The sequence below is a fragment of the Pelobates fuscus genome, chromosome 13 (genome assembly GCF_036172605.1).
Source record: "Pelobates fuscus isolate aPelFus1 chromosome 13, aPelFus1.pri, whole genome shotgun sequence".
Lineage (NCBI taxonomy): Eukaryota > Metazoa > Chordata > Amphibia > Anura > Pelobatidae > Pelobates > Pelobates fuscus.
This window is the reverse complement of record NC_086329.1, coordinates 76,187,444-76,331,622: the sequence shown is the minus strand read 5'-3', so window position 1 is coordinate 76,331,622 and position 144,179 is coordinate 76,187,444. Positions and strand designations below refer to the sequence as shown.

The following is a 144,179-nucleotide window of genomic DNA, read 5'->3' as shown; positions in this document are numbered from 1 at the left end:
GGACTCTGGCCCATGGCTAGTACTCAGGGGCTTGGCTTGTACTTCAGGCTCATGGGTAGCACTTTTGCTTGGCTAGTACTTTTGCTCTTGGCTAGCACTTTGGCTGTTGGATAGTGCTCTGGTTCTTGGCTAGTACTCCAATTTGAGTAGTACTTTTGCTCTTGGCTAGTACTTTGGTGCTTGGCTAGTACTCCAGCTCATCTAGTACTTTGGCTCTTGGCTTGTACTTTTGCACTTGGCTAGTACTTTTGCTCTTGGCTAGTACTCCAGCTCGGCTAATACTTTGGCTCCTGGCTTGAACTTTTGCTCTTGGCTTGCACTTTTGCTGTTGGCTAGTACTTTGGTTCTTGACTAGCACCTTAGCTTGGCTAGCACTCCAATTTGAGTAGTACTTTCTTTGGTTAGTACTTTTGATCTCGGCTAGCACTTTGGCTCTTGGCTAGTACTCCAGCTCGGCTAGTACTTTGTTTCTTGGCTTGTACTTTTGCTCTTGGCTAGTACGTTGGCTCTTGATTAGTACTCCAGCTTGGCTAGTACTTTTGCTCTTTGCTAGTAGTTTAGTTATTGACTAGTACTTCGGCTCATTGGTAGTACTTTTGTTCTTGGCTAGTACTCTGGCCCTTGGCTAGTACTTTGGCTCATGGCTTGTACTTTTACTTTTGGCTAGTACTTTGGTTCTTGGCTAGTACTATGGCCCTTGGCTAGCACTCAGGCTCTTGGCATGTACTTCAGGCTCATGGGTAGTACTTTTGCTCTTGGCCAGTACTTTGACGCTTTGCAAGTACTCCAGCTCGGCTAGTACTTCGGCTCTTGGCATGTACGTTTGCTCTTGGCTCGTACTTTGGTTCTTGACTAGTACCTTAGCTTGGCTAGTACCTCGGCTCACGGCTAGTACTTCAGCTCATGGGTAGTACTCTTGCTCTTGGCTAGTACTTTGGCTCATGGCTTGTACTTTGGCTCATGGCTTGTACTTTGGCTCATGGCTTGTACTTTGGCTATTGGCTAGGACTCTGGCCCATGGCTAGTACTCAGGGGCTTGGCTTGTACTTCAGGCTCATGGGTAGCACTTTTGCTTGGCTAGTACTTTTGCTCATGGCTAGCACTTTGGCTGTTGGATAGTGCTCTGGTTCTTGGCTAGTACTCCAATTTGAGTAGTACTTTTGCTCTTGGTTAGTACTTTGGTGCTTGGCTAGTACTCCAGCTCAACTAGTACTTTGGCTCTTGGCTTGTACTTTTGCACTTGGCTAGTACTTTTGCTCTTGGCTAGTACTCCAGCTCGGCTAATACTTTGGCTCTTGGCTTGAACTTTTGCTCTTGGCTAGTACTTTGGTTCTTGACTAGCACCTTAGCTTGGCTAGCACTTCAATTTGAGTAGTACTTTCTTTGGTTAGTACTTTTGATCTCGGCTAGCACTTTGGCTCTTGGCTAGTACTCCAGCTCGGCCTACTTTGTTTCTTGGCTTGTACTTTTGCTCTTGGCTAGTACGTTGGCTCTTGATTAGTACTCCAGCTCGGCTAGTACTTTTGCTCTTTGCTAGTAGTTTAGTTATTGACTAGTACTTCGGCTCATTGGTAGTACTTTTGTTCTTGGCTAGTACTCTGGCCCTTGGCTAGTACTTTTTCTCATGGCTTGTACTTTTGCTTTTGGCTAGTACTTTGGTTCTTGGCTAGTACTATGGCCCTTGGCTAGCACTCAGGCTCTTGGCATGTACTTCAGGCTCATGGGTAGTACTTTTGCTCTTGGCCAGTACTTTGACGCTTCGCAAGTACTCCAGCTCGGCTAGTACTTCGGCTCTTGGCATGTACGTTTGCTCTTGGCTCGTACTTTGGTTCTTGACTAGTACCTTAGCTTGGCTAGTACCTTGGCTCACGGCTAGTACTTCGGCTCATGGGTAGTACTCTTGCTCTTGGCTAGTACTCCAGCTCGGCTAGTAATTCAGCTCTTGGCTTGTACTTTTGCTCTTGGCTTTTACGTTGGCTCTTGGCTAGTAGTCCAGCTCGGCTAGTACTTTGGCTCTTGGCTTGAACTCTAGCCCTTTGCTAGTACTCTGGCTCTTGGCTTGTACTTCAGGCTCATGGGTAGTACTTTTGCTCTTGGCTTGTACTTTTGCTCTTGGCTCGTACTTTGGTCCTTGACTAGTAACTTAGTTTGGCTAGTATCTCGTCTCACGGCTAGTACTTCGGCTCATGGGTAGTACTTTTGCTCTTGGCTAGTACTCTGGCCCTTGGCTAGTACTTTGGCTCATGGCTTGTACTTTTGCTTTTGGCTAGTAGTCTGGCTCTTTGCTATTACTCTGGCTCTTAGCTTGTTCTTCAGCTCATGTAGTACTTTGGCTCTTGGCTTGTACTTTTGCACTTGGCTAGTACTATTGCTCTTGGCTAGTACTCCAGCTCGGCTAGTACTTTGGCTCTTGGCTTGAACTTTTGCTCTTGGCTAGTACTTTGGTTCTTGAATAGTACCTTAGCTTGACTAGTACTCCAATTTGAGTAGTAATTTCTTTGGTTAGTACTTTTGATCTCGGCTAGCACTTTGTCTCTTGGCTAGTACTCCAGCTCGGCTAGTACTTCGGTTCTTGGCTTGTACTTTTGCTCTTAACCAGTACGTTGGCTCTTGGTTAGTACTCCAGCTCGGCTAGTACGTTTGCTCTTGGCTAGTAGTTTAGTTATTGACTAGTACCTTAGCTTGGCTAGTACCTCGGCTCACGGCTAGTACTTCGACTCATTGGTAGTACTTTTGTTCTTGGCTAGTACTCTGGCCCTTGGCTAGTACTTTGGCTCATGGCTTGTACTTTTGCTTTTGGCTAGTACTTTGGTTCTTGGCTAGTACTATGGCCCTTGGCTAGCACTCAGGCTCTTGGCATGTACTTCAGGCTCATGGGTAGTACTTTTGCTCTTGGCTAGTACTGTGGCGCTTCGCAAGTACTCCAGCTCGGCTAGTACTTCGGCTCTTGGCATGTACTTTTGCTCTTGGCTCGTACTTTGGTTCTTGACTAGTACCTTAAGTTTGCAAGTACCTCAGCTCACAGCTATTACTTCGGCTCATGAGTAGTACTCTTGCTCTTGGCTAGTACTTTGGCTCATGGCTTGTACTTTGACTCATGGCTTGTACTTTGGCTGTTGGCTAGGACTCTGGTCCATGGCTAGTACTCAGGCGATTGGCTTGTACTTTAGGCTCATGGGTAGTACTTTTGCTTGGCTAGTACTTTTGCTCTTGGCTAGCACTTTGGCTGTTGGATAGTACTCTGGTTCTTTGCTAGTACTCCAATTTGAGTAGTACTTTTGCTCTTGGCTAGTACTCCAGCTCAGCTAGTACTTTGGCTCTTGGCTTGAACTTTTGCACTTGGCTAGTACTTTTGCTCTCGGCTAGTACTCCAGCTCAGCTAGTACTTTGGCTCTTGGCTTGAACTTTTGCACTTGGCTAGTACTTTTGCTCTTGGCTAGTACTCTGGTTCTTGACTAGTACCTTAGCTTGGCTAGTACTCCAATTTGAGTAGTACTTTCTTTGGTTAGTACTTTTGATCTCGGCTAGTACTCCAGCTCGGCTAGTACTTCGGCTCTTGGCTTGTACTTTTGCTCTTAGCTTTTACGTTGGCTCTCTGCTAGTACTCCAGCTCGATTAGTACTTCGGCTCTTGGCTAGTACTTTTGTTCTTGGCTAGTACTTTGGCTCTTGGCTAGTCCTGCAGCTCGGCTAGTACTTTGGCTCTTGGCTTGAACTCTAGCCCTTTGCTAGTGCTCTTGCTCTTGGCTCGTACTTCAGGCTCATGGGTAGTACTTTTGCTCTTGGCTTGTACTTTTGCTCTTGGCTAGTACTCTGGCCCTTGGCTAGTACTTCAGGCTCATGGGTAGTACTTTTGCTCTTGGCTAGTACTTTTGCTCTTGGCTAGTACTCCAGCTCATCTAGTACTTTGGCTCTTGGCTTGAACTTTTGCACTTGGCTAGTACTTTTGCTCTCGGCTAGTACTCCAGCTCAGCTAGTACTTTGGCTCTTGGCTTGAACTTTTGCTCTTGGCTTGTACTTTGGCTCTTGGCTAGTACTTTTGCTCTTGGCTAGTACTCTGGTTCTTGACTAGTACCTTAGCTTGGCTAGTACTCCAATTTGAGTAGTACTTTCTTTGGTTAGTACTTTTGATCTCGTCTAGTACTCCAGCTCGGCTAGTACTTCGGCTCTTGGCTTGTACTTTTGCTCTTAGCTTTTACGTTGGCTCTCTGCTAGTACTCCAGCTCGATTAGTACTTCGGCTCTTGGCTAGTACTTTTGTTCTTGGCTAGTACTTTGGCTCTTGGCTAGTACTTTGGCTCTTGGCTAGTCCTGCAGCTCGGCTAGTACTTTGGCTCTTGGCTTGAACTCTAGCCCTTTGCTAGTGCTCTGGCTCTTGGCTTGTACTTCAGGCTCATGGGTAGTACTTTTGCTCTTGGCTTGTACTTTTGCTCTTGGCTAGTACTCTGGCCCTTGGCTAGTACTTCAGGCTCATGGGTAGTAATTTTGCTCTTGGCTAGTACTTTTGCTCTTGGCTAGTACTCTGGTTCTTGACTAGTACCTTAGCTTGGCTAGTACTCCAATTTGAGTAGTACTATCTTTGGTTAGTACTTTTGCTCTTAGCTAGCACTTTGGCTCTTGGTAGTACTCCAGATCGGCTAGTACTTTGGCTGATGGCTTGTACTTTTGCTTTTGGCTAGTACTTTGGTTCTTGGCTAGTACGCTGGCCCTTGGCTAGCACTCAGGCTCTTGGCATGTACTTCAGGCTCATGGGTAGTACTTTTGCTCTTGACTAGTTATTCAGCTCGAGTAGTACTTGTTGACTCTGGCTTTAGGCTACTACTCCAGCTCGAGTAGTCCTTCAGCTTTTAGCTAGAACTCTTGCTTGGCTAGTACTTTTACTCTTGGTTAGTACTTTGGTTCTTGGCTAGTACCTTAGCTTGGCTAGTACCTCAGCTCATGGCTAGTACTCCTGCTCATGGCTAGTACTCCTGCTCATGGCTAATACTTTTGCTCTTGGCGTGTACTTTGGCTCTTGGCTAGTATTCTGGCTTTTGGCTAGTACTTTGGCTCATGGCTAGTACTTTTGCTTGGATAGTACTTTGCTTGCCTAGTACTTTTGCTTTTGGCAAGTACTTTAGCTCTTGGCTAGTACTCTGGTTCTTGGCTAGTACTCTGGCTCATGGCTAGTACTTTTGCTTGAATAGTACTTTGATTGGCTAGAACTTTTGCTCATGGCTAGTAGTTTGGCTCTTGGCTAGTACTCTGGCCCTTGGCTAGTACTTTGGCTCATGGCTTGTACTTTTGCTTTTGGCTAGCACTCTGGCTCTTGGCTTGTACTTCAGGCTCATTGGTAGTACTTTTGCTCGGCTAGTACTTTTGCTCTTGACTAGCACTTTGGCTGTTGGCTAGTACTCTGGTTCTTGGCTAGTACTCCAACCTGAGTAGTACTTTTGCTCTTGGCTAGTACTTTGGCTCTTGGCTAGTACTCCAGTTCGGCTAGTTCTTCGGCTCTTGGCTTGTACCAGTACTCCAGCTCGGCTAGTACTTGGCTCTTGGCTTGTACTTTTGCTCTTGGCTAGTACTTTGGTTCTTGACTAGTACCTTAGCTTGGCTAGTAGTCCAATTTGAGTAGTACTTTCTTTGGCTAGTACTTTTGCTCTTGGCTAGCACTTTGGCTCTTGGCTAGTACTTCGGCTCTTGGCTTGTACTTTTGCTCTTGGCTTTTACGTTGGCTCTCTGCTAGTACTCCAGCTTGGCTAGTACTTCGGCTCTTGGCTTCTACTTTTGCTCTTGGCTAGTATGTTTGCTCTTGGTTAGTACTCCAGCTCGGCTAGTACGTTTGCTCTTGGCTAGTAGTTTAGTTATTGACTAGTACCTTAGCTTGGCTAGTACCTCGGCTCACGGCTAGTACTTCAACTCATTGGTAGTACTTTTGTTCTTGGCTAGTACTTTGGCTCATGGCTTGTACTTTTGCTATTGGATAGTACTTTGGTTCTTGGCTAGTACTATGGCCCTTGGCTAGCACTCAGGCTCTTGGCATGTACTTCAGGCTCATGGGTAGTACTTTTGCTCTTGGCTAGTACTGTGGCGCTTCGCAAGTACTCCAGCTCGGCTAGTACTTCGGCTCTTGGCATGTACCTTTGCTCTTGGCTTGTACTTTTGTTCTTGACTAGTACCTTAAGTTTGCTAGTACCTCGGCTCACAGCTAGTACTTCGGCTCATGAGTAGTACTCTTGCTCTTGGCTAGTACTTTGGCTCATGGCTTGTACTTTGACTCATGACTTGTACTTTGGCTGTTGGCTAGGACTCTGGTCCATGGGTAGTACTCAGGCTCATGGGAAGTACTTTTGCTTGGCTAGTACTTTTGCTCTTGGCTAGAACTTTGGCTGTTGGATAGTACTCTGGTTCTTTGCTAGTACTCCAATTTTAGTTGTACTTTTGCTCTTGGCTAGTACTCTGGCCCTTGGCTAGTACTTTGGCTCATGGCTTGTACTTTTGCTTTTGGCTAGTAGTCTGGCTCTTTGCTATTACTCTGGCTCTTAGCTTGTTCTTCAGCTCATGTAGTACTTTGGCTCTTGGCTTGTACTTTTGCACTTGGCTAGTACTATTGCTCTTGGCTAGTACTCCAGCTCGGCTAGTACTTTGGCTCTTGGCTTGAACTTTTGCTCTTGGCTAGTACTTTGGTTCTTGAATAGTACCTTAGCTTGACTAGTACTCCAATTTGAGTAGTAATTTCTTTGGTTAGTACTTTTGATCTCGGCTAGCACTTTGTCTCTTGGCTAGTACTCCAGCTCGGCTAGTACTTCGGTTCTTGGCTTGTACTTTTGCTCTTAACCAGTACGTTGGCTCTTGGTTAGTACTCCAGCTCGGCTAGTACGTTTGCTCTTGGCTAGTAGTTTAGTTATTGACTAGTACCTTAGCTTGGCTAGTACCTCGGCTCACGGCTAGTACTTCGACTCATTGGTAGTACTTTTGTTCTTGGCTAGTACTCTGGCCCTTGGCTAGTACTTTGGCTCATGGCTTGTACTTTTGCTTTTGGCTAGTACTTTGGTTCTTGGCTAGTACTATGGCCCTTGGCTAGCACTCAGGCTCTTGGCATGTACTTCAGGCTCATGGGTAGTACTTTTGCTCTTGGCTAGTACTGTGGCGCTTCGCAAGTACTCCAGCTCGGCTAGTACTTCGGCTCTTGGCATGTACTTTTGCTCTTGGCTCGTACTTTGGTTCTTGACTAGTACCTTAAGTTTGCAAGTACCTCAGCTCACAGCTATTACTTCGGCTCATGAGTAGTACTCTTGCTCTTGGCTAGTACTTTGGCTCATGGCTTGTACTTTGACTCATGGCTTGTACTTTGGCTGTTGGCTAGGACTCTGGTCCATGGCTAGTACTCAGGCGATTGGCTTGTACTTTAGGCTCATGGGTAGTACTTTTGCTTGGCTAGTACTTTTGCTCTTGGCTAGCACTTTGGCTGTTGGATAGTACTCTGGTTCTTTGCTAGTACTCCAATTTGAGTAGTACTTTTGCTCTTGGCTAGTACTCCAGCTCAGCTAGTACTTTGGCTCTTGGCTTGAACTTTTGCACTTGGCTAGTACTTTTGCTCTCGGCTAGTACTCCAGCTCAGCTAGTACTTTGGCTCTTGGCTTGAACTTTTGCACTTGGCTAGTACTTTTGCTCTTGGCTAGTACTCTGGTTCTTGACTAGTACCTTAGCTTGGCTAGTACTCCAATTTGAGTAGTACTTTCTTTGGTTAGTACTTTTGATCTCGGCTAGTACTCCAGCTCGGCTAGTACTTCGGCTCTTGGCTTGTACTTTTGCTCTTAGCTTTTACGTTGGCTCTCTGCTAGTACTCCAGCTCGATTAGTACTTCGGCTCTTGGCTAGTACTTTTGTTCTTGGCTAGTACTTTGGCTCTTGGCTAGTCCTGCAGCTCGGCTAGTACTTTGGCTCTTGGCTTGAACTCTAGCCCTTTGCTAGTGCTCTTGCTCTTGGCTCGTACTTCAGGCTCATGGGTAGTACTTTTGCTCTTGGCTTGTACTTTTGCTCTTGGCTAGTACTCTGGCCCTTGGCTAGTACTTCAGGCTCATGGGTAGTACTTTTGCTCTTGGCTAGTACTTTTGCTCTTGGCTAGTACTCCAGCTCATCTAGTACTTTGGCTCTTGGCTTGAACTTTTGCACTTGGCTAGTACTTTTGCTCTCGGCTAGTACTCCAGCTCAGCTAGTACTTTGGCTCTTGGCTTGAACTTTTGCTCTTGGCTTGTACTTTGGCTCTTGGCTAGTACTTTTGCTCTTGGCTAGTACTCTGGTTCTTGACTAGTACCTTAGCTTGGCTAGTACTCCAATTTGAGTAGTACTTTCTTTGGTTAGTACTTTTGATCTCGTCTAGTACTCCAGCTCGGCTAGTACTTCGGCTCTTGGCTTGTACTTTTGCTCTTAGCTTTTACGTTGGCTCTCTGCTAGTACTCCAGCTCGATTAGTACTTCGGCTCTTGGCTAGTACTTTTGTTCTTGGCTAGTACTTTGGCTCTTGGCTAGTACTTTGGCTCTTGGCTAGTCCTGCAGCTCGGCTAGTACTTTGGCTCTTGGCTTGAACTCTAGCCCTTTGCTAGTGCTCTGGCTCTTGGCTTGTACTTCAGGCTCATGGGTAGTACTTTTGCTCTTGGCTTGTACTTTTGCTCTTGGCTAGTACTCTGGCCCTTGGCTAGTACTTCAGGCTCATGGGTAGTAATTTTGCTCTTGGCTAGTACTTTTGCTCTTGGCTAGTACTCTGGTTCTTGACTAGTACCTTAGCTTGGCTAGTACTCCAATTTGAGTAGTACTATCTTTGGTTAGTACTTTTGCTCTTAGCTAGCACTTTGGCTCTTGGTAGTACTCCAGATCGGCTAGTACTTTGGCTGATGGCTTGTACTTTTGCTTTTGGCTAGTACTTTGGCTCTTGGCTAGTACGCTGGCCCTTGGCTAGCACTCAGGCTCTTGGCATGTACTTCAGGCTCATGGGTAGTACTTTTGCTCTTGACTAGTTATTCAGCTCGAGTAGTACTTGTTGACTCTGGCTTTAGGCTACTACTCCAGCTCGAGTAGTCCTTCAGCTTTTAGCTAGAACTCTTGCTTGGCTAGTACTTTTACTCTTGGTTAGTACTTTGGTTCTTGGCTAGTACCTTAGCTTGGCTAGTACCTCAGCTCATGGCTAGTACTCCTGCTCATGGCTAGTACTCCTGCTCATGGCTAATACTTTTGCTCTTGGCGTGTACTTTGGCTCTTGGCTAGTATTCTGGCTTTTGGCTAGTACTTTGGCTCATGGCTAGTACTTTTGCTTGGATAGTACTTTGCTTGCCTAGTACTTTTGCTTTTGGCAAGTACTTTAGCTCTTGGCTAGTACTCTGGTTCTTGGCTAGTACTCTGGCTCATGGCTAGTACTTTTGCTTGAATAGTACTTTGATTGGCTAGAACTTTTGCTCATGGCTAGTAGTTTGGCTCTTGGCTAGTACTCTGGCCCTTGGCTAGTACTTTGGCTCATGGCTTGTACTTTTGCTTTTGGCTAGCACTCTGGCTCTTGGCTTGTACTTCAGGCTCATTGGTAGTACTTTTGCTCGGCTAGTACTTTTGCTCTTGACTAGCACTTTGGCTGTTGGCTAGTACTCTGGTTCTTGGCTAGTACTCCAACCTGAGTAGTACTTTTGCTCTTGGCTAGTACTTTGGCTCTTGGCTAGTACTCCAGTTCGGCTAGTTCTTCGGCTCTTGGCTTGTACCAGTACTCCAGCTCGGCTAGTACTTGGCTCTTGGCTTGTACTTTTGCTCTTGGCTAGTACTTTGGTTCTTGACTAGTACCTTAGCTTGGCTAGTAGTCCAATTTGAGTAGTACTTTCTTTGGCTAGTACTTTTGCTCTTGGCTAGCACTTTGGCTCTTGGCTAGTACTTCGGCTCTTGGCTTGTACTTTTGCTCTTGGCTTTTACGTTGGCTCTCTGCTAGTACTCCAGCTTGGCTAGTACTTCGGCTCTTGGCTTCTACTTTTGCTCTTGGCTAGTATGTTTGCTCTTGGTTAGTACTCCAGCTCGGCTAGTACGTTTGCTCTTGGCTAGTAGTTTAGTTATTGACTAGTACCTTAGCTTGGCTAGTACCTCGGCTCACGGCTAGTACTTCAACTCATTGGTAGTACTTTTGTTCTTGGCTAGTACTTTGGCTCATGGCTTGTACTTTTGCTATTGGATAGTACTTTGGTTCTTGGCTAGTACTATGGCCCTTGGCTAGCACTCAGGCTCTTGGCATGTACTTCAGGCTCATGGGTAGTACTTTTGCTCTTGGCTAGTACTGTGGCGCTTCGCAAGTACTCCAGCTCGGCTAGTACTTCGGCTCTTGGCATGTACCTTTGCTCTTGGCTTGTACTTTTGTTCTTGACTAGTACCTTAAGTTTGCTAGTACCTCGGCTCACAGCTAGTACTTCGGCTCATGAGTAGTACTCTTGCTCTTGGCTAGTACTTTGGCTCATGGCTTGTACTTTGACTCATGACTTGTACTTTGGCTGTTGGCTAGGACTCTGGTCCATGGGTAGTACTCAGGCTCATGGGAAGTACTTTTGCTTGGCTAGTACTTTTGCTCTTGGCTAGAACTTTGGCTGTTGGATAGTACTCTGGTTCTTTGCTAGTACTCCAATTTTAGTTGTACTTTTGCTCTTGGCTAGTACGTTGGCTCTTGGCTAGTACTCCAGCTCATCTAGTACTTTTGCTCTTGGCTTGTACTTTTGCTCTTGGCTAGTACTCTGGCCCTTGGCTAGTACTTCAGGCTCATGGGTAGTAATTTTGCTCTTGGCTAGTACTTTTGCTCTTGGCTAGTACTCTGGTTCTTGACTAGTACCTTAGCTTGGCTAGTACTCCAATTTGAGTAGTACTATCTTTGGTTAGTACTTTTGCTCTTGGCTAGTACTCCAGCTGGGCTAGTACTTTTGCTCTTGGCTTGTACTTTTGCTCTTGGCTTGTACTTTTGCTCTTGGCTAGTACTCTGGCCCTTGGCTAGTACTGTGGCTCATGGCTTGTACTTTTGCTTTTTGCTAGTAGTCTGGCCCTTTGCTAGTACTCTGGCTCTTTGCTTGTACTTCAGGCTCATGGGTAGTACTTTTGCTCTTGGCTAGTACTTTGGTTCTTGACTAGTACTTTAGCTTGGCTAGTACTCCAATTTGAGTAGTACTTTATTTGGTTAGTACTTTGGCTCTTGGCTAGTACTCCAGCTGGGCTAGTACTTTGGCTCATGGCTTGTACTTTTGTTCTTGGCTAGTACTTTGGCTCTTGGTAGTACTCCAGATCGGCTAGTACTTTTGTTCTTGGCTAGTACTTTGGCTCTTGGTAGTACTCCAGATCGACTAGTACTTTGGCTCATGGCTTGTACTTTTGCCTTTGGCTAGCACTTTGGCTCTTGGCTAGTACGCTGGCCCTTGGCTAGCACTCAGGCTCCTGGCATGTACTTCAGGCTCATGGGTAGTACTTTTGCTCTTGACTAGTTCTTCAGCTCGAGTAGTACTTGTTGACTCTGGCTTTAGGCTACTACTCCAGCTCAAGTAGTCCTTCAGCTTTTAGCTAGAACTCTTGCTTGGCTAGTACTTTTACTCTTGGCTAGTACTTTGGTTCTTGGCTAGTACCTTAGCTTGGCTAGTACCTCGGCTCATGGCTAGTACTCTGGCTCATGGCTAATACTTTTGCTCTTGGCGCGTACTTTGGCTCTTGGCTAGTATTCTGGCTTTTGGCTAGTACTTTGGCTCATGGCTAGTACTTTTGCTTGAATAGTACTTTGCTTGCCTAGTACTTTTGCTTTTGGCAAGTACTTTAGCTCTTGGCTAGTACTCTGGTTCTTGGCTAGTACTCTGGCTCATGGCTAGTACTTTTGCTTGAATAGTACTTTGATTGGCTAGAACTTTTGCTCATGGCAGGTAGTTTGGCTCTTGGCTAGTACTCTGGCCCTTGGCTAGTACTTTGGCGCATGTCTTTGTACTTTTGCTTTTGGCTAGTACTCTGGCTCTTGGCTTGTACTTCAGGCTCATTGGTAGTACTTTTGCTCGGCTAGTACTTTTGCTCTTGACTAGCACTTTGGCTGTTGACTAGTATTCTGGTTCTTGGCTAGTACTCCAACCTGAGTAGTACTTTTGCTCTTGGCTAGAACTTTGGCTCTTGGCTAGTACTCCAGTTCGGCTAGTACTTCGGCTCTTGGCTTGTACCAGTACTCCAGCTCGGCAAGTACTTCGGCTCTTGGCTTGTACTTTTGCTCTTGGCTACTACTTTGGTTCTTGACTAGTACCTTAGCTTGGCTAGTACTCCAATTTGAGTAGTACTTTCTTTGGTTAGTACTTTTGATCTCGGCTAGCACTTTGGCTCTTGGCTAGTACTCCAACTCGGCTAGTACTTCAGTTCTTGGCATGTACTTTTGCTCTTGGCTCATACTTTGGTGCTTGACTAGTACCTTAGCTTGGCTAGTACCTCGGCTCACGGCTAGTACTTCGGCTCATGGGTAGTACTCTTGCTCTTGGCTAGTACTTTGGCTCATGGCTTGTACTTTGGCTCATGGCTTGTACTTTGGCTGTTGGCTAGGACTCTGGCCCATGGCTAGTACTCAGGGGCTTGGCTTGTACTTCAGGCTCATGGGTAGCACTTTTGCTTGGCTAGTACTTTTGCTCTTGGCTAGCACTTTGGCTGTTGGATAGTGCTCTGGTTCTTGGCTAGTACTCCAATTTGAGTAGTACTTTTGCTCTTGGCTAGTACTTTGGTGCTTGGCTAGTACTCCAGCTCATCTAGTACTTTGGCTCTTGGCTTGTACTTTTGCACTTGGCTAGTACTTTTGCTCTTGGCTAGTACTCCAGCTCGGCTAATACTTTGGCTCCTGGCTTGAACTTTTGCTCTTGGCTTGCACTTTTGCTGTTGGCTAGTACTTTGGTTCTTGACTAGCACCTTAGCTTGGCTAGCACTACAATTTGAGTAGTACTTTCTTTGGTTAGTACTTTTGATCTCGGCTAGCACTTTGGCTCTTGGCTAGTACTCCAGCTCGGCTAGTACTTTGTTTCTTGGCTTGTACTTTTGCTCTTGGCTAGTACGTTGGCTCTTGATTAGTACTCCAGCTTGGCTAGTACTTTTGCTCTTTGCTAGTAGTTTAGTTATTGACTAGTACTTCGGCTCATTGGTAGTACTTTTGTTCTTGGCTAGTACTCTGGCCCTTGGCTAGTACTTTGGCTCATGGCTTGTACTTTTACTTTTGGCTAGTACTTTGGTTCTTGGCTAGTACTATGGCCCTTGGCTAGCACTCAGGCTCTTGGCATGTACTTCAGGCTCATGGGTAGTACTTTTGCTCTTGGCCAGTACTTTGACGCTTTGCAAGTACTCCAGCTCGGCTAGTACTTCGGCTCTTGGCATGTACGTTTGCTCTTGGCTCGTACTTTGGTTCTTGACTAGTACCTTAGCTTGGCTAGTACCTCGGCTCACGGCTAGTACTTCAGCTCATGGGTAGTACTCTTGCTCTTGGCTAGTACTTTGGCTCATGGCTTGTACTTTGGCTCATGGCTTGTACTTTGGCTCATGGCTTGTACTTTGGCTCATGGCTTGTACTTTGGCTATTGGCTAGGACTCTGGCCCATGGCTAGTACTCAGGGGCTTGGCTTGTACTTCAGGCTCATGGGTAGCACTTTTGCTTGGCTAGTACTTTTGCTCATGGCTAGCACTTTGGCTGTTGGATAGTGCTCTGGTTCTTGGCTAGTACTCCAATTTGAGTAGTACTTTTGCTCTTGGTTAGTACTTTGGTGCTTGGCTAGTACTCCAGCTCAACTAGTACTTTGGCTCTTGGCTTGTACTTTTGCACTTGGCTAGTACTTTTGCTCTTGGCTAGTACTCCAGCTCGGCTAATACTTTGGCTCTTGGCTTGAACTTTTGCTCTTGGCTAGTACTTTGGTTCTTGACTAGCACCTTAGCTTGGCTAGCACTTCAATTTGAGTAGTACTTTCTTTGGTTAGTACTTTTGATCTCGGCTAGCACTTTGGCTCTTGGCTAGTACTCCAGCTCGGCCTACTTTGTTTCTTGGCTTGTACTTTTGCTCTTGGCTAGTACGTTGGCTCTTGATTAGTACTCCAGCTCGGCTAGTACTTTTGCTCTTTGCTAGTAGTTTAGTTATTGACTAGTACTTCGGCTCATTGGTAGTACTTTTGTTCTTGGCTAGTACTCTGGCCCTTGGCTAGTACTTTTTCTCATGGCTTGTACTTTTGCTTTTGGCTAGTACTTTGGTTCTTGGCTAGTACTATGGCCCTTGGCTAGCACTCAGGCTCTTGGCATGTACTTCAGGCTCATGGGTAGTACTTTTGCTCTTGGCCAGTACTTTGACGCTTCGCAAGTACTCCAGCTCGGCTAGTACTTCGGCTCTTGGCATGTACGTTTGCTCTTGGCTCGTACTTTGGTTCTTGACTAGTACCTTAGCTTGGCTAGTACCTTGGCTCACGGCTAGTACTTCGGCTCATGGGTAGTACTCTTGCTCTTGGCTAGTACTCCAGCTCGGCTAGTAATTCAGCTCTTGGCTTGTACTTTTGCTCTTGGCTTTTACGTTGGCTCTTGGCTAGTAGTCCAGCTCGGCTAGTACTTTGGCTCTTGGCTTGAACTCTAGCCCTTTGCTAGTACTCTGGCTCTTGGCTTGTACTTCAGGCTCATGGGTAGTACTTTTGCTCTTGGCTTGTACTTTTGCTCTTGGCTCGTACTTTGGTCCTTGACTAGTAACTTAGTTTGGCTAGTATCTCGTCTCACGGCTAGTACTTCGGCTCATGGGTAGTACTTTTGCTCTTGGCTAGTACTCTGGCCCTTGGCTAGTACTTTGGCTCATGGCTTGTACTTTTGCTTTTGGCTAGTAGTCTGGCTCTTTGCTATTACTCTGGCTCTTAGCTTGTTCTTCAGCTCATGTAGTACTTTGGCTCTTGGCTTGTACTTTTGCACTTGGCTAGTACTTTTGCTCTTGGCTAGTACTCCAGCTCGGCTAGTACTTTGGCTCTTGGCTTGAACTTTTGCTCTTGGCTAGTACTTTGGTTCTTGAATAGTACCTTAGCTTGACTAGTACTCCAATTTGAGTAGTAATTTCTTTGGTTAGTACTTTTGATCTCGGCTAGCACTTTGTCTCTTGGCTAGTACTCCAGCTCGGCTAGTACTTCGGTTCTTGGCTTGTACTTTTGCTCTTAACCAGTGCGTTGGCTCTTGGTTAGTACTCCAGCTCGGCTAGTACGTTTGCTCTTGGCTAGTAGTTTAGTTATTGACTAGTACCTTAGCTTGGCTAGTACCTCGGCTCACGGCTAGTACTTCGACTCATTGGTAGTACTTTTGTTCTTGGCTAGTACTCTGGCCCTTGGCTAGTACTTTGGCTCATGGCTTGTACTTTTGCTTTTGGCTAGTACTTTGGTTCTTGGCTAGTACTATGGCCCTTGGCTAGCACTCAGGCTCTTGGCATGTACTTCAGGCTCATGGGTAGTACTTTTGCTCTTGGCTAGTACTGTGGCGCTTCGCAAGTACTCCAGCTCGGCTAGTACTTCGGCTCTTGGCATGTACTTTTGCTCTTGGCTCGTACTTTGGTTCTTGACTAGTACCTTAAGTTTGCAAGTACCTCAGCTCACAGCTATTACTTCGGCTCATGAGTAGTACTCTTGCTCTTGGCTAGTACTTTGGCTCATGGCTTGTACTTTGACTCATGGCTTGTACTTTGGCTGTTGGCTAGGACTCTGGTCCATGGCTAGTACTCAGGCGATTGGCTTGTACTTTAGGCTCATGGGTAGTACTTTTGCTTGGCTAGTACTTTTGCTCTTGGCTAGCACTTTGGCTGTTGGATAGTACTCTGGTTCTTTGCTAGTACTCCAATTTGAGTAGTACTTTTGCTCTTGGCTAGTACTCCAGCTCAGCTAGTACTTTGGCTCTTGGCTTGAACTTTTGCACTTGGCTAGTACTTTTGCTCTCGGCTAGTACTCCAGCTCAGCTAGTACTTTGGCTCTTGGCTTGAACTTTTGCACTTGGCTAGTACTTTTGCTCTTGGCTAGTACTCTGGTTCTTGACTAGTACCTTAGCTTGGCTAGTACTCCAATTTGAGTAGTACTTTCTTTGGTTAGTACTTTTGATCTCGGCTAGTACTCCAGCTCGGCTAGTACTTCGGCTCTTGGCTTGTACTTTTGCTCTTAGCTTTTACGTTGGCTCTCTGCTAGTACTCCAGCTCGATTAGTACTTCGGCTCTTGGCTAGTACTTTTGTTCTTGGCTAGTACTTTGGCTCTTGGCTAGTCCTGCAGCTCGGCTAGTACTTTGGCTCTTGGCTTGAACTCTAGCCCTTTGCTAGTGCTCTTGCTCTTGGCTCGTACTTCAGGCTCATGGGTAGTACTTTTGCTCTTGGCTTGTACTTTTGCTCTTGGCTAGTACTCTGGCCCTTGGCTAGTACTTCAGGCTCATGGGTAGTACTTTTGCTCTTGGCTAGTACTTTTGCTCTTGGCTAGTACTCCAGCTCATCTAGTACTTTGGCTCTTGGCTTGAACTTTTGCACTTGGCTAGTACTTTTGCTCTCGGCTAGTACTCCAGCTCAGCTAGTACTTTGGCTCTTGGCTTGAACTTTTGCTCTTGGCTTGTACTTTGGCTCTTGGCTAGTACTTTTGCTCTTGGCTAGTACTCTGGTTCTTGACTAGTACCTTAGCTTGGCTAGTACTCCAATTTGAGTAGTACTTTCTTTGGTTAGTACTTTTGATCTCGTCTAGTACTCCAGCTCGGCTAGTACTTCGGCTCTTGGCTTGTACTTTTGCTCTTAGCTTTTACGTTGGCTCTCTGCTAGTACTCCAGCTCGATTAGTACTTCGGCTCTTGGCTAGTACTTTTGTTCTTGGCTAGTACTTTGGCTCTTGGCTAGTACTTTGGCTCTTGGCTAGTCCTGCAGCTCGGCTAGTACTTTGGCTCTTGGCTTGAACTCTAGCCCTTTGCTAGTGCTCTGGCTCTTGGCTTGTACTTCAGGCTCATGGGTAGTACTTTTGCTCTTGGCTTGTACTTTTGCTCTTGGCTAGTACTCTGGCCCTTGGCTAGTACTTCAGGCTCATGGGTAGTAATTTTGCTCTTGGCTAGTACTTTTGCTCTTGGCTAGTACTCTGGTTCTTGACTAGTACCTTAGCTTGGCTAGTACTCCAATTTGAGTAGTACTATCTTTGGTTAGTACTTTTGCTCTTAGCTAGCACTTTGGCTCTTGGTAGTACTCCAGATCGGCTAGTACTTTGGCTGATGGCTTGTACTTTTGCTTTTGGCTAGTACTTTGGCTCTTGGCTAGTACGCTGGCCCTTGGCTAGCACTCAGGCTCTTGGCATGTACTTCAGGCTCATGGGTAGTACTTTTGCTCTTGACTAGTTATTCAGCTCGAGTAGTACTTGTTGACTCTGGCTTTAGGCTACTACTCCAGCTCGAGTAGTCCTTCAGCTTTTAGCTAGAACTCTTGCTTGGCTAGTACTTTTACTCTTGGTTAGTACTTTGGTTCTTGGCTAGTACCTTAGCTTGGCTAGTACCTCAGCTCATGGCTAGTACTCCTGCTCATGGCTAGTACTCCTGCTCATGGCTAATACTTTTGCTCTTGGCGTGTACTTTGGCTCTTGGCTAGTATTCTGGCTTTTGGCTAGTACTTTGGCTCATGGCTAGTACTTTTGCTTGGATAGTACTTTGCTTGCCTAGTACTTTTGCTTTTGGCAAGTACTTTAGCTCTTGGCTAGTACTCTGGTTCTTGGCTAGTACTCTGGCTCATGGCTAGTACTTTTGCTTGAATAGTACTTTGATTGGCTAGAACTTTTGCTCATGGCTAGTAGTTTGGCTCTTGGCTAGTACTCTGGCCCTTGGCTAGTACTTTGGCTCATGGCTTGTACTTTTGCTTTTGGCTAGCACTCTGGCTCTTGGCTTGTACTTCAGGCTCATTGGTAGTACTTTTGCTCGGCTAGTACTTTTGCTCTTGACTAGCACTTTGGCTGTTGGCTAGTACTCTGGTTCTTGGCTAGTACTCCAACCTGAGTAGTACTTTTGCTCTTGGCTAGTACTTTGGCTCTTGGCTAGTACTCCAGTTCGGCTAGTTCTTCGGCTCTTGGCTTGTACCAGTACTCCAGCTCGGCTAGTACTTGGCTCTTGGCTTGTACTTTTGCTCTTGGCTAGTACTTTGGTTCTTGACTAGTACCTTAGCTTGGCTAGTAGTCCAATTTGAGTAGTACTTTCTTTGGCTAGTACTTTTGCTCTTGGCTAGCACTTTGGCTCTTGGCTAGTACTTCGGCTCTTGGCTTGTACTTTTGCTCTTGGCTTTTACGTTGGCTCTCTGCTAGTACTCCAGCTTGGCTAGTACTTCGGCTCTTGGCTTCTACTTTTGCTCTTGGCTAGTATGTTTGCTCTTGGTTAGTACTCCAGCTCGGCTAGTACGTTTGCTCTTGGCTAGTAGTTTAGTTATTGACTAGTACCTTAGCTTGGCTAGTACCTCGGCTCACGGCTAGTACTTCAACTCATTGGTAGTACTTTTGTTCTTGGCTAGTACTTTGGCTCATGGCTTGTACTTTTGCTATTGGATAGTACTTTGGTTCTTGGCTAGTACTATGGCCCTTGGCTAGCACTCAGGCTCTTGGCATGTACTTCAGGCTCATGGGTAGTACTTTTGCTCTTGGCTAGTACTGTGGCGCTTCGCAAGTACTCCAGCTCGGCTAGTACTTCGGCTCTTGGCATGTACCTTTGCTCTTGGCTTGTACTTTTGTTCTTGACTAGTACCTTAAGTTTGCTAGTACCTCGGCTCACAGCTAGTACTTCGGCTCATGAGTAGTACTCTTGCTCTTGGCTAGTACTTTGGCTCATGGCTTGTACTTTGACTCATGACTTGTACTTTGGCTGTTGGCTAGGACTCTGGTCCATGGGTAGTACTCAGGCTCATGGGAAGTACTTTTGCTTGGCTAGTACTTTTGCTCTTGGCTAGAACTTTGGCTGTTGGATAGTACTCTGGTTCTTTGCTAGTACTCCAATTTTAGTTGTACTTTTGCTCTTGGCTAGTACGTTGGCTCTTGGCTAGTACTCCAGCTCATCTAGTACTTTTGCTCTTGGCTTGTACTTTTGCTCTTGGCTAGTACTCTGGCCCTTGGCTAGTACTTCAGGCTCATGGGTAGTAATTTTGCTCTTGGCTAGTACTTTTGCTCTTGGCTAGTACTCTGGTTCTTGACTAGTACCTTAGCTTGGCTAGTACTCCAATTTGAGTAGTACTATCTTTGGTTAGTACTTTTGCTCTTGGCTAATACTCCAGCTGGGCTAGTACTTTTGCTCTTGGCTTGTACTTTTGCTCTTGGCTTGTACTTTTGCTCTTGGCTAGTACTCTGGTCCTTGGCTAGTACTGTGGCTCATGGCTTGTACTTTTGCTTTTTGCTAGTAGTCTGGCCCTTTGCTAGTACTCTGGCTCTTTGCTTGTACTTCAGGCTCATGGGTAGTACTTTTGCTCTTGGCTAGTACTTTGGTTCTTGACTAGTACTTTAGCTTGGCTAGTACTCCAATTTGAGTAGTACTTTATTTGGTTAGTACTTTGGCTCTTGGCTAGTACTCCAGCTGGGCTAGTACTTTGGCTCATGGCTTGTACTTTTGTTCTTGGCTAGTACTTTGGCTCTTGGTAGTACTCCAGATCGGCTAGTACTTTTGTTCTTGGCTAGTACTTTGGCTCTTGGTAGTACTCCAGATCGACTAGTACTTTGGCTCATGGCTTGTACTTTTGCCTTTGGCTAGCACTTTGGCTCTTGGCTAGTACGCTGGCCCTTGGCTAGCACTCAGGCTCCTGGCATGTACTTCAGGCTCATGGGTAGTACTTTTGCTCTTGACTAGTTCTTCAGCTCGAGTAGTACTTGTTGACTCTGGCTTTAGGCTACTACTCCAGCTCAAGTAGTCCTTCAGCTTTTAGCTAGAACTCTTGCTTGGCTAGTACTTTTACTCTTGGCTAGTACTTTGGTTCTTGGCTAGTACCTTAGCTTGGCTAGTACCTCGGCTCATGGCTAGTACTCTGGCTCATGGCTAATACTTTTGCTCTTGGCGCGTACTTTGGCTCTTGGCTAGTATTCTGGCTTTTGGCTAGTACTTTGGCTCATGGCTAGTACTTTTGCTTGAATAGTACTTTGCTTGCCTAGTACTTTTGCTTTTGGCAAGTACTTTAGCTCTTGGCTAGTACTCTGGTTCTTGGCTAGTACTCTGGCTCATGGCTAGTACTTTTGCTTGAATAGTACTTTGATTGGCTAGAACTTTTGCTCATGGCAGGTAGTTTGGCTCTTGGCTAGTACTCTGGCCCTTGGCTAGTACTTTGGCGCATGTCTTTGTACTTTTGCTTTTGGCTAGTACTCTGGCTCTTGGCTTGTACTTCAGGCTCATTGGTAGTACTTTTGCTCGGCTAGTACTTTTGCTCTTGACTAGCACTTTGGCTGTTGACTAGTATTCTGGTTCTTGGCTAGTACTCCAACCTGAGTAGTACTTTTGCTCTTGGCTAGAACTTTGGCTCTTGGCTAGTACTCCAGTTCGGCTAGTACTTCGGCTCTTGGCTTGTACCAGTACTCCAGCTCGGCAAGTACTTCGGCTCTTGGCTTGTACTTTTGCTCTTGGCTACTACTTTGGTTCTTGACTAGTACCTTAGCTTGGCTAGTACTCCAATTTGAGTAGTACTTTCTTTGGCTAGTACTTTTGCTCTTGGCTAGCACTTTGGCTCTTGGCTAGTACTTCGGCTCTTGGCTTGTACTTTTGCTCTTGGCTTTTACGTTGGCTCTCTGCTATTACTCCAGCTTGGCTAGTACTTCGGCTCTTGGCTTGTACTTTTTCTCTTGGCTAGTACTTTGGTTCTTGACTACTACCTTAGCTTGGCTAGTACTCCAATTTGAGTAGTACTTTCTTTGGTTAGTAATTTTGCTCTTGGCTAGTACTTTGGCTCTTAGCTAGTTCTCCAGCTCGGCTAGTACTTCGGTTTTTGGCTTGTACTTTTGCTTTTGGCTTGTACGTTGGCTCTTGGCTAGTACTTTTGCTCTTGGCTTGTACTTTTGCTCTTGGCTAGTAATTTAGTTATTGTCTAGTACCATAGCTTGGCTAGTACCTCGGCTCACGGCTAGTACTTTGGCTCATGGGTAGTACCTTTGCTCTTGGCTAGTACTCTGGCCCTTGGCTAGTACTTTGGCTCATGGCTTGTACTTTTGCTTTTGGCTAGTACTTTGGCTCTTGGCTAGTACTCTGGCCCTTGGCTAGCACTCAGGCTCTCGGCATGTACTTCAGGCTCATGGGTAGTACTTTTGCTCTTGGCTAGTAGTTTTGCTCTTGGCTAGTACCTTAGCTTGGCTAGTACCTCGGCTCACGGCTAGTACTTTGGCTCATGGGTAGTATTTTGCTCTTGGCTAGTACTCTGGCCCTTGGCTAGTACTTTGGCTCATGGCACGTACTTTGGCTATTGGCTAGTACTCTTACTTGCCCAGTACTTTTAATTTTGGCTAGATCTCTGGCTTTTGGCTAGTACTTTAGCTCAGCTAGTACTTTTGCTCATGGCTAGTACATTTGCTCTTGGCTAGTACTCTGGCCCTTGGCTATTACTTTAACTCATGGCTAATACTTTTGCTCAGCTAGTACTTTTGCTTAGATGGTACTTTTGCTCATGGCTTGTACTTTGGCTATTTGCTACTACTCTGGCTCATGGCTTGTACTTTGGCTCTTGGCTAGGACTCTGGCCCATGGCTAGTACTCTGGCTCTTGGCTTGTACTTCAGGCTCATGGGTAGTACTTTTGCTTGGCTAGCACTTTTGCTCTTGGCTAGCACTTTGGCTCTTGGCTAGTACTCTGGTTCTTAGCTAGTACTCTGGTTCTTAGCTAGTACTCCAATTTGAGTAGTACTTTTGCTCTTGGCTAGTACTCCAGCTCATCTAGTACTTCGGCTCTTGGCTAGTGCTTTGGCGCTTGGCTAGTACTCCAACTCGACTAGTACTAAGGCTCTTAGCTTGTAGTTTTGCTCTTGGCTAGTACTTTGGTTCTTGACTAGTACCTTAGCTTGGTTAGTACTCCATTTTTATGTAGTACTTTCTTTGGTAAGTACTTTTGCTCTTGGCTAGTACTTTTGCTCTTGGCTAGTACTCCAGCTCGGCTAGTACTTCGGCACTTGGCTTGTACTTTTGCTCTTGGCTAGTACTTTAGTTCTTGACTAGTACCTTAGCTTGGCTAGTACCTCGGCTGACGGCTAGTACTTTGGCTCATGGGTAGTACTTTTGCTCTTGGCTAGTACTCCAGCTCGGCTAGTACTTTTGCTCTTGGCTTGTACTTTTGCTCTTGGATAGTATTTTTGCTCTTGGCTAGTACTTTAGTTCTTGACTAGTACCTTAGCTTGGCTAGTACCTCGGCTCACGGCTAGTACTTTGGCTCATGGGTAGTACTTTTGCACTTGGCTAAGACTCTGGCCCTTGGCTAGAACTTTGGCTTATGGCTTGTACTTTTGCTTTTGCTAGTACTTTGGCTCTTTGCTAATACTCTGGCCCTTGGCTAGCACTCAGGCTCTTGGCATGTACTTTAGGCTCTTGGCTAGTACTTCAGCTCTTGGCTAGTACTTCAGCTCTTGGCTAGTACTTGGGCTCTTGGCTAGTACTTCAGTTCGGCTAGTACTTCAGCTCTCGGCTTGTACTTTTGCTCTTAGCTAGTACTTTTGCTCTTGGCTTGTACTTTGGTTCTTGACTAGTACCTTAACTTGGCTAGTACTTCGGCTCATGGGTAGTACTTTTGATCTTGGCTAGTACTCTGGTCCTTGGCTAGTACTTTGGCTCATGGCTTGTACCTTTGCTTTTGGCTAGTACTTTGGCTCTTGACACGTACTTTGGCTCTTGGCTCGTACTTTGGCTCTTGGCTCGTACTTTGGCTCTTGGCTCTTGGCCCCAGCCAGCCACAGGCCAGCCAGCCACAGGCCCCGGCCACAGGCCACAGCCAGCCACAGGCCCTAGCCACAGGTCAGCCAGCCACAGGCCCCGAGCCAGCCACAGGCCCCCAGCCAGCCCCAGGCCCCAGCCACAGGCCAGCCAGCCAGCCACAGGCCAGCCAGCCACAAGCCAGCCAGCCACAAGCCAGTCAGCCAGCCACAGGCCAGTCAGCCAGCCACAGGCCAGTCAGCCAGCACTAGGCCATCTAGGCCACCAGCAAGCCCACAGGCCAGCCAGAGGCCCCAGCCACAGGCCAGCCAGCCCACAGGTGCCAGGCCACCAGCAAGCCCACAGGCCAGCCAGCCCAAGGCCCCCAGCCAGGCAGCCCACAGGCCCCCGGCCAGGCCAGCCAGACCCAGGCGCCAGACCCCCAGCCGGCCCACAGGGCAGCCAGCCAGTCAGGCCCACAGGCCAGCCAGTCAGGCCCACAGGCCAGCCAGTCAGGCCCACAGGCCAGCCAGTCAGGCCCACAGGCCAGCCAGTCAGGCCCACAGGCCAGCAGCCAGCCAGCCACAGGCCAGCAGCCAACCAGCCACAGGCCAGTCAGCCACAGGCCAGCAGCCGGGCAGTCAGCCACAGACCAGCAGCCGGCCAGTCAGCCACAGGCCAGCAGCCGGTCAGCCAACCACAGGCCAGCAGCCGGTCAGCCAACCACAGGCCAGCAGCCGCCCACAGGTCAGCCACAGGCCAGCAGCCGCCCACAGTTGCCTACAGCCACCCACAGGCCAGCCAGCCCCAGGTGCCAGGCCACCAGCAAGCCCACAGGCCTGCCAGCCCCAAACGGCCCACAGGACAGTCAACCAGCCTAAAGGCAAGCCAGCCCGCAGGCCAGCCAGTCAGGCCCCCAGCCAGCCCACAGGCCAGCAGCCGGTCACAGGCCAGCAGTAAGCCACAGGTCAGCCACAGGCCAGCAGCCGGCCACAGCCGCCCACAGGCCTGCAGCTGCCCAGCCCACAGGCCAGCCAGCCCACAGGCAAGCTGGCCAGCCAGCCCACAGGCGCCAGGCCACCAGCAAGCCCACAGGCCAGCCAGCCCCAGACCCCCAGCCGGCCCACAGGACAGCCAGCCCCAGGCCCCCAGCCAGTCAGGCCACCAGCCCACAGGCCGACCAGCCAGCCCACAGGCCAGGCCGCCAAGTTATAGGCCAGCCAGCCCACAGGCCAGCAGCCGGCCACAGCCAGCCCACAGGCCAGCAGCCGGCCTCAGGCCAGCAGCCGGCTACAGCCGCCCACAGGCTAGCAGCTGCCCACAGGCCAGCAGCCAGCCACAGCCCAGCAGCCGGCCACCACTGGCCAGCAGCCCAGCCAGCCACCCACAGGCCAGCCAGCCCGCCCACAGGCCAGGCCAGCAGCCGGCCACAGGTCAGCCACAGGCCAGCAGCAAGCCACAGGCTTGCAGCTGCCCACAGACCAGCAGCAAGCCACCACAGGCCAGCAGGCCAGCCAGCCGGCCCACAGGCCCCCAGCCAGCCCACAGGCCAGGCCGCCAGCCCATAGGCCAGCCAGCCCACAGGCCAGCAGCAAGCCACAGGCCAGCAGCTGGCCACAGCCACCCTTAGGCTAGCAGCTGCCCACAGGCCAGCAGCCGATCAGCCACAGGCCAGCAGCCGACCAGCCACAGGCCAGCAGCTGGCCGGCCCACAGGCCAGCAGCCGGCCGGCCCACAGGCCAGCAGCCGGCCGGCCCACAGCTACCCACAGTCGCCCACAGCCACCCACAGGCCTACAGCAAGCCACATGCCTACAGCCAGCAAGCCCACATCCTGCCAGTCAAAGCCAGCAAGCCCACAGCCTGCCAGTCAAAGCCAGCAAGCCCACAGCCTGCCAGCCGCAGCCAGCAAGCCCACAGCCTGCCAGCCGCAGCCACCAAACCCACAGACTGCCAACCAGCAACCGTAATTGAGGTAAGAGGAGCCAACTTGGCCTAGGTATCAGCGAGCTATGTTGTGTTGCTATATTGTGAATAGGAAGGAGAGTATTGGAGAGACCCCCCTCCAAGCTCCATTAGACTCCATTGTAGTCTCTAATGGGGCCTGGAGGGGATTCTTTCTAACACACTCTCTAAAGGACACTGAGATAGCCTCTGTTAGAAAGACCCCCTTCCAAGCCTATTAGACTCCATTGTAGTCTCTAATGGGGCCTGGAGGGGATTCTTTCTAACACATTCTTTAAAGGACACTGAGATAGCCTCTGCTAGAAAGACCCCCCTCCATGGCCCATTAGCCCTCAATTGTAGTCTCTACTGGGGCCTCGAGGGGATTATTGTTATTTATTTTGCACCATTTTTTGCATTTGCTAATTATATTGCATTTGTTTAAATCGTATTGCGCTTTTGTTCCTTGTGTCTAAAGATTGTGTAGGGTGTGGCTGGAGGCGGGGCATGGAGGCAAGGGTGGGGCTTGCTGCGGAGCATGGGTGGGGTCTGTAAGGGGGCCCTTGATTTATTTTGTCCGGGGGCCCTGAGGGTTCTCAGTCCGCCCCTGGTCTTGGCTAGGACTTTGGCTGATGGGTAGTACTTTAGCTCTGTGCTAGTACTCTGGCCCTTGGCTTGTACTTTGGCTCATGGCAAGTACTTTTGCTCGCCTAGCACTTTTGCTTGGCTAGTACTTTTGCTCTTTGGTTGTACTCCTGGCTCATGGCTAGTACTTTTGCTAGGAAAGTACTTTGCTTGGCTAGCACTTATGCTCTTGAGTAGTATTCTTCCTTGCCTAGTACTTTTAATTTTGGCTAGTACTTTGGTTGTTGGCTAGTACTCTGATTCTTGGTTAGTACTTCGGCTCATGGTTTGCACTTTTGCTTGGCTACTACTTTTACTCTTGGCTAGTACCTTAGCTTGGCTACTACCTCGGCTCTTGGCTAGTACTCTGGCTCTCGGCTATTACTTTTGCTAGGCTAGTACTTTTGCTTGGCTAGTACTTTCGCTCTTGGCTACTACTCCAGCTCAAGTAGTACTTCAACTTTTGGTTAGTACTCCTGCTTGGCTAGTACTCCAGATCAAGTAGTACTTTGGTTCTTGGCGAGTACTTTGGCTGTTGGCTCGCACTCCATCTCGAGTAGTACTCTGGTTCTTGGCTAGTACTTCGGTTTTGGCTAGTATTTCGACTCGGTTAATAATTCGGCTCTTGGCTAGTACTCATACCCCTGCTCAGCTAGCATTCCAGCTCTCGGGTAGTATTCCAGCTTGGTTAGTACTGTGGCTCTCGGCTAGTATTCCAGCTCTAGGCTAGTACTCCAGCTTTGCTAGTAATCTTGACCAGCTAGTATTCCAGCTCTTATTATTATTATATTACAGATTAAGGACAGCGCACACATAAAAATAATGTTTTGCAAAATCATCTTAGCGAACAAATATGAAGATTCAGTTCCACCGTATTGCCATATTGTGTTAAACCCTCCAATACTTCACAGTACCCCAATATCGGTGGGTCCTACACTAATTCCAACGTGGAGACAGATTAAATAGTGCTAGTGCTAAATAAGCTAAAGTGTATTTTAATAATCTGCTGTAAGAGCATTGTGAATATATAATGCAATATCAATGTGATAAACACAATTCAATTCAGTGTCTAGACTAAATAATTAAAGTGATAGTGCTCTGGTGTATATACTCACTATGCATATAATAGATCTGCTCTATGAAAATTATAATAAAAGTGACATTACTATCCAAAAACCTCCTCAAATAAATACCTTCTTGTAGTCACCTCCAAAGGGGCCTCTGAAGTATTCCTGCTCGGCTAGTACTCTGATTGACGTATGTTGACATCAGCATTTCACATCCTCCCTGGTTGCTATGGTGACGGGATGCCTAGCACGGTTGCCATGGTTTCCCAGACGCTGCTGATTGAAATTCCACTGCAATACCGGCGCCGGCCAGTAGGTGGCGCTGTGTGGAGAGAGGCAGAGATAGGAAGTGACATCACCTCCCCCTCTCTCTACTCTCTGATTCCGCAGGGGAGCAGCTCTGAACTCTATCAGGCAGCAAGTTCAGCTCCAGCCTTTAATCAGCCAACAGATCAGGTAAGTGAGGGATGGAGGGGACACAAGTAGGAGAGCAAGGAGAGACATAGATAGGGGTTAATATACTGAGACAGAGACAGATAGGGGTTAATATACTGAGACAGATAGGGGTTAATATACTGAGACAGAGAGACAGATAGGGGTTAATATACTGAGACAGAGAGACAGATAGGGGTTAATATACTGAGACAGAGAGACGGATGGGGTTAATATACTGAGACAGAGAGACAGATAGGGGTTAATATACTGAGACAGAGAGACAGGGGTTAATATACTGAGACAGAGAGACAGATAGGGGTTAATATACTGAGACAGAGAGACAGATAGGGGTTAATATACTGAGACAGAGAGACAGATAGGGGTTAATATACTGAGACAGAGAGACAGATAGGGGTTAATGTACTGAGACAGAGAGACAGATAGGGGTTAATGTACTGAGACAGAGAGACAGATAGGGGTTAATATACTGAGACAGAGAGACAGATAGGGGTTAATATACTGAGACAGAGAGACAGATAGGGGTTAATATACTGAGACAGAGAGACAGATAGGGGTTAATATACTGAGACAGAGAGACAGATAGGGGTTAATATACTGAGACAGAGAGACAGATAGGGGTTAATATACTGAGACAGAGAGACAGATAGGGGTTAATATACTGAGACAGAGAGACAGATAGGGGTTAATATACTGAGACAGAGAGACAGATAGGGGTTAATATACTGAGACAGAGAGACAGATAGGGGTTAATATACTGAGACAGAGAGACAGATAGGGGTTAATATACTGAGACAGAGAGACAGATAGGGGTTAATATACTGAGACAGATGTGGGTAGGGTGCCCCTGTGTCCCGGATCGTCCGGGACAGTCCCGCATTTTGTGGGTCTGTCCCGTGTCCCGGGCACTTTCATTCTGGGACAATTTAATGTCCCAGAATGAGCTGGGACCCGTGTTAGTAAAGAGGGGGCCTGTTGGCTTCCCCACTATGCCAACGCCGTAGGCCCCCATTTGCTGCCTCTCGGTGGAGATGTCCCTCTCTCGCTCCCCTCCCAGCGCTTCGAGGAAGTGAGGTCACACGCGATGATGTCACTTCCTCCCCGCGCTCTTTGAAGACAGCAGCGCAGGAGAAAAGAGAGAGAAGCTCCCAGGACCAGGTAAGTGCATACAGACAATCATTCTTCTGGCCTTATCCCCAGTGCTACTGTATTGTTTACCAAAATTCCAAATAAGTCGTTCCTCTTCTGTTACCATAAGTTAATGACCTGTATACCTACAACCCACTCATTTGTCTGATCCTCCAGTTTTCTAATTCATTTCTCATCTGATTAACTCAACTTTTGGTCGCCTGACACTGGACATGCTCACTCTATGCATGGAGACATCCAGTGTCACCCAAAACCCCATAGGGTTTGAACCTCTTCAGCCCAGCGGGAGGGGGGCCGTGAGGGTGCCTAATGACCATATTGTGCCAGGTAAACAAGTTTGTTTTCTTGGCACTATAGTACTCCTTTAATTTCTAGGAAATTCTTAAGTTATCTTTTTGATAGTTATCCAGGATTCTAATATTTCACTTAATACTATACTTTGTTGTTTTAGATAAGAAATTAACATTTTTTTCTTTTTGCATTCCATATAATTGAAGATAAATGATTATGATCCAACATAATTCGTTCTTTTATTTATGTTTTTGGATTTGTAGTTGGTATATATGGGTCATTATACTGGCTTGATATATCTTTTTCATATTTGGAAATTCTATAGCTCTTTTGTTCTTATTCATTGATAGAATCTTTGTGCTAATCCTATGTTGCTTTGCTTTCCATATGAAATTTGTTAGGCTAGATTGTAACATAAGCCAATAATTTGGAAGATATATAACCATCTAGGGAGAATGATACTGATAACAAGGTTGATGCGACCCGACCATGATAGTTCCACCTTCCTCCATTCTTTAAGTGAAGGGTTTGTTGATTTTAGCATCTCTAGAAAGTTTATTTCAATTACCGTACCGTAGTCTATTTAGATTTTTGGGGGTGATTTTAACACCTAAATATGAAAAGCTATGTTTAATCCAATCAAAATAATAGAGACATTTGAGCAGATTGTGTTGATCTTTTTTTTTTATATTTGTAGGAAGAATCATATATTTTTCTATATTAATTTTGTAGTTAGAGACTTTACTGTATTCACGAAATTTTTCAATAAGATTTGGTAATGATTCCTCTGGATTCCTCTAAGCTAAATATGTTTTGGTGACTATAGTGCCCCTTTAAGATCAAAATACCCACACTGGAAAATTCAGCTGGAAAGAAATGTATGCTTCCAGTTCAGCTTCTCTGGCCTTATATTTGAAATTGACTTTATTTCCCTCTTTAGTAAATAACTCTGTTAGTGTCTCTGAATTGAGAGATAGTAGCCTAATTAGTGTCAACAGCAATTTGCCAAATTCTGCTAACTCCCACACATTTTACACATACATAATGTTTTATGTGTTGTTGTACCTGTTTGTCACTGTTTATCTGTCTCTGTTATAACAACTATGTTCACATCTGTTTGCAGCAAACATCACACTGGATAGGACACAACTGACTGCAGGTAAGGACTATTATTAACCATTATTCATATTAATAAAGGTGAAATCCCTCTAAAATAGTTTTGTTTGCTCCATTTTATAACCAGCCTCTAATTGTGCTGCCATTATAAGATTTTAAAAAATGTGACAATTTTCAAGGAAAGTCAATGTATTTAAAGCGGCACTGTCATGCCGAACTTACCTTTCCTCAATCTCTTCCTCTTCTCCCCCTCTCTCGGGATCTGTTATTCTTTTCTTCCTGTCAAAGTTCCTTGCAGTGATATTTACTTTCAGGGGACACATGACGTTTGGCTGTGATATCCGGGGAATGCATGGCAAGGTTTACAACACCTGGTACGGTAAAGAGAAACTCATAAACTCTAACATTGTCAAACCTTATTTAACTTTTTTGTGTCACAGGGTGGAAGATTGAAAGTAGAATGATTGGTGTTCTTGCTAAGTGTCTGCCTGCACTCACCAATCTGTAAGCTGTCACGTGAAGAATACCCCCAATCAGGGCCGGACTGGCCTACCGGGATACCGGGAAATTTCCCGGTGGGCCTCGGCACCTGGGGCTGGGCTGACAGCCCCATTCAAAACTGAACAGGCTCCTGTAATCCCGGCCGGCTACGTGTGAGCTGTGCGGACAGGACCCCATGAAAGCAGGGGGAGCCAGGCGGCCGGCACAGCTCACACATGGCCGGACGGAATAATAATAATAATTGGGGCGGGGCTTTGCGTGCGGCGGGGGGGGCTGATTAATGCAGCATGGGAAGCAGGAAGGAGTCCCTGCTTCTCCAACAACCAGTCTCCAGGAGCTCCAAGGGATGTGGAGGTAAGAAGCAGGTCAGTGTGTCTGTAAGTGACTGTCTGTGTGTGTATGTATGACTGTCTGCCTGTGTGTGTGACTGTCTGCCTCTATGTGTATGTATGACTGTGTGTGACTGTCTGCCTCTGTGTGTATGTATGAATGTCTGCCTGTGTGTGTGTATGACTATCTGCCTGTGTGAGTGTGTGGCTATCTGCCTGCGTGTGTGAGGCTTTTGGGGTGTGTGTGGCTGTCTGCTTGTCCCTGTGTGTGTGTGTGCGCATCTGCTAGTGAGTGAGTGAGCTTCTGTGTATGTGTGTGCGCATCTGCTAGGGAGTGAGCTTCTGTGTGTATGCACCTGCTAGTGAGTTTGTGTGTGTGCCGGCTAGTGAGTGAGCTTGTATGTGTGTCAGTGAGCTTGTCTGTTGGGATTGTGTGTGTGTTAGTGAGCTTGTCTGTAGGGAGCATGGGTATGTCTGCTCCTATCTGTGGTGAGCATGTGTATGCAGTGAGCTTGTCTGTAGTAAGCTTGTGTGTGTACCAGTAACCTTGTCTGTGTGTGTCATTTAGATTGTCTGTCAATGAGCTTATTTGTGTGCATCAGTAAGATTGGCTGTGTCTGCATGTGAGTATGCCTTACTGTATAATTTACAGTTGCAAGAAAAAGTATGTGAACCCTTTGGAATGATATGGATTTCTGCACAAATTGGTCATAAAATGTGATCTGATCATCATCTAAGTCACAACAAGAGACAATCACAGTCTGCTTAAACTAATAACACACAAGGAATTAAATGTTGCCATGTTTTTTTTTTTTTTATAATTCTTTATTTTTGCAGTGCATTTGCGGGAACAACTCGCATGGGGTACCCCGACGGCAATCCACATGCTTTTTCCACACAATTATAACAGTAAGGGTATGTTAGAACTTGCACAATTTTATAGTTAGTATGCGATTTGTCTAGAGCATTCACAATTTAGTTTCTATTAAGCGTAAAGTCGAGATATTACATGGGTGGGTCAGGGAAAATAGGCAAAACATTAATAGGCTTGCTTAGGTATTAAGTAAGTAACGATTACTATGCTAGACAATACATGACTATCGTTACTTATGTAATTTCCGTTCGGTTACATGCTAAGTACAGTATAGTTGGTATTATTAAACTAATATTTGGTTGATTACATGTTAGACCATTAAGATTGTCAAGAGAGTTATAACGTAAAGAACAGACTTAACCGGCTAGTTCTCATAGGAGTGGTTGGGAACAGGAGTCCAGCAATGCGAGTGCGGGTGAGTCTTAGGTCAGAGAGTTCAGCTTGCCCCGCAGCATCTGTGATCTTAGTGCTTTCTTAGCCGATTCCCAGCTTGGGGGGGATTTCAGGGCTCTCCATATTTGTGTCCACGCTGGTGGCGTGTCGCCATTTCGGAGTGCTGCTTGGGTGTATGCACCATATTGCGACCTGTACTGTGGTTGTTGGGAGTTGCTGTCTCTGAGCACTTTTGGAGTCGCTGCCCCTGTATCTTGGACCTTATTCCGGGTTTCCGCTGCAGTCTTTCCCCGACGCCTCAGGTGACCAGCTCCTTGGTGCTTTCTTGGCATCCGCCTTGTGTGTGAAAGGTCTCGTGGGACATGCCTGCCACGTGGGGGTCTTGGTGTTGCGTCGGCACTTTGTGGGCAAATAGGTAGCCCTTGATCCTCTAGGCAGGGCCGAACAGATGCTTGGTTGCTGTTAGGTGTGTTCCCCTTCTTTGCCCCCATCCGCCGTTGTGAGCGGGTGTGTTGCAGATTTGGCGGGATGTACACGAGCTTCGCCAGGGAGCCTGCCCGGTACGTGCCGGTCTGCTGGGTTCGAGGCTTGGCTGTGGTCGGTTCGCCTGTTTGCTGGGGCTGTAGCCTTGCCTCCAGATTTGACCAGAAGTTGGCAAAGTGAGAGTCCAGTCGGGCTAGGATATTGTCTATGGAGGCCTCGGCTGAGGTAGCAGCGACAGCCGTCGCCATTTTGTCGCGTGGTATTTTTCGATGCTGGGTATAGGAGGTAGTGGTGGGTGCCCTTCTGGGACCGGGATGACCCCCGCCGGTCTGAGGGGGGGGGGAGGTGCAGAAATCCGCTCGAGTACCTGTATTTTGGCGTCCAGAGAGCGGCCGTCCCCCTGGCGCCAAATGTGCTTGTAGGCCGCACTGGGTGTCAGCGTGGTTGCACTGATCAAATCTTCAATTTTGGTATCGATCTATTCGTCGTGGTCTCTGCTATGCAGTGTGTAGCATCTAGCGGTGTAAACTGCTGGCTGGCGTGATTTATGGAGAGTTTTATCGCGTGGAGCTCAGGAGCTCATGAGGTATGCTGCCATTCAGCCCGCCAGTCAGGCCCCGCCCCCCTGTTGCCATGTTTTTATTGAACACACCATGTAAACATTCACAGTGCATGTAGAAAAAGTATGTGAACCCTTGGCTTTAATAACTGGTTGACTTTGGCAGCAATAACTTAAACCAAACGTTTTCTGTAGTTGCAGATCAGACGTGCACAACGGTCAGGAGTAATTCTTGACCATTCTTCTTTACAGAACTGTTTCAGTTCAGCAATATTCTTGGGATGTCTGGTGTGAATCGCTTTCTTGAGGTCATGTCACAGCATCTCAATCGGGTTGAGGTCAGGACTCTGACTGGACCACTTCAGAAGGCGTATTTTCTTCTGTTTAAGCCATTCGGTTGTTGATTTACTTCTATGATTTGGGTCATTGTACTGTTGCAACACCCATCTTCTGTTGAGCTTCAGCTGGTAGACAGATGGCCTTAAGTTCTCCTGCAAAATGTCTTGATAAACTTGGGAATTAATTTTTCCTTCGATGATAGCAATCCGTCCAGGCCCTGACGCAGCAAAGGAGCCCCAAACCATGATACCCCCACCACCATACTTCACAGTTAGGATGAGGTTTTGATGTTGGTGTCTTTTTCGCCACACATAGTGTTGTGTGTTTCTTCCAAACAACTGAATTTTGGTTTCATCTGTCCACAGAATATTTTGCCAGTACTGCTGTGGAACATCCAGGTGCTCTTGTGCAAACTGTAAATGTGCAGCAATGTTTTGTTTGGACATCAGTGACTTCCTCTGTGGTATCCTCCCATGAAATCCATTCTTGTTTAGTGTTTTACGTATTGTAGATTCGCTAACAGGGATGTTAGCATTTGCCAGTGACTTTTGTAAGTCTTTAGCTGACACTCTAGGATTCTACTTCACCTCATTGAGCAGTCTGCGCTGTGCTCTTGCAGTCATCTTTACAGGACGGCCACTCCTAGGGAGAGTAGCAGCAGTGCTGAACTTTCTCCATTTATAGACAATTTGTCTTACCGTGGACTGATGAACAGCAAGGCATTTGGAGATACTTTTATAACCCTTTCCAGCTTTTTCAAGTCAACAATTCTTAATCGTAGGTCTTCTGAGAGCTCTTTTGCGCAGGGCATCATTCACATCAGGCAATGCTTCTAGTGAAAAGCAAACCCAGAACTGGTGTGTGTTTTTTATAGGGCAGGGCAGCTGTGACCAATCCCATCTCATTGATTGGACTCCAGTTGGCTGACATCTCACTCCAATTAGCTCTTGGAGATGTAATTTGTCTAGGGGATCACATACTTTTTCCACCTGCACTGTGAATGTTTACATGGTGTGTTCAATAAAAACATGGCAACATTTCATTCTTTGTGTGTTATTAGTTTAAGCAGACTGTGATTGTCTATTGTTGTGACTTAGATGATGATCAGATCACATTTTATGACCAATTTGTGCAGAAATCCATATCATTCCAAAGGGTTCACATACTTTTTCTTGCAACTGTAATTACCCTAAAAGGACTAATATTTTGAATTGAAAAATAAATATTCCAATAATATATATATATATATATATACCGGTGTGTGTGTATATATATATGTGTGTGCACAATGACTTATGGGGCTGCCATAGATTTTTTTTTTCCAGGGCTGCTTCGTGTCCCCAGTCCGGCCCTGCCCCCAATCCCTTCTTTCTCCAGTCACTTCTAAACAGCGAACGTAGGAAACGTATCCCCTGTGTGCAGATTACTTTATACTGTTATGTGTTGTCCTCCTTTTTTTTTTTATTTTATTGAAATAAAGGTGAAGATGATATGGCTTGATATCATTTTCAATAATAAAACAATTCTCCTAGGTCTGTATTTCTCTTTGCTAGTTTTTGTTTTTGTTTTTTGTAATGTTTCTGATTTGCACACAGTTTGAAATATTCCACGTTAAAGGCATGGCTGAACGTGACTGATGGTTAAAATCAAGTTATGCAGGTATTGGTTATATTTAAAAAGGTTAATGGGAAATGGAAAATGAATTCATATCCTGCTTGTGTCTTTAGACAGATTTCAGGAAAGTAAGCACATTCATTTAACCCCTTAAGGACGGCGGGCGTACTATGCCGTCCTTGGGGACCCGGCTCTAATCGCCGACGGGCGGCGTAGTATGTCCCCACCATACAAGGGACTTGCCTGTTCGGTGGGTATCCCCCGCCGGCGATCCACTGATGACAAGCCCATGCTTTGAATATACTCTATTGACTACAACCCTCTGTTGCCTGTCACTCAGCCACTGCCTTACCCATTCAACAATATTGGAATCCAAAGATTGCAGTTTATTGATAAGCCTTCTATGTGCAAGTGTCAAAAGCCTTACTTAAATCTAGGTAAGCAATGTCTACTGCAAGACCCTGATCTATTATTTTAGTTACCCAATCAAATAAATCAATAAGATTAGTTTGGCATGGTCTCCTTGAAGTAAACCCATGTTGTCTCTGATCTTGAAATCCATGTGTTTTTAGATGTTCAACAATCTGATCCTTTAACATGGTTTCCATAACTTTCCCCACTACTGAAGTAAGGCTTACTGGCCTATAGTTGCCCGACTCCTCCCTACTACCTTTCTTGTGAATGGGCACAACATTCGCAAACTTCCAATCTTCTAGGACTACTTCTGTTAACAATGATTGGTTAAATAAATCTGTTAATGGTTTTGCTAGTACACCACTAAGCTTTTTTTTAATAACTTTGGGTGTATTCCATCAGGTCCCATTGACTTATTTGTCTTTACTTTTGGCAGTTGAAATAGAACCTCTTCCTCTGTAAACTCACATGTAACAAATGACTCATTTGTCCTTTCCCTAAATGAGGCCCATTTCCTTCATTTTCATCTGTAAATACTGAACAAAAATATTCATTGAGGCAGTCAGCTAGACCTTTATCCTCTTCTACATACCTTCCTTCTTTTGTTTTGAATCTAACTAAACCTTGTTTTACTTTCCTTTTATCATGTATGTATCTAAAAAAAGTTTTGTCCCTTTTTTTTTTTTTAAATTACATTTTTTTACTGGCTCTGCTATTTTCTCTTCTGTGTGTGATTTGGAAGCTCTTATAACTATGTTTAATTATGTTTTAAAGGGACACTATAGTCACCTGAACAACTTTAGCTTAATGAAGCAGTTTTGGTGTATAGAACATGCCCCTGCAGCCTCACTGCTCAATCCTCTGCCATTTAGGAGTTAAATCCCTTTGTTTATGAACCCTAGTCACACCTCCCTGCATGTGACTTGCACAGCCTTCCATAAACACTTCCTGTAAAGAGAGCCCTATTTAGGCTTTCTTTATTGCAAGTTCTGTTTAATTAAGATTTTCTTAGCCCCTGCTATGTTAATAGCTTGCTAGACCCTGCAAGATCCTCCTGTATGTGATTTAAAGTTCAATTTAGAGATTGAGATACAATTATTTAAGGTAAATTACATCGGTTTGAAAGTGAAACCAGTTTTCTTTTCATGCAGGCTCTGTCAATCATAGCCAGGGGAGGTGTGGCTAGGGCTGCATAAACAGAAACAAAGTGATTTAACTCCTAAATGACAGTGAATTGAGCAGTGAAATTGCAGGGGAATGATCTATACACTAAAACTGCTTTATTTAGCTAAAGTAATTTAGGTGACTATAGTGTTCCTTTATAGAAAACTAGATCAGTTTGGGAAAAAAGAACAGATCCTGAGCGAGGAAGAGAAGAGGAGCGATTGGGGAATGGCATGACAGTGCAGCTTTAAGAGTTATTATAGTCCCAACCAATGTGTTGTTACGTCTCGGTTGTTTTTATAATTCAGTATGGACTTGCAGACTCCAGCAGTGTAAATCCTTGTGCCAAGATTTCCTCCTTTGTGTGTAAGCTACTGATTATAATAAATAGAATGTGAAGACTTCAGTATGAAAGTGATACACGGGTGCAACCGTTTTTGTGGTGATTAATGAAACTATTTATTTAGTAAAACCTTTTTAAATCATTAAAAATCTTCATTGACATGTCTTGCTCTTTACACTAGGAAAGTTATCTTGGAAGGAACTCCACTGCCTCAACAATCCTTTCATAAGCTGATCAAGGACGATTTGCCGTAAGTAACTCAGTAATCTGAACTCCCAGCGGAAATGGAAAGGACATTGTATTAGTAAGTTTGCCTTATATATTGTAAATATTCATGGGTTAATTCGCTATACAGGAATATTAGAGAAATGATAAGAAAATTGCAAATGTTAACTAGAATATCAAAAAGAGCTGAATAGTTGGAGAATTTTTCCAGTTTTCCCTTGTGCCCCTCTCCCCACTACTCTTCTATGGGAACCACTGGATTGGACAACAGTCATCTTTTCTAGGGCGGAGTGTCTGGTCCCAAGAGACTGACCAGGCATTGGATTAAAAGTAAGTTTTAGAGCCTACATGCAGGGCCGGTGCAATGATTTCTGACATCCTAGACAAAGATCCATTTTGCCGCCCTCTCATGTCACTTACTCGTTGACACACACACTCGCTGGCTGACAGACACACACACACTCGCTGGCTGACAGACACACACACACTCGCTGGCTGACAGACACACACACACACACACTCGCTGGCTGACAGACACACACACACTCGCTCACTGACTGACTGAGACACACACTCGCTCACTGACTGACTGAGACACACACTCTGACATACATACTCTCACTCACTGCCTCTCTGTGAGAGGCGGCCGGAGACTCTGGTGAGTAACCGTCTGTTCCACCCTCTGCCAGCCCAGCCACCCCATCACCCTCTGCCATCCACCCTCCGCCAGGCCTATCACCCTCTGCCAGTCCTATCACCCTCTGCTATCCACCCTCTGCCACCCCAATCACCCTCTGCTATCCACCCTCTGCCACCCCATCACCCTCTGCCATCCACTTTCTGCCATCCCTATCACCATCTGTATTAACAAAAGAAAGATAGGCACACCCGATTAATAGCCATTAACGGTGGACTAAGAAAACTAATACACAAAAAGGGTGCTCACTCCAAAAGCTCCATTTCCAAAGAGCTACTAATATAATCATTTAATAATGAAAGGAGGAGCACAACCAATAAAAATTCAAAAAGCTTAATGAGAAGAGGGCGAAGCATGCTCCCTTGATAAAGGCTGATAGTGCCGAAACATTGCGGGCTATTTCACCCTCTTCTCATGTTCCTTGATAGGGTCTGTGTTTGTTATGTATTTTTTGGTTCACTATCTTATACAGGTATCATAACCTTGCTCTGTTGCATCAGTGGTTACACCACGTATTGTTGATTTATTTAGATCAGAATTTTCTTCTTTTTGATCTTTTTTTCTTTGGTCCTAGTCATTGCTTACATATTGGGTAGATATGTTTAAGTATATTGACACTCTATGATGTCCTTGTTGATACTTGTTATATGTGTGCCTGTACAATAAAGTTTTTTGCATTTTATTGGTTGTGCTCCTCTTTTCATTATTATATCCCTATCACCCTCTGCCAGTCCAGCCACCTCCATCACTCTCTGCCAGTCCAGCCACCTCCATCACTCTCTTCCAGTCCTATCACCCTCTGTCAGCCAAGCCAAGCAGCAATTGCCTAGAACACCTGCCTTGCAAAGACTTCTCATCGAGCTGCATTGGGAAGTCTGTGATTGGACAGACACAGAAAGTCTGGCGGGGTTAGAAGGGGGGGGGGGAGGGGGATGGAGCTTGCAAAGGATGCTGACAAGAGGTCTGCAGGTTTAGCAAACTGTTTTCATTTTTTTTTTTCAACTTGTATTTTATTGATTTTTTTTTTTTTGGGCGTGAGAACAACATAGAGAACGACAAAGGATCTACAGCTGATTTTTGATATACCGCAAGCAAAAATGCATTTTTGCATATGGGCTATATCTACAAAACAGCGATTTTTATTTATTTTGTATTTGGGCAGGGGAGTGTCCCTTTAATTTATTTATATATCTTGTGAATCTGTTGTACAATGCAGCTGAAATTGTTGGCGCCTTTAAAATAATATTGTGGGGGGGCAAAAAGTAAATGTGATAAATGAATGTGGTTTTCATTTAACATTACATTTATTTCATTCTAATGCAGCGTTTTCCAATTGGTGTTCCGCGGAACCCTAGGGTTCTGCGAGAACAAAACTGGGGTACTGCCATGATTCGCCACATCAAAGATGGCCACCGCTCCCTGCTGTCCCAGGACAGTCAGAAACAATTTTTTATTGTTTTTTGTAAAAGTGTATGGGGTACAGAAAAGAAATGGGAAAATTGAATTTATAAAGCAGGTATTACTTTGTCGACATTATTGACCGGTTTTCGGTACATTCATAACATCGTCATTCGTTTTGTAGTACGTCAATAAGTTAAACACATAATATAGAGCGCAGTACAATAAACAAAATGGTAACCCATAGTATAATGTGCCTTTAGGGCAACATAAAATATGAAACAGGCTCTGGTACATATTAGAACTCGCCTTTTACAATTGTTATTGATACACAGGTTACAACAACTTTGGTGACGTCAAAGCGTGTATTAAGTGGCATCGTAGTTGTTCAACAGCACTTTACAACTTTAGACAGTAACAAAAAATCGATATTGCATTCTATTGTTCAATTTGGGTAATTGTGCACATATTCATATATTATGTAGGCATACATTACATACACATATGTTAAATAGATTTATTCCCACGTCTCAGGAGTTGGCTTCTCCCACCCCATGTACTCTTTATTATGCTATTACATCTTATGTAACATATGGGGTATGTTGTGCTGTGGATCTGTAGAATTGTGCTGTGTGTGTGTGAAGGTTGGTGGTGACTGTGTGGCTAAACAGTACCTGCTTGTCTGTATTGAAACCTATAACATATGATGTTGGGGAAAGAAACTATTTCAATGTGGGTAGCTCTCATGTGCGACACCGCCTCCCATCCAGGAATATCGAATTTGTAGATGTATTACTAAACCTTCAAGCCATTTACCAAACACTACCAAACACGTATATAGTACAGGAGGGACCCCGTCTGGGATTGATTGGAAATCAATGGCCATTTTTATAAAAAGAGGATATCTACTAAACTGATATAGTGCTCTGACTATTTTATTTTTTTGTTTTTAAAGGGCACTTTGTCAGGGTATTTATATCGGCAGACATTTTGTGCTATGATAGAAATTAAAAGTGTATATTCTGAAGTCACTCTGAACAGACCAGACTCCATCTTGTTATTTTCAAGTTAACAAAGAGACACAAAATTTCTATCCCTTCTGTAACTAACCACTTGCCAGAGCTAAAGGAATGTATAGTATAAACAAACCAAGTGATAAGAGACTGTCTAAAATGCTAATGGAATAGAATAATTCTAAAACCCAGACATTTGTGACAGAGAAGATTAAATAATCTAATTTTACTTTCTATATCTAACAAGATCTCATTGTATTGAAGGGGTCAGAAATAGTTTACGAACGGTCATATTAGAAATTACAGTAGGAATTGCCGACACATAGTCTGAAGAAAATTCAAGAAAACGGTTTGATCTGACAGAAAACTTAAATTATGAATAACCATAAAGATAAGGAAAATGACGTCAAAATAGCCACCAGGAAAAGTTAACTCTTTCCTGGATAGGTATGTTTAGTGGGACGAGACTGCCCTCTATAGACCAAATACTAAAATTGTTATTTAGAAGATAATCACACCTCCAATGTTTCTATTGGTCTACCACCTAGTGACGAACAGAGAATCTGTTCCTTTAAAAGTTAAGACAAAAGGAAGAGAGGTAATCAAGAAAGTCGGAAGCAAGCAGTAAGTAGCAAGCAGAGTCAGAGCGAGAAAGAAACATTCCTTGACACTTAACTACCTGAGAACATCTGGTGAGAATTTCTACTTAACTGGTAATTATACTGGCTTCATTTAATTAATTTAAATTAATTGAAATTTTCTAATAGCATGATATATGACTAGATAAATCACGATCAGATTTCGATATTCAGACATCTTAGTTACTAAAGAATATATATGGTTATAGCATCCCAATCTGCAGATGGGATTAATAATAATTATATATATTAATGTGATTATTATCACATGATAGCATGTCGTGATATTTATCCAGGCGTATTGATTTATTTTAAAAGAAGATAGAGTATCTGTTTAGGCAAATTAAAATTCAGCTTGTAGAATTTGATAGATTTCTTTTATTGGATGGTTCCAGGAAGTGACTAATGAACTGTGTTAAATGTTATTTTATCTAAAATTACATAAGAATAGATCTTAATTACCTAGGAGGTCTAGCCAGCATTGAAAGGGTTATTCTAGCTATCAGCTAAAGTTGTTACGACCTTACGCTGCACTCTGAGGAATTCTGTTTTCTGTGTGAAACTTTTTCTTTTTCTCTGTGAAGCCCATCATAAATCTTCTTGACAACTAATGTTGTAGATTCTAAGCTGTGTTAACCGTTGGAAAATATATTACCATTTGTATTGCATATTCATGTTATACTGAAAATTTAATTGATTATTGTCACGCATGTTATTCATTATTATTATTTAAAATGTCACAATAAATTGTATCTATTTTAATAACAAATTGTGATTTTATTTATATGAAATACATTTCACTTACACGATAACGATCTTTGGAATCTGAGAATTGAAATAGTGGGCACTGTTTACTATTATTATCCCATAAATATCCCCACAACTTGTTTTTAATGTTATGTGAGTGCAGAGCCTTTCTATAATGAGTTATATAGTATTTTAACTATATTTTATTTTGACTGTAGCAACAGATATCTATATAATTTTATATAGCCAAAGCTGTAAAGCATATTTAGCTAGCTATATAGAAAGATGGATAAGTGGATTTTTAGGAACTTGTATCTTCAAGTACTCGAGAACTAAGACACTAAAGCATCCTATCATAGTGGATGATCCATTATATTTAGGATTTATCAGATACCGTCACAATCCAGTTCAGGTGCAGACAGGACACACATTGCATTGGTGGAGAAAACATATATCATAGTGTTCTGTTATAAAGAGTGGTCGAAAGAACTAGAATTGGGGCAATCATCATGAAACCACTGGAACCAGCAGGCATATTCTAATGGTTATTCCTCCCTTTTTACATTTTTGTACCACTGTTTAGAACAGACACTTTGATAACTCTCTCACATGTAGGGTTGCCACTTGACTGGTATTTTACTAGCACAGCCGGTATTTAGGTTGTATGTGTAACGGATCACCTGGCACCCCGACTGGGTACCTCCGTTGAAGGATGCTCCTAGCGCTTACAGAGGGCTCCAAGCGCTCCGCAGACACCGCAACCACCGCAGACCCCACAAACCGCCGCAGCTTGGTTGGGGTCTTGCCGTCTCCTACCCACCCTGGACCTACGACAAGGCTCCAGGTTCCAGTGGGTGAACCTCTCCTCCCAAGAGAGTGAAGCAGGAACAGGCTCTTTAAAAGAGGGAGCATGCAGAGCATAGCAATCCCTTGTAGTGATATAGCAATTCCCCCAATAAGAGACAGGACTCTAGATTGAGGGTGAAGAAGAACTCTGATGTTTAATGGCAGGTACTCTGCTTTTATGCAGTGCTCCCCTGCAAGGGAGACACCCACAGCAATTAGGCATTAACCAATCAAATATCGGTTGCATCCCACATATTCCCTCCTCTCTGCTTGGGAGATAATTGAGTTTCTTACTGTATAAACAGAAAAAAGTGGCCAGATAATAATATTTACAAGAGGACAGACAAGGGGGTAACCCTAATTGAATTAGCGGAGAAGAGGAAGGAGACGTCTGTCACTCAACAAGGTAGGTATATCTATACAAATCAAGGTAGGAGAGTAGTCGAAAAATAATAATACTTTATTAATAACACAAAAACATAGTGTAAAAACTAGAGCACAAACAGAAGGATAATCACTCCACTCTATCCATAACTACTAGTCTAGTCCAATATGACAGACCGTAGTGGTTGGAAGGGAGGAGAAGGGTATCAGGGGAAGGGGAGGGGGAGTGGGTAAGAGGAGACTAGGCTAAATAAAGTGTAGGGTGCCTAGAAAAAAGTAAAACTAATTCCAATTCCTACAGTGTAATAATAGCAATATCGTAGATGACCAGTCAGGATCACTAATAATTGAAAATAAGATCTGTTGACTGGATCATTAGGCATAATGTGACACTATAGTTGTTGGCCACTAGGGGTCACTAGAGAAATAAATCCTAGACCTATTGGTTTACTTCATTCACAAAATAATATCAAGTGTCAATGTGTAAACAGATAGAAACATTACAATATCGGAAGATTGAACAAAGTGTAACATATCTGTCAGTATTGCAATTAGCTAGTACTGACAGGGCACTACAACTGGTTAAAACCGTTGCGTGCTTGGTTACTCCTGTGCTGGAAGGGTGTTAAGTGCATATACGATCGTGCGGTATTAACACCTGGCAAGGACAGTTATTTATTAGGTCTACTGCGTGGTCTCTTACTCACCGTGCTTGATAAGATTATATGTATCAGATTGTACAATATAATCACAGTATCTAGTTTGCAACGGTAGTATACTCGATACGTGATGTTATCTGTTACTCCTGTGTGACATACAATTTAAGCGTACGATCTATCAGTGCGCTAACAGTGCTTAAATTAGCAAGTATAGCTCATATGACACAATAAATAGATTTAGAAATACATAGAATAGGAATAGTGCCTTCATGGGCACTGGTTATAGTAAAGAGAGTATGCCAATAGAGCGGCACAATAGTAAATAGGTAAAAGATATTGCATATACTGTGGAATAGTTTAGATGAATCAGTACCCAGATCGGTATGATAGTTACTGACCAAGTCTCAACTGGAAGCAATTTAAGCTATATGGAACGCAAGGCCTTAATAAACTTACAACAACTAACAGAGGTCATTATCAAAGCAGCCGACAAGGGGGGCAATATAGTTCTTATGAACAGGTCTGAATATGTCACCATGTGCATGGCACATCTGAGTGACTCTACTCACTATAAAACCCTTCCCTCTGACCCCACGAGTCTGTTTATAGGTGAACTAGAGACACTCCTAAATTACGCTTTGGTCAAACAGGTTATTAATCAAGACAAATTCCGGTACTTGTTAACGCACAAAAATCCTACCATCGCAACATTTTATTGTCTGCCAAAGTTACACAATGGCATTCGTCCCCCTCCTGGCAGACCCATTGTATCTGGGAATAACTGCCTTACCGAAGCCCTCAGTAAATTTATTGAGAAAATTCTTCATCCTATGGTGCTTAAACTACCATCCTACTTACAAGACACCAAATCCACACTTCGAAAACTACAGGACATGACAGTTCCACCTTATACCCAGCTGGCAAGTCTGGACGCATTGTACACAAACATTCCACATGAGGCAGGCCTACGAGCATGCAGATTCTTTTTGGATAACACTGCATATAGCGAGCCCCAAATCACATTCATTCTAGCCACCCTGGAGTTTATTCTCAAACATAATTATTTTGTTTTCAATAGCCAGTATTATCTACAGATCTCCGGGACCGCCATACTTACGCCAACTTATTTTTGGGGTGGTGGGAACAGTGCATTGTTTTGACATCCCGTTTTAACCACTTTCATCAATACATTATAAGCTGGCACAGATATATAGATGATCTGTTACTCATGTGGTCAGGTTCTGTTCCTGCTTTTGAAGAATTTGTGAAGGCTCTCAATGACAACATCATCAATCTGAAACTAACTCATGTTATTGATGAGCATGAATTAGTTTTTTTAGATCTTAAGATTTTGCTACAACAAGACGGGACTATCCAAACAGAACTATTTAGGAAAGCCACCTCGACTAATAGTCTGTTACACTGGGATAGTCACCATCCATATAAATTAAAAGCTTCCATTCCTTATGGACAGTATCTACGAGCATGGCGCAACTGCTCGGTTGACCAAACCTTTTACGATGAATGCAAAATATTAAGATCGCGCTTTAAGGAACTTGGTTACCCGAACCGAGTTTTAAAAAGGGCATTCCAGCGGGTATGTGATGTGGATAGGAACTTACCGTATATACTCGAGTATAAGCCGACCCGAATATAAGCCGAGGCCCCTAATTTTTCCCCCAAAAACTGGGAAAACTTATTGACTCGAGTATAAGACTAGGGTGGGAAATGCAGCAGCTACTGGTAAATTTCTAAATAAAATTAGATCCTAAAAAAAATATATTAATTGAATATTTATTTACAGTGTGTGTATAATGAATGCAGTGTGTGCGTATGAGTGCAGCGTGTGTGCGTATGAGTGCAGCGTGTGCGTATGAGTGCAGCGTGTGTATGAGTGCAGTGTGTGTGTGTATGAATGCAGTGTGTGTGTGTATGAATGCTGTGTGTATGAGTGCAGTGTGTGTATGAATGCAGTGTGTGCAGGGCCGGTGCAAGGATATTTGCCCCCCCCCATATGTCCTGACCTCCCCTCCTCCTCCCTCAGTGGTCCTTACCTCCCCACCCCCGTGTTCCTTCACCCCCCTCCCCCAGTGGTCCTGACTCACCCCTCCCCTAGTGGTCATTACTTCCCCCTCCCCTCCCCTAGTGGTCCTTACTTCCCCCTCCCCTCCCCTAGTGGTCCTTATCCCCCCCTCCCTCCCCTAGTGGTCCTTATCCCCCCCCTCCCTCCCATAGCGGTCCTTATACCCCCCCTCCCTCCCATAGTGGTCCTTATCCCACCCCCTCCCTCCCATAGTGGTCCTTATACCCCCCCCCCCCTCCCACAGTGGTCCTTATACCCCCTTTTTATTTATTATTTTTTTTATTATTATTATTTTTTTTATTATTATTATTTCTTATCTCCTTCCCTGGTGGTCCAGTGGCAGTTCAGTGGGGGGGAGAGGGGGGCTGGCAGAGCTGTACTTACCTGTTCTGCAGCTCCTGTCAGCTCTCTCCTCCTCTGCGCCGTCCGTGCAGCTCCTTCTATCAGCTCACACTGTAAGTCTCGCGAGAGCCGCGGCTCTCGCGAGACTTGCACTGGGAGCTGACCGAGGTGCTGAACGGACGGCGCGGAGGAGGAGAGAGCTGACAGGAGCTGCAGAACAGGTAAGTACAGCTCTTCCAGCCCCCCTCTCCCCCGGTCTGTATTATGGCAATGCCAATTGCCATAATACAGACCTTGACTCGAGTATAAGCCGAGTTGGGGTTTTTCAGCCCAAAAAATGGGCTGAAAAACTCGGCTTATACTCGAGTATATACGGTAAGTCTTCATTCCACCAAGCCCAAAGTGGAACAAAAGGCCCCACACTGTATCGCGACTTTCGATCAGGGCTGGGCACCTATGTCCAAGATTCTTAGAAAGAACTGGGCCATATTATTACATAACCCTGAATTATCCAACGTGCTACCTGACTACCCTTCTGTAACAGCACGCAGACCTCGCAATTTACAAGATCAATTGGTTCGCAGCCATTTATCATCTCCCTCACCAGCCACGAATTGGCTAACAGACACGAAGGGAACCTACAAATGCGGCCATTGCAAGGCCTGCCAATTCATATTACCTTCAAAATCAACTACGTCTACACAAACCCATATCACCATAACAACAAATGCTTTGGTGAACTACAGCACCACTAGGGTTATTTATCTAATCACATGCAACTGTGGAATCCAATACATTGGAAAAACGTTTCAGCAGTTCAGACGCAGAATTTTACAACACGTGGCGTCCATCAAGAATACCATTACACCAACCCCAGTGGCAAGACACATCCAGAACTTCCATGCTGGCAAATCCGAATTTCTGAAATTTCAAGCAATTGAAAAACTCTTTCCCAATCCTAGGAAGGGCAACTTTAATAAAGTTCTACTGCAAAAAGAATCGCAATGGATTTTTTTATTTAAGACCTTGGCTCCTCTCGGTCTAAATGAGGAAATCAATTTTACACCATTCATAAATTAAGTAGCTTTCAACATCGGGCTTAAGTCCACTATCATTAATGATGACGATCATTTTTTAGTTATTGCCTTAATGTCCATGTTTTCAGTTATCAGAATATGTATTACATCATCCTCAAGATTGGCACCAGTATACTATTTTTTCTAGTATGCAGTCTTTACTATAGCATGAGCCTAGCATGCCTATCTATACATTTTATATCTATGGGCTCATTATCTTGCTAGACCTTATACATCTAGTCTGCAGACTGGCTAGTGTACTACTAGCATTCAATACATAGTGTTACATATGCCCTATTTGGGTACTGCTAGAAACCCTTAATTATGGAACTTTTCCTCCACTAAGGGATCTATAGAAGTTTGATATATCCGTTTTGAGCACTCCTGGCCACCGTACCAGCTCATCAAGCCCCCTCCCCCCTGTGCTCCGAGACAACCAATGAGGACTAAGGGCGGGCTTTTTAAACTTTACTTGCCTGGGGAGCAAGTTCCCCCTGACAAGCCTCTAATCCAGGCGAAACGCGCGTCGGGTTTACACCGACATCATCTTGACATCGTCGTTTACTTTCCGTCATTCCCCACTTAGACTCTATTCCTCCAAGTATCTGACGATCTGGTCTCAGCACTTGCCTTACTAAAGTTTATCTTGGCTGTTTAACAGCCCTATAGGCAGATAATAGACCGAGTGTGTTAGCTGAGGATACTACCTACCGATCATACTTAATAATCCTTTCAGAACTTAAAGTTTGGGAATCTAACATATCGACCAAGTTAAATTGGAAAGTAACTATCATACCGATCTGGGTACTGATTCATCTAAACTATTCCACAGTATATGAATTGGAAAGTAATTATCATACCGATCTGGGTACTGATTCATCTAAACTATTCCACAGTATATGCAATATCTTTTACCTATTTACTATTGTGCCGCTCTATTGGCATACTCTCTTTACTATAACCAGTGCCCATGAAGGCACTATTCCTATTCTATGTCTTTCTAAATCTATTTATTGTGTCATATGAGCTATACTTGCTAATTTAAGCACTGTTAGCGCACTGATAGATTGTACGCTTAAATTGTATGTCACACAGGAGTAACAGATAACATCACGTATCGAGTATACTACCGTTGCAAACTAGATACTGTGATTATATTGTACAATCTGATACATATAATCTTATCAAGCACGGTGAGTAAGAGACCACGCAGTAGACCTAATAAATAACTGTCCTAGCCAGGTGTTAATACCGCACGATCGTATATGCACTTAACACCCTTCCAGCACAGGAGTAACCAAGCACGGTTTTAACCAGTTGTGGTGCCCTGTCAGTACTAGCTAATTGCAATACTGACAGATATGTTACACTTTGTTTAACCTTCCGATACTGTAATGTTTCTATCTGATTACACATTGACACTTGATACAATTTTGCGAATGAAGTAAACCAAACTCCAGCACAGGAGTAACCAAGCACGCAACGGTTTTATTCAGTTGTAGTGCTCTGTCAGTACCAGCAAATTGCAATACTGACAGATATGTTACACTTTGTTCAATCTTCCGATACTGTAATGTTTCCATCTGTTTACACATTGACACTTGATATTATTTTGTGAATGAAGTAAACCAATAGGTCTAGGATTTATTTCTCTAGTATCCCCTAGTGGCCAACAACTATAGTGTCACATTACGCCTAATGATCCAGTCAACAGATCTTATTTTCACTTATTAGTGATCCTGACTGGTCATCTACGATATTGCTATTATTACACTGTAGGAATTGGAATTAGCTTTACTTTTTTCTAGGCACCCTACACTTTATTTAGCCTAGTCTCCTCTTACCCACACCCCCTCCCCTTCCCCTGATACCCTTTCCTCCCTTCCAACCACTACGGTCTGTCATATTGGACTAGACTAGTAGTTATGGATAGGGTGGAGTGATTATTCTTCTGTTTGTGCTCTAGTTTTTACACTATGTTTTTGTGTTATTAATAAAGTATTATTATTTTTCGACTACTCTCCTACCTTGGTTTGTATAGATATACCTACCTTGTTGAGTGACAGACGTCTCCTTCCTCTTCTCCGAGTTTCTTACTGTATCTACTCAATTATCTCCAAGCTAAAACTTATACATTTTTATACATTTTATAACTTTAAAACTATACATTCATCTTCACATATTAATAATCAGCATACTTGAAATATGAACATACTCAAAAATCATGCAAATCCTTCCATTAGTTCAAAAGTTAGTCGCAAGTCCTTTGTGACCGACCGCAGGCACATTTTCATGCCCAAAACAGTTCCATGGATTTGGGCTGTGTGGTCGGTCTATTTTACAACGAGAAAATGACCCATTCGAGCGTTCGCATCTTCGAACGGGACTTAGTCTCCAGCCGCGGTGTCGAAGTAGGTACGGGTCACCTGACCGCGTTCGAATAAGTTAAAATGGCCGCCGCCATGTGTTCGTTTGTCGAATGGCGGCCTTTCGACGACTTCGGCACTTCGACTGCATTCAAAGTGCCAGTTTAAAAGTTGTAACACTACTCCAAAGTATTTAAAGGGCCAGGAACAGCATACAAAAATCCATTATGCCCAAATATAGTTTGTAAAGGGCAATACATCCCAGGGCCATAGTCGCAGGGCAGGAGGCTGGCAAACCGGCCCCTCCAAAAACCAGTGGCAAGGTTACTTTCGCCACAGTATGGCCGGTGCCGATTTGCAAAAATGCCAGCAATGCAAAGGCCGCTATTTTTTTTCTGTGCTGTGCTCTGTTCTCAGGTGATGTGGATCCAGTGGGGTAGCAGCAAGAGAAGTGCACCCTGTCCATCCAGGTATCCATACTAGGTACCAGTGTTTATTTTACTGTAAATGCATGTAATACTTTATTGCCGATTTGCAGTACATCCTGAGGGGAAAACGTATTCACATAGGATCCTCCTGCTGTCCTGCCTGACAACTTTTTCTCCATCTCCCTGTTGTGCTACCTGGCTCCTCCTTCCCCATCCTTCTGCTTTCCTGCCTGGCTCCTCCTTACCCATTCTCTTGCTTTCCTGCCTGGCTCCTCCTTTCCCATCTTCCTGCTGTCCTGCCTGGCTCCTCCTTTTCCATCCTCCTGCTGTCCTGCCTGGCTCCTTTTTCCTCATCCTCCTGCTGTCTCCTTTTTCGCCATCCTCCTGCTGTCTTGCCTGAATCCTTTTTCCCAATCCTCCTGCTGTCCTGCCTGGCTCCTTTTTCCCCATCCTCCTGCTGTCTTGCCTGAATCCTTTTTCCCCATCCTCCTGCTGTCTTGCCTGGCTCCTCCTTTCCCATTCTCCTACTGTCTTGCCTGGCTCCTCCTTTCCCATTCTCCTGCTGTCTTGCCTGGCTCCTCCTTTCCCATTGTCCTGCCTGGCTCCTTCTTTTGGATCCTCCTGCTGTCATGCCTGGCTCCTCCTTCTAGATCCTCCTGCTGTCTTGTCTGGCTCCTGCTTCCCCATCCTCCTGCTGTCCTGTCTGGCTCCTCCTTTTTCATTCTCCTGCTGTCCTGCCTGGCTCCTCCTTTCCCCATTATCCTGCTGTCCTGCCTGGCTCCTCCTTCCCCATTATCCTGCTGTCGTGCATGTCTCATCCTTCCCCATACTCCTGCTATCATGTCTAGCTCCCAGTGGAGTCTCTAGGATTCATTTTTATGGGGGGCACATGGTGGTCCAGGGACAAAAGTAGGGGGGCACATTTAACCCCGCCCTCGCCGCAGTGTAACCCCGCCCCTGCCACATGTTAAGCCCCACCCCCGACACAATGTGCTGTTGTTTTTTTAATAATCCCTGGTGGAGGATTTATTATTTTCCACCAGGGATTATTAAAAAAACAAACACATTTCCCTTGATACAGTGCCATAGTTGGCACTGTATCCATATACACACACAGACTGCGGAGTCCATACACACACAAAAGCTTCCTCACTAGCAGGCAGACACACACACAGACTGCTGAGTCCATACACAGACACACAGACTGCTGAGTCCATACACAGACACACAGACTGCTGAGTCCATACACAGACACACAGACTGCTGGGTCCATACACAGACACACAGACTGCTGGGTCCATACACAGACACACAGACTGCTGAGTCCATACACAGACACACAGACTGCTGAGTCCATACACAGACAGACTGCTGAGTCCATACACACACACACACACACACAAACACAGACTGCTGAGTCCATACATACACACACACACAAACACAGACTGCTGAGTCCACACATACACATACACACACACACACACACAAACACAGACTGCTGAGTCCATACACACACACACACACACACTGCTGAGTCCATACACACACACACACACACACACAGACTGCTGAGTCCATACACACACACACACACAAACAGACTGCTGAGTCCATACACACACACACACACACACACACAAACAGACTGCTGAGTCCATACATACACACACACACACACACACACACAAACACATACTGCTGAGTCCATACATACACACACACACACACACACACAAACACATACTGCTGAGTACATACACACAGACTGCGGAGTCCATCCACAGACACACACACACACACACACACACACACAGACTGCGGTGTCCATCCACAGACACACACAGACACAGACTGCTGAGTCCACACACACAAACACACAACCTTTCTCACTAGCAGACAGACACATACACACACACACAGCAGCAAGGGGTGTTGCTTAACTGCGGGGGTGGGGCTTATGTGCAGGAGGCGGGGCTTGGTTTGAGGGCAGAGCTTGTCAGTGCCCCAGCATCTTTCCACAGACAATACCCAGCACTGCATTCCCTCGGACTGTAATAGACTGTTACAGTCCGAGGGAATAGAATTTAAACACATGGCCAGCAAGTTGCCCTTTTGGGGGGGCACAGCATGATGTAGGGATGCCCCACCCTAGCGACGCCACTGCTAGCTCCTCCTTTCAGTCCTCCTGCTGTCCTCCTTGAATCCTCTAGAGGAGGAATTAGATAAGGGACAAAAGGTGAAGTTCATATGGAGAAATTTATGGTGTGGGGCAAAATATGGAGCAAGTTAAAGGTGTGTGTGTGTGGAGGGGATATGAGAAAAGGGGCAGAGGTTGGTGGGATATGAAGAAAGTGGAAGGCGTGTGTCTAATGAAAAGTCAGCTAATACGATTAAAATACTGTTGAATGTCTGATTATATAAGAGAAGTTGGGGGACGGGGGACTGAGAAAGGAGACACAAAGTTTGGAGAATATAGAAAAAGGTGAAGGTTTGAGGGCAGATTATGAGAAAAGGGACAAAAGGTGTGGGGTGAATATGGAGGAGGTTTTGGGCAGAATGGGGAAATAACACAATAAACGGGTGGTACAATACACAAAACGAGTTAAGACTAAAGATGGGATAAGAAACACAAAAGTGGTGTTAAGAGACACACAGGTGAAGATAGATAGATTTTTTTTTTCTAAAAGAGACTATCTAATGCACAGCTTACCAAACTTTGTGGTGCAACACATTAGTGTGTCGGCCACACAATTTGAGTGTGTCGCATAGAGGTGTCCGACAGGAAGGGGAGCACATTGCACAACGTTACCCTCCTGCTATCACTTCGTGTAGCATTGTCGAGCTTCTGTTTCCCCTACCTGGTCTGACAGGAATCGCTCACTGAGAGCACAGAACTGCGTGTCGGAAAAGGATGCGTGTCTGAAAAGTGTGCCACCAACGTAAAAAGTTTGGAAAGCTCTGCTCTAATACTGAGATGGCCTCTGTTAATGTGCCCTGGAGAGGGGTCTCTCTATTATTATTATTATTGCTGGCATTTATAAAGTGCTGTGGGAGGTTTTGTGAGTGCAACCTGGTGCTGTGATGTGGAAAGTGCTGTGGGTGCAATATGATGAAGTGGGAGCAATCTGGTGCTCTAGATGATGTTGTGCATGTTGCCTATTGCTGTGGCCAAATGCAGATTCTACACTGTTATGTATAATTCAGTTATAGTGAATTAAAAGTATCACAAAAAAAAGCTCAACTGGAAAAACTCTGCTTGGATATTACTATTTTAGGGGTGGTTCATTACCGCCATTTGATTGGTAGTATGGGCGGGGAGAGGGAACTTTCACACGCCCCGTCTTGCCTCCTGATCCCCCCCACCAGTCCGTATTGGACGCTGACAAGGGGAGGGGTCTCCCTCCGTCCCTTTATAAGGAGTCTTCCTCTCAATTACCGGCTTGCTCTTGACAAAGGTGTATGTAAACGCCGAAACGCGCTTCGAGCTGTACCATGCCGATGCATATTATTTGCTAGAACTATTTCTTTTTTCTTTATTTTTATCTTTAACTGGGTTACCATGATGCCTGTACTTATGTGTACCTAACGAAGTTAGTGGACTGTGCTCCTCTGTTCTACTTATGAGGGATAGCTTGAGGATGCCTCGAAGCAGCAGGTAGCGTTGCCATTTTTAAGTTCAGTTAGTGAGCTGGCTAGGGCATACTAGGGTGCAGTGTCTCTAGGCTATTTCATTCAGGGCGTTTTACCCCTATATGGGTTTCACTGGTGCAATTTGGTATGTACTAGGGGGGAAGTCCGTCCTCTTTTTCCAATTTCGTTCACTTCTATGGATCAACTGAGTTCTGCACCCAGCTACTAGCAGCCACTTCAGTATACCGGCTGTTGACCACTTATACTTAGTAAGGTCCACTAGCTACCGCCTCTGCGACTGATTTAAATAAGTAGACCAGTACCCATAGGAACCTATCCAGTGACTTCTACCTCCTTTACAGTTACTGGGATTTTTGTGTTTGGCTATTGGGTTGGGTCCTCACTATCTTTAGAGGTGTTTACAACAGTACCATCAGGTGTCTGGGGTTAACGTGACGTTACTTGGGGATCTATTAAGGCCCATATAGTATGAGCTACGTTTAGCCCCTAATTACCTGTGTTTTGTCTTCATGCCATTAGTTACCGGGTATTTTAACTAGGTGAAGTTTTCACTTTTCTCATGATTGCTACACATTGTTTTTTGGAGTTCATTTGGGTATCTAGCAATTTTGCCTTTACTTTAATTGAATTTATATATATTTTTTTGATTGTCAATAACGGTCCCCGTCATTTTTTTTAGCTATACTTACATTTGGAGGTATCTGTGGATTGGAGTAGATCCCACCTCCTCTTTTGGAGTTGGCGGTCTACCCCATCTTTTTGTATGTTTTGCTAAATATTTGACCTCTTCGAATTAGTACTTGGTGGCAAAACCCTTGTTGGCAGTCACAGAGGCCAGACATTTCTTGTAGTTGGTCACCAGGTTTGTACACATCTCAGGAGGGATTTTGTCGCACTCCTCTTTGCAGATTCTCTCTAATTCATTAAGGTTTCGAGGCTGACATTTCGCAACTCGAACCTTCGGCTCCCTCCACAGATTTTCTATGGGATTAACGTCTGGAGACTGAACCACTCCTTTGTTGCCTTGGCTTTGTGTTTTTGCGGTCTTGCATGGAGCACCAGACAGAGGAAGACTGACAGTAATTTTGTGTTTCCTCCATTTGCAAATAATCGCACCACCAAGCTGCTTGGCGATGGTCTTGTAGCCCATTCCAGCCATGTGTAGGTGCACAATCTTGTCCCTGACATCCTTGGACTGCTCTTTGGTCTTGGCCATGGTGGAGAGTTTGGAATCTGATTGATTGATTCTGTGGACAGGTGTCTTTTATACAGGTAACGAGCTGAGATTAGGAGCACTCCCTTTAAGAGAGTGCTCCTAATCTCAGCTCTTTACCTGTATAAAAGACACCTGGGAGCCAGAAATCTTGCTGATTGATAGGGGATCAAATACTTAATTCACTCATTGACATGCAAATCAATTTATAACTTTTGTTGACATGCGTTTTTCTGCAATTTTGTTTTGTTCTGTTCTGTCTCTCACTGTTAAAATACACATACCATTAGAATTAAAGACTGATCATTTCTTTGTCAGTGGACAAACGTTCAAAATCAACATAGGATTAAATACTTTTTTCCCTCACTGTGTGTGTGTATGTGTATATGTGTGCGTGTGTGTATATATATATACCGTTAATTTCCACTGGGGAATGCATTTTATTTATATTTTTAGGTATTTAGGGCATTTCCTCCTATACGGAGTATTGAAAGGCAGAGATAGCTACAGATGGTCTGATTGTTCGCTGTGACATCACTGTGACATCATCCTTGCTGAGCACAGTTCAGTCAGTACACACTGCTTAAACAGTAGTCACTGCTTAGCTGCTGTGGTGATCACGTGGCTAAAGATGGCAAATAGTAGAACACTTTTTTCCTGTTTTCCATGTGTATGCTGTGATGTAAGTAAAAGACTTGATTTTCTGTATAAGATTCCAGTTCTACATATAATTAACTGAGTTTTATTATGTTAACCAAATCCCCAGTGTAGTCCAGGATGGGGGATAAAGAGAATACAGATTGCACATGTTATCTGATTAGTAATGGGGAACACTGGGGAGGTTACACTCAGGTCTATCATTTTATTCTTTCTTCAATATTTAACCCTTTCATGGCTCCAGTTTTAATGTCCAAAGCACAGTTACAGCATATGGTTACTGTATCGGTTTTTGTGGTATGAATTCCTTGACCCTTATTCATTTCAGTTAGTGGTATGTCAAGTGAAAGCACTATAGACTATTGGTATTAGTATGCTTATACACACATATATCCTGTACATGTATATAATAAATATATCCGGACTGAAAGACAGCACTGAGACACTAATACTAGCAGCACAGGAACAGGCAATCGGCACCAGATCAACAGAGTCTACCACACCAGACAGGACCAGAGATTCCTCGCAGACAATCCAGCACATAGTAACCACGCTGAGAGCCACAAATAACTTGTGATCCTGTTCGTCTGGCAAAGAGACTTTTTCTGATTCTTTTAATTTCTGCCTTTTCAGGTCAGCGGAACACAAGTAATCAATGTTATCGAGCAAGGAGCAGGGGCACACCCAGGTACATTAAAACACTTTGTGTGTGTGTGTTATGTAAATATATAAATATATATTGGATACATATCACATATCCCATTAAAGTAACCAAATTACCCATCATTAACCTGCTTACACCATTTTTATATCCACTTTGTGACTTACTGTAGACTAGATGCTGCTATCATGACTGGCTTCAGCTATCGTGGTTTTACTTTTCCATGTCTGTCTTTCATTAACCTCGATTGAGTGATACTGTCTGCTGCCATTTGTAATTCTTATTTTGTCTTATTATTAATTTGCAGATGGTCCCCAGATTCCAGTTGCTTCTGATAGTGATTCATTCTCCTCACCAGATGAGGACAAGTTAGCCACTTTTGCAAAACAACTCGAAGATGAGTACAAAGTTAAGAGTGAAGCAGAAAAGCTGATAAAGGCGTATTCTACCGGCCGCTCCAAAGTATGTTTGGCATATTTTATTTTATCTTAAAGATAAACTATATCTTTATTTATTTGCATTTTAGAAAACTCCTTCCACTTTCTGCAATGTGTGACTTTTTCCCACTCGTGATGGGATCCTAGCTAATTTTAGTTGATAGCAGGCTGGGGATCCAGGAGCTAATGGACTCTTTCTGCTCCTTAATCGGACTGAAATTAAAAGACATCATTTTGTGGAGTTCGCCTACGGCTCTCTCTCAGCTGAATAATACAAGGCTCTTCCTTCCACTTTTTTAAGTGCAAAGATATACACAACTCTCGTTTTTTTTAATTATTTTGATTTGATATATTTGATATATTTGAAATAAGAAACAAAACCGTGGGTGAGAAAAAAAACATGGAAAGACATGATAGCAAAGGATATAAAGGATGTACAAGGAATAGGCAGCCATAAGTAAATACCATAAGAGTGAATGAAAGTAAAATACAGGATAAATTGAAACGTCCCAGAGAGCACATTCTGTCTAATTAGAAGGGGCTGGCATTTCAGATAAGGTAGGGATCAAGGTAAAGATTGGTAAACGAGTATTCCCTAACATCCTCTCCATCTACCATGATGTTGTCTTAAAATAGTTTGTTAATAGGGGAGGGGTACAAAATGTTGATGTATAGTTTCCACATTTGCAAAATCCTTTTTGTTAGCTTTCCTTTTGGCGTTATTGTAAATAGTGTGTCCGTTCTGAAAATGTGAAGTAATTTGGTGGTAAAGAGGGAAATATATTAAATCTCTAGGTGAAGTCCAACAATAGAGGAGAAATGCAAGGAACATTACAGTGTTAGAAATACAAACCTGTATCCCTAATGCTGAGGTGCCCCTGTCCCAAGTCAAATACAAGAAACCAAGAGGGAGGCACTCATCTAAACATGCATACTTATAAGGGTGCTGCTGGGGCCAATTCATACAACATACAAGATCCAGCGCACTCACTAAACAATAATTTAAGTATTAACATGTAGCCGTTTTATTTAAAATCACCTTACCTAGTCAAAAATAATGGGGGATTAGTTACATTATATGATCATACGTTGCATAAGCCTGCCACAACTCCAATGTTTTTGCCTAGTTGAGGTGGATTAATCTCATAAGAGCATACATTAGGTTGCTAGATTAGGACCAGCCAAGAATGGGGTACATTGACGTTGTGGCAGGCTTATGCAATGTATGATCATATACTGTAACTAAATTCCCATTATTTTTGCCCAGGTTAGGTGTTTTTAAAATAAAGCGACTACATTATATGAGCCTTGAGATTGCTATTTGGTAAATGGATGAGTGCGCTGGATCTTGGTCAAATACATGTCATCGTCCCCCTCCCCTCATGTGCAATACAAAATAATAGTAAAGTTTTGCTTACCTTTTCCACCTCTCTACATCCCGCAACATCAGTGAGGAAACGTGGCATCATTCTTGATGGTCCAATCCAATGTTCCTCCTGGGTTGCATTGGAGATCTGATGCTTTTCTATGAGCTTCCGCGACACATGACCGATTTTGACTTGTTGCTGTGGAAGCACCTCTAATCATTGTCAGTATGACAGCCTTTAAAGGTGAACTTAACCTAGCAATAACTTCTAAAAAAACCTGCAATGTTTTACATTGCAGGATTAAAAGGGAAAGGAACTCTGCACCCAGGCCATTTCACTGAGATTAAGTGCCTTGGTGACTTCATTGTCTCTTCAAAAGGGTTTTAAGAGACAGTGAAAATTAAACTTAGCTCATGTATACATGGTGGTGTGGGGTAATAAACCTAAACGTCCAGTTTTTGTTTATCTTAATTATCCATTTGATTTTTCTGCTTACAGGATCAGAAACATCTCGGTGATGCTCAGAAAATACTCCATGACAGCAAAAGAAAAATAGAAATTTTGCGCATGTTGATTCTCCAACATAAAGGTAAAGGTTCAGTGATGTCATATGTTCTGTGTATTGTGAATGTGGTTTGTGTTCTGCTCTCTTATAGAAAGCTAGGTTTATGGGGAAACATACAGCTCTTGGAAGTGTCAGACAAAGGGAATTCAGCTTCATTTTAACATTATTTGCAAATAATGGAATCTCCCAAGAATATTGCACTAACGCGTTTCGACCGTTATGGTCTTTATCAAAGTGCTGTAGTGTGAACAAATTTAGCGTTTAAATACATTAAAAAAGGCGCGCATTGTGATTTCTTCGCCTGTTTTTATATATTCCGTGATATGACATATTCTTATATATATATATGTAATCCTTTTCAATAATTTTTACTGTTAAAATTAGTAAAATATTTTATTCCAATAAGCTTCCCCACCAAAGTTCCGAATAGCAGTACAAAGCATGGATAAATATGTATAAAATGGATGTTCTTTACACTGTTTATTTACATTATGGACATGGTACAAAAGATATTTGAGAAAAACTCATTGATGCTGACCGGAACCGGAGTTTCGCTGGAACGCAAAGGGAACATGACCGCTGACCCGGAAATGCCCTGTGACACGCAACGTGACCGGAAGCCGGAAATTAAATGACAAGGAGTAACAGCCGGAAACCGGAAGTAAACCGGCGAAGAAATCACAATGCGCGCCTTTTTTAATGTATTTAAACGCTAAATTTGTTTCACACTACAGCACTTTGATAAAGACCATAACGGTCGAAACGCGTTAGTGCAATATTATTGGGAGATTCCATTATATGCTATGCTATGCAAATAAAGTTTGTTCCTGTACTTCCTGACTTGGTTTTCATCAATTGACACAAGGGGATTCTGACAGAGATCAACTTAACCTGCCTTTCCAGCATTGCGGTCTCCAGGAAATTATAAAAAGGCGCTTATAGTCTGAGCCGCTATTTAAGGCTCAGCACCACGTGAGTGGTCAATTTTATATTTATTTAATTTCATTCATTTTATACAGGCTATACTATGTCCTTTATTTTATATTTTTAGGACATCCAAGACATATGGTAATATTGCCTGTTTAATATATTTTATCTATTTTATATTTGGTGTATAATTACTTGCTCTCACTATACTATTTACGATATTGCTTTATACACTTTCTGTGTGATTTGGAGTGACTCACACTTGGTGATTTGAGCACCTTTTACCTATATTCCTCCTTTTTTACTGTGTTTTATTATAACAGGCTATTTACCCAAGGTTATTTTGACACTTTTAACGTAGCGATTTCATCGCCAATCTCTGCTAAATATTGGAGTAAAAGTGTTTTTTTTCTCTATTTTGGCATATACACCAATAACAACGGTTTTGTAATGTGTATTTCGTAAAGCTAGTGTGTGCTATTGTGTTCAGCTACATCTGCTGAGTATAACGATACCCCCATTGTATGCCTTTGGCACTATTCTGTGAATCTACAATGCCATATAAGAGACAAGGCTATTTCAGTTTCTATAATTAGAATTTTCATAGAATGATTTGACGGGCCTATGTCTCATTTTGGAGTATTATAGCAGTTTGACTGTTTAAATAACCCCACAAAGGGCTTTCATTTGATAAAGCAGATACCCCAGGGTATTTTATATGGCGTATATTGTGCCCTAACTTGTCACCATTTTTTTACGAATTTATGCCAATGTTTGTGGTGAAAGGAAAAAATATATTTCTTACACTTGATATGTGTCACTGTCATAATATCCCCAAAAGTATGCTCAGTTACATCTTCTGAGTAAACCAATATGCCCAATGTATGACCTAGACACTATTTTGTGATGTTACAGTGCTGTAAACGAGACGTGACAAGTTCAGGTTTTTAAGTGTGAATTTTCATGGTGTTTTGATGTGTCCGTGTCCCACTTTGGAGCTCTTTAGCAGGCAAGCTAGCCTAACACCGAATTCACCAATTCCCCACTATTTTCCGCCCACCCCAGCTAGCTAAATATATAATTTTAAAATATTTTAATGAATTAATAGAATAAATATAACCCCTGAGGATTCAAAAAAATAAAAATTAACCCTCAGGGTTTAAAAAAATAAAAAGCTGATGACTGTAAAATGTAGTCCCTGCCAATTGACAACTGTAGTCAGTGATCAATTGGCATGAAAGGGGTTAATTATATTAAAGCAGGTGAAAGGGGGTGGGATTTAACTTAAAAACTTTTATTTACAGGGAGAAGCAGATCATCACTGATCCGTCTCCATGCACTTCACACTGGCCGCGGAAGAGTCAGAGGCTGTCAGAGCGATCACAGCTGCAGGACAGTGCGATCAGGGGCTCCCAGTCTGCGTTGAATACCGAGACAGACCAGAGGAGCGTTAACCCTGCGATTGCGGTGATCCAGGGTTAACTTTAATAAATGACAGAACTTTTCCATCAAGGTTCCTTTAGGCAATGACAAGCTTGATGGGAAATTTCTGTCTGTGGTCGGAAAGCGGTTAAAATGTTTTGTGTTTGAAACAGTGCACTGAGACATATAGAAATATGTAGAGAAACCTTATAGAAATTACCCGTTTAATACTGTGACACCTGAAACTACCATGTTGATTTCCTTTTTACCATTAATATAATAAAATTTAATAATTTGTGTCCTAGAAACACCTACAATAAGTCCATTGGAGAAACGCATTGAGGAGTTGAGCCACCGATTTGCGATCGAGCGTGCCGTGGCTGAAGGAGCCAAACATGCCATCCAGAAATTGGATGGAAAGCCGCTTGTTGAGGTCAGTTACAAAGTGTATTCTCTTAACCATTTCATCCCCAGAATGAATAATGGGCCTCCAATGTCTGTCAAGGGGTTGGAAGTTGCAGTTTATTGGCATTAGCCAAGTAGCCATGGTATAGTATTATGACTTATAAAGCGCCAACAGAATCTGCTTTATGAATAATTTATATTCTCTCTTCTGAGACCTTAATTGTTTGAAGTCTTTATTGGTCCATTTGTTCTGTATTTTATTCTGTCTCTATGGTGCTTTATTTAAAATTCTCCCAATTGTTTAATTCCCATTTAGTTTTATTAAAAGCCAATAGCATAATATCAATCTATGGAAATCTATGCTAACTAGTTTTTTCTTTTCCATTCAGCATTTAAGTTAAATACGGGTTTTTTTTCAATAAACGGATTTGTAGGAAATAAAAATCTGAATTACCAAACTGAGACAAACCTAGATAAGCTCCGACTAAAGCCGAGATGGAATTTCTCCAGATCACTATTTTTAGTTTAAATATTTGCAGTTCAGATTTCAGACTTTAGTGATTAAGTTTTATACATTGAACATGATGTGGAATTATAACACCCTTTATAAATACAGTGAAAGTATGAGCCACACTCGTAGGACTTGTGTGTCTAACCTTGAACATCTGCTCATGTTAGACAGCAGCTTCCAGATATTTTTGCCAGCAGATAATGTCTGTCGTTCTGTTGATCCTTTATCTTTTTTTTTCACTTTTTAACAGGCACAATCAATACTACAGGCGTCAAATGAAAAGCTGGACCTCCTTAAATATTCCTTGGAGGAACGAGTGAAAGAACTTCCTGATGGCCACCATAGGAAGAGTATAACCACCGAGGAACTGTCCCTTGGTTCAGTCAAATCCAAGTCCATAGCACTAACGGGTAAGTTGTTTTGTCTCTGAAAGATCTGGGAATAAACGAAACAAGAATATTTAACATTGAAATATCCGAGCATGTTTCCATCTGTGTGAAGTCTGACTGGAGGAAACTCGCAGTTAGTCTACTTATATTCCAGCAGGATTTATTCTATGTGACGTGTATGCAAGTTTAAATGTGACCGGTGACATTTTAAATGATAACAATATGTAACTCTTAGCATCATTCTTCCAAATGTACTGAGCTAGCTTTCTGCATAACTTTTTATTGAGTGAATTAATAGCATAAACTAAGTAAACAAGTTAAGCATTACACTTTGAGGAATATTTTACTAATGGGAAATTAGATAAATGACTTTACTTACTGTCTAAGACACAGTTTATAATCATCTGAATATGTGAAAATGACATGTTACTGAGAATTTGCACATTCTTGGTATTCTCATGAATTCAGTTTTCCTTTTTTTTTATTATCTTAGAGTCCCACTAAGTGTAAAGGTTAATCCAGACGTGGACTCCTTGTTCACTTTGCATAGAGGGGTTCCAACTTGTATAGCGTTGACTTGTTGCATTTTGGTTCTGAATTACTCCTGTGAGTGTTTAGAAATATCTAATAATGCAAATAGTATAAGTTTCCTCTCTAATGGCACCAGTGAGATAAACCTTGTCTGACTACCAAGCAGGGACTAACTGAAGCTACTGAGTTTTTGTCTGTTTGTAAGTTCAGTTTTGGTTGATTTATATTCTGATAAAGATGTAAAAGCTGCCTAATCATTTCATATTCTGTGTGTGCTACTTAGACCAAACACAAAGTTTTCTTTAACATCAATGTGAAAGTGTAATAGCCATTGTTACAATATTTATTCTGATTGTTTGACAGGTACTCTGAAAGTGCGAGTAAAGGGCTGTCACGGTATTCTGGAGAATGTACCTGGCAGACTAAAGGACCCGTCAGATGTTCTCCCTGGCAGGAGTCCACGTCGAGGAAGATTCTTATTAATGAACCGGATCAGAAGAAACAACCGTGGCAGCAATCAGAACATCCAAGAGACTTTTGACTTTTCTAGTACAGTGATTTTTATCTTATTAATCCAGTTATGTGTACAGTGACGCTCAATAACAGTGCTCAATATCTGGGGTATCGAACCTTTCCCTGCTACAATTGTTAAACTACATATCCCACCATTTACTGACAGAATTTATAATCATAGTCCAGTAACATTTGACTGGTCATGGTTAGACAAGGTCTGTATAGGAATCTTGGATACTTTAACTCTGTAATGTTCCTGTTTGGGGAGAATGGAGGCGAAATACAAATATTATTATCTAATAGGATTCTCCGTCCTTCACAAAGACCCTGCCAATCAATCACAATACTGAAAGTGTTGTCAAGGAGATCAGTTTTACAAAACATATTTCCAGATATCCCTCCGCAATTGCCTTTTTCCACCAAATTATTTTACAAATTCTGAATGAAGTGACTCTAAACTTTAAAAGTGAAGGAAACATTTACCAAAGATTCTTCAAGCTGGGAATCCTATCTGTCAACTTTATATCCTCCTCTAAACAAGTTACAAGTTGCCTTTGAAACATCCTCCTGGTCCATGGGGAGAATACTGGCTCACAACACCCCTTACATTATCGTCTTATCTAATCAGTAGACGAGATCTCGACTACTTTACTCATTGATGATTTCATTGTTTCTTTGGGATTGCGGCTTTACCATTCTGAGACTTGAACACAGCTCACAGCCTGACTTTCAATTTTATGCTCTGGACTTTCCTGACTCTTTGTTAATGCAATGTTTTGGGTTAGTTTTCTCATCCATTTAATTGCCATTAAATATTATTATTACATGTATCTAACAATGACATTGTGATATATAACAGTACATTATTATGTAATCCTGTACATTCATAATAAATGCTAATAGTATTAAACAAATACAATATTACACAAACGTTACTGTATAGTAGAAAACATGGAATAGTGTGACAAAAAATATATAAATAAGATAGGCCCACCTCTCAGATCACCAGTAAAATCCTTGACATAATGTCATACCCAGGGGTGTATAACACAGGAGGGTCTATGTAGCAAACCTCATAGGATACTGTAGCACTTCAATATATGTGGAGTATAAACTGCAAGAAAGTCCCCTTAATTCAGTGTGCCAAAACAAGGCTGCAAGATGGTACCTCCTTAATCCAGTGTGGCAAAACAAGGCTGCAGGATGATACTTCCTTAATCCAGTGTGCCAAAACAAGGCTGCAGGATGGGACCTCCTTAATCCAGTGTGCCAAAACAAGGCTGCAGCATGGTACCTCCTTAATCTAGTGTGCCAAAACAAGGCTGCAGGATGGGACCTCCTTAATCCAGTGTGCCAAAACAAGGCTGCAGGATGGTACCTCCTTAATCCAGTGTGCCAAAACAAGGCTGCAGCATGGTACCTCCTTAATCCAGTGTGCCAAAACAAGGCTGCATGATGGGACCTCCTTAATCTAGTGTGCCAAAACAAGGCTGCAGGATGGGACCTCCTTAATCCAGTGTGCCAAAACAAGGCTGCAGGATGGTACCTCCTTAATCCAGTGTGCCAAAACAAGGCTGCAGGATGGTACCTCCTTAATCCAGTGTGCCAAAACAAGGCTGCAGGGTGTTACCTCCTTAATCCAGTGTGCCAAAACAAGGCTGCAGGATGGGACCTCCTTAATCCAGTGTGCCAAAACAAGGCTGCAGGATGGGACCTCCTTAATCCAGTGTGCCAAAACAAGGCTGCAGGATGGGACCTCCTTAATCCAGTGTGCCAAAACAAGGCTGCAGGATGGTACCTCCTTAATCCAGTGTGCCAAAACAAGGCTGCAGGATGGGACCTCCTTAATCTAGTGTGCCAAAACAAGGCTGCAGGATGGGACCTCCTTAATCTAGTGTGCCAAAACAAGGCTGCAGGATGGGACCTCCTTAATCTAGTGTGCCAAAACAAGGCTGCAGGATGGGACCTCCTTAATCCAGTGTGCCAAAACAAGGCTGCAGGATGGGACCTCCTTAATCTAGTGTGCCAAAACAAGGCTGCAGGATGGGACCTCCTTAATCTAGTGTGCCAAAACAAGGCTGCAGGATGGTACCTCCTTAATCCAGTGTGCCAAAACAAGGCTGCAGGATGGGACCTCCTTAATCCAGTGTGCCAAAACAAGGCTGCAGGATGGTACCTCCTTAATCCAGTGTGCCAAAACAAGGCTGCAGCATGGTACCTCCTTAATCCAGTGTGCCAAAACAAGGCTTCAGCATGGTACCTCCTTAATCCAGTGTGCCAAAACAAGGCTGCAGGATGGTACCTCCTTAATCTAGTGTGCCATAACAAGGCTGCAGGGTGTTACCTCCTTAATCCAGTGTGCCAAAACAAGGCTGCAGGCTGATACCTCCTTAATCTAGTGTGCCAAAACAAGGCTGCAGGGTGTTACCTCCTTAATCCAGTGTGCCAAAACAAGGCTGCAGGCTGATACCTCCTTAATCTAGTGTGCCATAACAAGGCTGCAGGGTGTTACCTCCTTAATCCAGTGTGCCAAAACAAGGCTGCAGGCTGATACCTCCTTAATCTAGTGTGCCAAAACAAGGCTGCAGGGTGTTACCTCCTTAATCCAGTGTGCCAAAACAAGGCTGCAGGATGGTACCTTCTTAATCTAGTGTGCCAAAACAAGGCTGCAGGATGGTACCTCCTTAATCCAGTGTGCCAAAACAAGGCTTCAGCATGGTACCTCCTTAATCCAGTGTGCCAAAACAAGGCTTCAGCATGGAACCTCCTTAATCCAGTGTGCCAAAACAAGGCTGCAGGATGGTACCTCCTTAATCTAGTGTGCCATAACAAGGCTGCAGCATGGTACCTCCTTAATCCAGTGTGCCAAAACAAGGCTGCAGGATGGTACCTCCTTAATCTAGTGTGCCATAACAAGGCTGCAGGGTGTTACCTCCTTAATCCAGTGTGCCAAAACAAGACTGCATGATGATACCTCCTTAATCTAGTGTGCCAAAACAAGGCTGCAGGATGATACCTCCTCAATCTAGTGTGCCATAACAAGGCTTCAGCATGGTACCTCCTTAATCCAGTGTGCCAAAACAAGGCTGCAGGATGGTACCTCCTTAATCTAGTGTGCCATAACAAGGCTGCAGGATGATACCTCCTTAATCCAGTGTGCCAAAACAAGGCTGCAGGATGGTACCTCCTTAATCTAGTGTGCCAAAACAAGGCTGCAGCATGGTACCTCCTTAATCCAGTGTGCCAAAACAAGGCTGCAGGATGGTACCTCCTTAATCTAGTGTGCCAAAACAAGGCTGCAGCATGGTACCTCCTTAATCCAGTGTGCCAAAACAAGGCTGCAGGATGGTACCTCCTTAATCCAGTGTGCCAAAACAAGGCTGCAGGATGGTACCTCCTTAATCCAGTGTGCCAAAACAAGGCTGCAGGATGGGACCTCCTTAATCCAGTGTGCCAAAACAAGGCTGCAGCATGGTACCTCCTTAATCCAGTGTGCCAAAACAAGGCTGCAGGATGGTACCTCCTTAATCTAGTGTGCCAAAACAAGGCTGCAGCATGGTACCTCCTTAATCCAGTGTGCCAAAACAAGGCTGCAGGATGGTACCTCCTTAATCCAGTGTGCCAAAACAAGGCTGCAGGATGGTACCTCCTTAATCCAGTGTGCCAAAACAAGGCTGCAGGATGGTACCTCCTTAATCTAGTGTGCCAAAACAAGGCTGCAGCATGGTACCTCCTTAATCTAGTGTGCCAAAACAAGGCTGCAGCATGGTACCTCCTTAATCCAGTGTGCCAAAACAAGGCTGCAGGGTGTTACCTCCTTAATCCAGTGTGCCAAAACAAGGCTGCAGGATGGTACCTCCTTAATCTAGTGTGCCAAAACAAGGCTGCAGCATGGTACCTCCTTAATCTAGTGTGCCAAAACAAGGCTGCAGCATGGTACCTCCTTAATCCAGTGTGCCAAAACAAGGCTGCAGGATGGTACCTCCTTAATCCAGTGTGCCAAAACAAGGCTGCAGGATGGTACCTCCTTAATCCAGTGTGCCAAAACAAGGCTGCAGCATGGTACCTCCTTAATCCAGTGTGCCAAAACAAGGCTGCAGCATGGTACCTCCTTAATCCAGTGTGCCAAACCAAGACTGCAGCATGGGACCTCTTCCATTGTGCCAAACCGAGGCTGCAGTGGGAAACCTCCTAGTCCCACATTGTTGTCATGCTGTAGGTTTCCACGTGTTAGCGTAGTGAGACTATTCAGAATCAGGGAAATCCATTAGATATCTCAGTCTTGAGATTTACAAAAAAAATGGCGCTGCTCCAAAGTAAAAACCAAGTAGACCGTTTTAGTCAGCCAACAATCTGTACAGGTGTTGCAATGTATAGCAAAGTAGTTTTAAAAAAAAAAAAGAAGCTTTTTACTACTACTTTGCCGTACTATTATACATTGCAACACCTGTTCAGATCGTTTGATGGCCATTGTTCCATAATAAGACATTTTTAACATTACTCTATACAGCAGCTCACAAACTACATTTTAAGTTGGTAGACGGGCCTTATGCCCTACAATGGCCTTATTTATCGTAAACTCACTTACCTGATTCTATTGGATTGGTTACACAAATTATTTATTGAAGACACCTCTGTAAAACAATTCTTCCAAATCTGAGGCCAATATGTATTTACAATAAACATCGCTATCCAAATGAAAATCAAAACCACAATATCGATCTATATCCTGTTCAAAAGTTGTAGCAGGTCAACACCAAACTACTCTACCCACATATAAACTTGGACTCACTCATCGTACAAACTCCATTCTTTACATTATTTGTTAGACAAAAAAGACCGACAGCAGGAACATCATTATCAACATGTTTTTAGTGAATTGGTTCTAGTGTTATTTCACATATATCTCTTTGCTTATATTCAGACGGTATTACCTGGCTGACTATAAAGTTGTCTAGTTTTTTATTTTCTTTTGCTTTTTTTACAGAATACAGGAGATTAGACTCCTTTGATGAAAGCAAACCTCTAGAGCTTTGTGTAAAGCTAATAGATGAACCTTTATATTGTCTGTGTATTGACCAAAGCTACGTAGAAATGTTCTTTAAATTAAAATACTCTTAGCCTTTTAAGTTGAGTTCCTGAAATTTCCTTACAGGTGAAGTCCGTACTCAGCTGAAGATCGATCATATTCCAGTGGGTTCAACAAGTTGGAAAACTGTTTCTAACCCATCCTGGAATAAGACATTTAAACTGGATTTAGATAAGGTACATATGGCATGCGTGTATTATTTTTTTTTAGCTTGAATTCATTTTTGGCCCCAGGTAGAATTAATATGTTATAAATCTTCAAATCCTGTAAAGAGTTGTCTAATTGAACTCTTATTTCTAAACCTTTTAGGACCTTAATGTGTCAGACAGTTAAAATGTAGAGTTGTTTAACATTGGGTTAGTTTATCTTTCTCTAGATATTGTTAAAGGATTTTTTAAACAATCTGTGATATATTGCATATTTTAGAAAACATTTGCCACCTTGACTTTTTATAACTTTTTAGTTAAAGGCATTCTGTCAAGCATTAACTAACCACGTTGTTTAATTGCTTATTTTCCCCAATAAACAAGCTTGCCATGTGGATAGAAAATTTATAGGTGCAAACTGATTTTATGTTTACATACCCACCACTTCTGGGTCTGCTTAATGCTCTGTACACCTGACCTGGAATGAACTGCGATTAATCTCTCAAAGTTAGCAAGTCCTGCTGTGTCAAGCACACACATGGAAGACTAGTAGTGTGGCTAGTAATAGGGCAAAGAATATAACACTTTAAACAAATATATATTATATCTATTCATTTACTAACCTATATATTGATGAAAAATAATTTTGTTTTTTTTTAATGTGAAAATGGTAAAATGTGGTTTAAATGTGTGGAAATGGTTCCTTACGAAAACATGATTGGCCAAAAACTTTTTTTGTTTAAATAACTATTGCTCATTTAATTTTTACATAGTCTCGGGAGCTAGAAATATCCTTATATTGGCATGATCAGAGATCACTGTGTGCCACAAAGACTCTGAAGTTGGAAGAATTCCTGTTGAACCCCAAACAGGAACTGTGTCTACAACTGGAACCACAGGGCACCCTTTTCATCAAGGTGAGAACCAATCTCTGGCCACTATCAATTTATAGTTATATTTTAATGTAATAATACAGAAAACAAAAGAATGATTACGTTACAGAACTTTACAAGCTGGTGAATGTTCACACTTAGTGAATAAGTGTACAAATCTAAATCAAACTGTACTGAAGTGTAAACTGAAATGCACAACTTAGGTAACAATAGGTGATTTGAAAGCATTCCTTAAGTCAGCAATAGTAGTACCTTGGATTTTTAGCCTTTAAGGGACTCTGTTTTTTAATTCACGCAATTCTGCATTTAGTGAATAAACCTTTATATATAGGTCATATTACCTACATTACCACTTATAGCATCTTTAGCAATCTTTGACCTTTTTAGATAAAGGACACTATATTAAGTTATAAACTATTTATCTATATGAAGGGCTTCACTTATTGTGATTAGCTGTGAACAGATTTGAAGCTGTTTACTTTTCCAATTGTGTGTCTGTTTATATGTTGGTTTGGCAAAATAAGATATTGCCATTTACTTCCTGCAGTTAACTCTTTCACCTTGTTTTGGAATAGGTGACGTTTTCCAGTCCTTTCATCCAGAAAAGGCCAAAGCTTCAAACAATTAGGAAATTAATCTCCACAAAACAAGGTAAGTGTATGTTTAACATGCCTCGCATTAATTAGCAAACTGCCCATGGGCCTTTAAAGGCATCTATCAGGCAGAAATGATTAATGATTGGTTACTGACAAGCGGCGAACCCTTGTACCCCAGTACTAGCCCCCAGTGTGATAGAACACATCAAGCTTGTCAAGCAGTGTGAATGCACTCAGTAACCAGTGTGGGATTTCATGTTTCATTATCTTACAGGTAGAGAAACTGATACATATACATCCATTCTAACAACCATACTGCAGGATGTACATCTTATAACATATACAGTATACACAGATTAAATTACTTATACCTACCTGAAGATCATCATTTTCACTGGATGCCAGTCGCATTAAACACTAAAGAAATTGGCATTATTGTTTAATGTAATATTATAAACCATAGCTCATAATTAATACATTCAAATAAAGTTCTAGGCTTGGAGATTGTGTTCCTTGTCTTTTCCTTTTGCTTTTACTTTAGAGTTTTGGGATTATGATAAAAGCAATTCATCCATTATTGATCTCTGTGTATCATATACAATAATCAAGTTATGTTCTGTTCTACTTTTATAGAAAAGACCACAGAACCAGCTCAACTGGAGGATGCAGCTATTGATGCTCATTCGGTGCCTGTATTGGACACTGAGAGCGTTGAGTCATCGGCGCCAACTGTGGATCCTGAAACAGAAAAGACCATCCAACCAGCTCCAGAAGAGGATGTGGTTACTGACTCTCCTATATTGCCAGTAGCCACTGAGAGCATGCACCCATTAACACCCGATGTTTATATCATTACAGAAGAGACCTTCCACCCACCTCCAATGGAAGCTACAACTATTGACAATGTACCAGTAGTGGACACTGAAATTGTGGAGTCATCACCACCAACTATCATCACTATTACTGCAGAAACCATCCAACCACCTCCAGAGGAAGCTAGAATTATTGACAATGCTCCACTGCCAGTAGAGGACTCTGCGAGCATGGAACCATTGATTGATGCAATTACAGAAAAGACAATCCAACCACCTCCAGAGGAGGATGCAGCTATTAATGCTGATTCACTACCAGTAGAGGACTCTGAGAGCGTGGAGCCATTGCCGCCAGCTGTCGAAGATACAGAAAAGATAATCCAACCAACTCCAGAAGAGGCTGTAGTTATTGACACGCCTCAAGTACCAGCAGTGGACATTGAGAAAGTGGAATCATCACCACCAGCTGCTGCTACTGATATGGAAAACAACATCCAAACACCAACAGAGAAAGATGCAGTTATTGATGTTGATAACATTGCAGAAGAAACCACTGGACCACCAAAGGGTTTAGTTCGTGACGCTGTTCCATTGGCAGAAGCAAAAGTGGAAAAGCCATCATCATCAGCTGGGTATTGAGATATTCATCTTTCTCATCAATGCTGTTAACGTATACTGTGTGTTATAGGAGCATTTTGTTTTGGGTCTTTTTTTTCATGGGGGAGGGGACTGTATGTAATTTTAAATATATTTAAAATTGTGTTCTTTTCTTTGCAGTATTCAGCAAGGAGCTCGACTGAGCATTCAGGATTTTGATTGTCTCTGTGTGCTGGGAAGAGGAGCATTTGGAAAGGTGGGTTATGGTGTGAATTCCACTTTCAATATAAAACGTGTCTAGATAAATGCTAGGTAACAATATGTAAAGATATATTTTTTTTTATTATTTATATTTTTTTACATTTCAGGTTCTGCTTGTTGAGTACAAGCGTACAAAGATCAAATTCGCTTTAAAAGCCCAGAAAAAACAAGGCATAACTGGAACTAAAAGAGTCCCTAGGTCAGTAAATGGAGAGTACTTAAAATCACATTTTTTGTATTATTTTTTTGGATGGTGATACTATTTGTCAGTTTTTATTTGTGCCCAAGAGTTGCCTTTAATAAACTGATTAATTGAGGGCAAGTCCTGAGCCTCATGGCAGCTGGTTGCCATTTAAAAGAAGAAAAACTAGCACAACAAGAGGACATAGTCTTAAAGTAGAGCGACAAAGGTTTAAAAATAATATCAGGAAGTATTACTTTACTGAGAGGGTAGTGGATGCATGGAGATAAGGTGGTAGAGGTTTACACAGTGAAGGAGTTGAAGCATGCGTGGGATAGGCATAAGGCTATCCTAGCCATAAGAAAAGGCCAGAGACTAATGAAAGTATTTAGGAAAATTGGGCAAACTAGATGGGCCGAATGGTTCTTAACTGCCGTCACATTCTATGTTTCTATTTGCATCTTGACAGAGCTACTCACATAGCTTCTATTTTAAGCTTATTCTTGAGGCTAATTGCATTCACAATCAACACATTCAGTGCTCAACCAGTTGCTAAGACTGAATGGAACTGTCCGGTTTCTAGAGGTGCCGACGCCTCTATCACTGTCGGAGCCGACCAGGCCTAGTGAAGGCACTGGGCAGGAGAGGCGGCCAATCTTCTGTCCTGTGGAGCACAACTCTCTTGCAGAGACCTACAGTGTTCCCCCTGGGCCAGTGGGGGATATCCCGGTCTCCAGTGTCACCAGTCACCAGTCTGAAATCGTACAGCAGTGTATTGGAACGCAACTCTGAATGCAGGATAGTGGAGGTACTTTCCCATCAGGGGCATGCTATAAATATGACCGAGCAGCCTTGGAGTGACCCCGTTGAGCACTGAATGAGAAGATTGGAAGCTATCTTTCACGACTTCTATCCTAAGCTAACAGCCCGAGAAGTACAGTCCCGGTTGAATTCCCGATCCCGAGATCAGCGGCGACAGAAGCGAGTTGGTGGCAGGACCCCTCTGGTCATTACTTAACTGCAAGCAACTGATCCTCGTTTCCACGATCCTCCTGGGCTGAAGGTCACTAAGGGCTTACTCACCTTGCATCAACCACACCAGCAATTAGCGACAAACTATACCACTCCTCCGCTGTCCCTTAGATGGGAAGGACTTTGACTTTGTCAGTTCTCAAGTCTGTGGATCAGGGATGCAGGCCTACACAAAGGACTGGGGCTATGGAGGTGCCTTGCCTCACCGTTCTATTACAGCTATTCTTCATATCCAGAGACTGAGAATTGGCTAAACATGGGGCTCACTACAGCATATAGCCATAACACCTCCTGTATGAGCTTTGCTGGGTTTCCTGAAGGACTCCAACTCCCATTCTGCGTTCAGCTGTTCAGTCAAAAAGTGTTATCATTGACTTTACTTTAGTATTACATTTTTTTTTCTTTTATCTTTTATTTCGTATCATTTATGTTGCATAGATGAGACACTCTGGTATAGCTTTTAGATGCAGTAGTACTCCTCTGGGTAATGGCTTAGCATGTGATTTAGCATTCTTACCCTATGTTACTTCATCAGTTGTCACCGTGTCTGGAAAAGCTACTCGTTAGCAAGCCTCTATCTTAATATATACCCAGACATGACTCTAGCTTGTTATTACTATATTCTAAAAATGTGCATTTACTCTACATGCCATGCTGACACTTTATACAATTTCTTATTACAAGGCTTGTAAATGTTGTAGTGGCACTACAAGTAAGAATGTTATTATTTGCACAGCAATAAAAAACTAAATTAAAATAAAAGGTGATTAATTCAATTATTCCCTTTTTATTTCCAAGACTTATATGTGAAAAGGAAATCCTACAGACTGTGAGCGAAGTAACGCATCCTTTCCTTGTTAATATGTTGGCAAGTTTCCAGACTCAGGATCATTTTTGTTTTTTAATGGAGTATGCTGCTGGTGGGGACTTAATGACCGATATTAGGAACAACAACTTTCAGCCATTTTCCACAACCAGAGCTGTGTAAGTAACAATAGTTTTGGGATTATGGAAACGGATTGTCGCAGTTTGGTTGGTAAAGGGTGCTGACTGCAGCAGCAATCACTGTAAGTAGGAAATTAATACCCATATAAATACAAAGCAATGAGGAAAGATAACAAGTATGTTAGCTACACGAAAACAAGTGGGTAACACAAATGCAAAACAAGAGAAAAGGGAAATTTAATATGAGGAAACTGGAGGCCTCTGGGTCTCTGACCTTCTGGACACAGGATCTCCAGGAGCAGGACACAGGGAGCAACTCCATAACAAATCCAATGAACTGACACAGAAAGGGCTGGGCTACACTAAATAGGGAGAACATCATCCTAAGGAAAGGCTTGCTGGGGACAGAGTCAGATCTCTTCAGTCTGGGGACAGCAGCCTGCAACAGCACCACAGAAAGGTGTTGGCAGTATGAGGTACTGCACCAAACTGCAGAGATCAGAAAACCAGGCAATATTCATGGACTCGTGACACCAAGCTAGACATCCTAACCAAATGTAATAAAGGGACACTATAGTCACCAGAACAACTGCAGATTATTGTATCTGTTCTGGTGAGTAGAATCATTCCCTTCAGGCTTTTTGCAGTAAACACGGTCTTTTCATGGAAAATGCAGTGTTTACATTACAGCCTAGTGATAACTTCACTCGCCACTCCTCAGATGGCTGCTGGAAGTGCTTCCTGGGAAAGTGCTGCACAGTGTACAGCGCTGCCATTCAGTGTCTCCACCCTCTGCATGGAGACAATGAACTTTCCTTATAGAGATACATTGATTAATGCATCTCTATGAGGAGATGCTGATTAACCAGAGCTGTGATTGGCTTGTCTGGCTCTGACCCTGATCTGCCTCCTTGACAGTCTCAGCCAATCCTATAGGAAAACATTATGACGGACTCACAGAATAATTTCTGATGATGTCAGCCAAGCAGGCATATCAGGGACAGAGGCAGCTGCAGATTTGAATACAAGTGGAATCAAACTTTTCAATGGTACAAAAACTTAATTTCCTTCCCTAAAATGAAACTAACTTATTCTCTTTTCTACAGGTTTTATGCGGCGTGTTGTGTGCTCGGCCTGGAATTCTTACATCAAAACGATATTGTTCACAGGTAAGTGTACAGGAAAAAATAAAGTTGAACATACATACATAGTGTCCCCATAAATATTATCTGTGTTATTTACTGTATTGTGATCAAAAAGCTGTGTCTGTGGTTTGATTGATTAGTTATGTTATCATGGTAACTATTTTTGTATTATATTAGTTGTCTTTAAATCTAATTTTTAAAAAACGAGAAATTAAAATCGCTTTCAAGTATAGGGAACTGTTTACTGTGATGTAATAAATCAGTATAACACTGATACGTAATGACACAAAAATATATGGTGTGTGTGTCTTTAAATCTGTGATCATTAGGTGAACAGAGTATATACCAAATGGTGTACTTTGAAGTACAGAGATATATTACTTATAAGGTGGAAATATAGTTTGAATAACTGTATTTCATAAAAATGGATAAAAATCAATAAAGTCCAATGAATTCCAAATGAAGTTTAAAAATGATTCAAAATTTATTGGAAAAGCGCCTATGTCAGGGCATTCAAAGTGGTAGAATATAAAAATATAAAACTGCATAAAAATAAATAAATATAAGTCAGGGACGTTATGCAAGATTGTTACCAGCACATCTGTGTAAGTTGTTCCGTTTTCGTAGTGAGGACCGATCAGGATGGATGTGGATAGTTTGTTACACTCTCTGCCGGCTGTTCGTGAGGTTGGCATGCGTCCCAGACCTCACTCTGGATGATGCACGCTGTTGGCCGGCGGGTCCCCAGATCTCGGAACACTCTTCGTTGGATGGAAAAATACTGCAGCTGGATCCTTGGTTTGCGTCCGTACCCTGCTTACTTCTTTGTGGTCTGTGGTCTAACGCGTTTCGTGGGTGTCAGCCCCACTTCCTCAGAGACGAGATGAGGATTCTTCAGTACACCATGATTTATATACAGTTCTAATTGGTGTTGATTACATTAATTGTTACATTACTTTGCCAATTTTGTAGATATACAACTATAACTTTGTATTGGTTGTTACATTGAGCTAGTATTTAGTAAACATACTAATAAAACTTGAGTTGTGAACATATGTTTGTGGTGTACAGAGTTATTTCAACTTTTACATGCAGATAATAAACACAAATAATGGAAAACATTGGAGATAACGTAAAAAGTATCAGAAACATCAGAAATACATTAAAGATACATTAAAAGTGCATTGGAAATGCAATAAAAATACTACAAATACTAAAAAGAGGAGCATGTATATTTAAAAAGTATCTCTGGATATTAATAACGGACCATATAAAAATAAATAAACACAGAGTTAGAAAGAATTACATGATTGTGGAATCATGAAATTCATATATAATGGATAATAGATAATACATAATAAATAATACATAGATGGATGAATAAATAAACAAATAGATGAATAAATAGTGTTTAATGTGATGTCCTATGGAGATATGCTTGTGCGGGAACAGAGTGCACTAAGTAAGTGCTTGGACTTATACTTGTATTTAAATTTAAATAGCGTGGTCGTTTAGAGCTGTGTGATGGGATTGACAGTATGTGAACTGTATGAAATCTGATACAGTTCTAGTGTTAAGAGTGATAGTGCGCAATTATTAAGAAAAAAACTGCATTCAATTGCTAGTTGTAACATACAGCTAGAGCTTGAGTTGGGAACAAAGTTAAAATGAAATTAAATGAGAAAATTCGGAAAAGAAAGAGGGCATTGGGAAATACTCATGTATGTATATATATATATATATATATATAATTATAGATATAATATACATATATAATTAATATAATTTATATGGGTGTATAGATATAGATCTTGGAATCAAAATTAATTAGTGTAGAGTTGAAATGTGAAATTATTGTTACTATAGTGTATAGATTGCTTCAGAATGATACCAATGATGGTATCCTATCGAGATCGCGCTTAATTAAAGAGAGAGTACATTAATAAGTGCTGAACTTGTACTAGATGGTCTAATGATGATATTCTAAAAGTGGGAAAAGGAAGAAGAAAAGGAATGTGTAACTAATATCTGTGATGTGTATAAGTGCCTAAGTGACAATAATTAAATATTTATTTAAATAAATGAATAAATAAATAAAATAAATAGATAAATAAATAAATAAATAAATATATATATGGTGTACCGGTGTGATTGCTTGAACTAAGAATTACAATCTAGATGTTGGATAAATGGATGGATGTATACATAGGTAGGCGTGTACTTCTATGGATATGCATATGAGTGTAGATATGCAGTTCCATCTGCATTCCTTGGATGAGTAAGTGGTAGATAATCAAAATAATAAAAAAATAAAAAAATGAGGTTAAAAATACGCCATCTATGTGTCAAAAAACACATATCTATAAAAAAGCATTCAGTTCATAGTCTATGTTCAGGCCTTCGGGTGCTAAGGTCTCTAAGTTGAATATCCACTTGGAATCGGTTTGGTCAAGATTTCTTTCCATGTCCCCACCCCTCCAATGCACATTTACTTTTTCAATGGGTAAGAATCTTAAACTTGTGGGATCTCCTCCATGAAATTCTTGGAAATGTTTGGAGAGATTGTGTGTCTGTAGTCCTCTCTTAATATTGCGTATGTGTTCCGCTATTCTAGTTTTCAGAGATCTTTTTGTTCGTAAACTAGAATAGCGGAACACATACGCAATATTGTTATGGTACTTTTTGAAAGTAAACCAAAATGTTTAAAGTCTATCTGTTCCTGTCCAAATCAATAAAATTAAATTGCGTATATACGCTGAAGTAATTAAGTCTGACACACGAGGTTCAGGTTAAAATAACTTCGAGAAAGTTTATTGGCAAGTGAAGTAAAAGCGGGCGCGCAGGCCCTTTTAAGAGGCATTTTGCGTCATCATTGATTATTAGAATATCAGCAAATAAACATCATCAATTGGATTAATTGTTAAGTGACGGAGTTAGTGTCTTACCTATTGGTTAGTAAAATTAAGAGGTTAGTCCCGTGCCCACCCATCAGAGGTGGGATTATTCTGGACACGGGTGGGGGACAAGGGGGTCCTAAGCGTCATTTTACACGGTCAGTGATATCAGGCTTTATGTCCAGGTGCAAGGTCTCTTATGAATAGAACATTTCATTACTACTGTGTTCTGTGGCCTTCAAACTATACTATCTTACAAGCTCTTAAGGAGTAGCCAGCAAGTCTTAAGGAGTAGCCAGCACCTCCTGGTACTTGTCCTTGAAGGAAACACGGTCTTTGTCTACTGTATTAATTGGGTTGAGAAGTTCAGTCACGTAATGTAGTTTTAAAATGAACAAGTTAAGTCATGAGGACAAAATGGAGGATTGAAGAAGTCAGGTTAGGAGGACAAAATGGAGGACGAAGTCACAGTATAAAGTCAAAATGGAGTTAGTACAATAATTCAATACAAGTACAATAAAGATTTTTAATAATTCCACGTCAGTCCCCCCTATGAAATGTTAGATTCTAAGAGATAAAACTTTATTATGTTAGTATCAGAAGACGTGTTAACCCAAAGGCACAGAAACCCCGTGGTCGCTAGCTAGATGTTAATGCAAAGTGCAAGGCTGTCCCTAGATCTGACCCTAATAGGCTAACCATCCGTCAGTATGGCTCTCGAACGCTTCACACCCAAGGGTATCCCATGGCAGCTAACCCACCACTTCTCCACATGGGGCCTTTACCATTCACTGACAGATGCTGTCCCTAATCTAGTCCCTTCCTAGAATTCCTGCACTTTATCGACAAAAGGGAATGTTTGCAGCGGCAGACAGGGTGAGTTGATGTCTTGAGATTCTTGGTCATCAACTTCGAGATGGGTAAAAGCGGGTGCCGCTTGGTCAACAGTCTTCATGAGGGATTTTCTCAGACATGGGAGGACACAACAAAAGAGAAGAGCAAAAATAAAGAGAAAAATTAGTATAGCCATACCAATCTGCATTAAAGCCTTTTGCCATCCTGTCATCCAACCAAACCATCTTTCCCAGGGATCTTTTATCCCAGAATTCCTTTTTAACTCTTCAGACAAGTCATTTAATTTTTCTATAGCTAGTGTGACTTTACCATTAGGGCCTGTGTTTTCTGGGATGTAGGTACAACATGTCATGGTGTCGGGCAAAATCTTACAAACCCCTCCTTTTTCGGCTAAGATCATATCTAGGGCCATCCTATTCTGAAAAGTCATTTGGGATGTGGCCTGTAACTGTTCGGCCAATCCCTGGAGGGCGTCTCTGGTGTAATTGACAAAACGCTGTTGATTATAATAAATGTAATTTATCCAATTTAGATTCTTGTTTGCGGTAACTATGGTAAAAATTGATTCAAATCCTGCAGCAACTTCATCCCTAGCTTTAAACTCATTGGGCACCCCCCTGGGCACTCCAATGGCATCAATATATACATGAGGATCAAAACTTCCTTTCACTGGGGCGTCACGTTTAACCTTAGTGTGGCTGAACTCATGGGTGTTGAGGTGTGTGTCAGAAATAATATGTATAGGCATAATGGCCTTAGTCAAAGTACACTCTCCCCACCATTCTGTGTCCATTCTGGATCTTAGCTGTAAGTCCCCACACAACCAATAAATGTCTCCTAGTGACCTAGTGTGATGTTGCAGCAAACGTACAGGGACAGTTCTGTATGTAGCACAATAGCCTTTGGAAAAGTTACCTACAAATTTACCAATACCATCGTACATGGCATAGCAAGTGTAATTACCTTTATATACGGTAATACCATCAGGGGGTTTGACGTCTTTGGCTAGAAGAGGATACTCCTTTGTCCATGCAATACATATGGACCTGTTGAAATTATAGTGATAGGCAAAAAGGCTTAAAACACATTCTTCTATATCTACGGGTAGGATTAAAGGTACGGTACCCAGGTGAGGCCGGGCACCTCCACACACATAACATGCGGTTCTATTATGTTTATTAGCATTATATTTCATCCATTCTAACCATAAATTTACATCATTAAAACCTGTTTCAGCGGCCATGGTATCTTCAAAAGTGGGGTTAGCAATGGCCATCATGTCCTGAAAGGTCTGGATATGGGGTTTTAATGGGTTAGGGACCATATGGGTGGCCCCTTGCCACTCAGAAGAGTTGCACATATCCTTGAGGTAGAAATGCCCTAATTTCTGGTAGGAACCCTTTTTCCAGTACATTCCCATCACATACTGGTCTGCATCTGTTGGGCTTGGGCGCTCAATGTTAAGGATTAATTTCATTGGTGTGCTCCCCCCAGGCTTTCTCAAAGTCATTCTCTGGAGAAGCGATCTACCATGATCATCTACTTTAGCTACGGCACTTTTTGGTTTGTAACCCCAGGCAGGCCCGGCATTCCATCCCGCCGCCCCCCAGTGATCACAATTGTGCCCCCATTGTTTGTCAACTACACAAACATATGGGTCTTTCGAATGAGGGATATCTCTATAGATGCTCTGGATTTGTGGTGTGGGAAATGGGCATTCTACAATATCACAGTAGTCAAAGGTATAAGTAGCCACCTGGGTGCATGATGAATTATACCAGAAGGTGTACCCACTAATGTCTTTGGTAATGGCTACTTGCTGGGCCTTCATAAGGCTAATTAAGGAGAAGATGTACCAGAGATACATGTTTGTGTGATATTCGCTTCCTCTGGGGCAGGAGATTTCTTGCAGTGGGAAGCGTGGATCCAATTTGGCCTACCGGCCAATTTGACGGAGGTTGCGGTAATCAGGAGAACTTGGAATGGACCGTCAAATCTTGGTTCCAGGGTATTTTTCCGCACAAACTTCTTGACCAGGACCCAATCTCCGGGAAGTAGGTTATGGGAACCTGTATCCAATTCGGGATCTGGAATTGAAGAGAAAACTTGGGCATGTATTTTGTTTAGGACATTTGCAAGTTCAGTTACATAGTCTACTAAAACATCTGATTGGAGTTGCAACTGCTGTGGATAGTAACAACCTAGTCTGGGTGCTGTCCCAAATAGAACCTCATATGGGGACAGTGAATGCTTCCCTCTAGGTGTGTGCCTAACACTAAATAGAGCTATTGGTAGGCTTTCTGGCCAGGGCATCTTTGTTTCTTGTGACATTTTTAACATTCTAGTTTTTAGGGTGCCATTCATGCGCTCCACTTTACCACTACTTTGTGGGTGGTAAGGGGTGTGGAAGGCTAGAGTCACCCCTAGAGCAGTCCAAATTTCTTTAGTCACAGTTGCTGTAAAGGCTGGGCCTTGATCACTCTCAATAACTTCTGGGAGTCCGAATCTACATACAATATCTGTAAGTAGGCGCTTTGCGGTTGTTTTTGCAGTGATATTGGCCACTGGGTAGGCTTCTGGCCAGCCTGAGAACATGTCCACTATTACTAGTGCATATTCATGGGGCCCACTCTTGGGCATTTGGATGTGGTCAATTTGAATCCGCTGGAAGGGGTACATGGGCTTTGCCAGGTGTTTCGCAGGTACTTTAACTGGTTTTCCTGGATTGCATTTTGCACAAATGACACAGGCCTTGCAGAAGCTATTGATCAATGTTGTGATTCCAGGTGCTTCATAATACTTCTGTATGAGGGCGGCCATCAATTCTTTTGACAGGTGTGCAGGCCCATGTGCCCATTGGACAACTGCTGGATACAAATTTCTGGGAAGACAAAATTTGAAGTTGTTGTAATATATTCCGTCCTTTTGGACAGCTCCTTTCTTTTTCCATTTCTGGACTTCTTCAGGAGTGACTGCAGCTTGCTGTTCTTGTAAAATTCGCAAATCAGTAGGAAGAGTTTGCAGGGCAAAAATAGGGACTTCTTCTTCTTGTCCGGACACTTCTTCATCCACTTCCTGCAAATCCCTGGCCGCTAACTTAGCAGCCTGATCAGCCAAATGGTTGCCCCTTGCTTCATCTGTATCCAATTTCCCATGGGCCTTTACTTTCAAAACGGCCACTTCTTTGGGGAGTAGGAGGGCATCCATTAGCTCCTTGATTGCAGTGCTGTGTTTGACTGGTGTACCGGCGGTGGTAAGAAATCCTCTAGTCTTCCAAATTAGGCCGAAGTCATGTGCCACGCCTAGAGCATATCTTGAATCTGTATAGATGTTGGCACGTTTTCCTTCGGAAATTTTGCAGGCTGAAGTCAGAGCCTGTAATTCAGCTTCTTGTGCAGACATTGCTGGTGGTAAGGATGATGATTTAATAACTTCATCTGTTGTGGTTACGGCATATCCTGTATGATATGTTCCTCCTTCATCGGCATATCTCGATCCGTCCACAAACAGGGTAAAATCCGGATCTGGTAATGGGTTCTCATGCACAGTTGGTAAGTGCACTGTTTCCATTTTCATCTGTTCAAAACAGTCATGAGGTGTTTCTGGGTCATAATCATTCTTTATGACCAGATCTTGAAATTCCTTTTCCAGGAAATGGCGTGGCCATGCTTCTAGAAGGTCAGTTGTTGGGTATTTGACAATACCATTTTCCTGTAGCTGTTCTTCAGTCATGGTGGCCCATAGTTTTGCCATGGGCCCAAGATCATTCCATGACCTTGTCTTCAACTTGGTAACAGGAATATGTGGGATAGCAGTATCCCAATGACGGTAAAGGTAGTTAAGTTGTTGAGGTAGCTGGATCAAGACCATACTATTGCCGTCAGAGTCACAATAGAAGTCTTGTGCAGTAAGCTTTACATCGGTCCGGTGGTAAAGCTCATCTTCATAGCAAGGTTCAGGGGTAATGTTTGGTTTGTACCACGTGGTGCAGAAGGCGTGATCTGGGCCTTCACAGAGAGGTTTTTCACCTTCATAAAATGTCAAATGTGGATGCATGACTTTCTTAATACATCCACAGAGCAGGTGAATGTAGGTTTCATCCGTGATAAATCCATAATAAATACCCCCCTCAGGGAGTGGAAGAAGAGTGGACGGATTAAGCACCTGACATCTTTGGATGGAAATGTTGTCGGGCAAAAGAAGATGACACTGTAAGCGCAGGTGTCTGGCTGGAGACACGTGCTTGAGCTGGACTTGGTTGATGATGGCAGAGATGTCATGAGGGGCCAAAACAACCAGAGGGTGGCCAAGGACCAGGTCTGAGGTCTTCTCTATGAGTTCTCTCGCAGCAAAAACAGCCCTGAGGCAGGAAGGAGTCCCTCTGGCCACAATGTCCAGTTGACATGAGAAATATCCAATAGGCCTCTGGCGGCCTCTTAAGTCATTAGTTTGGGTGAGCACTCCTGTTGCGTGGCCTTGTCTTTCAGAGACAAACAATTTGAAAGTTTTGGAGTAGTCAGGGAGGCCCAAGGCAGGAGCAGATGCAATGGCTCGTTTGAGAGCAGTAAAATTGTCCATAGCTTCTTTAGTTAAACAGAAAGGGTCAGACTTAAGTGCGTCATAGAGAGGTTGCATGAGCAGAGAGGCTTCTGGGATCCATGCTCTGCAGTAGGAAATGAGGCCTAGGAAGGCATGAAGAGACTTAGAAGTCCTTGGAGGCGGAATATCCAGCACAGCTCTTACCCGGTCCCGAGTAAGATGTCTGGTACCTTGAGATAGGCAGTGTCCAAGGAAAATTACTGAAGGTTGGCAGAACTGTAGCTTGATGAGCGAAGCTTTGCATCCTTGTTCTGCCAAATAACAAAGCAGACTAATTGAGCACTCTTCGGTGGTGGGTATGTCATCTCCACAGAGCAGCAAATCATCCACATACTGAAGCAGAACAACTTCTGGGTGCTCGGCTTGCCACGGGTCAAGGATGGTGGCCATGGCCTTTGCAAATTGACTTGGTGAATTTTGTGCCCCTTGGGGCATGACAGTCCAGGTATACTGTTGCATCTCATGAGTGAAAGCAAACAGATATTGGCAGGATGGGTCCAGTGGGACACTGAAAAAAGCATTTGCTAGGTCAATAACTGTGAAGAATTTTGCAGATGGTGGGACTCCAGAAAGCAGAGTATGAGGATTTGGTACAAGAGGGGTGTCCAGGACTGTAGCTTCATTAACAGCACGGAGATCCTGAACCATCCTGTACTTCTCTGGCTCACCCTTCGGAGTTTTCTTCTTCACAGGAAATAACGGGGTGTTGCATTCAGATTTACATTTGACAAGGGCACCCTTCTCCAAGAGTGCCTTAATGTGGACAGAAATTGCAGCTGACTGTGCTGGTTTTAATGGATACTGTGGTTTTCTTGGTAACTTAGCTCCTGGAATAAGCTTTACCACCACAGGGGGAACATTTAGGTGACCTATGTCCTCTGGGCCTGAGGACCATAACTTTGCGGGCACCTGTGTTTTTAATTCCTCTGGGAAATTGGACCTTAATTCTGCTGTCTCCTCACGGGGCTTTTCTAAATGCAGCATCAGAGGCAAAGAGCATAGGGCTGAAGTGTCTGATACAGACAGGGGTGTAAACATTTCTACCTGCCCATCCGGGGTAAACGTGATGGATGCTTGCAGGCGTGAGAGGACATCAGCACCTAACAGGTTAATGGGGCATGTGGAGGATACTACAAAGCGAGCGAGCAGGCTAGAACCAACTCGTAGCGGGGTCGTTAGAGGGCTATGTCTCGGCTGGCCATCCACTCCAACACAAGAGACATCAATATTTGACAGAAAAGATGGGTCTGGCAAGTCTTGTTCTCGTAGAACACTACGGGCTGCACCTGTGTCAACTAGAAATGTGGTGGGGTGGCCTTCAATGGGCAGAGTCACTGTGGCAAGTGGTCCCCCCTTATCCCCTGTAGACACTGCCATTACAGGGGTTACAGACACAGGCTTGCCAGTTTCCTATTCATCGGGTTCCTCAACTATTGGGACCCCTTTTTCGGTCTTAGTGACCGGGGCAGGTCTGGATGGCTTTCTTATCTCTCTTTTGGGTTCCGGGCAATCACTTTTAAAATGACCTTTAGCTTTGCAATTAAAGCAGAAGCTATCCTCTGGTCTGGTGCCCCTGGGAACAGGGATACTGCGTGAAACCATAAGAGGAGCAGAGCTTGGCCTTTTGGGGGTCTGGGCAGATTCTAGGCCCCTAGCGACTAAAAGCAGGGTATCCAGGGGAACAACCTTATATTCAGGGCGTGCAGCAATAATTCCCTTGCGTATAGAGTCTTTAACGCCTTGGACAAACGCACCTGACAGCATTTGTGAATGAATTTTGTCAGTAAGATCAAACCCCAGATCTGTGAACATTTGATACAGTCTTGCATGAAACTTTTCCACTGATTCCCCTTTTTCTTGAACAACATCAGTAAGGCCAGCAGCCTGATCTGCAAGTTTGTCCTTAGCCCATTCTCTTAATTGGGTGCAAAAGGTTACCCCGGAGGGGTAATCAACATCACTGGAAAGCAGATCTGTACTGAGGTGACGGGCCATACTTGGCCAATAGGCATCCCCTGCTTTAATAGCACAAATGCTGAGTAGATCACGCCATGCGGCGGAATAAGTCTTTTGAATTTGAACTATCCCTCGGTAAAAAGGCATAGGTTGTTTTTCTGGGTCGGGGAGCGATTTCATTAATGCGCTAGCTTGAGTGGGGTTAAAGGCAACATATTTAGAAGGGGCCTGTTCTCCCCGACCCTTGTGGCCAAAAGGGTCATCGATAGAACGGTGAGTTGGGGCTCCCGCGGCAAGCTCCGATGAGACATGGGACACCCTGTCCATCTCGTCATCATCGAATTCTATGATATTGGCTCTTTTGCGCGGTGCAGGGCCCGAATGAGGGGAAAGGATCGGTGGTTGGGAACGAGCCCCAGATGCGGGGGTGGCTAGTGAGTCATAACCTGGGGATAGGTAGTCACCGGGGATTACCGGCATCAGGGCCGAACTGGGGGCCGCCATATTGGTGGCCGGAGAAGGTGTTACATTAGGGTTAAGGGAAGAAGCGGCGGCCATGTTGGAAGAGGGCACATCCGGGGCAGACTGTGCCGGACTGGGCATGACCGGGATCTGGGGAGTGGCTTGGGGAAGGGGTAGTGGATATCCGGGATAGGGCAGAGTCGTGGGATACGGGAAGGGGTAGGGCCAGGCTGGGGAGGGGAAGGAGGTGGGGTATTGGACTGGGATGGAGATGGGAGGGGGAGGAGTCGGGGCGAGGGTGGAAGAGGTGGTTAGTTGGGCGGATGAGGAGGGGAGGGGGTCATGAACGGAGAGGGAACGTAGGGAAGGAATGGCAGATGAAATGTTAGTGGGAGGTACAGCAGGTAGCGTAGGGGTGGACGAGGATGATGGGAATGTTAGGGACGGGGAGGGGGAAAAGAAAGATCCATCAGAATTCAGGACCGGGCAAACAGGGGAGGTGGCGGGATGAGTGTTAGGAGGATTGGGAGCGGGGAACATAGTCAGCTGGCTATCACCTACTGCTGACTGAACCTTGGGGATAGATGTCCCCTGGGCGCCACTTTGGGGCGCTGGCTGAGGGTAGACCCCAGCAACACAATTCTGATGATACACAAACAATTTCACACCCTTGTGATTTATTTCTTCCTCAACCCAACCTTCTAGCTGAATAGCCTTCGCTACTCTGTACCATGCTTCAGCAGTCTTTAATAAACCATTATCTGTAAGCTTGCCTTTCATTTCTGCCAGTAACTTACGCCAACTTTCTGGTTGCAATCTTCCACCCGTTGGTACAGTAATTTTACATACTTTTGCAATCTTTACAACACCTTTAACCATCTCCTCACCCTCTCTGTTTTCTACCAAATCACATGCTAACCAGCCCTTATTGGGCTTGCTTAAATCCTGCCCCATAATCCCTTTACCCCTATACCAGCGTCCTAGATATAGGGAGAGATAAGGAAAACGGAACAAGAACGTCTACAATGCTCGACTGCCACCCGAGAATCGTAAAACTTTCTCAGGTGCGTCTTCCCAAAACGTAGACTAGTCACTGAATCCGCCTACCCGGGGTGGTAGACACGGATTGGAGCGAGGTGAGAAGTGTGTGACCAATCACTTCTCCTTCAAGAGGAATGGGAGTGGATAGTATAATAATATAGGAAGTACAGAAAAGATGAGAGGCAAGGAAAATCCTTAGAGACAGACACAGGAGTTCATGAGACTCCTATTAAACAAACAAGACAACAATACAGTTGAAATACAGTGCATGCATCACAATTCAAATGAAATCAACAACAATTCCTTTCCTTTACTCGTGTGCTTACTCCAAAGTCACCTCCCTCAATCCCGTAGTATCTTACTACCAACGGCCAAGGATAACAACTAACACCGGTCCGAAATCCATATGCCTCCCTCGTCACAGCAGCCCACTAATAGTGTCTGCGCTACCCTCACTCTTGTAGTGCCCCTATAAAGACCCACTTTATAAGTCCCACTACTCCGTGGTGATGAAGACAGCAATGCCTGCCCGAATTCACACACCACAAAATAAAAATTGGAATGGCTCCAGCTCAGCGCTCAAAGCTGGAGGGTACCACCACTCTGCAAGCAGAGTAACGTGCACAGAGAAGCTAGCTAGGCTATCAAAGTGGCACAAGAAGGATCCCCAGGAAACTATGAGTCTACACAATCTCCACAGATCCAACACACCTCTTTTTCCCTACAGCCCCAGCCACGAGGCTCCTAAAAGAGTTAAACAGGAAAAGATGACCCCCAGGAACACATCCACAGGTCAACCCCCCTTTTTCCTTACAACCACAGCACCGTGGTTCCTAAAAGAGGTAAAACAGGCAACAGAAGACCCCCAGGAACGAATCCACAGGTCCACCCCCCTTTATCCCAAAAGAGGTAAAATACAAACAGATAAACAGACAAACCGAAGACCCAGGCAAGTCCCCTCAGGTCCACCCCCCTTTATCCCAAAAAGGGGAAAACAGGCAAACAATTCAAACACACCCAGGCAACAGATAGACTAAAATGCAGGTAAACAAGTGAGTAACGAGGCACCGGGCAAGATATTACCTGTCTTTGATGTCCTCCCGGGAAGCAGTCACAGACACGTGGACGGGTCAATCAAAGGGGCCGGAACGTACCGGTGGCTCTGCAGAAGTCTCTACCGTGTATCTGGAGGTGATCAATCTCCCTTCCTTCCCCCTGGATTCCTCCGTCCACCCTTGTCTTCCTTAGGACGGCTCACCGGCCAGACATAGCCCGGTGCCCCACGTTGGGCGCCAAGTTGTTATGGTACTTTTTGAAAGTAAACCAAAATGTTTAAAGTCTATCTGTTCCTGTCCAAATCAATAAAATTAAATTGCGTATATACGCTGAAGTAATTAAGTCTGACACACGAGGTTCAGGTTAAAATAACTTCGAGAAAGTTTATTGGCAAGTGAAGTAAAAGCGGGCGCGCAGGCCCTTTTAAGAGGCATTTTGCGTCATCATTGATTATTAGAATATCAGCAAATAAACATCATCAATTGGATTAATTGTTAAGTGACGGAGTTAGTGTCTTACCTATTGGTTAGTAAAATTAAGAGGTTAGTCCCGTGCCCACCCATCAGAGGTGGGATTATTCTGGACACGGGTGGGGGACAAGGGGGTCCTAAGCGTCATTTTACACGGTCAGTGATATCAGGCTTTATGTCCAGGTGCAAGGTCTCTTATGAATAGAACATTTCATTACTACTGTGTTCTGTGGCCTTCAAACTATACTATCTTACAAGCTCTTAAGGAGTAGCCAGCAAGTCTTAAGGAGTAGCCAGCACCTCCTGGTACTTGTCCTTGAAGGAAACACGGTCTTTGTCTACTGTATTAATTGGGTTGAGAAGTTCAGTCACGTAATGTAGTTTTAAAATGAACAAGTTAAGTCATGAGGACAAAATGGAGGATTGAAGAAGTCAGGTTAGGAGGACAAAATGGAGGACGAAGTCACAGTATAAAGTCAAAATGGAGTTAGTACAATAATTCAATACAAGTACAATAAAGATTTTTAATAATTCCACGTCAATATTAAGAGAGGACTATATCTCCAATGTTTTCCATTATTTGTGTTTATTATCTGCATGTAAAAGTTGAAATAACTCTGTACACCACAAACATATGTTCACAACTCAAGTTTTATTAGTATGTTTACTAAATACTAGCTCAATGTAACAACCAATACAAAGTTATAGTTGTATATCTACAAAATTGGCAAAGTAATGTAACAATTAATGTAATCAACACCAATTAGAACTGTATATAAATCATGGTGTACTGAAGAATCCTCATTTCGTCTCTGAGGAAGTGGGGCTGACACCCACGAAACGCGTTAGACCACAGACCACAAAGAAGTAAGCAGGGTACGGACGCAGACCAAGGATCCAGCTGCAGTATTTTTCCATCCAACGAAGAGTGTTCCGAGATCTGGGGACCCGCCGGCCAACAGCGTGCATCATCCAGAGTGAGGTCTGGGACGCACGCCAACCTCACGAACAGCCGGCAGAGAGTGTAACAAACTATCCACATCCATCCTGATCGGTCCTCACTACGAAAACGGAACAACTTACACAGATGTGCTGGTAACAATCTTGCATAACGTCCCTGACTTATATTTATTTATTTGTATGCAGTTTTATATTTTTATATTCTACCACTTTGAATGCCCTGACATAGGCGCTTTTCCAATAAATTTTGAATCATTTTTAAACTTCATTTGGAATTCATTGGACTTTATTGATTTTTATCCATTTTTATGAAATACAGTTATTCAAACTATATTTCCACCTTATAAGTAATATATCTCTGTACTTCAAAGTACACCATTTGGTATATACTTTGTTCACCTAATGATCACAGATTTAAAGACACACACACCATATATTTTTGTGTCATTACGTATCAGTGTTATACTGATTTATTACATCACAGGAAACAGTTCCCTATACTTGAAAGCGATTTTAATTTCTCGTTTGCTAAAAGTATAGTATTTGGCGTGCACCTAATCTCATTCTGTTTGAAACAGATTTAAAGGTATACACACCATATATACAAATTTTATGTTTTTATCCTGAATTTTAACAAAGCCTTTTTTAAGTGAACCAGCTCCTGGATCCATTACACGGGACTTACAGTGTTAATCACAATACTTCACATTTTAGACAGTTTTTTGGTGAAATTTCTGCCTATATCCAGTTTTGAGCTCTTCACTTCAAGTCAGACTCCCTCATCCCTGTGTGTTGCACTAGGCATACCAGACCAATCTAATTCTTAAAAAGGCTAAAAAAAGAAAACCATGTAATTCAAGTGCCTCTAGTGATATTGAAAAAACAAAAACTATTTTTCTGCATTTTAAATCCAGAGATCTCAAATTGGCAAACATTGTCATAGACGTAGATGGATTCGCCAAAATTACAGACTTCGGTCTTAGTAAACAAGGTAAAAATTATTTTATATTAAACAAAAGCCATTTCTCACAAAGTTGCACAATTTAACTTTATCTACAGATAACAAATAACATCCAACTGCAAACCGAATTAAAAGAATATATGAAACACAAACCGTTATTCACTAAAGTCTGATTGGCTTTGTACTGAATGGGGCAAACCCATCTGACTGCATACAGAGCCATTCAGACTCCAAATGGCCTAAATTTTGTCCGGAACACAGCCAAAATGTTCAAACTTCTTTCCCACAGGCAGTTATAGAAACCAGCAGGCAAATAGTTAAAGCCTTGGCAACTGCAAGGGTTAATTATGTTGCAGTTGGCCAAAATATATAAATAAAAACCCTGTGGGGACCAGAAAGATCCGCATATGACTATGAGGAAGTTTAAAACCTCCCTCTTCCCTTAACTGCCATAGGGACTGTTTAAAACTAGCGACTGGGCAGCCAATGTCAATTGTAAATAATTGGGAGCACATAGTCCCTTTTATCCCCACCTGTGGGCATTTGGTGGGGGGCTAAAAATCAATAATGCAGGTCGACAGTTGGTGGAAGGCTACTAATTTTATACTGGGGGAACCTAATGTCCCCACCACATTTATTAGCACTGTGTAGGGGCTCTAAATAATTAAACAAAGGGAGGTTATCGTCAGCCCAAAAAAGGCCACATTGATATCCATCATCCTGCAATGTAACACTTAAAAATCCCAATTCCAAAAACCTGCCCAAAAAAGGGCCCCCCTCCCGCCGGGCTCTAGGGGGTGGAAGGGGTTAAACTTACCTATTTTTCCAGCGCCAGGTGGGGAACTCTCCTCCTGCATATCGCCATCATCATCTGAATGAGCATGCACGGCAGGAGCCGCGCGCGCATTTAGCCAGTCCATAGGAAAGCATTCTCAATGCTTTCCTATGGATGCTGGCGTCTTCTCACTGTGAAAATCACAGTGAGAAGCGCGGAAGCGCCTCTAGTGGCAGTCAATGAGACAGCCACTAGAGGCTGGATTAACCCATTTGTAAACATAGCAGTTTCTATGAAACTGCTATGTTTATAGAAGAAAGGGTTAATCCTAGATGGACCTGGCACCCAGACCACTTTATTAAGCTGAAGTGGTCTGGGTGCCTATAGTGGTCCTTTAAATAAATCTTTCTTTGTCCTGCGAGGGCTAGTGCAATATGAAGTTTTAAAATGGGAATTGTCCTTATAAAGGCTTTCCCACTCATTGAATTCTCATTAGTGCGCTCAGATTGGTTGGCTTTTTAGCCACAGATTCGTAAACACCATGTAAAACTTTATACAAAATTACAGAGAGAATCTGCAGCTGCAATGCACCAACTCCTTGCAGCAATATTCTAATATCACTTATAACATATACTGTATATCAGCAACATCTATCTGTATATTTACCGATGTACATTTATCTTTTCTCTTTTTCTGAGGGATGGGATATGGAGATGAAGACCGAACATATTGTGGCACACTGCATTACATGGCACCGGAAATGGTTTGCGGTAAACCATGCACAACATCTATTGACTGGTGGAGTCTCGGCGCAGTTATTTATATAATGCTGTGTGGAAAGGTAAGAATAGCTTATTTTTACCAATTTGTAGGATTCCTCGTTTATAAACCAAAATCCCTTGTGTGATGTCAAACAGTCCATTGATGATAGTGATACCATTTCAAACTGTAGATTGGTTGGGGTTAAAGGGGAAACCTGACCACCATAACCACTACAGCTCATTAAACTTAATATACTTGTATTTTAACCCAATAGAAAAAACAACAGGTGTGAGGTACAAACAGGCGCTGTGTAGATGTAACGATAAGTGCGGCTAATCTCCACAGCGAAAACAATCAGTACATTTTACAAATATATTCAGACATAAAAACTAAACTAAGTGGACAACGCACTTGTGTGATATGAATTTATGAAATAAACATTTAGCACAATAGTGAGCAATCAGGTGGTGTGTAAGGTTAATAAATAAGGAATATACCATGTAAATGATATCCCAAATGTCTCTGTAAGGGGAAATACTCCAAATAGTGCAATACAGTTTGAACATGAAATAAATATAAAAAATAATGTTATTGTTGCATTACACTTAATGAGCCTGTATGCAACTGGCTCAGGAAATTCAACATATGTGGGATGGTTCACCTGGTGTCTGGACGATCGTTGGGTGACTTTCTCAGCAAACACTCTTGCTTGTGCTCTTGCCCTGCTTCCCCCGCTTTCCCTGACAGTGCTTGTACGAACACTGGCTCCAGTGCTTTGTTGACCTTCCTCCCCTCTCTGTGTCCCCCGACATGCCCATGTCCTTATTTATTTATCCGCACACACCAATAGAATGTTAACTATTGTGGTGAATGTTTATTTTATAGATTCATATCACACAAGTGTGCAGTCCACTTTGTTTAATTTTAATCCTATAATACTAATAAGTTTATTTATATTATATTTATTGGTTCTGCTTTGGCAAACCATTTACATTAGATACATTACCCACCGTAGATCCCATGCCAATCCTGCACTTTTTCTAACTGTATTTTTTCTATTAGTATCCCTTCCCAGGTGATATAAGACAGGTGAGGTATAATATTGTCTATTCAACGCCGCACTATCCGAGGTTCCTGACTGCAGAAGCGCGATCAATATTAAGAAGTGTAAGTTGCCAACACATAGTGCTTTCTAATTTAGATAGATTGAGTAAGCTCGTTCTTTGACCCTCCGGGATTAAAGTTCCTGCTTCTAAGCAGTACTACTCTTATGGCTTATCGTGCTACAATGATTCCATTGTGTGTGAATGTGGGCTCGGGCAGTTTGATTTGTAAGGGTCTGGAAACACAGCTGGTCCTGTGCGAATATTCGGTGTGTTAGATTGTAACAGAGAACAACAAGCAGTCACAAACACATGGATCTAGTTACAGAATAAAACAAGTTAAAATTCCATATGGTGAATGAAATAATAAGCATGACTCATGCCATCGATCAGGGCAGAACTAGGTCCGGGCTCCAGAACACGACATTGTGATATGGTGCCTTCTTTTTATTGAGCTCTGTACTAACGTATACAGCCTGAGCTCATAAAGGAAGATTTTACAGAACCTGCAAGAAAATGCCTTTAATTCTCAGTTTTTTCAGTTAAAATAACAATTTTCAATATTTTCTTATACAGCTTTTGAATAAAGATCCCGAAAACCGTCTAGGAGCCAGCGAGAATGGTGCCTGGGATCTGAAGAGCCACCCTTTCTTTGAAGTATGTCAGATAGAAATACACATTCTAGCAGCTAAATTAATATTAGCTTTTAATTAAGATTTTTAACCAAATACACAATATTCCTGGAGTTCATGTATTTTATATGCAAGCATTCAGGGATCATAGGAAAATTATACCCAGCATCTACTTGTCCCTATGGAACAGCCACCACTATTTTTATATCTGTTATTCTATATTCTTAGTTTACTGATTGTATAAGAGTACGCACTACTTATCTTCCTCATCCTTTTCCCTCAAATCATTTTAATTTTTAATAGCAAATAGACTGGTTCGCATTATTGTTCAAGAGTGTCAGGCCGCCATGCGTACCATCCATTGAGGGACCAGACGACATCCGCAACTTTAATACAATGTACACATCATGCGCCCCCATTCTGACACCGCCGGATGAGTCTAAGTCACTATCTGATGTAGAGCTGGAGCTATTTAAAGATTTCAACTGGGTTTCCGATAGGATTTAAAGCTGGAGACAGACATGGATGGACTTCGCTGGAATCATCATATTAGCATTGTCATTGTTATTTATTCCAATAAAAGTATTATTATTTCCAATTGATTCAGTATATAAGTGTGGACAATGTGCATAATAGATGGCATGAAGATTAATTGGTTAATAGAAATAAAGATAGATACAGAAAAGAGTGTTAGAAAGAAAAGAGAAAAAAATCTGCAAATGTCAAAAGGGAACATACCTTCCTGGAAAGGGAGTTTGTATGAGTCTAATACATTGATCAATTTCACTATACACTGATCAGCCACAACAATTAAACCACTGATTGGTGGAGTGAATAACATTGATTATATCATTAAAATGGCACCTTGTCAAGGGTTGGGAAATATTGGGTAGCAAGTGAACCGTCAGTTGTTGAATTGACTTGTTCCTCTCTCCGTTCAGCTGTCCATACCCCCTTGTTTGTTTCCTGAATAAAGTCAAGTCTCTCCCTTTTATACCCCCTGAACACCGACCACACCCTGGCCTGTTGACTTCAAGGAACTAATTAGCTCAAATGCTTTTGCTGGGTGGCTGCCATTCGTTTAACTGTACACACGTGCTCTAGTGAATGATGGCTATTTTGTCTCCCGAACGCAGGCAGTGGTACATGGTCGTTGAGCGTCTGGAACCCTTTTGGAGACGCAGCCCCACGAATCTTGTGTGTCTTTTTCCCCTTTCCCAGCCCCTATGTGTGTCTCTCTTCCCAACTTAGTCCTCTGTGCAACAACCCCCCCCCCCCAGCCCTCTGTGTGCCCCTTGATTTGTGGTTTTGCCCCCTCACTATCATGGGAAAGAAATAAAGGTATAATAAAGGTCTTTTTATTTCTTATTAAATCTTATCACTATGGGTGAATAATCACTTTAACATGGATATTAATCAAATAGATTATTTTAAATTAAGAACTCTATTAACCCCTTTAGGACACATGACAGAAATATTCCATCATGTTTCCCTTTTATTCCAGAAGTTGTGTCCTTAAGGGGTTAAGATGTACATAACTAATTCCTCTTTTATATTGTCATATCCCCTTGTATTCCCTAAGGTTTATTTATGGAGAGACTTTCCAGGATTTATCTGTTGAACCGCACTGAAAATCTGACTAAAAACACTGTGCAATATGAACATTAGAGAAAAAGGCTACAGACATATGGATACAAATTCAGAATGAACAGTAGCTGTCAAGCTGGGAGGCTTGCTGACATGACGCCCTGAGAGTGAGGCTTGGAACACAAGGAAGTAAAGCTACAGCTCAAGATAATTAAAATCTGACGGTACTCAGATTGTTGTTTGGCTATTTTTTTTGTATCTTAATGGAGATAAGTTATGTACTACCCTACATAGTAGCCACGTAACATACACAGATGTAGAAGATTCCCCAATTAGGAGGGTATATAAACAGAAGCTAGAAACCAAGAACTCTCACAACGATGATCGGGCTGACGAAGCCACATCTAGTGGTGAAACGCGTTCCGGTATATTTGGTTATGGATATTGTTCTTCATTTTATTCATGTACTTTTTAATACCAATAAATAAATGTATTTAAGCTTTTATTTGGTTCCTGGCTTTAAAAATACACCTATTTAAAGGGGGAGTGTATCCCTATACCTACACAACACGCTACAACAGAGTAAGTACTCAATTGGCATTTATTTCCATATATGTTTGAACCTTACTGTACTACCCTACTGTGTGTCTATATACTTTCCCTTAGGACGGAACACACATTCCAGATAGGGGTGGGTCGCCTAAACGGTCCCAGAAGCAATCCACACTGGAGCTAGGTTTTATAGAGGCAAAATGTAAGAAATTAGGGATTGGAACAAATAGAGTAAAGAAGAGTCTGACGTATTAACATACTGATGTTTGGTTTTTTTTTTGTATCTGCTAACTATTTTGTGATTATATTTGTGTGACTTTTATGAGATTTCTGAAATAGGTTGTAGAAGGGAAGAAAAGGGAGAGAAAAAATAAAAGAAATTTAGCAGATAATAATCTAAATTAGGATTGAATTTTAACCATAAAGGTATGTAATTTAATATGGATGATAGGAAATGTAATAGGTAATTCCCGATAGAAAGGTAAAGTAAGTGATATTTAGAATTAGGGATATAATAAACAAAACAAATCAATTTTAGATAATAACGTATAGGAAAAGGAAGATATATAGTTAAAAGCGATGGGTGTAGTATCTCTGAGTCACCACCAGAGGTCCTACGCATTTCGTCCGTGTATAGGACTTCCTCAGGGACTTTGGTAGTGTGCAGTAACAAATCCAAATACATTTTTTATTTTAAGTCTTATACATGGATGAAACGCATAGGAGCCATGGTGGTGACTCAGAGATACTACACCCATTTATTTTAACTTTGATGTAAGTGATTAAATTGATTTTTTATTATATACTTGACTGTGCACTACAATTTTCTTTTTTTTCTCTAGAGTACATACACTCCAGCCAACCCATGGTGATTTGAATACAGAGTGAAGATTGAATCCTTGGAGGGAATTTATACTAAAGGCACTATAACTTCAGTGAATATGTGAGTGGCCATTTGTGAATACAACACTTGTGGTTTATTCATTTACACAGTTATACGCTATGTTTTTCTGTTTTTTATTGGCTTAGCAGATCATCCCCTATTTTTTTGCATATAAGTCTTAAGGAAATCTGCTTTCAATGGGTGGATGTTGGAGGCCATAATGGCCATGTATTCCAACTGCTAAGGTACTCGGGGGGAGGCTTCAGCTCCATTCGATCTGGCAAATGGAACCAGGCAGGGTTGTCTGCTCTCCCTGATTCTATAAATAATGTCACTAGAACCGCTGGCTTCTCAGATTAGAGACAATAAAACGATGAAAGGGCTCAGAACAAATTCTGGCGACCTGAAATTTAACATTTATGCAGATGATGTGATAATGACTTTAGAAGAACCTGAAAACTCCTTTAAAGAAACAGTTGGGGTTATAGAACAATTATCTGAGGTGTCTGGCTACAAGCTTAATTTTAATAAAACAACAGCTTTAATAAACAATGTTTCGGTACATACTAAAGAGCTATTGAAAACTAAATACAGATTTGTTTGGTCATCAAGAATTAAATATTTGGGTATAACGATATGCTCTGACCCAAACAAAATAATAGAAGTAAATTTCTTTCTTCTTCTTAAACAAACATCTAAACAGTTGAAAGATGGAATTCTCATTCTGGGGAAGAATAAATATTTTAAGATCATATGTCCTTCCCAGATGGTTATATCTTCTCCGTACGGTACCTCTTTCAGTCCCTAGCAGCTGGCTATCTATGATTCAGGCGGCATTTAGGAACTTTGTCTGGCATAGTAAAAAAAATCAAGGCTAAAACTAGATTGTCTTAAATTGAAACCTGCTCACGGGGTTCTTTCTATGCCAGATATATATGAATACCATAATGCAAGCATGTTGATGCGTGCATTTACGACACAAAAGGAATCATCAAGAGAAGAAAACTGGTATAAGGTGGAAAAAGATCTAACACAACAGAAAGACTTAGGTACTTAGTATGAATTCTGGACAACAGAACCTTAAAAATGCCAACAGCTGGAAGGTGTTTAATTATGAGGCACATTTTAACTAATTGGCAGAAATTTTGGAAGAAAATAAAGTTAAATAACAAAGTCCTAGTAAACACTCCTCTGGAAAAGTTAGCGTATAATATAAAAGACATTAATTTGAGTAAATGGTATATTAGTGGCTTAAGGACAATAAATGATTTATTAGTGGATACACGTATGAAAACTTTGATAGCAATTTCTGAAAAAGCACAAGAACTCAAAGCAGAAATTACTTACGAATAAAAGGATACATTAGGAAACATTTATGTCTTGAACCTAAATAGATAATCATAAAGATACAAATAATCCAAAGAAAGATCGAATCAAAAGGTATGCTAGCTCTATGTAAAGAATTGCTAAGACGGGGGAAAGAAATGGGAAAGGGACTGGTTCCGAGTCGCCTCAACAGGATGTGGTCTGGCCACACTGATAGGTGTTGGAGATGTGAATTGCAGAAAGGTGATATACTACATGTATGGTGGAATTTTGAACAGATTCTGAGGTGTTGGGGACAGATAAAGGACAAAATCCAAGTAATCAGTAAGATCAAACTTCCACTGAGGTCAGGATCCTATTTATTACTCTTAAACTTTCCAAAAATGCCTAAAGCAGAGTATGACATAATACGTCATTAAAGTCTCTCATAATCAGGGCCGGCCTTAGACCTTTAGGTGCCCTGTGTGAAAAATCTTCTCAGCTTCCATCCATTGCCACAGCCCCTCATCCAAAACTTTCAATCCTGTAAAAAGTGCTGCACCTCTATTACATAGATGCTATGTATTAATGTGATTAATGAGAATAATTACATGTGTAAATACTATAGGCATAATAATACATTTATTAATAATACACACTTATTAATATGCATCCGTAATTTTGGTCTACGGGATACTGCTCTCTCATGGTGCTCCTCCTACCTCTCCCAGCCCTCTTTCAGTGTTTCTTTATCTGACTCTGCCTCTTCCCCCAACCACTCTCTGTCGGCGTCCCCCAAGGTTCTGTCCTTGGTCCCCTACTGTTCTCTATCTACACTGTCTCCCTTGGTAAACTCATCAGCTCCTTTGGCTTCCGTTATCATTTCTATGTGGATGGCACGCAAATATACCTGTCCTCTCCTGATCTCTCTCTGCCCATCTTGACTCGTGTCTCTGACTGCCTCTCTTCGATTTACAAATGGATGGCTTCTCACTTCCTTAAACTCAACCTGTCCAAAACAGAACTTCTGCTCTTTCCTCCCTCAAGTGTTACTACCCCCAAGTCTGTCTCCCTCCAAGTCAACGGCGCTACCATCACTTCTACCTCGCAGGCTCGCTGCCTGGCTGTTCTTTTTGACTCCAACCTCTCCTTCACCCCTCATGTCCAATCAATCGCCAAATCCTGTCACTTCCATCTCAAAAAAAATAGCGCGCATCCGCCCCTATTTACTCCCGGATGCGGCTACGGTGCTGGTCCATGCTCTTGTTCTCTCTCGCCTGGACTACTGCAATACTCTTCTCAGTGGTCTTACGTGTTCCCAGATTGCACCGTTGCACTCTATAATGAAGGCGGCGGCAAGGTTCATTTTCCTGTCCGCTCACACCTCCCACGCCTCCCCGCTCTGTCAGTCCCTGCACTGGCTTCCAGTTAGATATAGGGCTCATAAAAACAAATCTGTGCAGTGAGAACGTTTATATAGATACAGTGTATCAAGTTGTTATTAAAAATCAAGCTGCTACCACACTGAATGTGTAATTCTCCCCAAACACACAAATCCGTGAAATACAAAGTTTAAAACAGTGGAGCGCTTATATATTAACCCAGTGTTATATTGTGCACCCAAATACAATATTATAGCACTTAGCTGTAATTTTTTCGGTTATTATATTAGTATCCTCTGTACCTTTAAAAACAAAAGATTGTATATAGTGTAATATTGTTATTTTTATGAGGGTACAGGAAAGAAAAATTGGAAAACTCACATATTCCAGAGCTAATATAACCTAGCTCTGGTATGGACTTGTCACGGCTAGTAATGTGGTCCAGCACGCAGAAACTATGTAAACATATACATAAGTAAGAAAAGGAAAATAACAGGATAGAGCGTAAACCGGACCTTAGAATGGCCGGACTAATACGCTAGAGACAGAGAATGGTCAAAGGGAAAGCCGAGGTCAAGGAAGCTAGAAAATACTCAATACCGATTAAACAAGCCAAGTCAGGGAAACCAGAGATCAGAATAACCAGGGAAACGCCAAGGATCAGGATACCAGGAAATCAGAAACACGGAATTAGCACTTTCAGGAAACCAGGAAACTGAAACCACGACATGGCAAAGTACTAGGGTGAATTAGGGGTTTAAATACCCCTCTCTAAGCTATGATTGGTCAGAGGGCGACCTCTGACCCCAGAACGTGCGTGTGCGTTGACGTCGTGACGTCACGCACACGTTAGTATAATTCTCGGGGGCGGGGCTATCCATAGACGCGACCACGTGGTCGGCGCCATATTGGATTCGGGCGTGATGCCCGGAAGAACTACGTGCGCGGTTCCCGGCTCGCCGACGAGCAGGTAAGCTCGTGTAGTCGGAGCAGTCGTGCCGGTCGGGCACGACCGTGAGGCTCGGCAGGCCGGTGACCGCAACAGTACCCCCCACTCGAAGACCGCGCACCGGGGGGGTACTGTTGCGGTTGTGAGGAAAGCGGTTGTGAAATGACCGGATAAGACGGGGCGCATGGACCCGGTCAGCAGGAACCCAACAACGTTCCTCGGGACCATAACCCTTCCAGTCAACGAGATAGGACAAGACACCTCTGGATAATTTGGAGTCCATGATAGAACGGACTTCGTATTCTTCTTGATCACCCACTACCAAGGGCGGAGGAGGAGTGGATACCCTGGTGTAGCGATTGCAAGTAAGGGGCTTGAGCAGAGACACATGGAAAGTATTCGCTATTCTCATATGAGCCGGTAGTGCCAAAGTATAGGTCACTGGATTAATACGTTGGGTAACTCGAAAGGGACCAATGTACCGAGGGGCAAATTTCATGGACGGGACCTTAAGCTTGATATGTCTTGTGGAGAGCCACACCCTGTCACCTGGAAGATAGACAGGATTAGCGCCCCGTTTCTTGTCAGCTTGGACCTTTGCTCGTAATGAGGCTTTCTGCAGAGCTGAATGGACGGAATCCCAGGTATCATGAATCGATTCTAAACGGGTGTTCAAAGCGGGGATTTCTGTGTCTGAGAATGCAGAAGGAAAAACAGTGGGGTGATAACCCTGATTAACAAAGAATGGACTGTGATTAGAAGATTCATGAGTGGCGTTGTTTCTGGCGAACTCAGCCATGGGTAAGAGCTCATACCAGTTAGATTGATTGGCATTTATAAAGCAACGTAAATAGGCTTCTAAAGACTGATTCGCCCTCTCTGCTGCTCCATTTGTTTGAGGGTGATATGCTGACGAAAAGGAGAGTTCGACGCCCAATTGTTTGCAAAAGGAACGCCAAAACCTAGAAACAAACTGGGTACCTCTGTCAGATACTATGCTTTTGGGTACACCGTGCAACCGAAAGATCTCTCTCAAGAATATTTGAACTAGATCTTGAGCAGATGGTAATTTTTTAAGTGGGACGAAATGTGCCATCTTCGTGAATCTATCAATAACCATAAGGACTGTATTAAACCCGTTTGAACTGGGTAGATCCACAATGAAATCCATGGCCAAGTGGGTCCATGGAGCACTAGGTATGGGCAGTGGTTGTAACAGTCCAGGAGGTGACCTAGGAGGAACTTTAGAAACGGCACATATTTGACATGCCCCAACATAATCTTTGATATCGTTTCTAAGAGCAGGCCACCAAAATCTCCTGGAGATGGCAGAGAGAGTTTTATGGACTCCAGGATGGCCCGCTGTGAGGTTGTCATGGAACAAATCTAGTACCTTCTTTCGAAACTGAGGTGACACATACAGTTTGTCCGGAGGTTTTCCCACAGGTGCCTGAGTTTGATCTGCTATTATGGCACAGAAGAGTGGAGAAGACACTTCGGAAACTGTAGTGGCAATGAGGCATTCAGGAGGTACAATGGGATATATCACCTGTTCCGGAACTTCATCTGTCTCAAACTGCCGAGAAAGTGCATCTGCCTTGGTGTTTTTAGTACCAGGTCTGTATGTTTTACGAAATTGAATCGGGAGAGGAACAATGACCACCTAGCCTGACGAGAGGACAGTCTCTTAGCGTCCCCAATATAAGCCAAATTCTTATGATCAGTAAAGATCAAAAGTGGCTCTTTGGAACCTTCCAAGAGATGCCTCCATTCCTTAAGGGCAAGTACAATGGCCAAAAGTTCCCTATTCCCTATGTCGTAATTCCTCTCTGCAGGTGTGAGTTTGCGAGAGTAAAATCCACAGGGATGTAAAGGCGTATCAGGACTTTCTCTTTGAGACAGAATGGCTCCAACTCCTGTCTCTGATGCATCCACCTCTAGGATAAATGGTTTGGATGGATCAGGATGGGTCAGGACAGGTGCTGAGGAAAATAAAGATTTTCCTGGGGGGACAAGGCATAGACTCCTCCCTTGGGAGGCATAGTCCCTGGTAATAAGTTTATAGTACAGTCATAAGGTCTATGAGGAGGTAACCCTTCTGACTGGACCTTGTTAAATACCTCTTTCAAATCCATATACTGCTGTGGAATTTGTGTGGTCAAGGGAGGTGTAACAGGAACATTAATGGTGCCAATAGGTTGTGGGATTTGCTTAAAGCAAACACCTTTGCATCTCTCACCCCAACTCACAATCTCTCCTTCAATCCAATCCAAACGTGGATTGTGTTTCAGGAGCCAAGGGAAACCGAGTATTATCGGAACTGTAGGTGAAGATATGATTTGAAAGGTCATTTCTTCAGAGTGGAGAATACCCACTGAAACAGTGATTGGCAGAGTTTCGTGTGTGATGAAAGGCTGGGTAAGAGGCCTTCCATCAATGGCCTCGACTGCTATAGGTTTCTCTTTATGTCTTAAGGGCAGGAGATGTTTTGCAGAGAATTCTTTGTCTAGGAAATTCTCCGCTGCCCCAGAGTCAATCATAGCCTCACACTGAACAGTAGTGTTCTCGAAAGATAAGGTTACTTTGACAAGGAAACGGTTCTTAGTCAATTTAGGGGACATATACATCACACCTAAGGTCGGTCCCCGTACGTGCCTTAGGTGTGCAAGTTTTCCGGCCGAACCGGGCATGACGATCTTAGATGTCCCTTCTTGCCACAATACATACATAACCCCTCGTTACGTCTGTGTTGTCTCTCTGCCTCAGTGAGTTTAGCACTACCCAATTGCATGGGTTCAGGTTCTGGAAGAGGCGTTTGGCTACTCACCACTGGGTTAGAGAAACGAGGAGCTATGGACAAATTAGAACGTCTGTTACGTTGTTTGTTTTTCTCTCTCTCTCTGAGCCGGTTATCAATGTCTATCATGTAGGCAATAAACTCATTAAGATTAACCGGAAGGTCTCTAGCTGCAGTCTCATCTTGTATATTCTCAGCTAAACCTTCAGAGAAAGCAGCCACCAGACCGCTATTGGTCCAATCAACCTCAGACGCTAATGTCCTGAACTCTATTGCATAATCGGCTACAGAACGACTGCCTTGCTTGATTCTCATAAGGGCTTTGGCAGCGTTCTTCTCCCTGCCTTTAGGTTCAAATGTAGCCTTAAAGGCCGTAAGAAAGGTACTGTAATCACGGGCTACTGCGTCACCACTTTCCCATAAGGGGTTAGCCCAAGTCAAGGCTTTTCCAGTTAATTGGTTCATCAGATAGCCTATTTTAGATCTATCTGTTGGGAATGAACCTGGGGAGGCCTCAAAGTGGTATTCTATTTGGTTTAAAAAACCTCTGAATTCCTTAGAATCACCTCCATAACGAGGGGGCGGTGACAAGGTTATGGACGGTGGTTTATGTGGTACGGGAACCACTACAGGTGGCGGAACCACAGGTGGTACAGGAGGGACCTCTAAATAGGCAGTCCTCTGGAGCAAGGTCTGAAATGCCTGGGCAAATTGGTCTAACCTGTGGTCCATATCCTCCACCCTATTTTCACAGGCGATCATATGTTTGCATAGTTCTGCAGGATCCATGGCCATGTCGTAATGTCACGACTAGTAATGTGGTCCAGCACGCAGAAACTATGTAAACATATACATAAGTAAGAAAAGGAAAATAACAGGATAGAGCGTAAACCGGACCTTAGAATGGCCGGACTAATACGCTAGAGACAGAGAATGGTCAAAGGGAAAGCCGAGGTCAAGGAAGCCAGAAAATACTCAATACCGATTAAACAAGCCAAGTCAGGCAAACCAGAGATCAGAATAACCAGGGAAACGCCAAGGATCAGGATACCAGGAAATCAGAAACACGGAATTAGCACTTTCAGGAAACCAGGAAACTGAAACCACGACATGGCAAAGTACTAGGGTGAATTAGGGGTTTAAATACCCCTCTCTAAGCTATGATTGGTCAGAGGGCGACCTCTGACCCCAGAACGTGCGTGTGCGTTGACGTCGTGACGTCACGCACACGTTAGTATAATTCTCGGGGGCGGGGCTATCCATAGACGCGACCACGTGGTCGGCGCCATATTGGATTCGGGCGTGATGCCCGGAAGAACTACGTGCGCGGTTCCCGGCTCGCCGACGAGCAGGTAAGCTCGTGTAGTCGGAGCGGTCGTGCCAGTCGGGCACGACCGTGAGGCTCGGCGGGCCGGTGACCGCAACAGGACTGCTTTTAGGTCTGTTGTTGGGCGACCTCCCCCTCTTTTTATTCCAGTGCCGGTATAGATCCAACGTTACCTCTCAATGGAAAACAATATATAGTGAAGGTCCACTAGACGTGAGTTGCAACTTATTATAAGTAGAAATATACTCACAAGTGTAGAGCCTGTGTCCTGGCTCAGTAAAACAGCTTAGTGTAGTTTGGGACTACACACCCATCTGTGTAGATACCGGAGACTCAAATTGGGTAAAAAAGTATTATTTTTTTATCCAAAGCAAATACAGATATAAAAATACAAATACCAAATATAATAAAAAGTCTATCAGTAAAGAAACGCGTTTCAACGTTCAATTCGGCTTCCTCAGTCTTCTAATTGTGACTTCGTGGGTCTCCGTTTTTAAATGCTTCCTCCATCCATTTACCAACAGCTGTCGCTCGTTTGTTTCTTTCTTCCCGATGTATTTGCGGTCCACGCCTCAATTTCGATATGGGTACGTGAACCGCATGACGTCATTGCGTAGGGGTAAGAGTTCGTAGGACCTGATGTATTGCGAGAGGACGTATTATATCACTCCTCCCTCCTTTTTGCGGTCTGCGTTCCATTATGCGTCTCACCATTTAAAGTTCAGTTTTTCAAATAGAAAATAAATTATATTGGATCAATTCATTATTTAAAACATTTTTACGAAAAAGGAAGAAAGAGTATCTCTCTTATAATGTGCATTATGTATACAAAAAAAGAGGAAATGGATATTGTTGTATATATTGTGTAATAGATCGAACATCATTGTATTAAATGTCACATTTTCTTATTACAACATATATAAAGTTTTCATTCCAGTAATTTCTTGTCTATCTTTTAATCAGGGAAATAGATCTAACATACTCCCTAGAATACATTCTTTCTTTATTATATTATTAAAGTGCAATAAGTGTCTCTTGTGTTCTAATTAATATACTTTATAGAACCTAACTTCAATTAAATAAAATAAAATAAAATATAGATATCTAATCTATATCTATTACCTAAAATAAAGAATTATCAATTAACAATAGACTTAATAAACCTATAAGGCTGGTAATTTTCCTACTTCTTATTTCTTTAAAGATCCATAATTAAGTTCAAGGGTCTAATGTTTAATTATATCCAAAAAGTGGATTAATATCCTTTTCACTTTAGAAAATGACAGATCTCAAAATCGTTATTGAGTCCATATGGGATCATTGTGTTTAGCATAAAGATCAATTCCATCTCTGCTTTCCCTGTAGTCTTATTAAAATCCCCTCCTCTCCAATCGTTCCGGACTTTTTTTATGCCTACAAATGTCATGCCTGTAGGGCCTGTAGGGTTTTTTTGGTAGAACCTTTAGATACTAGTGGGATTTTTCATTTGAGTCAAAGAGAACTCAAAGTAGAAGAGATAAGAATCCTAAAAAAAGGATTAAAATTTGCACCTAGTGAGAACTTGAATAAATTCCAAATGTATATAGACCTTAATAAGTTCAAGAGAAATTTGTGCCTTAAAAAATATTTCCAAAAAAACCCTATTGAAAAGACTATGAATGTCACAACGTTTAAACACACAGAGCTAAAGGAGAAATCTGCATTTTTCCCGAGACAGATGATTTCAGACCAGATGACAGCTTTTGAAACTGTTGTCATGTCGGAAATCAATGAAATCAAAGATAAGATCAAACTTAAAGACAACTTAAACTTCAAGGAGAGACAGGCTTTAAAAAATCTTAAAGAAGATCCAAATATAGTGATTAAACCGGCGGACAAGGGAGGAGGGATAGTTCTTATGTCTAGATCTAATTATGAGAGAGAAGCGGGAAGAATTTTAGGAGATAGTAGTACGTATAGGAAAATACTAGGAGACCCCACAAACACAATTAAAGAGAAATGTACAACTTTGTTAGAAAAAGGCAACTTTATAGGAATCTTAAATAAAAAGGAATATGAATATTTGAATGTGAAACACCCTAAGATTCCGGTCTTCTACTTCTTACCGAAGATTCATAAAAATTGACAGAACCCGCCAGGAAGACCTATAATTGCAGGCATAAATGCTATATCGAGCCGAATATCGGAATATATAGATGTCCAACTCCAACCGATAGTACAGAAAACTAAGTCCTATATTAGAGATACTACAGCTGTTCTGAACCTTATTAAAGACTGCAGTTGGCAAAGCAATTATTTCCTAGTAACTAGCGATGTTACGGCATTGTACAGTAACATTCCCCATTCTAGGGGTTGTGAAGCAGTGAGGGTATTTTTGGAAAACAATAAAGACCTTTTACCAGATCAAATAGAATTTTTGATTGAGGGGATAAAATTTATATTATTCAACAATTATTTTTGGTATGATAATGACTTCTTTATCCAAGAAAAGGGGACGGCCATGGGTACCAAGTTTGCACCCAGTTATGCAAATTTATTTATGGCCCATTGGGAAGATTCTTTTATATATGGGCAGCATGACTGGGGGGCAGACTTGGTATCATATGGCCGCTATATAGATGATATTTTTTTCATATGGAAGGGTACAGAGGAAAAGTTGTCAACCTTCCCAACATTCCTTAATGGTAACACATGGGGCATAGAATTAAATAGTGTTTGGAGTAAAACAGATGTAATTTTTCTAGATTTAGTTATTTACATAGAGGAAGGAGAAATTAAAACAAAAAAACACTTTAAGTTAGTAGATACTAATAGTTTCATTGAAAGGGACAGTTGCCATTATTCTCCGTGGCTGGAAAATGCTCCTAAAGGACAATTTCTCCGCATAAGACGGAACTGCACAGATCAGAAAATATACGAAGAACAATCCCTTAAGATAAAAAGTGACTTCCTACAAAAAGGATATGAGGAAGATAAATTGGAACGGGCAAGAATAGAAATAAAATCAAGAAATAGAGAAGATATATTAAAGTATAAAACAAAAACAAACAAAAATAATACATATCCAAGCAGTATCCCCTTCATATACAACTTTAGTAATCAAAATAGGAAAGTAAGAAACATAATACAGAGAAATTGGCATATTCTGTTGCAAGATCCGACTCTGAAAGAAAGTTTGGCAGAAAAACCTAGAATAATCCATAGGGGTGTTAGGAATATTAAAAGTAGTCTAGTAAGAAGTCATTTAAGAGAAACAAAAATCCCATCTAGGCTAGACAATAATATAGGATGTTATGGCTGCAGACAATGTATGGCGTGTAAGAGAACAGGCAACCATAGGAGAATAATTAAATAATTTAATTCAGATAAGAAAACCTACAAAATTAAATAATTTATTACATGCTATACAAAAAATATAATATATCTACTAGAATGCCCGTGTGGGCTTAAGTATGTAGGGAGAACAACAAGAGCACTACATACACGTATAGAGGAACATTCTAGGAACATTTTAAAGGGGTACGAAAACCATAGTGTTTCAGCTCACTTTGGAACCTGTCATCAAAAAAACCCTACAGGCATGACATTTGTAGGCATAAAAAAAGTCCGGAACGATTAGAGAGGAGGGGATTTTAATAAGACTATAGGGAAAGCAGAGATGAAATTGATCTTTATGCTAAACACAATGATCCCATATGGACTAAATAACGATTTTGAGATCTGTCATTTTCTAAAGTGAAAAGGATATTAATCCAGTTTTTGGATATAATTAAACATTAGACCCTTGAACTTAATTATGGATCTTTAAAGAAATAAGAAGTAGGAAAATTACCAGCCTTATAGGTTTTTTAAGTCTATTGTTAATTGATAATTCTTTATTTTAGGTAATAGATATAGATTAGATATCTATATTTTATTTTATTTAATTGAAGTTAGGTTCTATAAAGTATATTAATTAGAACACAAGAGACACTTATTGCACTTTAATAATATAATAAAGAAAGAATGTATTCTAGGGAATATGTTAGATCTAGTGCCTGATTAAAAGATAGACAAGAAATTACTGGAATGAAAACTTTATATATGTTGTAATAAGAAAATGTGACATTTAACCCCTTAAGGACACAGCTTCAGAAGCTTGACTTACGCTTAATGACACAAGCAATTTTTGCATTTTCTTGCTGTTTGCGTTCAACTGCAATTTGCATCTCTCTCGTTTATTGCACCGACACATATTATATACTGTTTTTTAAAGGACAGAAAGGGCTTTAATTTGATATAACATATATATATATATATATATATATATATATATATATATATATATATAAAATTATATATAAATGCTTACTTATAAAAAAATACAGAAAAATGCAAATAAAATTAAAAATATTGTTTTTTTTTACAGTTTTTGCAATAATAATGTGTGCATAATTAGTGCAGGTTAAGGAAAGTAATTAAAAATAAATTCATTTATTTGTTCTGATTTACAGAATATATAATGTGTCTGGGATTTTAAGTTTTTTTTTGGTAGTTACAGGTCACAAAGCACAAGGAGTAAAATAAACTTTTAACCCCTTAAGGACACATGACGTGTGTGACACGTCATGATTCCCTTTTATTCCAGAAGTTTGGTCCTTAAGGGGTTAATGTGGAGCGATTTTAGAATTTGGTATGTTTGTCTTGTAAGCCTAATAGCCATAAAAGAAAACAAAATTGACACACACATGTATTTATTTATATAAAGTAGACATCACAGGCTATTTACCCAAGGTGGTTTTGACACTTTCTAAGTAGCCATTTCACCGCCAACCTCTGCTAAATATTGGAGTAAAATTGTGTTTTTTTTTGTTTTTGGCACACAAACTTATAACAAAGAACTTCTCATGTTTATTTTGTAAAGTTGGTGTGTGTTATTCATGTACAAAGTTTTATCTTGTGTTCAGTTACATCTGCTGAGTAAAATGGCACCCCCATTGTATGTCTTTGGCACTATTTCGTGAAGTTACAGTGCCATTTAGGTGACCTGTCCTTTTCAGTATTCACAGTAGAATTTTGAGAGACGGATTTAATGAGCCTATGCGTCCATTTGGGGTATTATTGCAGTTGGAAAGTTAAAAAAAAAACCACGAAGGCCTACCATTTCCTAAAGTAGACACCACAGGGCATTTTAAAAGGCATATTTTAAACCTTAGCGTTGGATCATTTTTTTGTTAGTATGTACCAAGTCTAGTTCCAATTAGCTTTTTTTCTGCCTTTTTGACACACACTTGGAGATGTTACTGTATATTTTGCAATCCTTATGTGTGCTATGGCAGTAGAACACCTAATATGTTGCTCAGCCATGTCCTCTTAGTGCAGCAATACCCCCATGTGTACCCTTTTTGGGGATATGTGGATGTTGAAGGGGCACATTGGAGACCAAGCCATATCAGTTTTTACCAAACTTTGAATTTTGATGCTCGGCCCATGTGCAAATTCCAAGCATCTTAGCAGGTTTTAAGTTCAAATTACCCCACAAAGGCCTATCATTTCTTAAAGTAGACACCCCAGGGCATTTTAAAAGGCATATTTTAAACCTTAGCGTTGGATCATGTTTTTGTTAGTTTGTACCAAGTCTAGTTACAATTAGCATTTTTTCTGCCTTTTTGACACACACTTGGAGATGTTACTGTATATTTTGTAATCCTTATGTGTGCTATGGCAGTATAACACCTAATATGTTGGTCAGCTATGTCCTCTTAGTGCAACAATACCCCCATGTGTACCTTTTTCAGGGTTATGTGGATGTTGAAGGGGCACCTTGGAGACACACCACTTTCATATTTTTCAAAAGTGGATGCTGGGCCAAAGTGTTATTTTAGCAACCCAGGACTGCAAATTACCTCTCAAAGACCACATATATTTTTAAGTATAAGCAGCTCATCAATTCAAATTATGAACAAGTGCATACTATTTGCTGTGAAAAGTGGAAATAGTTGGCTTAAACCTATCTGGGGGTAGTACCCCGTAATCTGTGTCACGGGCAACGCTGTCACGGATTCCAAAACACAGACAGACTACAAAGAGAGAGAACACAGAGACAGACACTTGTAATACCGGTCCTTAGAATGGCCGGGCTATACAAGCAGAGAATAGTCCAGGTACAAGCCGAGGTCAAAGGGGTAAAGAGAAACGGAACAACGATAGGACAAGCCGAGGTCAAGGATCAGAGAAGACAGGATAAACGGGAGACAAAGCCAATATTTGGTAACCAGACAGTTGACCAAAATCACACCCCAAAACTGGTCTGCTTATTCTGCCTGGGTGTGGAAAACCTTAAAACAGTGGCCAATACATAGGCCGGGCTGAGAGGGGCAATCAGGGCAGTAATAGCTAGTCTCAACTCTTACGCCCCTCTTGTAACACACCCTGCATCTTTTCTGGGGGGTTTTCTTTCTGGGGGTTGATGGAATCTTGAAGCAGAAGTGACCTGCCTCCATTCTTCTGCTAGGCTCCACTGATGGTCCCCCTCTGTGGCACTCAAGTAACCCAGAAATGAGCTGAAATTTAAATGAAAGGAATGTGCATTTCAGCTCAGCATTTGCCTTTTTAAAAATAATAAAGGCATTGTGGACTGCCGTCTGCATTATATATATGCCCACTTTTTTTATACCATGCCCTGGTTTTGCGCATGATTAGATACGGCTGCATTAGTTGATCGGACAGATCAACTCCCCCCATATGCCGATTATATTGCTGTATGCAGACTGGCACCCGTTTATATTCTTCTCTGCCACGAACTGCGACCCTGCGAGTGTTTTCCCCATGGATGGTAGTTAGGATGAAAACCTCCTTTTTATCGCGGTACTTGAGTGCCAGCAGTTCATTCTGGCAGAGAGCTGCTGTTTCCCCCTTTTTTTATTTTTTTTCTGCTAGAGCCTTTGGGAAACCTATGCGACTCTTCCTGATAGTGCCACAGGCCACAGTACAGCATTTGTAAGAGTGGGATGCTATTATAAAAGTTATTGATGTATAGATGATAACTTTTATTAAGTAGTGGCATTATTAAATCCCAGACAATTTTCCCACTTGTCCCTACTACATCTGGGGGATCAAGGTGGCTATCCCTTCCTTCGTATACACAGAAGGTGTATACATAGCCACTGCCACTTTCACATAATTTATAAAATTTTATCCCATACCGGGATCTTTTGGATGGGATGTATTGTCTAAATCCCAGTCTTCCCTTATATTTCATGAGGGACTCATCAATTGAAATTAGTTTTTTGGGGGTGTAAATAGTGGCAAATTTTTCATTTAAGTGGGAAATTAGAGGGCGTATTTTATAAAGAATGTCATACTGCGGATGACCCTTTGGGGGGCACTTCATATTGTCATTAAAGTGCATAAAATGCAGTATGTCCTCATATCTCTCCCTATGCATTGTCTGGGAAAAAATGGGGGTATTAAAAATAGGATTTTTAGTCCAATACATTCTAATTGTAACTATCCCCATTAACATGGTCAGTGCCCAGAATTTTTTAATTTCTGGCACACTGGTTGGGTACCATCTCTCTGTCCTGGCGATTCGGGAGTCTTGGTTGCGTGCAAGATATTGCTCCGCATACAGATTCGTCTGGGTAACTACCTCCCCAAAAAAATCTTCCCCTAAAATCAGCTCCATACAATCCAGCGCATTATAGCCAGACAGGTTAGCCTGTATGCCAGGATTGGCAGTGAACACTGGGATGTCTGGCGAAAAATGATTAGGGGGTACCCAGTCATCTGCGCCATATTGAACATTAGGGGAATCAGCGATTTCCTCTGATGTTACTGCAGTATCTGGCACATAGTCCCTGTCCCCTGCGTCACTCCCTGCGTCACTCTCTGAGGCAGTGTTGGTCGCCTCTTAGTCGGCGGCTAACAGGGCATAAGCCTCCTCTGCGCTATACTTCCGCAACATTGTTAATACAGTTAACACAGCTAAGAAAACTTTAACTAAATAACTAAACTTTTTTTTTTTTTTTTTTTTTTTTTAACCCCTAACTAAATTCCCCAATTACCACTAAATTCCACCCACCCAACTAACTAAATCACAAATTAATAAAATAAAATAATAAAATTGAACCCCTTAGGGTTACAAAAAAAAAAAAAATTTAACCCTTAAGTGTAAAAAAAAAAAAAAAAAATCACAGTAAAGTACTGTGACCTGTATATTAATCACTGCAAGCAGTGATCAAGCAGCAGGGAAAGGGTTAATATTTTTTTTAAAAGGAAGGGGAAAGGGATTAGGAACCTTTAATAGATATTCACTATTCTTCTGGGACACAATGTTGCAACGATCCGTCTCTCTCCACTTCACAAACCCACAAGAGGTAGAGGGAGGCGGATCAGATATCCCAGCAGTATTGTGACCACTGTGACTGGCTGTCACAGCGATCACATGTGCTGGGACATCGCAATTTGCTGTTGCTGGTCTGCCCCTGACTCGGAGGGACCCAGCAACAGCGTTAACCCCGCGATCGCTGGCACTGCGCGATCGCAGGGTTAATTTTACTGCGTGATGGACGAGGTCCGTCACCCGTCGTTAAGGGCATCCACAGGATGACGGACCTCGTCCAGCACCCGTCCTGAAGGGGTTAATACAATGATGTTCGATCTATTACACAACATATACAACAATATCCATTTCCTCCTTTTTTTTGTATACATAATGCACATTATAAGAGAGCTACTCTTTCTCCCTTTTTCGTAAAAATGTTTTAAATAATGAATTGATCCGATATAATTTATTTTCTATTTGAAAAACTGAACTTTAAATGGTGAGACGCATAATGGAACGCAGACCGCAAAAAGGAGGGAGGAGTGATATAATACGTCCTCTCGCAATACATCAGGTCCTACGAACTCTTACCCCTACGCAATGACGTCATGCGGTTCACGTACCCATATCGAAATTGCGGCGTTGACCGCTAATACAGCGGGAAGAAAGAAACAGCTGTTGGTAAATGGATGGAGGAAGCATTTAAAAACGGAGACCTACGAAGTCACAATTAGAAGACTGAGGAAGCCGAATTGAATGGTGAAACGCGTTTCTTTACTGATAGACTTTTTATTATATTTGGTATTTGTATTTTTATATCTGTATTTGCTTTGGATAAAAAAATAATACTTTTTTACCCAATTTGAGTCTCCGGTATCTACACAGATGGGTGTGTAGTCCCAAACTACACTAAGCTGTTTTACTGAGCCAGGACACAGGCTCTACACTTGTGAGTATATTTCTACTTATAATAAGTTGCAACTCGCGTCTAGTGGACCTTCACCTTTATATTGTTTTCCATTGAGAGGTAACGTTGGATCTATACCGGCACTGGAATAAAAAGAGGGGGAGGTCGCCCAACAACGGACCTAAAAGCAGTCCATACCAGAGCTAGGTTATATTAGCTCTGGAATATGTGAGTTTTCCAATTTTTCTTTCCTGTACCCTCATAAAAATAACAATATTACACTATATACAATCTTTTGTTTTTAAAGGTACAGAGGATACTAATATAATAACCAAAAAAATCCCAGCCAAGATATAGGGCTCAAGTTAAAATTCTGGTGCTTGCTTACAAGTCCCTATATAATGCTATATAATGTAAGCTCATTGAGCAGGGGCCCCCACCTCACTGTTCCTGTACGTCCAGTTGTCTGGTTTCAATTACATGTCTGTTAGTCCACCCATTGTACAGCGCTAGGGAATTTGATGGTGCTATATAAATAATAAAATAATAATAATATACACATTACTCTCAGAAATCGTGTTTATTGTACTTGTCATAGTACACACAACTTCTGGTCTTTTTAAAGAGCAAAATATTCTAAATATATATGGGCTAGATTGCTAGCAAATGTATAGATTTGGGAAAAACAAACCTATTTGAAGCAACTCTGGCATTAGGAGTACAAACATATTTCTAACACAAGAGTTGAAAAAGTCTATCAGTAAAGAAACGCGTTTCACCGTTCAATTCGGCTTCCTCAGTCTTCTAATTGTGACTTCGTGGGTCTCCGTTTTTAAATGCTTCCTCCATCCATTTACCAACAGCTGTCGCTCGTTTGTTTCTTTCTTCCCGCTGTATTTGCGGTCCACGCCTCAATTTCGATATGGGTACGTGAACCGCATGACGTCATTGCGTAGGGGTAAGAGTTCGTAGGACCTGATGTATTGCGAGAGGACGTATTATATCACTCCTCCCTCCTTTTTGCGGTCTGCGTTCCATTATGCGTCTCACCATTTAAAGTTCAGTTTTTCAAATAGAAAATAAAGGGAACACAGTGTGGTGTGGAATAGGGATGTAGTGTGTGTGTGTATTTATGTAGTGTGTGTGTGTGTAGGGAACACAGTGTGATGTGGGATAGGGATGTAGTGTGTAGGCGGTTCCTCCCAATAATACAGACAGTGGGCCGGTGAGTGAGGTCCTCAATCACCTCACTGGACAATAAAGCAGTGCTTCCTCTCTAAGGGCAGGCTGGACAGAACATAATTTCTCTGCTACTAGAGTGCTCTGAGATAGGGCAGGTCCTAGTTGTGCAAGCTGTGTGGTCGCACAGCCGCACAGCCCGCAAACCCTTAAGGCAGGCCCTGCCCATAATGGGGGGGCTGCCTGGATAAAGGGCATCTACCTACTGAAAGAGTAAATGGGCATGTCTGGCCAGCCCTCAACATACTGGACATTGCAAAGAGCGCTGCTGAGCTGTTCTCATTAGGGTCCTAGTGCCATCAGGGCCGGCGCGTCCTATAGGCCAATTAGGCAGCCGCCTAGAAAGCTTCTTAAGGGGGAGACGTGCAGCAGCTTTACTGCTGATTTGGACCGCCTCTCTATTTGTGAAAAAGTCTTTCGTTCATGCCACAGGTCATAGCACTGGGTGCTAGGGAGCACTTACTAAGCTGCAGACTAGCAATTGGTGCCATCAACCTCAGACTGCAAAGTTCATAGAGCCGCCCCCATTCTAATATGCCGCATTGTTCCATCGCTCCCGCCCCTTGCCCTGTTCTCAGGGTCAAGTAGGCGGGAAGATAGCGGGGGTGGGACTGAGACTGAGTGGAGGCAGTAAGGCAGCCAGGTGCAGTCCTGAAGCATGGGACACACGGAGAAACAATGTGAAGTGAAGGCAAGAGGGGGATTTAATAGTGTGTGTGTTTAAAGAATGTGTGTCAATCTGCTTTAGTGAGTATGTTTGTGTCTGCTTGAGTCAGTGTATGTGTGTCTGTTTTGATCAGTGTGTCTGCTTGGGTCAGTGTGTGTGTCTGGACGGGAATAGTGTGTGTGTGTCTACTTGGGTTAGTATGTGTGTGTGTGTCTGCTTGGGCCAGTTTGTGTGTAAGTCTAAATGAGTCAGTGTATGTCTGCTTTAGTCAGCATGTCTGTCACTCAGCATGAGTCAGTGAATGTGTATGTGCATTGGTCACTGATTGTGATTGTGTGGAACATTGAGTGTAAGTGAGTGAGTGAGTTTGTGCATGAGTGTATGTATGTGTGTCTCAGGGACAGCATTTGGACAAAAAGCAAAATTTTAATTAAAAAAATAATCAGACCCCAAGGAAGATGGCGGCATAAACCAGGAGCTCCCCACAGGCTCAGCAAAAATCCTCGCCTAAACAGCACCACAAACCGACACCATGGGAAGAACCCACAGGACATCACAGGCTATCCAGCCCTTCAGCACCCCCAAGGGGGTTCAGCACTCAGCCATGCGACAATTCCTCGTGCCGCTGGCCGCACAGACCTCGCAGGCCTCTAACGACTCAGAGGCCTCGGACCTCTCCCGCCCGCTCTCACCGCACGACAACCAACACAGCAGGAGCATCCCCCAGCAACCTCAGCCGGAATGGGTCAAGCTGATTCGGAACCTACCGACCAAGGCTGACTTGAAGGAGGCTAATGCCGCCCTCCATAAATCCCTCTCTGAGGAATTACGCACCCTACAAGAAGACATCCAGGGCACCCAGCAAAAAGTAGCCCAATTGGAAGCCAACTGCGACCATATGGCGTCGGCGCAGGTCGCAAATACGAGCACGCTCCAGCATCACGCGGCCCAACTTCGCCAGATGGCGCAACACGTGGAAGATCTCGATAACCGCGGACGCAGGCAAAACATAAGGATAAGAGGTATGCCGGAGGAGCTTGACCAAGCCACCCCGTTAAGGGACACTCTCACTGAATTGTTTAAAAACCTCCTCGGCAGGCCGACAACCACCCACATAGAATTCGTTAGGGCACATAGGGCCCTCAGGCCGAAAGGGCCACCAGATGCCCCTCCAAGAGATGTCATTTGTTGCCTAGCCCACTTCCAAACCAAGGAAGACATTCTACACAGAGCCAGGGACACCAAACAGGTACTCATTAACGGAGTTGAGGTACAACTGTACCCTGACTTGTCACCGGCCACACTAGCCTACCGAAGAGCAATGCGCCCTCTTACGTGGGCTCTGCAGGCCAATAAAGTCCGGTACAGATGGAACTTTCCCACGGGACTGCAAGCCACCACGCACACTGGACCTTTTACAGTGAAAAGCGAAGGGGACATGGAGGATCTCTTAAGAGAGCTGCACCTCGCGCCAATACAGATGTTCTGGCCCGACCCGATGAATTTCTACACCTTCCTACAGGGGCCGAACCTTCAAGCCCCCATGCAACAACGAACAGGGAGAACCCGACAACAAGCCATAAGGCCGTCGGGAACGACCCGGCAATAGATTCAAATGGACGCTGCCCGGACTCCGACAACCCGAAAGACCCTACCCGAAGTGGTACAACCTCTTGCCAACGAGACTTTCAGAGACACTGACCGATATAACCCGCACACGAAGTCACAAGGTATAGCCCAAACCAAAGACACACCATAACCCCCCCAGACAAGCCATGTCTGCACGCCAGTTTCGAGGCCCGGTGGACCCCCCCGGCAATGGGGCGTTGAGAGCCTAGAGCCGCTAATACCAGTAATCAGGACTAAAAGCACTGTTTAACCGCAAGTACAACGAAGGTGGGGGGGTGGGGAGGCTTGGCTCTCCGACTGGGTCCCGCCACCAACACCCACCCAGCCTGCGATGACCGCTGGCGAACAGGCGGGGGGGGGTGGAACCGGCGGGGCACCCCCGGGGAGCGGGACTCAGGGAGGAACCCATGGAGAGGGGGGAAAGTGGGAGATCAGAAAAACTAGAGCACAGGCTTCCGTGCAGGAAGGGATAAGGAAGCGACCCCCGCATCAGACACATCTAGGCAGAGGTGGTAACAATGGGGGGGAACGCAGGGCCAAACACACTACCCACCTGGACAACGCAGATATGACCGGGTAACCCACACACACCCGCCAACACATAAGAACCGTAACCACACACTACGCACTCTCCACAGACACAAACAGGACGGGGACAGCAACACACATAGGGTGGGGGGAACGTTAAGACGGGGTAACAGGAAGCATCTGGGGGAGCCGGGGGATACGCCCTGGACAGTAAGTCTATACAAGCAACCTTTTGGCTTACACAGCCTTAGCGCCGGATTTCGCCTGGCTACAGTTATTGGTTAAATAGACATGTTGTCTAACGCACAAAGCGATATGGTTTTATTGATGTTCTTGATGTTCTAACTCATTTATCACTGACTCATTCCCATGCAGGCCACGTGGCCAAACTAATCAGAGGCGAGGATTACGTTACCATGCCTATACAGGAATCGCATTGGAGCCGCAGGGGAACGACACGGGTCTGTGACGGTCACCGGTGACTAAGGCGAGTTCCGACCGTTACGGACTGGACACAGACGTGGGCCGCAAGGAGAACCTGGGCCTCCTTCCACTATCCCACAGGACAGGGCGTCAATAACAAGGTGAGCAAGCCACACGGACCACTGGTGGTACCGTGTGCTCTAGCTCCCCGACGCCTACACCCAGCCGCCACCCCACGGTGACGAGACCCTAACTTCCCCTACCCACACCGCACCCCTCCCCCACACACCTACCCTTCCCACTTTACTTGCCCCCCTTGCCTCCCTTCAACCGACAGAGAGTACCGAGGTGGACAGCACCCCACCCGCCCCAACCTGCCCAACTCACTGTCATGACCATTAACGCCAGGGGACTGAACAAGCCAGAGAAACTATCTGGGGCCCTCAAGGAATTCCACACACATAAAGCCTCGATAGTCATGATCCAAGAGACACACTTTAAGAAGGGCGACAGACCTAAACTATCAAACCACCAATACCCACATGGGTACTTCAGCGACTACTGGGGGAAAATTTAGGGGGACCGCCATACTAGTGAACAAGCGAGTGCCGTTCCAGGAGGGGGGGTTCTTAACAGACGAGGAGGGTAGATTCCTATTCCTCAAGGGCAAAATAGCTGGACAATCCTGCACATTTGCGACAATAGATGCCCCCAATAGACATCAACACCACTTCCTCCTCCGAACACTAAACAAACTGCACGCTTTTGCTGAAGGGGTCCTGATACTCGGGGGGGACTTCAATGTAACACTAGACCCAACTTGGGACTGCTCAACTAGCTCGTCCCATACCCCAACACAACAGCTACACTCCCTCAAGACACTCCTACGCAAGCACAGACTAGTCGACTGCTGGAGAGCTCACCACCCAGACGAAAAGGACTTCACATTATTTTCCCACCCACACCAAACCTATACCAGAATAGATCACTTCTACACCACACAACATGATCTCCCTCTAGTGGTGGACGCAACCATAGGAGTGGCGACGTGGTCGGACCACGCTCCCGTTACCCTCCACCTCAAATCCCCACTATACCAACCCACAATAACTAACTGGAGACTTAACGAATATCTTCTGACCAGAACTGACCTAACGAACCACATAGGGGAAAAACTTAGGGACTATTTCATGGACAACCCCCCAGGACAGACGACCCCGACGATCAGATGGGAAGCCCACAAAAGTGTGATACGGGGACACTTTATACAACAAGGGGCTTCACTTAAGAAACAATCCGAAGCCCGCCTAACCGAGATCCTGACAGACATCCAACACGAGGAAGACCTTAACAAATGCGCACCGCATCACACCCACCAGACGCGACTCTTACAGCTAAGGCGAGACTTAACCTTGTTACTTCATTCTAAGTTCCACAGAGATGTAACCAGGCACAAAGCATTCTTCTCCCTACACGGAAACAAGAGCGGCAAACTTCTAGCCAAGATGCTAGCTTAAAAAAGGCAGCTAACCTACATAGACAAAATCAGAGATAAACGAGGCACCCTACACCGCCTCCCAACCCACATCCTGACCGCAATACGAATATACTACTCCGACCTAAATTCCCTGCCACAACCACACACAGAGACGGCAAAAACACGACTTCAAGACCAAATACACGCATACCTCACTGCACACCCATCTCCGACTATAGACAGAGACACATCAAAACTTCTAAACGAACCGATAACACTACAAGAACTGACACGGCCTCCCACTGAAATATTACAAAACCTTTGCAGACAGTCTGTACCCGCCGCTGGTGGAATCCTTCAACGCATATTCACTTATATACTAAATCCTTTGTCTATTTACTTATAGACACCTTAGTCTATTACTGTCTAGTTCTCTTACTAGACCTATCTAGTTCACTTAATAGAAATATATATATCTCTGTCTAGTTCCCTTACTAGACTAATTTTAACGGGACCTTATGTAAACTGAGTCACATGAAACACATATATTAAATAACCTTTCCTAAAATGATGTAGACTTACAAAACCACGGGGATCATAGATTCAGGGCGTCAAGATAGACACAAGGAATTACTACTCACCGCAATGGCTTGGCTACAATCCCACTTCTTACACCAAGCTGAAAGGTAAATCTGCTACTCTGGTGACTCAATCCCTCTGGTCACTATTCTCCAACCCTCAATTGTCAGCTGAATATTCAGGGAAGAATTATGGAAGCGTAATAATGAGACACACACAAGTTGCTTTCCAAAAGTCTTCTGACAATGTATTCAAACTGCTCTATATTTATACAGTGTTTGTCACGAACATTGGTTACAAAAGGTTACAAAAAGGTTACACGAGATACATAAAAGAGGAAGTAGTTTCTGCTGTTACGTTCAATATTCAATAATCTACAAAATATCACATGTACATTGTGGCTAAGCGCATCCTTTTACATAGAAACTGTTATAGCTTGTGACTTCCTTTCAGGTATGTTTTGTAAGCGGTTCTGCAAAAGAGCTTGCTCCTACATTTACAAAATAATTCAACTTAGACAATACTGACATATTAACTGTTTTAATTCCTTCACTACAGTGTTAGGAATATAAACCTGTATTCCAAATACTAAAGTGTCCCTGTCCCTACATTGATCCAAGCCTGGAGTGAATGGGGCAGCAAACTTTTTTTTGCCTAGGCCGGCAAAAATCCCTGCAACAGCCCTGAGTGTCGTTTACAGATTCTTTGCAGATTTTGTGAGTGTGGGAGTCACCATTGTGCAACTCTCACACAGACATCCTGGGTGATGGGTAGTGTCAAGGTTAATAAATAACAATAAAGGCGAACACAGAAAGATGTATTACCAGACCTTAAAGTGGCTGGGCTTAACGTAGGAATGAGAGATAGGAATAGTCAAACATGCCAAGGTCAGAGATACGGGAAAGTGACAGAGCCAAGGTCAGGGAGCCAGAAACGAGAATAACCGATAAACAAGCCGAAGTCAGGAACCAAAGAAAAGACAACTACGCAGAACGCACTCTCGGGCTATAATAAACCACGACAGGGCAAGGAAGTGATGTCAGAAGGAGGTAAATATAGGGTAAGGTGAATACTGATAGGCAGGGACAGAATTGAGGGAGGTATAAATAGGTAGTAGCAATTGGCTACTATCTCTTTAAGAGTAGATTATATGCTACCCCTGCTGGTTAAATTGTGCGCGCGCGCACTTCCACGGCTGCTTTCCCAGATGCGCGCGCGCCCCTGGAGGTGTGCGCGCGCAATGCCCGCCAGCGATCCACACCGTCCGACAGGAGAGGACGGACGGCGGGACCGGGACGGCACGGGACACAAGGTATGACAGAACCGCCCCCGAAGGAACGCCAACTGGAGGAACACCAGAATGACGAGAAGGAAACCTAGCATGGAATGCCCTAAGGAGTCGGGGCGCATGGACCTCAGAAGCAGGAACCCAGGAGCGCTCCTCGGGACCATAACCCTTCCAATGAACCAGGTACTGAAGTGAACCACGGGAGATGCGGGAGTCGACAACATGTTGAATCTCATACTCCTCTTGACCCTGAATCAAAACAGGAGGAGGACAAGGCTGGAAACGGGAATGACTATTGCAAACAAGCGGTTTCAGGAGGGACGTATGAAAGACGTTGGGTACACGGAGGCTTTTGGGCAAGTCCAGGGCATAGGAAACAGGATTGATCTGTCGCAAGACCTTGTAAGGACCAATGAACTTAGGAGCCAATTTCCTAGAGGGAACGCGTAAGCGCAAGTTACGCGTAGATAACCAAACTCTATCACCAGCAACATAAGAAGGTGCCGCCCTAAGGTGCCTATCAGCAAAGGCTTTCTGAGTACACAAATATTTCTCCAAGATGGCATGAACCTTTCTCCAAGTGTCGCGTACAGTGGATAAGTGTTCGTCTAGAGCCGGCATACACATGTGAGAAAACAAAGCCGGAAGTAGATTAGGATGACGACCATATGTGACGAAGAAGGGACTGTGACCAGAAGCAGAGTGCGTAGCATTATTCCTGGCGAATTCAGCCCAAGGAAGAAGGTCAGCCCAGTTGTCCTAGAGTTGAGACGTAAAACAACGGAGATATTGTTCAAGGCTTTGATTCCTTTCAGCAGCACCATTTGTTTGAGGATGATAGGCCAAGGAGAAGGCAAGCTCAATGCCCATGTCTTTACAAAAGCCCCGCCAAAACTTTGAAACAAATTGTGAACCCCTATCAGACACAATGACGTCTGACATTCCGTGTAAGCGTATAATTGCCTTGGTGAATATTCTGGCTAATTCAGCAGAGGAAGGCAATTTCCTCAAAGGTATGAAATGCGCCATTTTTGAGAAGCGATCGAATATAACCAAAATAACAGTAAAACCCTTTGTGAAGGAATTCCCCTATTTGGCGTTAAAATGACAATTGGTATTCCCTTATTTCATGTTGGCTTTCCCTATGGCATTCGGTAGGTAAAACTACCGAATCGAGACCACCCCGTTGCCCCTTTAGGAACACTTTACCTCCCTACTTGCTGGGCATGTTCGACAAAAGTTCTGCACGAACGGGATACATCGCCGCCATTTCGGGACTTCCATGTGGCCGCGGCCATTTTAGCTCCTGAACAGCGGTGTTCGCCGTCGAGTGTCCGGAACTGAAAACGGACACTCAAATAGGCGAACACCGCTGAATCCTCCATACCTTCGGTAAAACCCCAGGGAAACTTCCGAATGACCGGGCATTCGGTAGATAGACTCACTGAAAGATGGGGAGTCAAGCGAACCGTGGTTGGTAGCTGGATGCCCGGCCGTGCGGGAGATTTTTCATGCGAACCAAGACCGACTGCAGGGCCAGAATTTGTGGAACTGTTTTCGGCTACTTTGCCCGTGCAGTTGGTCAAAACTTCTAAGTCCCGTATCTCCCGAACGGCTGAACCGAATGGACTGATTGTTTCATATGTTGGTCCCCCAGAGTCCTTGGGGTACATTCAGACTTTGGGGAAATTATGTTCCATTGTAATTATGTTAAATGGTTATCTGCGGGGAGGGGATGTACAGTATGTATATTGTTATGATTGGTTGTATAGTTAATTATATGGGAGGCTCCCTTGCATGGGTAGAATCCCATAAAAGAGAATGCCTGTCAATAAAGTTCAGTTCATCTTTGTACCCTTCTTCTGACTATGTATGCTGTTTGGGAGTTCGTGTGTCTTACTGAGGGAATTATCCAGGGACACTATTGGAATTACACTGGGATTCATCTACCATAACTACCGAACGGAGAGCTATGTTCACTAGGCTCTGGGGGTTCGGGAGGAAACTACCGATTGAGTTTTAAATACACTTGGTTTCCTTACACCCTTAGATTGTGGCAGCTCGACTATAAAATCCATAGACAGCTGGGACCAAGGAACTGATGGCAAAGGAAGGGGATGCAGAAGACCACATGGCATTTGATGGGAATATTTAGATTGGGAACAAACGTTACACAACGATACGTAAGCTTCAACTTCCTTTCTAAGAGATGGCCACCAATACTGTCGAGTAATCAAATCAATGGTCTTAGATACCCCCATATGTCCAGCCATTTTACTGTCATGGTAATGGCTGAATACTTCCCCTCTCAGCTCTGGAGGTACGTAGAATTTATCAACAGGCTTATCACTAGGTGCCCTATCTTGGACCCTTTGGATTTTGTGCAGAAGAGGGGAAGAGACCCTGGTTCTAGTTAAAGCAATGATTCTCTCAGGGGGTATGATGGGTTCTGTTATGACCTCCTCTTTATCAAGAGTGGCAAACTGTCTGGAAAGAGAATCTGCTTTGGTGTTACGATTACCAGGTCTATAGGAGATTACATAATTGAAGCAGGAAAGAAAAAGAGCCCTGTGGGCTTGTCTGGGCGAAAGCCTCCTAGCGTCACTTAAATAGGATAAATTCTTATGATCGGTGAGAATCATGATAGGAACCGTAGATCCCTCAAGTAAGTCACGCCATTGAGAGCTGATACTATGGCTAATAATTCTCTATTACCAATATCATAATTCTTTTCTGCAGATGTCAGCCTACGGGAAAATAATCCACAAGGATGCAACAGAGCGGTAGGAGATTCCCTCTGGGAAAGGATAGCCCCCACACCGGTCTCGGAGGCATCAACCTCAAGGATGAATGGTCTAGAGGGGTCTGGATGTACCAGGAAGGGAGCTGAGGCAAAAGATTTTTTTCAAGAGAGTGAAAGAAGCTGTGGCTTCTTAAGACCAATTGACATGATTAGCTCCCTTCTTGGTCATAGCTGTGATTGGAGCTATAATCTGGGAAAAGCCCTTTATAAATTTTCTATAATAGTTAGCGAATCCAATGAATCTATGTATGGACTTCAAACCAATGGGTAAGGGCCATTCAAGAATAGACGATAGTTTTTTAGGGTCCATTTGAAATCCGTCAGTAGAAATAATATACCCTAAAAACTGGATAGAAGTCTCATCGAACAGACATTTCTCAAGTTTGCAATACAAGCCATTAGCAAGAAGGGTTTGTAAAATATTTCTAACTTGTTGGTGATGTATCTGAATATTAGGAGAATGAATAAGAATGTCATCAAGATACACAATAGCGCAAGTGTGCAAATAATTTCGTAAGACATCATTGATAAAATCTTGGAAGACTGCCGGGGCATTACATAGACCAAAGGGCATTACCGTATACTCATAATGACCGCTTCGAGTATTAAATGCCATCATCCATTCATCTCCCTCTTTAATGCGAACTAGATTGTACGCTCCTCTAAGGTCTAATTTGGTAAAGATTTTAGAACCACAAAGTCTGTCAAAGAGCTCTGTTATCAGTGGTATAGGATACGCATTTTTTAGAGTGATTTTATTTAAACCCCTATAATCAATGCATGGACTCAAATCCCCCTCCTTTTTGGCAACGGAAAAGAAACCAGCCCCTGCAAGTGAAGAAGAACGTCTGATAAATCCCTTACTTTGTGATTCTTGTACATATTCCTCCATCACCTTATTTTCATTTTGAGAAAGAGGGTAAACCCTTCCCTTGGGAGGCATGGTACCAGGGAGGAGTTTGATAGTACAGTCGTATGGCCTATGTGGAGGGAGACGGTCTGCCTGTATTTTGTCAAAGACCTTCGCCAAGTCTTGGTATTGAGGTGGTACATTAGTGGAAAGTGGAGGAGCTAAAGGAACATTAAGGGAACAAAGGGGTTTAACCTGACTTAACCCCTTAAGGACCAAACTTCTGGAATAAAATGGAATCATGACGTGTCAGGCATGTCATGTGTCCTTAAGGGGTTAAACAAGAACGGTTACAGGACGTACTCCAAGACAGGATTTGACTTTCCCTCCAGTCAATAACAGGGTTATGTTTTTGTAACCACGGAGAACCAAAGGGCAAAACGGGAAAGAAATGACCTGGAAAGGCAACTTCTCTTTATGGGTATCACCTATAGATAAAATAACAGTCTTAGTTTGATGCATAACATAGGGGACTGTTAATGGTCTACCATCTATGGCCTCAAAGGCCAATGGTGTTTCTTTCTCCTCCAAAGGAAGAGAAATAGCTGTTGCAAAGGTCCGGTCAATTAAGTTGTCTGCAGATCCAGAGTCAAGGAGGGCCATAGTGAGATGACTAACATTTTCCCATAATAGGGTTACAGGCAAAACACACCTGTAATAATTTGTTTTAGGGGACAGAGACATTACACCCAAGGCCGGTCCCCTGAACAAGCTTAGGCGGTAGAGTTTTCCGGACGTGATGGGCAGCTGTTACGCAAATGCCCTTTACGACCGCAGTATAGGCACAACCCTTCCCCTCTTCTGTAAGATTTCTCAGCCTCAGAGAGTCTTGTGTTACCTAGTTGCATGGGTTCAGAATCAGATTCACGGGCTGGCAAAGTGGGTAATCCGGTTATCATTGAACGAGGAGTGGTTCTTCCTTAAGCCCTCCTTTGTCTATCTAGATGAAGATGCTTCTGTCTAACCCTGTCCGACATGTATTGTATAAGGTCTTCTATGAGTTCTGGTAAATCCCTGGCTGCCACCTCCTCCTGTAAAGACTCATTAAGACCCTCAAAAAACACAGCTGTCAGAGCACTGTTATTCCAAGTCAGCTCAGAGGCCAATTCGATAGCATAGTCGGCCACTGATCTAGATCCTTGTTTAATTTTTAACAACGCTCTGGCTGCTAGTCTCTTTCTGCCTGGGGGATTGAACACATTACGGAAGGATTATACGCTACCCCTGCCGGTTACCTTGTGCGCGTGTGCTCCCCTGGAGGTGACGGTTTCCCAGATGCGCATGCTCCCCTGGAGGTGTGCGCGCGCAACGCCCGCCAGCGATCCACACCGTCCGACAGGAGAGGACGGACAGCAGGACTGGGACGGCGCGGTACACAAGGTATGACAGGTAGCATGCTTATAACAGGAATATGGCTGACTGGATTTAAGGCTTGAGGACCAGAGCTGAACCTGCTACAGCGTTTGTCCCTTCTCCCTGTCTTTAAGGGCTCTATTCTTCTTCTACAACCCTCAGCCGGCCACTTGAGGGAGCGTGGGATAGCTCTTTATATCTCTACCCAAACACCTGACAAGACTTATTGAAGGGAAGAGCAATGGATATTTAATGAAGGTAATGTTTATATAGGAAAACACAAGGGGAGGGCAAAACTAATATCCAATAATAGTGAAAGGACTTGGAACAGCAACCAATAACAATAACACGTTAAATTAAATTACACTCATCCCTGGTGTCAGAGTGTCTGAGCAGCAATAACTTAATCAAAGCTACAGGCTGTACTGATTAAATTCGAATTACAAACAAAACAACTCCACAATCACAACCTGAAACACAAACAGATTTTATAATAAAGCATTCCCACGGGTTTAACCCCTTATATGTCCACTGAAAGCCAGATGTTTTGTAGATTAAAATTTTTATTGTAATAGTATTGCAGTATTGCAGTCACGCCAGTTATTTACAAAAGTAAAGTGAACTAAAAAATTGATTTTACACCTGAAGTGTTACTCCAACCCTTTTGACACATATTGACTCACAATGCCTTATTGGGCCTTTATAACCTGGACTTTGATTGGACTGTTTTTCCTGCTTAGAGCACATGTGCTGAGCCAGCAAGGGGAGGAAGTGGAGAGGGAGGGATGGTAATTAGTAGAAACAAACAGAGATAGAAGGGAGAGTAAGCCTTCAAGGAAGAAGATAATTACAGTTACCTTTCATTAATGTTATTATCCGCATGCTGTGCTCACTGACGGCAGGTGTAATTTTTTATACTGATTTGATATTGGGCAGCCCAGAACACAGGGGTGTAACTTGCCCCTCGCACCAAGTGATTACATCTCTGGATTTACAGCTTTTCAAGCACAAATGGTGCACATCCAGCCTCCTACCACCATGACAACTTCATATCACTGAACTGGTCATGGTGGTTGGAGTAACTCTTTATGGCAAAAATAGTAGAATTTAAAACAAAACAATAAATAAAAAAAAAATATTATATATATTTTACTAACCAAAAGAGTTGTGGTGGTGAAAAAAGTGTGGATGAAAACCCCTTCCACCTGGAGTAGGTGGATAGTTAATACATTGCTAAACACAAATACACACACCAGTCAAGCCATAAGACTTGCTTTTCTCACAGAAATCTCACTTTAACAGTGCTCAAATTACTCCAAGGGATTCTGGAAGGGGTCTGGTAGTGGTAGTGGGTTTGTCTAAGAGTTATATGACTTTCAGTAAATTCTTAACGGGATAGGTAGACATGAAAGGGTTTGTGCTAGGGTAGGCACTTGAGATGTGATGCTGTATTCCTGTGAGGTAGAGTTTTATGGTGTTTAGTGATAACTTTAAGTTAAGGTGGCAAAAGGAGATAAACGCCACAATGGAGTCTAGAGAGTGTGTGTCGCTTATCTGGTAATCTAACGTGTGTGAATATATATATATATATATATATATATTTTTTATTATTTAGTTCTTTTTTATTTAATCCTAGTTTAACCATAAAACAAGTATTTCTATATAACAAAATTACTGTTATTAAATTATTTGTATGTATTATTTTTTTTTTTTTTTTTTTTTGTATAAATTCTTTTATTCCATTTATGACAAAAATACAAAAACCGACAGAACGACACAAGTCGATTTGCACCTTTACATAGTCAAAAACATTTGTAATTCACAATAGACAAACATATTACATATTGCACCCTTATCTGCGGGGACGGGCCAGGAGAGGGATCTATTTAAGCTCAGGCCTCTTGCTAATCAGAAAATTACAGGTCAATATATGCCAGTTTAATTTAAAAAGTAGTTTCTAATTTATTAACTCAACTTTGCCATAGATCCATTCTTTTTGGGGAGTTCAAGTATGGTATGCTCAAATCTCTTTCCATCTTCGCCTGAAGATTGATTTGAGTTAATAGCATCCCAAAGCAATACTTGGTTAGATTTCCAATTCCGTGCCCAAACAATTTTAAATGCAATAAAACAATGAATTATAAAAGAACTGCTTGTATGTGACATATTCGGCCAGTGCATATGCAACAAAACTACCTCTGGTTTCTTATCTAGTTCTGTTCCATTTATATCCTTAATACAACTTAACATTCTCTCAATTGAGATCTGAATGTTTGAATCGAGAGAATGTATTATTTTATTTATTGTAATTAATTTATCCTTTCTATTCTGTGGTTTACATTGGACCCACCATTTCTGATGTTACCGTACACACTGTAAGGTAATTTCTTGGTGCCATCTTGTGGCCATTTAGGGTAATTGCATGTCTCCATTTGAAAAGCATCATCTCGTGCAATGTGTAATAAATCTTCTAAAAATCGAATTCTAAAATAAACTAATAAAATCAATAATTGAATTGTTAGATGTTTTGTGAAACAAACCTGTTTATTGATTTTTTTTTATCAGAGAGCAAGTAACATTGTTTACTCACAGTGGGAATTAGCATTTCCTGTATCTGAGAGCCATCTTGTGGCCATTTTGAGGAATTGCACCATTTAATAATTTCCAGCTAGTCCACAAATCTTGCTATTTATTCATCTAAGTGAGTTGTACAGCATGAGCACACACTGCCTGCAAGGGCTCTGCTGTGAGTGTTTACCTGTGCATAGAGCTGCCAGCTTAGTGGGAATAGTGCTATGTGGGTACCAGTCACAGCATAGCTGTACATCCCCATATCATGTCAAAGAGTAGACGGGTGGAATTGGGTGCCAACATTTATCTGATTATCAGGGAATTTCCATGGTGTAAGGCACTTATTATTTTATTATTATTATTTTATTATATAGCGCCATCAGATTCCGTAGCGCTGTACAATGGGTGGACTAACATACATGTAATTGTAACCAAACAACTGGACGTACAGGAACAGAGAGGTGGAGGGCCCTGCTCAATGAGCTTATATTCTAAAGGGTACATTGTGTGGCCCTTCCCTGATCGCTCAGGCTCAGACTTTACCCACTTGCTGCAATCCAGGTGGCTGTCACTAGTGGTAATTGTGGGCATCCTGTGATGTATATACACACATAGCAATGTAGCTTAGTGTTGCAGTTATAGCACAGCTGAGAGCAGCCCCCTTCCAGCTAGATCCCTGCTGTGCTGTTCCAAATCTTTACTAAGAATGATATAGAGCCACTGATAGGGCATGGAGGGATGGGCGGGGCCATCTTAACAGCATTATAGGCCCTCGGAGCAAAGCAGTGCACTAGGCCCAGCCTACACAACTACTCACAGGAATAAAAATGTAAATTATTAATAAAATTAAGCTTATATTTATTGGTACCTCAAATAAAATCAGTGTTTAAATATTAAAGGAACATTATAGGGTCAGGGTAAATTCCTGATCCTATAGTGTTAAAAGCACTATATAGGTTGCCTCCCCCACTGCCTCTCTTAAATAGGATAGAAACTCACCTTAATTCCATCTCTGAGCGGGTCTACCAGCGCTGGCCCCATCCCTGATTCGCCTAGTTTGCTGAAATCTTTAGAACTCTTTCAGTGTTTTTTTCTCTGGCTTTGCTTCTTCTCCCCAACTCTTCTCTGTTGGTGTCCCCCAGGGTTCAGTCCTTGGTCCCCTACTGTTCTCCATCTATACTGCCTCCCTTGGTAAACTCATTAGCTCCTTTGGCTTCCAATATAATTTCTATGCAGATGACACGCAAATCTACCTGTCCTCTCCTGATCTCTCCCTGCCCCTCTTGATTAGTGTCTCTGACTGCCTCTCTGCTGTTTCTAACTGGATGGCTGCCCACTTCCTTAAACTAAACTTGACCAAAACTGAAATTCTGGTCTTTCCTCCCTCAAGTGTTGTTACTCCTGTGTCTGTCTCCCTCCAAGTCAACGGTGCTACCATCAGCTCCACCACGCAGGCTCACTGCCTAGGTGTTCTCTTTGACTCCGACCTCTCCTTCAAGCCTCATGTTCAATCTATCGCCAAATCCTGCCATTTCCATTTCAAAAACATTGTGCGCATCCGCCCCTACTTAATGCAAGATGCGACTAAGGTGTTGGTCCGTTCCACTGTCCTTTCTTGCCTTGACTACTGTAATCCGCTTCTCAGTGGTCTTACGTGCTCCCAACTTGCGCCGTTACAGTCCATAATGAATGCAGCAGCGAGGCTCATCTTCCTGTCCGCCCGCACCTCCCATGCCTCACCCTTCTGTCAGTCCCTACTTTGGCTTCCTATAATATATAGAGCTCATTTTAAAATTCTGGTTCTTGCTTTCAAATCACTACATAATGCTGCTCCTACCTATCTATCCTCCCTTATACACAAGTATGTCCCGTCTAGGCCCTTCAAGATTTCTTGAGGGCTGCACCGTTCCTGTGGAACTCGCTTCCCTCCTCCGTTAGATGCTCACCCAGTCTCCACTCCTTAAAAAAATCGTTAAAAACCCACTTCTTCATAAAAGCGTATCAATTAAACTGTTAATAGCTCCTGACTTATTCCTCTTCTGCAAATGTCACTAATTTAATACTATCCTTACCTTTTTTGTGTCATTTTACCCCCACTCCCTCTAGCATGTAAGCTCATTGAGCAGGGCCCTCAACCCCTCTGTGTGTCCAACTTGTCTGGTTACAACTACATGTCTGTTCGTCCACCCATTGTAAAGCGCTGCGGAATTTGATGGCGCTCTATAAATATCATAATAATAATAACTGATGATATCAGCCAATCCATAGCTTTCACATGGGATCCGTGCTGGCAATCAGCATCTCCTCATAGAGATTAAATTAATCTGCATCTCTATGGGAAAAGCAGAATCTTCATGCAAAGCGTGGAGACGCTGAACGTCAGTGCTGCATATTGTGCTGTACTGATCCAGAAAGCACCTCTAGTGGCCGTCTGAGTGACTATCCCGGTTCCGTTCCTAGATGACACAATCACAGTGCGTTCTGGAACAACTCTGCCTCCATGAAAACCTTTTCCTTATGGTGTCAACTTACTGCCTCCTCCACCTTCACGTTTTCATGAACATTAATAGAAAGATAACATACTTATTTTGTAATCATGGTTTTGTATTTTAATTCACTTAAAACAAATATTTGTATATATATATGTATTATTTAGATAGTTGTGTTTGTAATAAATGTGTCTTTTTTAGTCTATGTTTACTATGGACCAACTATTTCTGATCTGTTACACACATTAAACGGGACACTATAGGCACCCAGACCACTTCAGCTCATTTAAGTGGTCTGGGTGCAATGTCCCTGTCCCCTTAGTCCTGCAATGTAAACTATTGCAGTTTGTTAGAAATGGCAATGTTTACATTGCTGTGCTAAGACTGTCTCCAGTAGCTGTCTACCAGACAGCCACTAGAGGTGCTTCTGGGAGTTCACCGGATTCTAAGTCCCCTAAATGACACTGGATGCCCTCGCATTCTGCATGAGGACATCCAGTGTCAGTTAAATGCCTATAGGAAAGCATTGGGGAAATGTTTTCCTATAGGTGGGCCCTAATGCACTCATGGTTCTCGTCATGCATGCGCATTAGGCCTCCCCATCGGAGGAGGTGGAGCAGCGACCCCATGACCAGTGACATTGGTGCTGAAACCAGGTGAGTAAATAAAAGTTGTTGTTTTTTAACCTTTTATGTGCTGCATGGGGCTGAGAGGAAGGGGCGGGGGACCAAAGCGCACTATGGTGTTAGAAACACAACTTTGTATTACTAAAACTATAGAATCCCTTTAAGGTAATTCCTTATTTCCAGGTGCCATCTTGTGGACATTTAGGTTAATTGCATGTCTCTATATGAAAAGCCTTGATTCAAGCAATATATACATCTTCTAAAAATCTAGTTCTGCTAATCTAATATTAATATTTGAATTGTCAGATGTTTTGTGGATTAACCATATATAGAAAAGTGGAACCCACCCAGAATACGTAAAATATATATTGTACAAAACAGAATAACCTGTATTGGGCAGATTCTTCCTGTATGTGCTCTGTATAAACAAATCAAAAGGCTAACATAGCGTAAAAAATATAATAATTATTGGGTCTCAATATATGTGATATAGGTACACTCACAAACAAATGAGAGAATCAAGCCTTTCACCCACTCAGGGGTACTTTGACGAGAATGAGGAGTAATATCTTCCAACCAGATATGTAAAATAAAGAATCAAAATATAGTGAAGCACGTTTATAAAATAGTATAACAAATTTATTGGTCGCACTTACACTTTAGTAGTAAAAAAGAGGCATGTCTCCAAATAATTATGGACCTCCTGGTGTTTGGAAATCCAAAGTTCCGTAGTAGGGGTCTTGGAGCAGTAATAGAGTAGCAACAATACATAAAATAAACAATATAAAATAAAAGTCCACAGGGAATAAAATCCAACGCGTTTCGTCCGTTTTAAAATGCTGGACTTCTTCAGGGATTCTTATGGGTTATTCCTTGCGAGTATTTATACCTTATGGAATCTCCGGTTCATCTCAATCAGCTGTTGGTTTTACATGCGTTCCAAAGATGGAACGCAAAAGGGCGCCAAATGTCCGGGATTCTTAGCTGGTGTTTCCGGGTATGAAGACGCATGCGCGAAGTACGCGCATGCGTATACAGAGAGTACCGCAACCTGCGAGGGACATAAAACAAGAGGCGAAAAACCGCCTGAGAGTCTGATACTAACGAGCAAAAAGTCCATAATAATGTAGGTGTGATATTAACCAAAACACTCAATATATATTGAGAGATATATCTATAAAAATGAGGGAAAAAATAAGAACGGTACAAATGATAATTCCAGAACCACACTAGTTATGGTCTATATAAAAAAACTCTCTAGTTAACCAACCAATACAGTCAACTGTTACTATTCTGTTTTGGGGTATCACACCAACATAATATGTATCACTATATCCAAAATACAACCATATATTAAAAAATAATAATAATATGTGCCACGTTTGGGCACGTTTATTGACAAACCCAGTTATCATATTTGCATATGGAAAATATAGGTGAAAGTTGCACCTTGTATTTTTTTTAACTTATCTGAGAACAAATGAGTAACATTTCCTGTACCTGAGAGCCATCTAGTGGGCATTTTGAGGAATTGCACCACTTCATTATTTCCATTAGTATCGACTAATGTAATCTTGCGATTTATTCGCTAAACAGTGTGTTGCTTGAAAAACGTGAAAACATTACTTTAAAAAAAAAAAAAAGATCAACATAGTTTGGTTTCCATATCAGGGTTTCAGGATGAGATCATTAAAATCCCTGAGCCGTGCAGCAGTTTCTCATAGTCATTTATTCAACTTTAAAGGGGTTGAAGAAAATTGTCATATTTGGAGTCCAGGCATACCCCTACATTATGTGCAATGACTTTAGCCAAATAACATAGATTGAGAATTTTGTTTTGTCTGGGTTTTTCTTTTTTATACAAGACAGGGTTGCAAACATCAGAAATGCATTTAGAGCAGATTGCAGTCTAAAATAAAAACCATGAATTATTAGTGTCTTTATTAAGTGAATTTTTCCATCATGGTTAGCTTTGTAAAATAATTGCGTCACACAGCAGAAATTCCGCTGGCTATCCTCCGGGTTACTGCTCTTGCTGGGTGTCTCGGGGTCTGAGACAGAGCAGTAATAGCAAATCATGGTGTCCCAGCTCATGTGATCACACTGACAGCCAGATTCAGTGATTACTGTGCTGTGAAGTCATCTGAACCGCATCTCTCTTTCTCTCTCTGTGTTATAAAATGGAGACAGACAGATCCGACTGATACTTTGTGTCCCTGTGAAGAAAAAGTGATTAAAATAGTCATTAGAGTTTATGTATCGGTTCCTGGGGGATGATATTTTAGGGGAGAATGTCACACAGACAAACATTTATGCTTATCAATTTTCCTGGGTGATGTGTAGTTTGTTACAGGAGTAGGGTAGACTGTTCCCAGGCTTAAAGACCAGAGCTGAACTTACTACACTGGGACATAGTTCCCAAACATAGTTCCCATAATACACCATGCCGACATAGTGTGTATATATACAGCTAAAATAAAAAATAAAATTGAGAATGTTCCAATGTGGATGAGAACACTCACATGATGTTATGTTGAATTCAGCCAAATATTATAATTTGAGAGAATATTTGTTTTTATTGCAAGACTGGGCCCACAGTTACCACTAGAGACAGTCACCTGGATTGCAGCAAGTGGGTAAACTCTGATGCTGAACTGTCAGAGAAGGGCCATACAATGTAACCAAGTGCCTTACACCATGGAAATTCCCTGAAATCAGATACATTTTGGCACCCAATTCCTCCCATCTACTCTTGATATGGGGATGTACAGCTATGCTGTGACTGGTACCCACATAGCACTATTCCCACTAAGCTGGCAGCTCTATGCAGAGGTAAACACCCACAGCAGAGCCCTTGCTGGCAGTGTGTGCTCATGCTGTACAGCTCACTTAGATGAATAAATAGCAAGATTTGTGGACTAGCTGGAAATTATTAAAGGCGCAATTCTTTAAAATGGCCACAAGATGGCTCTCAGATACAGGAAATGCTAATTCACACTGTGACTAATCAATGTTACTTGCTCACTGGTAAGAAAAAAAACTAAACATGTTTATTTCACAAAACATCTAACAATTCAATTATTATTGTTATTAGTTTATTAGATTTATAGAATTCGATTTTTAGAAGATTTATTACACATTGCAAGAGATGAAGCTTTTCAAATGGAGACATGCAATTACCCTAAATGGCCACAAGATGGCACCAGGAAATAAGATATCTTACAGTCAGTAACAGTTTAGAAATGGTGGGTCCATAGTAAACCACAGAGTAAAAATGATACATTTATTAAAATAAAAAAATATATACAACTAATTTAATAATAGGTATATACAATTTAGAAATACTTGTTTTATGGGACTTCAATGGTTAAACTATGATTGAAATTTAAAACAATATTATATATTTTAACTTTTTCAAGTCGTACTATTTTGGCCATAAAGGTTTACTCCAACCACCATGACCAGTTCAGTGATTTGAAGTTGTCATGGTGGTAGGAGTTTGGATGTGCAGCATTTCTACTTCAGAGATATAATCACTTTTGTGCCAGGGACTAGAAACACCCCCGTCACACATTATTATTATTATTTATTAACAGCCAACAAGTTCAGTAGCGCTGTACAATGGGTGGACTAACAGACACGTTTTTGTAACCAGACAAGTTCGACGCACAGGAACAGAAGGGTTGAGCACCCTGCTCAATGAGCTTTCATGCTAGAGGGAATGGGGTATAGTGACACAAAAGGTAGGGTAGGGTAGGGTAGAAAAGTAGGTTGCTAGGATAGTTTTCATTGAGGGCTTAGTGTTTTGTTTTAATGACAGTTTCAGGAGAGGAATCAGGGTGCGGGGAGGGAAAGCTGTTGACAGTTTAATTGAAATGCTTTCCAAAATAAGTAATTTTTTAAAGACTTTTTGAAGGAGTGGAGATTGGGTGAAAGTCTAACAGAGAGGGGAAGGGCATTCTATAGGAATGGTGCAGTCCTGAAGAAGTCTTTAAGGTGAGCATCAGAGGTAGGAGTACGAACAGAGGTTAGACGTAGGTCTCCAGCAGAGCGTAGGGGCCTAGATGGGACATATTTCTGTATTAGTGAGGATAAGTAGGTCAGAGCAGCATTGTGTAGAGATTTGTAAGCAAGTATCAGGATCTTGAATTGAGCCCTATATCTTACGGGAAGCCAATGTATAGACTGACAAAGTGGGAGGTGTGGGAGGTGCAGGTGGACAGGAAGATGAGCCTCGCCGCCGCATTCATTATAGACTGTAAAAGGGCATGTTGGGAACACGTAAGACCACTGAGAAGCAGATTACAGTAGTCAAGGCGACAGAGGACAGCAGCATAGACAAGCACCTTTGCCGTATCAGGTGTTAAATAGGGTTGGATGTGCGCAATGTTTTTGAGATGGAAGCGTCAGGATTTGGCGATTGATTGGACATGAGGGGTGAAGGAGAGGTCGGAATCAACGAGAACACCTAGGCAGCGAGCCTTAGAGGTAGAGAGGATGGTAGCGACATTGACTTGAAGGGACACAGACAAGGAAGTAGCAACACTTGAGGGAAGAAAGACAAGAAGTTCTGTTTTGGACAGATTAAGTTTAAGGAAATGAGCAGCCATCCAGTTGGAAATAGCAGAGAGGCAGTCAGAGACACGAGTCAAGAGGAGTGGTGAGAAATCAGGTGAGGACAGATAAATTTGCGTGTCATCCGCATAGAAATGATACTGGACGCCCAAGGGACCAAGGACAGACCTTAGGGGAACACCAACAGAGAGGGATTGGGGAGAAGAGGCAGAGCCAGAGAAAGAAACACTAAAAGAGCGCTGGGAGTGGTAAGAAGAGCACCAGGAGAGAGTGGTTTCTCGTAGACCGAGATTACGGAGGATGAGAAGAAGCTGTTGAAGATCAACAGTGTAAAAAGCAACAGAAAGGTTGAGGAGAATTAGGATAGAATAATGGCCATGGAATTTAGCAGTGAAAAGATCATTATATACTTTGGTCACAGCTGTTTCAACAGAGTGACGAGCGTGGAATCCAGATTGAATATACAGATATCTAGAAATAAATAATTTTACATAGCATAGATCATACACAATAGGGTAATCTGTTGTAGTTATGGTGTATATGCACTCACAAACAGAGAGCTAGACACAGCTCTGGTTTAAATCGTCTTTGGGTCCGTTTAGGCGACCCACCCCTATTGTCGGTGTAAATCTTGCTCTATAAGGGAGATGAAAGAATCAGTATTTCCAAGTAATATTCCTAGTGCAGATTAAAGAATCCCAAGTGGGTACTTACAAATCTGGAGTCATACAACAATGACTCAATTCCTAGGCGTTGTGCAGATTTGGGACTGCACTCCCTTCTGTGCTGGATAAAAAATGCTGGGAACCAGGATCGATGATAGAAATTCTAACATTTTGTAACAAACTTTTAAAAAATAATAAATAAAAGAAACATAAATATGTCAAGTCCGGAACATGTTTCGCCACTAATATCGTGGCTTCCTCAGCCGGGTAAATCAGCTCGATATCCTGAGGCTCCCTGTTCTTTTTTATATACCATGGAAAAAGTGGGCAGGGAGTTCGTGCATGTGTTCCGTCACACGCCAGTACCATCCACAGGTACGGCATGTGCGGTCCATGCCTCTCTCTCATGCCGTTACCGAGAGGGGTCTTTCATCCTTAAAGTTTTTGGCTCCTTCAGTTCCATATGAACAGTTATCGACTCTCATAAATTGCTTGTGGCTAGTTCAAGAGATTAATACTTCAATCCTTTACAAAAATATTCATGCCGATAGTATTATCAATGTCCATAATATTCCGGAGATACATAAAAATTAAAAAATAAAAACAAAGTGTCAGTACATAACAGTATTATGGCCCATATATACATTCCTGTTACCTGTAAATGTGATATAACATCTTATTTCTTAAACATAGGTTTTTAGATAGTTAAAGGACCGAAAATAAATTCATACTGTCAGGATATTTATATCGGCAGACATTTTGTGCTATGATAGAAATTAAAAGTGTATATTGCCAGAGTCACTCAGAACAGAGCAGACTCCATTTTGCTTTCTACAGGCTAACAAAGACACATACAATGTCTGTAACTAGCCTGAGCTAAGGAATGCATTATATAAACAAACCAAGTGATACAATGAAACGGGGGATGGAATGCTATGTCTAAGTGTTAATGGAATAGAAATAATTCTAAACACAGACATTAGTGACAGAGAAGATTAGTAATTAATTTTACTTTCTAAATTTTACAAGGTCTCATTGTAAGAAGGGTTGAAATTAAGTTTAAACTGTCAATTTTAGAAATTACAGCAGGAATTGTTGACACACTGTCTGGAGAAAATCCAAAGAAACGCTTTGAACTGACAGAAAACTTAAGTTATAGGTAGTCATATAGATAAGCCAAATGACGTCAAAATCGTCATCAGGAAAAGTTAACTGTTTCCTGGATAGGAAGGTTTAGTGAGGCGAGACTGCCCTCTATGGACCAAATACCTAGATTGTAATCTGCAGGTTGACCACACCTTTAGTTTCCTATTGGCCTTATCAAGTAATGACGTACAGAGAGTCTGGCCCTTTAAAAGTTAGGACAAAGTGGAAGAGTTGGAAGAGTTGAAAGTTGGAGTTGAAGTTTGGGCTTTCAGGTTCGGACATGCAGAGAGATCCATGACAGATATTCACCCTGGGACTACCTAAGCATCTGGTGAGAACATCTACTTAACTGGTAATTATGCTGGTTTTATTTAATTAATCTAAACTAATTAAAAATCTAATAGCATGATATATGACTGGATAAATCACGGTTAGATTTCAATATTTAGAAATCTTAGTTAACTAAAGAATATATAGTTATAAACATTCCATTCTGCAGGTGGAATTAAGAATAATTATATATTGATGTGATATTATCACGTGTTAGCATACCGATGTTTTTATCCAGGTGTATTGATTTGCTCTAAATAAGATAAAATATATTTTTAGGCAAATTAAAATTCGGCTTATAGAATCTGGTAGATTATGCTTATTGGATGGTTCCAGGAAATGATTAATGAGCTGGTTTAAATGTTATTTTATTTGAAAATTACATGAGAATAGGATATTATATGCCTAGGAGGATCTAGAAAGCACTGAAAGGGTTACTCAGGTGATCTGTTAGCCAAGGTTTTATGACTTTTCGCTGCACTGTGTGAAGTTTTGCTGTTTCTGTCTGTACCCTCATAAATCTAAAGTCTTGACAGTTGGTGCTGTAGCTTTGTAATGTGTTAGCCATTGGAACGTGTTTTTTTTTTTTTTGTCAATCTTTGTTTTTATTGAGGCAAAAGATGGGTCAATACAGAAAGGAGAACATGAGGTGAATGCATGAGAAACATACGTTACACATAACAGGTTATACAATGGTTACATGCACCTTCGGGCGTAACGGCCTCTTTTTTGTGAATATTTCAAACAGGTTGTTTATGCAAAATACTGAAGGTTCACTTAGCTAAGTCAGATTAAAATTTAAATGTTACCTCGTTGGTATGTCGAAGCATGGAAATGGGTAGCTATAGCTAGTCAACATGCTAGTTTATCAACAGTGATTTGTCCCTCCGCTTATGCGTAGCGGTGTATTTGAGGGGGCTCAGGGGCTAGGAGCCTATCTGATAACACAAATATTTAAGGCTTGTGAGGTGCATGAGACAAAGCGTACTAGAGTTAATTAAACACCGCTATGTAGAGTGGACTAGCGAGAACACCTAAATGTTTGTTCCAATAAAGGGAACATGAGCTGAGTCCTATTAAACAGAAAAAATAGTAGGTTAGACACAGCTGGGTATAGCTCCATCACAGCAGATAAATCGAATTGCTCAGAGAATACATTAACACAAGTCGCTGAGTGTAGCGCTCATATGCGGCAGTGTCTACCGAGGCTGGTCCGAGGACCTTACTTGTATGGCAAAATAAAATTTTAGAGACAACTTGCACTAAGAGATAAAACATTAAAGAAGATAAGATGAAGTAACAAGGTTAGACAGCATTCCAACATGTGTAAAGGAATTAATGCGTACTATAAGATTGGAAATATACAGTTGGTGCCTAGATTCCTGGTAATCTGTCTCATATCTAGGTATAGTAAACATGCTGGTTTAGCTGAGAACCTCTGACTGTGCTATATAACGATTTGTCACAGGTAAGACGCAGTTCAGCGTCACTTAAAGTGTAAAATAAAAGGGGGTGATGGTCCCATGGCACAGAGTAGGTCAAAGTGGCTTAGCTAGGGTGAAAAGAACTTATAAAGTCCCAAGTTGGTGCCCCTTCTTGTTATAGGGTTTCAGTCTAGCATGGGCGGACTACCTGTAGTCCGGGCTTCATCCGATCCCCGTTGTCGGTCTGCTCTGTGGGCCAGTGTACAGCATGCTGTGCTTCGTGGCACCGTGTGTGTGAGGCAAACGACTCCTCCATCTCCCATGCTTGTCGGTGTGTAGCTGAAGCGAGCCATGCGCTCTGGCGCTCTCTGGGGAGACCTCTTGGAGTCGTGGATGCAGGTTTACTCTTCCGCCCCGGAGCTGTAGGAGAGCTGGTGCCCATGTACCACGAGCCCGGGTTCCTTTGTGGCCCAGGGTCGTCCCTCTTGGGATATTGCGGCGGGCCTGAATCTTGGGTCGTTGTGGCTTTCGTTTGACTGCCCTCCGCCAGTGTGGTCGGCACCTGTGGGGTGTTCCCCCTGTTGCTCTCTGCCCGGGAGGGCCAGTAGTGCTTGAATCCAGAGATCGGGTCAGTAATGTGCCCTGAAGAGAATTCTCCAGCCTCCTTTCGCCACATGTTTTGTACTGTGCAGGTGGCGCATAAGTAGTGATGGCGCCTGGTGCCTGTGAGAGTGTTGGAGTTCTGCCGTGCGGTCACCCGGACTGGGCTAGGTAGCTTGCCCTTTGTTTGGGTCGTCAGGTGGGGTGGTCGCATGCAGGCTGCCAGTTTCTCCCAGAAGGAGTTGAATATTGCGGCCAGTCGGAGCTCCGTGTCTGCTGCGATATGGTAAGCGTCCCCAGTCACCGCCATCTTGAGGGCCTCGTGTGTCGGATTGCCCCTCTCTGGTACAGGCTCAGTTTCAGTGTTGCGGTGGGGCTGTGCTGGGCTGCCCCTGTTACCCAGGGGAGACCGGGATATCCCCCGCCGGTCCATAGGGGGGGGGGGTTGGATGCAGGTGTGACCAAGGGGCTACGTGCGTCGTTGAGGTCGGGGTGAGCGGCCGCCTCACCTCGGTTCGGTCTCGAGAAGGCCCCAGTGGCTTTGGAGGGTTCCCGAGGGGTGTTCGTCGCTTGTTTGGGGTCTTTGGATACCCCCGGGTTCCTCCTGCCTGCAATGCGCCTTTTTGCCGGTATTTACTCAGATTTTCGGGGTATTTGTCCCCAGATAAGTCGCTTCTATGCAGGAAAAGAGTGATAACAAATAAACCGTGCTTTCCTAGGCGCTCAAATTTGTAATTTGGTGAAGAACCTGGCTCCGCTAAGCAGCTCGACACACGTGAAGGTACCTCCAACCTTAACACAATAACATGCAGAATAGTGGGGTAATGAAAGTAGAAAAGGTCACAACAAACAAGACCCAGTGGAGCGCTAATGTAATGTATAAACTCACCCTTTTAAAAAAGGGATATGAAATTCAAGGGAATCTGGAGAGAGAATATAATGGAGACAATAGTGTAGTATGTATGGACTTGAAGTACATAAAGAGAGGAATCTATATGTAACACACTCACATGGTACAGAGCCTGAAAACGATAGGCTCAAATCACAAGCGCAGGGGTGTTTTAAAGCAAACACCAAGCCTCTTCAATGGTTTAGTAGCAATCCTCAAAGAAAGGGAGAGATAAGGGGACATGGACCAAAGTCCTAGTGTGTTATCCTCAACCCAGAGTGGTATCAAAACAAGTTAAATGCTTGCTCACCTTTTTGAGAGCCAATACAAACTGGGCTCTCAGTGTGATAGGTAGTGTGCCTTTAAGAGGGCACTGCTCTTCTTTGTAGCAGGAAAGTAGATGCAGGTCGTAGGCTCAAATATATAAAAAAAACTTTTTATTTTAAACACTTACATAAAATATAAATAAAAAAGTTCCCATAGAATTATGGTGTAAAAATGAGTCCTCTTCCGAGACGCGTTTCGCCTTATGCAAAGGCTTTTTCAATCGGTATCCTGCTAGTGTCTTCCTGCTGTTTAAATATCCAGAGAGTCCTTCCTATTGGTTCTTACCGCCTTCCGGATGACCAAATATGGTAAAGGGTGTTCCGATCAGCTGTTCGTGAGTTCTCGTAATTCCGGAAGTGACGTATCGCCCTTGCCGCGACGTCACTTCCGTTTCGACCGTAGCCGCCATTTTGGTTAGTGGCAAGCTTCAGGCTCATTCACATAGCATTAGTGTTGTGGAATACAACGTAAAAGGAAAGGGAAAAAGGGATCAGTTTAACATCTTGATTACATAGGTGTGTTAGTAAGACAATAAGCCCAATAAGAGTATGTTTGGAAGGAGATAGACTTCATATTCAGCAACTGCCTATATTCGGCTGTGTAAATAGATAGTCATTTTGATCTTATATCAAGGTCCTTAAATATATAAGAAAATCTACAATGATACTACTTTAAAGGAATACGGCAATCTCTATTAGGCTGTGTAAATAAATTGTCTTTTCAATCTTTAGACTGTTGATTACATAGGTGAATTTTCGATAGCAATGCTGTCTTAAAGGGATATATACCCAATTGATGTTTAGTAGAATAGAAACGTCAATTGCAGACGTGTGTCACCCATATAAAGTATCCTATTCTGATAAATATATACATACATTACTCAAATGTATATATAAATCTTAAGTGGTGTTATTGTCTTAAAGAGATACAATGTAAATTCAATTATTATAAAAAAGGAAAGAAAGGAGAAAAATTATGTTGATAAATAAAATTACAACTTATATATTTCATCATAGTGAGGACCATATGAAGACTGAGATGAAGAGGGAGAAAAAGGAAAAAAATTTTTTTTTTTTTTTTTTTATAAAAAATGACAAAGTTCAAAATCAAGATTAAGACCTCTAGGGTGTAGAGTGTCCAATTCGAATATCCACTTCATGTCAGCCTTCCCCATTTTCCTCACCAAGTCGTCACCTCTCCAATCTGTGACTACCTTTTGGATACCTTTAAATTGTATCCCTTTTGGGTCGCTATTATGCATATTTTTAAAGTGAAGTGATACGCTGTGTTTCATAAATCCATTTTTCACATTTCTGACGTGTTCCTGTATTCTCACCTGCAGAGGGCGTATTGTCCGCCCAATGTATAGGAGGCCACATGGGCACGTCAGCATGTAAATTACCCTTTTGGTGTGGCAGGTGATAATGTCCTTTATTTTATAGTTCTTATTAGGATCATTCGGATTCGCAAATTCCTTAATTGTTCTTTTAGGGTTATTGGTGTGCCTACAGGCCCCACAGACACCACAACCATAGAACCCTTTAGATTCATTAAAGGGGTTTAACACTTCTTTAGCTCTGGTCGAATTATTATTAGAAAGACTATTTCTTAAATTAGATACTCCCCTATAGATGATTTTGGGTTTCTCCGGTAGGAGAGTGTTTAGTAGCTCATCATTTTTAAGGATAGGCCAATGTTTATGGATTACTTTTTTAACTTGTTTGCTCTGTATGTTGAAATCGCAAATGAAGGCCAATTCACTGTCTGCAGAGGTGGTAGGTTTCACTTTATATTTCAAAAGGGATTCCCTTTCTCTAAGACTTATCTCATCATAAGCACTGTCAAGTAACTGTCTATCATATCCCTTATCTATGAAGTCCGTCATGATTTTTTGTGCTTGTTTATGAAATGTAGCAATATCGGTGCAGTTACGTCTTACTCTGAGAAGTTGTGCTTTAGGCGCATTAAGGAGCCAAGGTGAGTAATGGCAACTCTTGCCCTCAATGTAACTGTTTACATCAACCTTCTTAAAGAAGGTACTGGTCTTAATGGTGTTACTTTCGATAAAAATGTTGAGGTCGAGGAATTCGACAGAGTTCTTACTGCTATTTCTGGTAAGCTTGATACCCCAATCATTGTTCTCAACACATGAAAAAAAGAGATCAAGGGACTCACTACTGCCCTTCCAGACAAAAAAAATATCGTCTATATAACGATGATAGGACACCAGGTTTGCATCCCACCTACGGTCACCAAAAACAAAATGATGTTCCCAGTATGACATAAACAAATTGGCGTAGCTGGGTGCAAACCTGGTGCCCATCGCCGTTCCACAGATCTGCAAATAAAATGCCTCACTGAACCAAAAATAGTTATTGTGGAGTATCCAATTAATGCCCTCCAAAATGAAATCAATATGAGATTGTGGGAAAAGTTCAGATCTCTCGAGGAAAAACTTTGTCGCTTCACATCCTCTATTGTGTTGTATGATGGTATACAAGGAGTGAACGTCGGCTGTAACTAGCCAGCATTCATCATCCCATATAACATCTTTAAGGACCTGCAGGACATTAATGGTGTCTTTTAAATAGCCTTTACAGTTCTTCACTATAGGCTGTAGGCATTGATCGATGTATTGAGAAAGCCTACTCGATATAGATCCTATTCCTGAGATGATGGGGCGCCCAGGGGGTTTGGTGATGTGTTTATGGATCTTTGGCAAGTAATAGAAAACAGGGATCCTAGGATGATGAATGTTTAGAAATTCTGATTCTTTTTTA

General features: G+C 42.8%; 1 protein-coding gene across 1 annotated transcript; it reads left to right on the top strand.

The window, feature by feature from the left end:
- Positions 1 to 44,325: 44,325 nt before the first annotated feature.
- LOC134582623 (serine/threonine-protein kinase N2-like) lies at positions 44,326 to 93,374 on the top strand. The gene is made up of 21 exons (XM_063439286.1): positions 44,326 to 44,694; positions 55,550 to 55,604; positions 55,885 to 56,039; positions 57,880 to 57,970; positions 60,601 to 60,728; positions 61,462 to 61,621; positions 62,342 to 62,370; positions 62,452 to 62,680; positions 67,800 to 67,909; positions 68,653 to 68,796; positions 69,348 to 69,423; positions 70,002 to 70,812; positions 70,958 to 71,033; positions 71,146 to 71,237; positions 73,050 to 73,235; positions 74,303 to 74,365; positions 89,549 to 89,625; positions 91,069 to 91,211; positions 92,195 to 92,299; positions 92,812 to 92,892; positions 93,171 to 93,374. Exons 1-21 carry the CDS (start codon positions 44,326 to 44,328, stop codon positions 93,372 to 93,374), a joined length of 3,384 nt encoding a protein of 1,127 aa, XP_063295356.1.
- Positions 93,375 to 144,179: the final 50,805 nt, after the last annotated feature.

Coding starts and splice junctions, on each gene's coding strand:
- LOC134582623 (XM_063439286.1), top strand. CDS start 44,326: ATGTGGTCAGGTTCTGTTCCTGCTTTTGAAGAATTTGTGAAGGCTCTC. Junction 71,238..73,049: donor GGAACTAAAAGAGTCCCTAG/GTCAGTAAATGG, acceptor TTTATTTCCAAG/ACTTATATGTGAAAAGGAAA. Junction 91,212..92,194: donor ATATAATGCTGTGTGGAAAG/GTAAGAATAGCT, acceptor TTTTTCTATTAG/TATCCCTTCCCAGGTGATAT.